This window comes from Dipodomys spectabilis, unplaced genomic scaffold (genome assembly GCF_019054845.1).
Source record: "Dipodomys spectabilis isolate Male_0828 unplaced genomic scaffold, ASM1905484v1 ptg000102l, whole genome shotgun sequence".
In the NCBI taxonomy this organism is placed as follows: Eukaryota; Metazoa; Chordata; class Mammalia; order Rodentia; family Heteromyidae; genus Dipodomys; species Dipodomys spectabilis.
Window position 1 is genome coordinate 5,625,869 of NW_024870779.1, and position 144,179 is coordinate 5,770,047.

Sequence of the window (144,179 nt, forward strand, 5' to 3'; positions counted from 1 at the left end):
TTGTTCTGACTTGATCCTGTGTGTATTATAATGTGACAGTAGGATGTCCTTTTCTGGTGTGGTCTGTTTGGAGTTCTAAAAGCTTCTTGTATCTGAATAGGCCTATCTTTTTGCATGTTTGGGAAGTTCTCTGCTAGGATCCTGTTAAACAAATTTCCTAGGCCATTAACTTCTGTTTCTAGGTGCTCTTCTACACCCATTATCCTTAGATTAGGCCTTCTGATGGTGTCTTCCAAGTGTTGGATAGATCTATCATATTTCTTGGACTTGTCTTGGATGGTTGTATGTTCTTTCTCTATAATATCTAGGCTGTCTTCAATCCCTGAGATTCAATCTTCTGCATGTTCTAACCTGCTGTCAAGACTCTCTACTTTGTTTTTTATCTCTTTTCCTTCTAATTGGTCGGCTTTGATGGCTTCAAATTCTTTGTTGAAGCTTTGTTTTAGGTCTTGTATGAACTTCTTTACTTCCTTAATTTGATGTTCAGTGTTTATTGTCAAATCACTTAGTTGATTGGTTATGGCTTCCTTGGACTCCCATTCCTTCTGTTGGGTTCCATTCAGCATTCCCTTTGTGGTCTCCCTGACTTCCTTCAGCTCTTTGTTAATGGGTTCCATGAATGCCTTTAGTGATCTTTGTGTATTCTCTTCCTGCTCTCTCAATTCCTGTATTACTCTTTGATTAACCTCCCGTTCGTGGGATTCCTGTAGTTCTCTTTGAGTGTCCTCAGCCTGCTCACGCCATTCCTGCCTTTCTCTTTGAGTATTCTCAAGCTGCTCATGCAAATCCTGTATCAGTTTTTGAGTAGCTTCCTCATGCTTATGATATTCCTGTATAAACTTTTGGATTGCCTCCTCTCTCTCCCTATCACGCTCATACAGAGCCCTTTGTATGCTTTCAATCTTTTCATTTATCATGTTTGCCAGCAGTGTTTGTAGAGCTATTTGGGAATTCTCCTCTGGATTATTCATTATCTGTTCTGTCCCCTGATTATCAAGATTGGGAATTGAGATACCCGGATTTGCCATTTTTCTTGTGTTTTTCCGGCTTACTCTGCCCATTTGAGATGAAAATAGCACCAGTTTTGTGCTAGAACACTATCTTAAGGCAAGCATCAACCAAAGTCTGAATTTGCACAGTCAATAGTCTACAGATACAATCTAGTTCAACAGGTACATCTATTCAACATCAAACAACTATATTTTCATGGGCTACAAACCGCAAAAAGAATTTGGAAGACCAGAAATTATTAGGGTTAGGGAGAGATGTGGGTAAAAAATAGGAATAGACTGATGTGGGGAGGCTCAGGGAGAGTTAACTAAGTCCTAATCTCAAAGCAGGAAATAGGTTGGGTAGGATGAAAGTAGAGAGAGAGAAAAAAAGAAGAAAGGGAAAGGGAAAAGAAAAGAGACCAGAAAAAATGGAAAAGTAAAAAATAATAAAATTTTGTAGGTTGATAACAATCTATTTAGAGAAGAACGTGAATTTATTGAGAGAAGGGGAAGTATATAAAGGAGATGTGAAAAACTTAAACATAAAAATGCTTAAAATATTATATAGGTATAAAGAGGTAGTACTGCTATTAAGGAATTTAAGTCTTAGAGGTTTTGAATTGAGTAATAAATTTGTGGATTAAGTGTGTACACAATGGGGGATAGGGTCTAATAGTCAACTACGGGTTTATCTGAGGATGTGCAGGACAAGAATTAAGTCACATAAAGAAGAACGAAAGAGAGGAGAAGGTGAAAAGGATAAGAAAGGAAGGAAAAAAGATGAGAAGTTCAGTAGAGTTAAACAAAAAACAAAAAGATAATTAAAAAAGAAAAAAAAGGGAAAGAAAACCAAAAAGAAAGAAAAATGCACACTCACATATCCCTAAAATAAAAATTATAAGAGGAAAAAAAAGTTTCTGGAAAACAATTTTTTTTTCAAAAAAGGCAAAAATTAAAGATTAAAAAAAGTTTTAGAAAAGAAAAAAAATTTTTTTTATATAAGGTACCAAAAATAAAAAATAAAAGAAGAAGAAGAAGAAAAAAAGTTCTTTGATTTTTTTGGGAGGAGTGGGAAAAATCCTGTATCTCCCTTGTGTCCATAACCAGCCTCCTGTTGGAGTCTCTGGTCTGCTTGTGGTCCTGTGGCTTGGTTGGTTTCTTAAGTCAGTTTGTTCGAATAGGCAGAAAAATGCTCTGCTTTACCCAGGATTTGGCGATCCTCCTCCCAGGCTAGTTCATTGGGAGGCAGATCTGCTTTGAGTATCACAAAAGAGGGGGATGCAGTGATGAGGCTAGGTTCTGGGTAGAGTTGAGGCCTTTCAACAGACAGTAGCTTTTCCCAGGGGCTAGTTTGTGAAAACCTCACAGAGCCCAGCCTGGAGCCATTCTCAGGGTTTCTGTTTACTGATTGTCAATTGATTGTCGAGGCTGCTAGAGGGAGGGGCAGCCTCTGGCTCTGATTACCCAGTGAAGAAAGCCACTCCTAGGGCTGGCACCCAAGCTGGGTGACTTTTCCCTGGGTGGAGCTGAGTCTGGCAGGTCACGCCGCCATTAAGTTCTTGTGACCTGCTAAATGACTCGTTTTATTCCAAGGCCTGAGTTGGAGCTAGCAGCTCCTCCGAGCTTTGTCGGTATACAAGATGGAGATCTCCAGTGCTGGGGGGGGAGGGGTGGCCTTCCCTCCTCTGCTCCCTGAGAAGGAGTGAGGACGTCAGGCTTCTAGTCATGCCGAGTCTTGGTTCCTGGGTCGTCTCCGGTCTGTGAACTGCAGGATGAAGATGTCCGCTCCTTGTCGGTTCTTGCTGGTGTTGAGTAGAATCCGCTCGCCTGCTGTGTCTGGCTCCTTCATCCCGGACTCTCTGTGGCTCAGGTATGGCTCCTGCACTCGCCCGCCGCTGCCACAGCTGCTGCGGCCGCGGTGGCTGCTGGCAAGGGCTAAGAAGTGTCTCCTTGCCTAGGTTTCCCCTCTCTGGACTAATTCTCTGTCCTGTGATGGCACACTTGGTGTAATTCTCTGGCTTAGGACTGTTCACTGGAACTCTAAAACTGCTTTTTATGGGAGAGCTTACTTAGACTCCAGCTTTTCCTCCTCCATCTTCCCAGAACATGCAGTCCTAGTCTTTAAGATGCCATGTATGAGCACCAAGCTTGGCATCAAGGCCTCAAGCACAGTTAGATCACAGACACTTACCTTGAGTTTGACAGTGAAAGTTTCTGTGCTCCAAAAGCCATATCATGCTCATCAGCTACTGCCTGGCCCTAGGTGGACCCACCACAGTGACCTGGATGTGGCCTGTGACTGTGAAGCAGGACTCCAGCTGAATTAGGGTGTGGCTGTGCTCCTCCATGCAGTGGAGGTATCTGTCCTCCTGCCTTAAGAACAGAAAAGGAGAGAGGAAGAACAGGAGAACCACTAACAGAACTCGGAGTCAGGTGACTCTGAGAGTGAAGGCCTGGCCCAGATTAGCGGGGATACAAGTTGACATCAATAAATGTGAAGACACAGGAAATGGCTCAAGTTTCTTATTGTCTTGCTTAGGCATCTGCAGTGCTGGACACACAGCTTATGTGCCAACACACCTGGCCCATTTTAGAATTTCCTTCAGTGCTATTATTGCTGTCATGAAGTTTTCTGAAGCTAGGCTTGGTGGTTCATGTCAAAACACTAGCTACTCAGGAAGCTGAGATCTCAGGATCATGGTTCAAAGCCAGCATGGGCAGGAAAGTTTGTGACACTCTTATCTCCAATTAACCACCAGAAACCAGCAGTGGAACTGTGGCTCAAGTGGTAGAGCCCTTACCTTGAGCTGAAAAGCTGAGGGCCATTGCCCAGGCTGAGTTCAACCCCATGACACAGCTAAAAAGGTATTTTTTTTTCCTGGAGTGTTGTAATTGCACTGCCATCTTATGTTTTCTGGGATTTTTTAATCTCATTTTCAGTGTGGGAGTAAGTAGATTCCAATAAATTATTTTATACTGTTTTGTCAAGTACTGGAATTTGAACTGTGGGTCTCATTCTTGCTAAAGGAAGCTTTTCACCACTAAGCCCCTATTCCTTTCTTCCCTTTCTTTTCTGATAGGGTCCCATGTTTTGTGCTTGGACTAAAACACTACTACTCAGACCTTCCATATAGCAGAGATGCAGACATGTACCACCATACCTTACTTGGTTAAGATAGGGTCTCCCTAGTCCCTATCAATGTAATGCCCAATGACCCGACAACCTCTCTCTCATTGTCACCCTTAAAGGTTCCACCAACTCTCAATAGCACCACACTGGGAAACATGTCTTTACCACATGGCATCTAGAGAACCTCCAGATCAAACCATGTGTGATCAAGAAAAATGCTCTTTGATGTTGGGGTGGATGCATAGAAAATTTTCTGGGATCAGATGTTTGATTCACAGTGATGAGACATGTGTGAAGGTGGTCACAACCTGGACTTGGTCCAGCCCAGCTCCAGTCTTTGCATGTGGTGGGGTTTGGATTCAGGGCCTTGCACTCCCTAGGCTTACTTTTTCTCTGATGTCTACCACTTGAACCATGCCTCTGGCCTTGTTTTTTTTCCTGGTTATTTGAAGGTGGAATCTCACACACAGACTTTTCTGCCCCATTGGTTTGGAATTGTGATGTTCCTTGCCTCAGCATCTGAGGAGCTAGGGTTAGAGTCAGGAGCCACTGGTGCCCAGTTTAGTTCCTAACCCCATCCGTTGACATGTTCAGAGTGTTCCTGCAAACTGAGCAATGAAAGCCATGAGTGATTACTGACACTGAGGAGAGTGAAGAAAAGCTGCTTAGAAGACGCTTAGCTTTTACCTCAGGACATAGTAAGTGCTCCCTTTCCATCCCTGTGTAGTGTTGTCATAGACCAGAGAGAGACACAATGAAGAATTCAACAGCTCAGGAAGATACTATACAGAAATCCAATGTCCTAGCCTGAACTTTCTAGGATTCAGCGAGGAATTTTAGTTTCTTCCTATCTTGAAGGTTTTTTTTTTCTTTTTTTTTATATTGTTTTCATTTTTAATAAGATTTTTTAGTGTGAAAATACTGTGACAATTATACGAGCAATGTAATAAAGTAATAACAACATTTCTTATCAAGCATTATTGTCTGCTTGTTTGTTCTTTCCCTACCATCTCTGCCCTTCCATCTCCACAACTGCACTCCCTCCCTTCTACACCAAAGTTGTAAAGTTTGTTTTTCAACATAGCATTTTGTAGATCTCATTGTTGCAATGAGTCCACATGTATCCCTTTTTCTGTATCCCTTTTTGTGTCCTGGTGGCGGTGTGGTCGGTATGGGCTGGTTCTCAGACTTTGAGCATAGTAGTCTGTTACTGTACCAATTGAGTCACATCTCCAGCCATCTTAAATTTTCATGCTAGTGATTGTAACTCCAGAATTTCTTCTGGATAGCACATAAGCAGACATTGTGAGGGCATGTCTCCCTCCTATGCAGTACGCCAGTGAAGATCTTTCTAGAACCCAAAGGTAGCCAGTAATTCAGAGGTATCAGTTAAGCAATTGAAATGTAATGTGGGAACAATCTGAATTGAGATGTGCTGTTGTAATGAGAACTGTAGCATCCTAAAATCTTGAATCTGCATGCTTGTAATCCCAGCACTTGGGAAAGAAGCAGGAGGATCATGAGGTTGAGGGTAGCCTGGACTCCACAGTAAGATTCCATCTGAACAAAGACATCAAGCCAGGTGTTGGTGGCTTATGCCTACAATCTTTCCTATTCAGGTTTCTGAGCTCTGAGGTTCTTGATTTGAAGCCAGCCATGAAAGTGAAGTCTGTGAGACATTTTTCCCAATTAAACTGCAAATGTGGATTTGGCGCTGTGGTTCTAGGAGTAGAACACCAGCTTCGAGGAAAAAAGCCAAGTGAAAGCACAGGTCCTGACTTCAAGTTCCACCACAGGCACATGTGCATACCCATACACGCATATACACACACCATATAACGTATGTTAGAGAGACAGAAAAAACAGAGATGGAGAGAGATAAATAAAGAAGTATGTGTTTGGAGCATCAGCTGTGGGAATGAAGACCACTCTGAGCAGCCAGAATATGCTTATCTCTAGGAAGAGACACACAGTGATCATGAAGGCAGATTACAGGGAGTTACAGAGACAGTGTAAGACTCCTTCTTGGGAAGAATAAGAGCAGACTCCAGGCTGTCAAATGGGAAACAGAAAACCAAGCACTGTTCTCACTGTGTCTTCATGAAGAATGTTCTCTTGGTAATCCAGCAGCTCCTCTTACAGGAAGAGCTCTGTGTCAGCTCCTTTCGCTCAAGATTCTTATTCAGGAGATGGGTCTCTTATTGAAAGGGGAAATTCGGTGGGTGAGAAATACATCTCGAGTGTGGATGAGGACAGGTGTGGCTTGTTCAGTGGTTTAAGCCCAGGAAATATTTTAAGCCTTGAAGGAAAGGATGCTGAACTCCTTTCTAATTCAGCTGCTTTTAATAGGTAAGCTTTAGCACAACAAACAATATATCAGTGAAATTTTGTATGCTCTTTCTTTCAAGAAATGAACCAGAAAAAGTAGGAAAAGATTAAACTGGTGAATAATTAGAGGACTGCTGAAATATGACCCAAGTTTATAATGATGGTTTGTGATTTTTTCACCATGCATAAAATACTTGTATTATGACATAAAATCCATGTAGCTTACCTTTATAATGAGAACTACTCTGAAGACAGATTAGGAAGTTCACCCTGTGAGGCCAGCCTGAGCAAAGGATTGAGAGACGTCATCTCAAGTAATGAAGCTGGGCTTGGTGGTATTTGCCTATCATTTGGTACATGCCACACTAGTCCTGGCAGAAACATAAGATCCTATTCAAAAACGGACTCAAGCTCAAAGAGTGAGATCTGGTAGCAGAGTGCCTAGCAAGTACAAGGTGCTGAGTTCCAGCTTCAGTATCGATATGACTCCCAAAAGGAAAATGCCTGAACTTTTTGTTTTTGCAACAAGAGTCTTGCTCTATTGCGCAGTGTGACATTGAACTCATGAACATTGTTCTTTAGTACCCTAGGGCTGGGATTAATGTTGTGTTCCACCCCACCCCAGTGTGCAAGTAGAAATTAATTCTGCACTTTGAAATAACATGGAGAAATATGAATCAGTAATAAGGAAAGATTAAAGTACATCCCGACCAAAGAGAATTGTATTGGTTGTAATAAGTTCTATAAAAGTAAAACTAAGAAGATGGAAAATGCTGTATTGTAAAGAAGTTAGTGGGTATGATAGGGTAGGGAAAGAGCTCTTAGTGTTTGGTATGGTGAACATTGTATAGTTTTGCTGATACTGGGTCTTGAATGCTGGATTTTGCCTTCCCACTCAACTTGTTTGTTCAAGGATGGTGTTTCACAACTTAACCCATGCCTTCAGTTCTGGTTTTGTGCATATTAGTTGGAGTTAAGAGTTTGTCAGATTAGTCTACCTAGCCTAGCTTTGACTCTCAGTCCTCAGTTGTCATTTTCCAGGATAGCTGGGATTATAGTGCTTGTCCGATTTCATGAGGATTCTTGATTATGAGTGATAGCAGTATTTTGGCATGCAATGCTGAGGATGAACCCAGGCCTTGCACATGCTAAGCAAGGTTTACTAGGAGCTACAATCCATCCCAACCATATGTCATGCTTACAGCCAATGTTTATTTCTAGTATGTGCATGAAAATGCATACATTTTGTCACAAGGTTGTTGAGTAATTCAGCTGTATAGGTAATAGTAGCACATATCTGTAATCCTAGCCATGTAGGCAACTGAGGAAGGAGGATCACATGTTCAAAGCCAGCTGAACAGTTTAATGAGGCCCCATCCCAAAGTTTTTCAACAAGGCTGCGGATAGTTCAGTGGTTTCCAGTGTGTTTGGAGTGGGAAGGGGAGAGGGCTTTGTGTTTCTTTTTTGTACTTCTTTTGTCTTTTTCTTGTTTAATGTGGTATCCTGCCATTGAGTTCCTAAGTAATGCTCAGATGCACACAACTGTGTGCACAGGGCTGTTTATTTTCATTGCAGATCAGGCAGGGATGTTCTTTATCGTGTAAAAATGCAATCTGACAATCTGGTCCTGTAGTTGATGTTAAGAGGCAAACACCACTCACACAACTGTTCGGGTCCTGCTGTGACATAGCAGCACCTGAAAATTTGATGCTAGCAGGACATCAGTGGTTCATGCCTGCAATTCCAGCTACTGAGGAAACTGAAATGTGAGTGTCAGGGTTCAAATCCAGCCTGCACAGAAGTCCATTAACAGCTTGTCTCTAATGATGCATTGACTATCTGGAAGTGAAGATGTGATTCAAGGGGTAGAGCACCAGCTTTGAGTGAAAAATGCAAATGAGATTGAGGCCTTGAGATTAAGCCCAAGTGTTCAAACCCTAGGTCAGCACACACACATATTTGTGTACACTTACTCACACATGCACAGACACACAGAAGCCAAATCATTTTGTATTTTATCTGTGAAAGTCTGCAAAACTTGTTAACATGTCGATTATGTTCTTCGATCAGTGGTAGGAATCCAGTCTGGTGCCTCATGTATTCTTCATTATTGTGCTAGAAACATCGTATCCCAACAAACTGAAAACTTGCCATCCACTCAGTGTCTCAAACTTGTCAGGACCTATTCATTATTGCAGGAACACCAACTATAAACTACGTTTTTCATAGCGTCTATTGAGCAACGGCCAATCTTTATCATCCAATTATTTTTTTATTGTGAAAATACTGTACAGTGTGGTTACAATTACATGGGCAAGATAATGAGTACATTTTTTTTTTCCTTTTTTTGGGGGGTCCGGTCATGGGGCCTGAACTCTGGGCCTGGCCTCTGTCCCTCAGCTCTTCATCTCAAGGCTGCACTCTACCACTTGAGGCACATCGCCACTTCTGGCTTTTTTCTTTTTGCTTATGTGGTGCTGAGGAATCAAACCCAGGGCCTCATGCATGCAAGTCAAGCACTCTACCACTGGGCCACCTTCCCAGCCCATGAGTATATTTAAAAAAATTTTTTTTCACTTCTATATGCATTTTATTTTTTTAATTTATTTTTTATTGTGAAAATACTGTACAGAGTGGTTACAATTATATGGGCTAGATAATGAGTATATTTCTTATCAAGTATTGTTTCCTCCTCCTTTGTGTCCCCTTCATATTCCTTCCCAGCCTCCCCAATCCCCCACCCGGTCCTCCCCCCCTCACCAAAGTTGTAAAGTTCGTTTTCGACATGACAACATGTACTTGTCATTGTTACAACGGGTCCAACTGTATCCTTATTGAAACGACTTGTTTTTTCCCTTCGCCTCCACAAATTATACCGACATCAAATACAGTGAAAGCAGGGGTTATACTGTGGGGGAGAGTCATACAAACCAACAAAGAAACAGTCTTATAAATATGTTGGAAACAATCACATGAAGGAAAAAAATATTTGAATATATATCTTAGGGTTCATTTCCCTAAGATCACCTTATCTGACATTTTCTGCTTGACTCAGACATAGACTAGATATTGCAAATAAGGGAAACCATGGGACCTATGTTTCTTCATCCAATTATTTTCAAAGGATTGGCTTGCAGCCAGGCATTGCTGGATCATGCCCCAATTCCTAGCTGCTCAGAAGGTTGAGATCTGAAAATCATGGTTCACATCTCATCTGGATCAACGAACCCAAGAAATTCTTACTTCGAGCCCACCAGCAAAATGCCACAGTGGAGGTATGGTGGCTCAAGTAATAGAGCTACTGCCTTGAACAAGAAAACCAAGTCAGAGTCAAAGTGCTGAATTTAAGCTCAGAGGCTTTGAAAGTGGCTCAGGTACCGTGCTTGCCTTGCATGCATAAAGCCCTGGGTTCTATCCTCAGCACCACATAAGCAGAAAAAGCTGGAAGTGGTGCTGTGGCTCAAGTACTAGAGCAGTGGCCTTGAGCTGAAGAGCTGAACGACAGTGCCCAGGCCCAGAGTTCAGAACCCACAACTGACAAAAGAAAGAGAGAGAGAGAGAGGGAGAGAGAAAGCCAAAAGAAATAACTTTCATCAGGGACTCAGAGTGAAGAAGTACCACAACCCACAAAAATATCAAGATATTATCTATGCCATCAAGATTTTATTTTTTCTCTAATGGAGGAAGACTGAAAAGACACAGCGCTAGTATTTGCTTTGACTGAAAATTGGCATCAGCCAATCAAGTTGTTAAAATCAAATAAGCAACACCTTACATTGATGACTACTAACTTTATGAGGCAATATTTTTCTCTAAAATGTATAATCTGAACAAAATATGAATGCAGAAGCTAATGTTGGTTTTTCTTTTGTTTCTTTAGATTTAAAAATGTTGTTGTAAAGGTGGTGGACAGAGGATGTACAGTTATACAAGTCAGGTAATGTGTAATTTCCTTTTAAACATTGTGACTTTCTCCCTCATTCTCTCCCCGTTATTCCCCTCCCAGCCATCTCCCCTCAACTGTTATAGGTTATTTCCAACACGGTGTCTAGGAGTTTGACTGCTGAATTGGATCACCCTTTTCCCCCCATTTCTGTGCTTCTCTGTCCCATGGTACTGTTTGAAGTTCCTTTCTTCTCTGTTTTTGATTTATTGCCTCTGTTGATGTTTTTTGCTTTCTGCTCCCTTTAGTTGTGTATAAATTTATCTGATTTGGGGAGAGGAGGGGGAAGCACTGAGACTGTGTTTCTCTCCTCTTAAGCCTGGTGGAACCTCAGGTGACCTGGGTGAGAGTTGAGGATCACTGCAGTGCAGCCCAGCTCTCCTAAAGTAGTTCCCTCCTCTGGCAAGTGTGTGGTAGCAGCCTGATGCCCAGTGGCTCCCACATGTGATCCTAACTGATCAGGAGGTTCAGGTCTGAGGATCACAGATTGAAGCCACCAGGGACAGAAACGTTCTTGAGATTCTTATTTCCAATTAGCCAGCAAAACTCAAAACTAGCATGTGGCTCAAGTAATTGAGCACCAGCCTTGAGTAAAAATGCAAAGATACAGTGGTTAGGCTCTGAGATCAAGTCCCAGTACCCCAATAAATGGAAAAGTCTGGTTGTCCAATGGAAATATGCCCCAGGGTCTTCACAAAGTCAAGGTGATCACAGCCATAAGGATGGGTGGAAAGAGGTTTTCTCATCCCATCATATTCTATAGAGTTGCAGCAGCTTAGAAAGCTTTCCTAGTGAGGACTCAGTGGGCCTGAGTACAGGCAAAGCCAGGTGCTGTTGGTTAAGGGGCATGGAGGAAGCACCTGACAGCCAGTGACTCTTGTTGTCAGCAGGGAACAGACGCCACCTGTCTCAGGATATGCTCACACAACCCTCAGTGCTGGAGGAAGCCCTCCCCTTTCCATATGCCTTCCCATCAACACACCTTGAGGAATGCCCTGATGATTTTTAGGAGTGTTTACATTTCTGCTCACCAGCATCTATCACAGAGGGAAACCAAAAGCAGCCTGCCTGAGTTTTATTTACTTCCACTTGAACCCAGGAGGCTCTCACTGGGGCTAGAAGGAGGATCTCCACCCCTACCCATTCCCAATATATGTCCTTTCTGCAAGCCAGGCCTCCAGGCGACCTGCTGTGGACTCTTTAGGGAATTGTACTGGAACCAGGTGGGCACCATGAGAGGCTTCTGAGCGCCTGCAATGGAGTCCCTTCTCCCTGCTGCAGAGACACAAGAGTCTCAAACTTCTTGGAATGGCCATGCTGGAGTCTCCCTGCAGGCAAAGGAGCTTTGGTGAGTTGGAGACTGAGCTGGGATTCCCCTGTACATTATTTAATGGCTCTTGATCACCCTCCTCCACTCCTGTACTTCCAATTGTATACTAAACTGTTCCTCCTTCTCAACACCCCTTGGCCCTATTTTCCTTATGCCCACCTGCTGTTCCTCTAATCCTAGCAAAGTAGGAGGGAAGTTCATTCCACACTTTCAATGTCTCTGTTGTCTAAACCACATAATATTCCTGTATGTTTTTCTATCCCACTCATTAAGAATAGGAACACTCATTAAGAATAACAAGCTTCAACACTGTTTGGTATTGTTCGTTGGAGCATAATGCACAGACCAAGCCACAGGACACCTCTAAGAATACAATCCCACTCCACCTTTGCTTTCCGTGGGAGCTCTAGATGCCGAGGAAGTGTGAGGGAAATTGCAGGGCCAGAGGTCTTGAGACTTGAGCATAACTTGAATGCAAAACCAACCCAAAGGCCGGGCTCTATAATGGGCACCAGTAACTCATGCCTATAATGCTACCTACTCAGGAGGCTAAGATCTGATGTTTGGGATTTGAAGCCAGTTTGGGAAGAAAAGATCACATGAAACTCTAATCTCCCATTTACCACTCAAAACCTGGAAATGGCACTGTGGCTCAAGTCTAAATGCTAGCCATAAGCACAAAGACAGTGCCCAGGCTCTGAGTTCAAGCCCCACATCCAAAGGTGGGGGGCGGGAGAAGTTGGGTGCTGGTGGATAATAGTGGTAAATTTGGCTCCTCAAGAGGTTGAGATTTGAGGGTTAATGTTTCTAGCAGCCTGTGCAGAAAAGTGCATTAGACTCTTCTGTCCTATTCACCATCAAAAACCCAGAATGTAGCTTTGGTAGATCAGCACCCTTGAGCTAAATAGCTTAGTTTTGAGAGCACGGACCTCCTTTCAATCCCCAGTGGCAGGTTAAAAAAAGAAAGCCTAAGTAATGCAAAACCCAAAATGCGTGCAGGGGATCCAGCAGAACAGTTAGGTGAGGCTAAAACTGAAGTTCAACCTTCTAGACTGCCCAACATTTCATTCAGAAATTGTGGTGTTATTGAAAGAGTTACTCAAAGAGCTATTTGACTTGCCATGCACTTCCCCAACAAAGAGAATGACATTTAGCATTCCCAAGAATACATCTATGTATCTATCTATGTATCTATCTATGTATCTATGTATTTATTTATCTATCTATCTAATCTATCTATCTATCTATCTATCTATCTATCTATCTATCTATCTATCTATCTATCTATCTATCTATCTATCTATCTATCTATCTATCTATCTATCTATCTATCTATCTATCTATCTTTCTATCTATCTTTCTATCTATCTATCTATCTATCTATCTATCTATCTATCTATCTATCTATCTATCTATCTATCAATCTATCCATCTATCTATCTATCTACCTACCTACCCACCTACCTACCTACCTAGTTCTGTGTTTGAACTCTTGGCTTTAAGCTTCCAAGGCAATCATTTTATCAATTGAAGTATACCTCCACACTTTTGTGATTTTCTTAGATTTCTTATAGGGAGTTGTGTTTTTGCTTGGCCAGTCTGGACTGATAACCTCCTGATTTTGGAATGTAGGTGAGTACCACCCCTTCTATTTTCCATTGATAAATAGGAATCTTCTACCCTTTTGCCTCCACTGGTCACAATTTTGGTTTTCCACATCTGTGCCCCTGCATTAACTAGAATTTCAGGCCAAAGTCTGCACACCTGGCTAAATATTTATATTTTTTCCACAAATGATAAAATGCTTACAATTTACACTTTATCTCACTTAGTATTTTATCTTGAAGCTGTTTCATTTGGCACTTTGTGTGACACTCCAAATCTTCTGTCCTTCTTCCTCAGTCCTCTTTCTGCTCATCTTCAAAAACATGTAAGATATATGTGTTTATGTCTAAAAGCATGTATGTATTAATATAAACTAGAAAAGAGACCTCATGATATGTTTCTTTGGTGCCACACAGAGTACACATTTTATATATTTCTAAAAGCATACATTATTTGAGGATAGGTAGTTCATGTCTATAATTCTATCTACTAGGAGGCTGAGATTGAGAATTGTGGTTTGAAATACAGCCTGAACCAGAAAGTCCAACCTAACTTATCTCTGGTTAACTAAAGAGCTGGGCCTGGAGGTCTGCCACAAGCTGTGGAGCACTGGCCTTGACCAATGAAGCTTGGAGACAATGCCTGGACCATGAGATCAATTAGATAATGCATGTGCCACATACATGGTCTAAAATGAAGTCCTTTTTTCTTTTAGACATGGTGAAATTCTTCTATTACTAGAAGGATCAATGTCATAAAAAGTTACAAAATTCAATAGGCATAGTAAAATCTGAATTCATCTGAATTAAACCTGTCAATCTGGTTACTCAGAAGGCTGAAATCTAAGAATCCAGGTTTGATGCCAGGTTAGACATAAAGCCTATGAGACTCTTATCTCTAATTAACAAGTAATAAGCTGGAACTGGGGATGTAGTTGGAATGAGAGCACTAGATCCTCAGTTCAAGACCTGGACTTGGTCATACCCAGAAAAATGTCAAACACCCAATATGGTCATTTTGTAACAGTGAACTTAAACTTCAAAAACTAGAGGGAGCCTGGGAACTTCCTAAATGTGCTGACCTTTTAGTCAAGGTGCCCATTAGATGGGGCATTCAGGGCAGAGCAGATGGCTTCTGGCTTTTTCCTTGTGTTCTTTCAATGTAGTCACACACAAACACACAACCTCCTTGGCACATAATTCCTAAGGCAGCCAGGCTGGGACAGGGAGGTCGCAATCTCACACAGGAAACCAATCCCCAGCTCTGCCAGCTGGCCAGTTGCAGCAGTGGTCTGATAACCTGCCAGGCCACTGACAGCTGCTTGAAATGACTGTGTCAGTACTGGGGCTGGAACTCACAGCAGTGCACTGTCGCTTAGCTTTTGTGCTCAGGGCTGGCTCTCTACCAGTTGAGAGCACTTCTACTGTGGCTTTTTGCTGGTTCACTGGAGATAAGATTTTCAGACTTTCCTGCCCAGCAGGCTTCTTCCCTGGCTATCAGGATTGGATTTCAGGTGGAAGCCACCAACAACCTAGCTGTATCATTTTATACGTGTTGGCATACACAGAGTCACTGTACTCATAGACTGGGAGACTTGAACATAGCAGATAAAGTAACAAAAAGTTTGTAAAGTTAGTGAAAACATATTAAAATATATACTTTGTAGAAGAGACTGGAACATTCTCAGTCCTTAAATGAGCAAAAGAACCAGACTGTATATAAGGAGCCACAGAGCATTTGAACAAATAAGAATTCAAATGAAAAGAACAGTCAGAATTTTCCCTACAATTGGAAGAAATCTTTTCTTTCAAGCTTTAAGGAAGACTAAAAACTTGATCACATATTAAGATATCAAGTAAATCTCAGTGAATTTCACATCAGGACAATTCTATCTTCCATCTCTAACTGTAGAGAGAAAATAGGAAATTAACAATACAAAACAAGAGCAAAAATAAAAGGGCAATGGATCAGAAATTTCAACTCACCTTAATCTACTCAAAGGCATTATTCATACTTGATATAATCATATATGAAATCATGTACCAGGACATAAACATGAACACACTGACTGAAGTGTGGTATAAATAAAGGAGTTTGGTATTGGTTTAACTCCTTAGAAGGACTAACTTCTAATTTTATAAGATGCATATTATGGTGCTGACACATGAACTGTTGGGAAGGGAAATGGAGGAGATAAATGGAGAGAAGAAGGGTGAGCCAATACAGTCATTAGAGTCAATGTCCACCTATAAAAGCTACCAGTAACATGAAGAGATTCCTGGGTTTGGCACATTGAGGAGAAGATGCATTGTACTCATAATCTGGCATGAATGGAGACCTCTTGGTATAGCTACTTAGATATGTTAAATATTAAGTGTTGTGTTGCATCTTGTGCATCATCTCCCTTCCTTTTGGTGTCACCCTGCCTTCCAGATGTCTCCCTTTGACAGCAGAGATTACATCCTCAGTGTTTGTAAATCACCTCATCCTACAATGAGTCCTGTCCACCACACATAGATTCTCAATGTAGAATTTTGGGGTGGTATAAGCCTTTCACCGGCCAGTCTGGGAGTTAGAGGAGAAATTCAGTCTTTGTTTGTGGAGACAATTTCAAAACACATTTCACAGAGTTTCCAGTCTATCCCTGTGAGGACAAGGGCTATTTTCTTTGGGTGCGTTAACTCCCTCCTGCATGCATCCATTCTTTCCTTCTCCCTGGTCTCTCATTCCTAATTTCTGAAATCCTTTCCCACATTAGGTTGTTGAACACAGGCTTTTGTCCCAGCTGCCTTTCCCAATTTCTAGGGAACATGGTGAATTACTTTTTCAGATGTTGACCAAAACTCCATTATGGTGAGGTGACTTCTGGTGACTGAGAGATAAGTGGAGATTTTACTGCAGTAGGGTTGCCTGTGAGCATTGCTTATATTTCACTACAGAACAAGACCAAAGCAAGTGCAGAATGGGGCATAAGAAAAGGGAAAATGTTTTATATCCTTTAATTAGGGAAATTGTAAATCTAGTAAAATTGGGAAGAAAAGTGAAATAATGTATTATTTCTTTGTATACGTATTACCTTAGAGTTACTAGTATTCTATCAAGCTGATAAACCAAGTAGTCCAAATTTAGTGCTATGTACTAATCTATAAAATAGGAAAGACAATGCTAATTAAAATCTGTTTTGGATGAAAAGGGTCAGGAAAAAGAAACCTAATTTTCAACTTGATAGAGATATAATGGGCATTCTCTCTTAAAGTAATAGGCCTAAAGAGTATTAAGAAGCTGAAAATAGGGGCTGGGAAGGTGGCTCAATGATACTGTGCTTGCCTTTCAGGCATCAGGCCCTGGGTTCGATACCTTAGGACCACATTAGTACAAAATACCACAATTGGCACTGTGGCTCAATAGATAGAGCGCTTGCCTTGAGCTAAAGAGCTGAGAGACAATGTCCAGGCCCAGAGTTTAAGCTCTACAACAGACCAAAGAACAAAAACAAAAGCTGAAAATACCACACAGACTGTACTTAGTATTAAAAACATACTGGGCTGGGAAGGTGGCTCAGTGGTAGAGTGTTTGCCTTGCATGCATGAGGCCCTGGGTTCAATTCCTAAGCACCACAAACGCAAAAAAAGCTAGAAGTAGTGCTGTAGCTCAAGTGGTAGAGCACTAGCCTTGACCTGAACAGGTGAGGGACAGTGCCCTGGCTGAGAGTTCAGGCATCATGACTGACAAACACACACACACACACACACACACACACACACACACACACACACACACACACACACACACACACCCCTGTGGAAGAAACAAACCATACAATGAAATATATTCTGTTTTCCTTTTGTCCATCTTGGTCTTCAATCTCAGTGCATAGGTGATTTTTTCTGCTCAAAGCTTGTACTCATTAACTCAGAACACCCCTTTGCTTCTGATTTTTTTTTGTTGGTTAATTGAATATATGAGTCTCAGGAATGTTCTTGCCTGGCTGGCTTCAAACAACTTCATAAGATCTGAGCTTGCTGATCAGCTAAGGTTATTAACATAAGGTATCAGCACTGAAAAATGAAAGATACTTTTTATTTTTTTTAATTTTTTTTTTGGTCCAGTCATAGGGCCTGTACTCTGGGCCTGGGCACTGTCCCTTAGCTCTTCAGCTCAAGGCTAGCACTCTACCACTTGTGCCACAAAGCCACTTTCGGCTTTTTTCTGTTTGCTTATGTGGTGCTGAGGAATCGAACCCAGGCCCTCAGGCATGCAAGGCAAGCACTCTACCACTAAGCCACCTTCCCAGCCCGAAAGATACTTTTAAACTGCAAACACAGTGTACATAAAAACATAGAACAATCTTCCCAATTATCTGAATATCAATATCACATCAATATCACATCACTACCTCATGGCTCTGTGTGTGTGCTTGTGTGCATGTGCACACATGTGTATGTGTGTGTGTGTGTGTGTGTGTGTGTGTGTATGCGTGCACATGTGGGCATGTGTGCATGTACATTCTCATGTGTCAGCCTGGTCCTTGGGCTCTAACTCAGGTCCTGAGTAATGTCTCTGAGCTCTTTTGCTCAATGCTATTGCTCTATCATTTGAGCCACAGTTATACTTCCTTGATTTAATGGTTAATTAAATCTAAGAATCTCTGGGACTTGCTCTCCAGTCTGATATTGAAGAGGGATCTTCATACATCAGTTTCTTGAATAGCTACCATTACTTGTATGAGCCACTAGTCCCTGGTCCACTTGCTGCATTTTTTCTCCATTGTGGGGCTAGAACTCTGGTCCTGGGCACTGTTCTGTGCTCTTCAGCTCAAGGTGAGTGCTCTACCGATTGAGTCACAGTAGCACTTCTGGTTTTCTGAGTGGTTTATGCGAGACAAGAGTCTCCTGGACTTTCCTGCCAGGGCTGGCTTTAATCCTCAGATCTCAGCCCCCTGAGTAGCTAGGAATACAAATGTGAGCCACTGGCAACCAGGTCACTTCCTGTGTTTTGAAGGTTAATTGGAGATGTGTTTCTAGTCCCATAGATAAAGGTATTAGTTCTAATGTAGATGCCTGTACTTGAACTGAACCACACAGTAAGGTTTATTCCTAATATATTCCTCTTGAAGATGAGATCAGATACTCAGATACCATATGTAAATTGAGTATGTATGGGTCTACTTGAGTGTGTGCACCTATGTGAACCCATGTACATCTCCACAAGAGTTTCCATTACCTATGAGTCTCTGGGAGATGAGATTTTTTGTAATTCTAAAGATGTTGTACAGACGGGCTGCAGTTAAATAAGTAAGGTAATGAGTACATTTCTTGTGGAACATTGTTACCCACTCCTCCTTTATTGTCCTTCTATTCCTTTCCTCCCGTAATCTCTCCTTCCCTCCCCAAAAAGTTCATTTCCAACACCAAATACTTGTTGCATTAGTAACAACACCAAACTTTGGGAATCTCATGCATACATGACAATATTCAAAGCAACAGATATTAAATCATCTGAATTCTACTTCATTTCCTGGAAACTGACTCATTGACTGCACCCAGGCCTTTTCAGAGATGGTGGGGTGTACTGGTAAAACTATGTACAGTTATGGAAATAGTGAGTGTCTTATGAGGAGCAGGCAGAAGCCCAGGGGCACAGTGTGGGGTCCTGATGGAGGAAGAGTCTTAGGTAAGAGGACCCCAGGCTGTGACCAAAGACTTGACAGAAGACCAAAGAGAACTTGGAACCCAGGTCTCCAAGTAGCCACATTCCAGAACCACAACAGGAAAACTCATCCGAGTTAGCAAGGAAAGCAACATGTTTTCCTGTTGCTGCCGGCTTTTCACTACCTCAGAATCCAGGAGATCCTGCAGAGAGCGCCTGGCTGACACCTGCGGACACTGGATCAACCCCCGACCCAGACCCCAGCCCCAACCCAGACCCAGAAGAACCTTCTGGCAGTTCCTAAGGAGAGACAGGCAAGTGGCACCTGGCAGCCCAGCCCAGGACAGCAGGTATGAGGACACTGCTGTGACTCCTCCAAGCCAACCCCAGGTGCCAAGTGTGGTGGACACCAAGTGGGCTGTGCCCACTGCACTGAAGACAAAGCTGTGTGGGGCTGAGATAGCAGCTGAAGAATCAGCATGTGCTCCAGCTGACCTGGAGGCCAGGATGGCCGAGTCCTCTTCACGTCAGATCCTTGCATGTCCAGCTGTGTCTGCAGTAGAACCAGCACTGCCATGTACCCACGTGGATCTCCCAGTGGATGTGTGCACAGTTGTGGAGACAGTCCCAGTCCTGCTAGAAACAGCAGCAGAGGATCCACAGTCCAGAAGAGCAGTTCTGCGTCTTGTTATGGATCTTCCCAGGGCACATGATGAGGACACCTCTCCATCAGAGGCAAATGACTCAGAACAACCACAGGGCTCCATTGATGAGGCCCTCAATGAGCCTCTGCCTGCATCAGGAGAGGAAGAACAGTTTCCACTTGTGGCAGCTAAAACTTCCAAGCAGGGGGCAGCTGATCTGTACCTGGAGGATTACTTGTCTCTGACATCTGAGACAGACTCTTCTGCACATGAGTCAGAAGATGAAGAAGCACAACTCTGTTTTGCTGACCCAGAGCTGTCCAGTGTATCTGACACAGACTCTATTCCACCAAAGGAGGAAGACGAAGAACAACCACAAGGTAAAGCACTATTTTGCTGGCATCAGAAGGCGTCTCTGAGCGATGCTTATGAAGAAAACACTCTTCCTCCAGTGGATGTCTGAAGAGCAATTCCACAGTATATCTGACTTTGGTCTCTAGTTTCCCAAGGGCACACAACAGAACAAATGGACTCCAACCTGTGAGTGTCCTTGCTGCTCTAGAGATGTCACAGGCTCCACAGACTGTGTCATCTGCACCCACTTTTACCTGCAGAGGGCAACTTAGCGCCAGCAGATACACCCAGGTGTGCTTCCCTATTAACACTGGGAGCACAACTCTGGGTGTGGAGGTAGAGACTCAGGAAGTCCTGAGCTCCCCTGAGACCAACTGCAGCACTTAAACAAGTCCTTTCCCTCTGCTTGCCAATTATCTGCAGGGAATTGTTCCTGTTTATTTTTTTCTTTATGTAATTTAAAGATGTATTTTAATAAAACTTTACTGTTATTCACTTCAGTTGCATCATTCATACTAATCCAGCTCCCTGTTCTAGAACAATAAGCTCCAGCTGCTGACTGAAGCAGCCCCACATGGAGCCTGTGTTCCTGAGGGGAGGACCCTCACAGCTACCTGGAGGAGGTGGGAGGGAAGGCCATGGTGTGCAGGGAGCAGGTGAAGGTGAGAGGAGTGGCCATGGATCTAGCCTTGTGTGGGTGCAGTTGCATCTGAGGCAGGGCCCCCCATAGTTAAGAGACATGGACTGTGTGCTCAGAAAAGCTTTTCCCAGCTCTTCATCTGTGGAATGAAAGCCTAGGCACACCCAGGGTTGGAAGAAGGCAAACAAAATGCAGTGTTGTGTGGATCTCCTGTCCCCTGTGTGCCTAAGGCTGTGTGTAGTGGGGAGGAGAGGCACAGTGGAGCTAAGGGGGGTGGGGCCAGCTCTTTCTCTTGCACTTTGGGTTTCTGGTGGCTGAGCTGAGAGTCTTCAGAGGTGGCCATCACTTGGGCTCTGTAAATTCAGCTGCCAGGTGACCATAGGGAGGCTGTTGGGAATCACAGGACACAAGGTGGTGGCTTGTCCAGGGCAGAGGTGGGGTCAGGTGTGCACTAAATATTTTTTTTTTTTTAGGTCCGGTCATGGGGCCTGAACTGTGGGCCTGGGCGCTGTCCCTCAGCTCTTCAGCTCAAGGCTAGTGCTCTACCACTTGAACCACAGTGCTATTTCCGGCTTTTTTCTTTTTGCTTATGTGGTGCTGAGGAATCGAACCCAGGGCCTCATGCATGCAAGGCAAGCGTGCTACCACTGAGCCACCTTCCCAGCCCCAGCACTGAATTTCTGCAGAATCAGAGGACAGGTGTGTAGATCCTGTGGCTGGAGACAGAGGTAGCAGCAGCTGATTCTCAGGTAAACCACTCGTGCTGCACTACAGGTTTGTCCTCCCTCGCCATCTGTCCCCCAGGCCCATAGCCAGCCCCAGTCTCCTGCCTCACACTGTGAGGAGGCCCGATGGCCCTAGTATCCCTACCCCTTGAGCCAAACCTTGTGATTTTGCTCGTGACTTGGAGATACGTTCTCCCAAATATTCCTGCATGGGCTGGCTTCATAAACCAACCTCAGCCTCCTGAGAAGCTAGGAATATAGGAGTGACTCATCACGCAAGCTTTTTGTTATTTTCATTCAAGTTGATATAAAGATAGTCACTGTTAGCTGGTTTAACCGGAGACATGATAGCAGGTAAAGTGATGATTTTCCCACATGACATCCCATTTTTGAGCACACAGCTTTCAGGAGACAAATGCAAACCATGATTGTTTCCTGCTTTGAGAACACAATGTAATCAATGGTTCCACGAGAACCTTGCATACACTAACTGGAAAGGTAAGAAATCTGAGATCTCTTGAGAGAGGCTGTGTTTTTTAGAAGTTGGGAGGGATTTGGGGGAAATGAATGGGCAGGAAAATCTTACAGAGAAAGAGTGAGGGAAGAGAGAGAGGGAGCCATATAGAAGCTATGTAGCCTGCAGAACGGGTTTATTGGATATCATTCATTCACCAGCAGAACACAGACTTTAGAAGACTGCCCTCAGATATGTGCCTAGAAGTCCTCATGGAGATAACAAAGGCAAATATGTCCACCTCCACCACTGTCTGCCATGGCTTCACTTATCTACGCAGAGGAGGTAGGTCTTCCTGGGATAATGAAGTATGAGGGAGCCTAAGAAAATCAAGTCCTCAGCTCAAGGAATCCTGAGGAAAGCGGAGAGCTGGATCACTCCTCCTGAGAGCCTTTTACCACCACGGAGTCAAACTGACACTGAGACTGGCACCCACGTCCTTCTGGGGTAGGGGCTGGCTCCACACACTTTGTAGCACCTGGTAGCCTGGGCAGGAAGAAGAAAGGTCAGACAGTCTAGGAGCACAAAAAGCCTGTGTGGGGACACAGGGGAAGGAGGGGAGAGGTAAGAGATATTCCAGCACACCCAGCCCTCTATGGGAACTCATTCATAAACCCATAATTCATTTTCCTCCCAAAATGAATTGATTCATAACATGGTTGACTCTGGGGTCCAGCAGTGCCGGGGGCTGTGGGAATATCTAGATTCTCAGATTCCTGAGCAGTTCTAGTCTTTAGGATCTATGTATGAGCACAGAGCTTGGCATCAAAGCCTCAACCACAGTTAGATCACAGACACTTACCTTGAATTTGACAGTGAAAGTTCCGGTGCTCCAAAAGCCATATCATGCCCATCAGACACTGCCTGGCCCTAGGTGGACCCACCACAGTGAAGTGGTTGTGGCCTGTGACTGTGAACCAGGACTCCAGCTGAATGAGGGTATGGCTGTGTTCCTCCATGCAGTGGACATATCTATCCTCCTGCCTTAGGAACAGAAAAGGAGAGAGGAAGAACAGGAAAACCACCAACAGAACTGGGAGTCAGGTGACTCTGAGAGTGGAGGCCTGGCACAGATAAGAGGGGATACAAGTTGATATTGATAAATGTGAAGACACAGGAAATAGCTCAAGTTTCTTATTGTCTTCAGCATCTGCAGTGCTGGGCACAGAGCTTATGTGCCAACATACCTGGCCTATTTTAGAATTTTTTTCAGTGACATTATTGCGGTCTTGAAGTTTTCTAGAACCTGGGGTTTTTGGTTCATGTCTATAATACTAGCTATTCAGGGAAGCTGAGATCTCAGGATCATGGTTCAAAGCCAGCATGGGCAGGAAAGTTTGTGACACTCTTATCTCCAATTAACCACCAGAACCAAGCAGTGGCACTGTGGCTCAAGTGGTAGAGCCCTCACCTTGAGCTGAAAAGCTGAGGGACAGTGCCCAGGCTGAGTTCAACCCCATGACACAGACCAAAATTTTTTTTTTTTCTGGAGGTTTGTTAATTGCTCTGCCATCTTATGTTTTGTGGGGTTTTTTAATCTCATTTTAAGTGTGAGTGTAAGTAGATTCAAGTTAAATGATTTTATACTGTTTTGTCAAGTACTGGTATTTGAACTGTGGGTCTCATTCTTGCTAAAGGAAGCTATTTTCCACTGTGCCCCTACTCCTTTCTTCTTTTCTTCCCTTTCTTTTCTGATAGGGTCTCATGCTTTGTGCTTGAACTAAAACACGACTACTCAGACCTTTCATATAACAGAGACGCAGACATGTACCACCACATGTTACTTGGTTAAGATACGGTCTCCCTAATCCCTATCAAAGGAATGCCCAATGACCCGACAACCTCTCTCTCATTGTCACCCTTAAAGGTTCCACAAACTCTCAATAGCACCACACTGGGAACCATGTCTTTACCACATGGCCTCTAGAGAACCTTCCAGATCAAAACTATACATGTGTGATCAAGAAAAATGCTCTTTGATGTTGGGGTCTATGCATAGAAAAGTTTCTGGGATCAGACGTTTGATTTATGGTGATGCGACATTTGTGAACATGGTCACAACCTGGACTTGGTCTACCCAGTTCCAGTCTTTGCATGTGATAGAGTTTGGATTCAAGGCCTTGTACTCCCTAGGCTTGGTTTTTCTCTGATGCTCTACCACTGGAACCATGCCTCTGGCCTTGTTTTTTTTCCCCTGGTTATTTGAAGGGGGAATCTCACACACAGACTTCTCTGCCCCATTGGCTTGGAATTGTCATGCTCCCTGTCTCAGCCTCTGAGGAGCTAGGGTTAGAGTCAGGAGCCACTGGTGCCCAGCTTAGTTCTTAACCCTATTAGCTGACTTCTTCAGAGAATTTCTGCAAACTGAGTAATGAAAGCCATGAGTGATTATTGACACTGGGGAGAGTGAAGAAAAGCTGCTTAGAAGGAGCTTGGCTTTTACCTAAGGACATGGTAAGTGCTCCCTTTCCACCCCTGTGTAGTGTTGTCATAGATCAGACAGACAATGAACAATTGACCAGCTCAGGAAGATACTATACAGAAACCCAGTGTCCTAGCCTGGGCCTTCTAGGATTCAGCCAGGAATTATAGTTTCTTCCTATCTTGAAGGTGTTGTTTTTCCTTTTTTTTAGATTGTTTTCATTTTTTAATACTTTTTTTTAGTGTGAAAATACTGCACAGAGGGGTTACAATTACATAAGCAATGTAATAAGGTGATAAGAACATTTCTGATCAAGCATTATTGTCTACTCGTTTGTTCTAAACTTACCATCATTGCCCTTCCATCTCCACAACTGCACTCCCTCCCTTCTACCACAAAAGTTGTAAAGTTTGTTTTTCAATATAGGATTTTGTACATCTCATTGTAGCAATGAGTCCACTGTATCCCTTTTTCTGTATCCCTTTTTGTTTCCTGGTGGTGGTGTGGTCGGTATGGGCTGGTTCCAGACTTTGAGCGTAGTAGTCTGTTGCTGTACCAATTGTGCTATATCTCCAGCCATCCTAAAATTTTCATGCTAGTGATTGCAACTCCAGAGTTTCTTCTGGATAGCACATAAGCAGACATTGTGAGGGCCTGTCTCCCTCCTCTGCAGTTGGCCACTGAAGATCTTTCCAAAACCCAAAGGTAGCCAGTAATTCAGAGGTGTCAGTTAAGCAATTGAAATGTAATGTGGGAACAATCTGAATTGAGATGTGCTGTTGTAATTATAACTTTAATATCCTAAAAAGTTGAATCTGCATGCTTGTAATCCCAGCCCTTGGGAAAAGGCAGGAGGATCATGAGTTTTGGGTTAGCCTGGACTCCACAGAAAGATTCCATCTGAACAAAGACATCAAGCCAGTTGGTGGTGGCTTATGCCTACAATCATTCCTATTCAGGTGGCTGAGATCTGAGGTTCTTGATTTGAAACCAGCCATGGAAGTGAAGTCTGTGAGACATTTTTCCCAATTAACCTGCAAATGTGGATTTGGTGCTTTGGCTCTAGGAGAGAACTCCAGCCCTGAGCAAAAATCCAAGTGAAAGCACAGGTCCTGACTTCAAGTTCCACCACAGACACCTGTGCATCCCCATACACGCATAAACACACACCATATAATAACATAGGTAGAGAGGCAGAGAAAAACAGAGATGGAGAGAGATAAATAAAGAAGTATGTGTTTTGAGCATCAGCTGTGGGAATGAAGACCTCTCTGAGCAGCCAGAATATGCTTATCTCTAGGAAGAGACACACAGTGATCATGAAGGCAGATTACAGTGAGATTACAGAGAGTGTAAGACTCCTTCTCCTTGGGAAGAAAAAGAGCAGACTCCAGGCTGCCAAATGGGAAACAGCAAACCAAGCAGTGTTCTCACTGTGTCTTCATGAAGAACGTTCTCTTGGTAATCCAGCAGCTCCTCTTACAGGAAGAGCTCAATGTCAGCTCCTTTCCCTCAAGATTCTTATTCAGGAGATGGGTCTCTTATTGAAAGGGGAAATTTGGTGGTTGAGAAATACATCTAGAGTGTGGATGAGGACAGGTGTGGCTCGTTCAGTGTCTGAAGCCCAGGAACTGTTTTAAACCTTGAAGGAAAGGATGTTGAACTCCTTTCTAATTCAGCTGCTATTATTAGGCAAGCTTTAGCACAACAAACAAGATATCAGTGAAATTTTGTATGCTGTTTGTTTCTAGAGGTGAAACAGAAAAAGGAGGAAAAGATTAAACTGTTGAATAATTAGTGGACTGCTGAAATATGATCCAAGTTTATACTGATGGTTTGTGATATTTTCAGGATGCAATAAAATACTTGCATTATGACATAAAATTCATGTAGCTTACTTTGTAATGAGAACTACTCTGAAGACAGATTGGGAAGTTCATGCTGTGAGGCCAGCCTGAGCAAAGAATTGAGAGACGTCATCTCAACTAATGAAGCTGGGCTTGGTGGTATTTGCCTGTCATTTGGTACAGCCACACTAGTCCTGGCAGAAACATAAGATCCTATTCAAAATGAGATACAAGCTGAAAGAGTGAGCTCCAATAGCAGAGTGCCTAGCAAGTACAAGGTGCTGAGTTCCAGCTTCAGTATCGATATGACTCCCAAAAGAAAAATGCCTGAACTTTTTTTGCAACAAGAGTCTTGCTCTATTGCACAGTGTGACATTGAACTCATGAACATTGTTCTTTAGTACCCTAGTGCTGGGATTCCAGTTGTGTTCCACCACACCCCAGTCTACAAGTAGAAATTTATTCCTGCACTTTGAAATAACGTGGAAAAATATGAATCATTAATAAGGAAAGCATTAGAGTACATCCATCCCAAAGAGAATTGTATTGGTTGAGATAAGTTGTATAAAAGTAAAACTAAAATGCTGTATTGCAAAGAAGTTAGAGGTTATCACAAGGTAGGGATAGAGCTCTGAGTGTTTGGTATGCTGAACATTGTATAGTTTTGCTGATACTGGGGCTTGAATGTTGTATTTTGCCTTCCCACTCAACTTGTTTGTTCAAGGCTGGTGTGTCACTTCTTAACCCATGCCTTCAGGTCTGGTTTTGTGCATATTAGTTGGAGTTAAGAGTTTGTTAGATTTGTCTACCTAGCCTAGCTTTGAATCTCAGTCCTCAGATACCATGTTCCTGGATAGCTGGGATTATAGCCATGAGGTACCAGTGCTTATCCCATTTAATGAGGATTCTTGATTATGAGTGATAGCAGTATTTTGGCATGCAATGCTGAGGATGAACCCAGGCCTTGCACATGCTAAGCCAGGTTTACTTTGAGCTACAATCCATCCCGACTACAGGTTATGCTTATAATCAACTCTTCTTTCTAGTATGTGCATGAAAATGCACACATTTCATCACAATGTTTTTGTGTAATTCAGCTGTATGAGTAATAGTAGCCATATAATCCTAGCCTGTAATCCTAGCCATGTAGGCAACTGAGGAAGGAGGGTCACATGTTCAAAGTCAGCTGAACAGTTTAATGAGGCCCCATCCCAAAGATTTCAACAGGGCTGGGGATAGTTCAGTGGTTTCCAGTCTGTTTGGAGTGGGAAGTTGAGGGGGGCTGTGTGTTTGATTTTTGTATTTCTTTTGTCTTTTTTCTTGTTTAATGTGGTATCCTGCCATAGAGTTCCTAAGTAATGCTCAGATGCACACAACTGTGTGCACAGGGCTGTTTATTTTCATTGCAGATCAGGCAGGGATGTTCTTTATCTTGTAAAAAGGCAATCTGACAATCTGGTCCTGTAGTTGATGTTAAGAGACAAACACCACTCACACAATTGTTCGGGTCCTGCTGTGACATAGCAGCACCTGAAAATTTGCTGCTAGCAGGACATCAGTGGTTCATGCCTGCAATTCCAGCTACTGAGGAAACTGAAATGTGAGGGTCAGAGTTCAAATCCAGCCTGCACAGAGGTCCATTAACATCTTGTCTCTAATGATGCATTGACTATCTGGAAGTGAAGATGTGATTCAAGGGGTAGAGCACCAGATTTGAGTGAAAAATGCAAGTGAGATTGAGGCCTTGAGATTAAGCCTGAGTGTTCAAACCCCAGGTCAGCACACACACATATTTGTGTACACTTACTCACACATGCACAGACACACAGAAGCCAAATAATTATGTATTTTATCTGTGAAAGTCTGCAAAGCTTGTTAACTAGTGGATTATGTTCTTCTATCAGTGGTATGAATCCAGTCTGGTGCCTCATGTATTCTTCCTTATTGTGCTAGAAACATCGTATCCCAATAAACTGAAATCTTGCCATCCACTCAGTGTCTCAAACTTGTCAGGGCCTATTAATTATTGTAGGAGCACCAACTGTAAACTACATTTTTCATAGCCTCTATTGAGCAACGGCCAATCTTTATCATCCAATTTTTTTTATTGTGAAAATAATGTACAGAGCGGTTAAAATTACATGGTCAAGATAATGAGTACAATTCTTTTCTTTTTTTTGGGGGGGGGGTTTGGGTCCGGTCGTGTGGCTTGAACCCTGAGCCTGGGCGCAGTTCCTCAGCTCTTCAGCTCAACGCTGCGCTCTTTTGAGGCACAGTGCCACTTCCGGCTTTTTTCTTTTTGTTTATGTGGTGCTGAGGAATAGAACCTAGGGCCTCATGCATGCAAGGCAAGCACTAATACCATTGAGCCAACTCTCCAGTGCATGAGTGCATATCTTATCAAGCATTGTAGCCTCCTCCTTTGTTTCTCCTTCCCATCCCTTCCCATCTTTCCCTCACCCACCCATTCCAATCCTCAGGCCTACCCACCAAAGATGTAAAGTTTGTTTTAGACATATCGACTTGTACTTCTCATTGTTGCAATGGGTCCACCTGTATCCCTATTTAAACGAGTTGGTTTTCCCCTTCCCCTCCACAAATTATACCAACACCAAATACAGTGAAAGCAGGGGTTATACTGTGGGAGAGGGACATACAAAGCAACAAAGAAATAATCTCATAAATGTGTTAGAAACAATCGCATGAAAGAAAAAGTACATTTGAATATATATCTTAGGGTTCATTTCCCTAACATCACTTTATCTGACCTTTTCTGCTTGACTCAGACATATACTAGATATTGCAAATAAGGGAAACCATGGGACCTATGTTTCTTCATAATTATGTTCAAAGGATTGGCTTGCAGCCAGGCATTGATGGATCATGCCCCAATTCCTAGCTGGTCAGAAGGTTGAGATCTGAAAATCATGGTTCACATCTCATCTGGATCAACAAACCCAAGAGATTCTTACTTTCAGCCAACCAGCAAAATGCCACAGTGGAGGTATGGTGGCTCAAGTAATAGAGTTATAGACTTGAACAAGAAAACCAAGTAAGAGTCAAAGTGCTGAATTCAAGCTCAGATGCTGGCATTTAAAAAAAAAAGAGGCTGGGAAAGTGGCTCAGGTACAATGTTTGCCTTGCATGCATGAAGCCCTGGGTTCTATCCTCAGCACCACATAAGCAGAAAAAGCCAGAAGTGGTGCTGTGGCTCAAGTGGTAGAGCACTGGCCTTGAGCTGAAGAGCTGAAGAACAGCGCCCAGGCCCAGACTTCAGAACCCACAACTGACAAAAGAGCGCGGGATTTGGGGAGGGAAACAAAGCCAAAAGGAATGACTTTCATCAGGGCCACAGTGAGGAAATACCACAACCAACAAAAAAAATCAAGATATTATCTATGCCATCAAGATTTTATTTTTTCTCTAATGGAGGAGGACTGAAAAGACACTGCACTAGTATATGCTTTGACTGAAAATTGGCATTAGCAAATCAAGTTGTTAAAATCAAATAAGCAACACCGTACATTGGTGACTACTAGCTTTATGAGGCAATATTTTTCTCTAAAATGTATAATCTGACAAAATATGGAAACAAACTGAATGCAGAAGCTAATATTGGATTTTCTTTTGTTTCTTTAGATTTGAAAATGTTGTTGTAAAGGTGATGGACAGAGGATTTACAGTTACATAAGTCAGGTAATGAGTACATTTCCTTTTAAACATTGTGACTTTCTCCCTCATTCTCTCCACGTTAATCCCCTCCCAGCCATCTCTCCCCAACTTTTATAGGTTATTTCCAACACGGTGTCTTGGGAGTTTCACTGCTCAATTGGATCACCCTTTTCCCCCCAGTTCTGTGCTTCTATGTCCCATGGTACTGTTTGCAGTTCCTTTCTTCTCTGTTTTTGATTTATTGCCTCAGTTGATGTTTTTTGATTTCTGTTCCCTTTAGTTGTGTATAAATTTATTTGATTTGGGGAGAGGAGGGTCACGCACTGAGACTGTTTCTCTCCTCTTAAGCCTGGTGGAACCTCAGGTGACTTGTGTGAGAGTTGAGAATCACTGCAGTGCAGCCCAGCTCTCCTACAGTAGTTCCCTCCTCTGGCAAGTGTGTGGTAGCAGCCTGATGCCCAGTGGCTTCCCATGTGATCCAAACTGATAAGGAGGTTCAGGTCTGAGGATCACAGATTGAAGCCACCAGGGACAGAAAACTTCTTGAGATTCTTATTTCCAGTTATCAAGCAAAAGTCAAAAATAGGATGTGGCTCAAGTTATTGAGCACCAGCCTTGAGTAGAAATGTTAAGAACAGAGGCCAGGTTCTGAGATCAAGTTCCAGTACCCCCAAAAATGGAAAAGTCCGGTGGCCCAATGGAAAAATGCCCCAAGGACTTCACAAACCCAAGGTGATCACAGCCATAAGGATGGGTGGAGAAGTTTTCTCATCCCATCATATTCTATAGAGTTGCAGCAGCTTAGAAAGCTTTCCCAGTGAGGACTTAGTGGCCTGAGTACAGGCAAAGCCAGGTGCTGTTGGTTAAGGGGCATGGAGGAAGCACCTAACAGCTAGTGACTCTTGCTGTGAGCAGGGAACAGACTCCATGTGTCTCATGAGATGCTCACACAACCCTCAGTGCTGGAGGAAGCCCTTCTCTTTCCTTATGCCTTCCCATCAACACACCTTGAGGAATGCCCTGATGATTTTTAGGACTGTTTACATTCCTGCTTACCAGCAGCTGTCACATAGGGAAAAGAGAAGCCGCCTGCATGAGTTTTCATTGACTCCCACTTGAACCCAGGAGGCTCTCACTGGGGTTAGAAGGAGGATCTCCACCCCTACCCATTCCCAATATATGTCTTTTCTGCCAGCCAGGACTCCAGGCGACCCGCTCTAGGACTCTTCAGGGACTTGTACGGGAACCAGGTGGGCACCATGAGAGGTTTCTGAGCACCTGCAATGGAGTCTCTTCTTCCTGCTGCAGAGACCCAAGAGTCTCAATCTTCTTGGAATGGCCATGCTGGAGTCTCCCTGCAGGCAAAGGAGCTTTGGTGAGCTGGAGACTGAGCTGGGATTCTCCTGTGCCTTATTTAATGGCTCTTGATCACCCTCTTCCACTCCTGTACTTCTAATTGTATACTAAACTTTTCCTCCTCCTCAACACCCCTCCTCTCTATTTTCCTTATGCCCACCTGCTGTTCCTCTAATCCTAGCAAGGTAAGAGGGAAGTTCACTCCACACTTTCAATGTCTCTGTTGTCTAAACCCCACAATATCCCTGTATGTTTTTCTCTTCCACTCAGTGCACCACCTATGAACACTCATTAAGAATAGGAAGCTACAACAGTGTTTGGTATTGGTCTTTGGAGCATAATGCCCATTCCAAGCCACAGGACACCTCTCAGAATTCAATCCCACTCCACCTGTGCTCTCTGTGGGAGCTCTAAAGTACAAGGAAGTGTGAGGGAAATTGCAGAGCCAGAGGTCTTGAGAATTGAGCATAACATGAATGCAAAACCAACCCAAAGGCCGGGGTCTATAATGGGCACCAGTAACTCAGGCCTGTAATGCTACCTACTCAGGAGGCTAAGATCTGTGGTTTGGGATTTGAAGCTAATTTGGGAAGAAAAGCCCCCATGGTACTCTAATCTCCCATTTACCAGTCAAAACCTGGAAAAGTCACTGTGGCTCAAGTCTAAATGCTAGCCATAAGCACAAAGAGAGTACCCAGGCTCTGAGTTCAAGCCCCACATCCAATGGGGGGGGAGGATGGAAGGAAGCTGGGCACTGGTGGATAATAGTGGTAAATTTGGCTCCTCAAGAGGTTGAGATCTGAGGGTTAATATTTGAAGCAGCCTGTGCATTAAAATGCATTAGACTCTTCTGTCCACTTCACCATCAAAAAGCCAGAATGGAGCTTTGATTGAAGTGGTAGATCACCAGCCTTGAGCTAAATAGCTTAGTTTTGAGAGCAGAGACCTATTTCAATCCCAAGTGGGAGGTTGAAAAGAGAAAGCCTAAGAAAAGCAAAAGCCATAACGCATGCAGGGGATCTAGCAGAACAGTTAGGTCAGGCTAAAACTGAAATTCAAGCTTCTAGACTGCCCAACATTTCACCCAGAAATTGTGGTGTTATTGGAAAAGCTACTCAAAGACCAATTTGACTTGCCATGCACTTCCCCAAGAAAGGGAATCACATTTAGCATTCCCAAGAAGACATCTACCTATCTATCTATCTATCTATCTATCTATCTATCTATCTATCTATCTGTCTGTCTGTCTGTCTGTCTGTCTGTCTGTCTGTCTGTCTGTCTGTCTGTCTGTCTGTCTGTCTATCTATCAATCTATCTATGTATCTATCTATCTATATCTATGTATGTATGTATGTATCTATCTATCTATCTACCTACCTACCTACCTATTTCTACGTTTGAACTCTTGGCCCTTACCTACCAAGGCAAGCATTTTATGAATTGAAATAAACCTACAAGCTTTTGTGATTTTCTGAGATTTTTTTTATAAGGTTTTGTGTTTTTGGCCTGGCCATTCTGGACTGATAACCTCCTGATTTTGGAATGTAGGTGAGCACCACCCCTTCCATTTTTCATTGATTCATAGGAATCTTGCTACCCTTTCGCCTCCAGTGGTCACAATTTTGGTTTTCCACATCTGTGCCCCTGCATTAACTAGAACTTAGGCCAAAGTCTGCACACATGGCTAAATATTTATATTTTTTCCACAAATGATAAAATGCTTACAATTTACACTTCATCTCACTTAGCATTTTCTCTTGAAGCTGTTTCATTTGGCACTTTGTGTGACACTCCAAATCTTCTTTCCTTCTTCCTCAGTCTTCTTTCTCCTCACCTTCAATAACATGTAAGAAATATGTGTTTATGTCTAAAAACATGTATGTATTAATGTAAACTAGAAAAGAGACCTAACTATATATTTCTTTTGTGCCGCACAGAGTACACATTTTATATATTTCTAAAAGCATACATAATTTGAGCACAGGTGGCTCACGTCTATAATTCTATCTACTGTGAGGCTGAGATTGACAATTGTGGTTTGAAATCCAGCCTGAACTAGGAAGTCCAAGAGACACTTAACTTATCTCTGGTTAACCAAAGAGCTGGGCCTAGATGTCTGCCTCAAGCTGTGGAGCACTGGCCTTGGCAATGAAGCTTGGAGACAATGCCTGGACCATGAGATCAATTAGATAATGCATGTGCAACATACATGGTCTAAAATGAAGTCCTTTTTTCTTTTAGACATGGTGAAATTATTCTATTACTAGATGGATCAATGTTACAAAAAGTTACAAAATTCAATAGGTATAGTAAAATATGAATTCATCTGAATTAAACCTGTCAATGGTTACTCAGAAAGCTGAAATCTAAGAATCCAGATTATGATGCCAGTTTAGAAATAAAGCGTATGAGACTCTTATCTCTAATTAGCCAGCAATAAGCTGGAAATGGGGATGTGGTTTGAATGAGAGCTCAAGATCCTGAGTTCAAGACCAGGACTTGGCCATACTTAGAAAAATGTCAAACACCCACTATGGTCATTTTGTAACTGTCAAGTTAAACATCAAACACTAGAGGGAGCCTTTCAGTCCAGGTGCCAATTAGATGGGACATTCTAGGCAGAGCAGATGGCTCCAGATTTTTCATTGTGTTTATGCATTGTAGTCACACACAAACACACAACCTCCTTGACACATATTTCCTAAGGCAGCCATGCTGGAACAGGGAGGTCCCCATCTCACACTTAGGAATCCAAGCCCCTGCTTTGCCAGTTCCCCAAGCGCAGCAGTGGTCTGATGACCTTCCAGAGCACTGATAGCTGTTTGAAATGACTGTTTGTGCCAGTATTGGGGCTGGAACTCATGGCTGTGCAGTATCCCTCCACTTTTATGCACAGGGATGGCTCTCTACCAGTTGAGAGCACTTCCACTATGGCTTTTTGCTTGTTCACTGGTGATAAGAATCTCAGACTTTCTTGCCCAGGCAGGCTTCTTGCCTGGCTATCAGGATTGGATTTCAGGTGGGAGCCACCAGCAACCTAGTTGTTTATCTTTTTATACAAGTTGGCATACCCAGAGTCACTGTATTCATTGACTGGGAGACTTGAACATAGCAGATAAAGTTATAAAAAGTTAGGAAAGTTAGTGAAAAGACATTAAAATGCATGCTTTGTAGAAGAGACTTAAACACTCTCATTCTTTAAATGAGCAAAAGAACAAGACTGTACATAACAAGACCCAGATCATTTGAATAAATAAGAATTCCTATGAAAATAACAGTATGATTTTTCCCTACAATTGGAAGAAATCTTTTCTTTCAAGCGTTAAGGAAGACTAAAAACTTGATCACATATTAAGCTTTCAAGTAAATCTCAGTGAATTTTACATCAGGCCAATTCTATCTTGCATCTCTGATTGTAGAGAAAAAATATGAAATTAATAATACAAAACATGAGCAAAAATAATATGGTAAATGGATCAGAAATTTCAACTCACCTTAATCTACTGAAAGGCATTTTTCAAACTGGATATAATCATAAAAGAAATCATGTACCAGCACATAAACAAGAACACACTGAATGAAGTGTGGTATAACTAAAGGATGTTGGTATTGGTTTAGAAGAACTAACTTCTAGTTTGATAAGATGCATACTACAGTGCAGAAACATGTACTGTTGGGAAGGTAAATGGAGCAAATAAATGGAGAGAAGGGTGAGCCTCTACCGTCATTGGAGTCAATGTCCATATATAAAAGCAACCAGTAACTTGATGGGATTGCTGGGTTTGGCACATTGAGGAGAGGATGCATTAGGCCCTGGGTTGGATTCCTCAGCACCACATAAGCAAAAAAAAGCTAGAAGTAGTGCTGTAGCTCAAGTGGTAGAGCACTAGCCTTGACCTGAAGAGCTGAGGGACAGTGCCTAGGCCCAGAGTTCAGGCACCATGACTGAAAAACACAAACACACCCCCCCCCCCCCCACACACACACACGCACACACACACCCCTGTGGAAGAAATGAACCATACAATGAAAGATACTCTGTTTTCCTTTTGTCCATCTTAGGCTTCAATCTCAGTGCATAGGTGAAATTTTCTGCTCACGCCTACTACTCATTAACTCAGAACCCTGGCTCTGCTTCTGATTTATTGTTGGTTAATTGAATATATGAGTCAGGAACGTTCTTGTCTGTCTGGCTTCAAACAACATGATAAGATCTGAGCTTGCTGACGAGCTAAGGTTATTAGCATAAGCCATCAGCACTGAGAAAAGAAAGATACTTTTTCAACTGCAGAAACAGTGTACAAAGAAACATGGAACAATCTTCCAAATTATCTGAATATCAGTATCACATCACTACCTGATGGCTCTCTGTGTGTGCTTGTGTGCGTGTGCACATGTGTTTGTGTATGTACACAAATAGCACAAATAGCCTGTGTGGGGACACAGGAGAAGGAGGGGAGAGGTAAGAGAAAACCCAGCGCACCCACCGCTCTATGGGAACCCATTCGTATTTTCCTCCCACAATGAATTGATTCATAATACGGTTTACTCTGGGGTCTTGCACTGTGGGAACCTCTAGATTCTCAGATTCCTGAACAGTCCTAGTCTTTTTTTTTGTTTTTTTATTTTTATTTTTAGTTTTTGTGAACACACTGTATAGAACGGTTACAATTACATGGGCAGGTTAATGCATACATTTCTTATCAAGCATTGCAGCTTCCTCCTTTGTTTACTCTTCACATCCCTTCCCAGCCTTCCCCCCCAAACTCCCACCCAATCCTCCCCCCTTCAACCCCCAACCAACATTGTAAAGCTCAGTTTTCGACATGACAACTTGTACTTCGCATTGTTGCAACAGGTCCACCTGTATCCATAAACGACTTGTTTTTCCCCATGTCCTCTACAAGTTATACTGACATCAAATATAGTGAAACATGGGTTATACTGTGGGGGAGGGACATACAAAGCTACAAAGAGATAATCTTATAAATGCCTTAGAAAAAAATGCATGAAAGGAAAAAACATTAAAATACATATCTAAGGATTCATTTTCCTAACATCACATTATCTGACCTTTTCCGCTTGACTCATACATATAGTAGATATTGCAAATAAGGGAATCCATGGGACCTATGTTTCTTTGTGCCTGGCTTACTTCACTTAATATAATTTTTTCCAAGTTTTTCCATTTTCTAACAAATGGGGCAATGTCATTCTTTCTGATGGAGGCATAGAATTCCATTGTGTATATATACCACATTTTCTTGATCCATTCATCTACTGAGGGGCATCTGGGCTGGTTCCATATATTTGTTATGGTAAATAATGCTGCAATAAACATAGCTGTGCTGGTAGCTTTACTGTGGTCTTGTTTGTAAACATTTGGGTAAATGCCCAACAGTGGGATTGCTGCGTCCTAGGGGAGCTCTATGTGGAGTCTTTTGAGGAACCTCCATACTGCTTTCCAAAGTGGTTGAACAAGTTTACATTCCCACCAACAATGAAGTAAGGTTCCCTTCTGTCCACATCCCCTCCAGTATCTGTTGTTGTTAGAGTTCTTGATTTTTGCCATTCTAACTGGAGTGAGGCGGTATCTCAGTGTTGTTTTGATTTGCATTTCTTTTATGGCTAGGGATGTTGAGCATTTCTTCATGTGTCTATTGTCCATCCTTCTTTCTTCTTCAGAGAAGTTTCTCTGTAAGTCTTTAGCCCACTTATTTATTGGGCAGTTGTTTCTTTGAGGATTTGTTGTTAGGGGATTTAATTTTTTGAGTTCCAAGTATATTTTAGATATGAGACCCTTGCCTGTTGTATGGCTAGTGAAGATCTTCTCCCAATCTGTGGGCTTTCTATTGATCTTGCTAGCTATGTCCTTTGCCATGCAGAAACTCTGCAACTTCATGCAGTCCCATTTGTCCAACCTTTCTTTGATTTGTTGTGTTTCCGGAGACCTATGGTTTCTCCTATTCCATCCTGTAATGTTTTCAGAGTGTCTGCTTTGACTTTGAGGTCTTTGATCCATTTGGAGTTGATTCTGGTGCAGGGTGATATATAAGGATCTAGCTTTAGTTTTCTACAAGTAGTTAACCAATTTTGCCAGCACCATTTACTGAAGAGGCTGTCTTTCTTCCATTCTATTGTTTTAGCTCCCTTATCGAAGATTAGATGGCTATAGGTCTGTGGGTTCATTTCTGGGTTTTCAATTCCATTCTATTGGTCCTGAGGTCTGTTCTTGTGCCAGTACGAAGCTGTTTTGATTACTATGGCTTTATAGTAGAGTTTGAAATTTGGTATTGATATTCCTCCAGCAGTGTTCTTTCCGTTGAGGAGCGTTTTGGCTATTCGTTGTCTTTTATTGTTCCACATGAATTTTTGGATTGCCTCTTCTATTTCCTTGAAGAATGAGTTTGGAATTTTGAGAGGTATCCCACTGAATTTATAGAAATCCTTGGGAAGTATTCCCATTTTCACGATGTTGATCTTTCCAATCCAGGAGCATGGGAGTTTTTGCCACTTTCTAAGTTCTGTTTTGATTTCTTTTTTCAAGTTTTTAAAGTTTTCATCATAGAGGTCCTTCACTTCTTTGGTTAAATTAATTCCTAGGTATTTTATTTTTTGTGGGGCTATTACAAATGGAGCTGCTTTCCTAATTTCAGCCACACTTTTATCATTGTTGGCATAGAGAAGAGCCATTGATTTTGGGGGTTTCATTTTATACCCTGCTACTTTGCCAAAGTTTTGAATCAGCTTGAGTAATTTGGGAGTGGAATCTATGGGATTCTTTAAATACAAGATCATGTCATCTGCAAAGAGGGAGAGTTTTATTTCTTCTTTCCTTATTTGGATCCCCTTTATGTTTGCATCTTGTCTTATTGCTGTAGCAAGGCATTCTAATACTAGATTGAAGAGAAGTGGAGAGAGTGGACATCCTTGTCTTGTTCCTGTGTTAAGATGAAATGGTTTTAGGTTTTCACCATTAAGTATAATGCTGCCTGTAGGTTTGTTATATACAGCCTTTATTGTATTGAGGAATGTTCCATGGATTACTAATTTTCCCAAAACCTTCATCCTAAAAGGGTGTTGGACCTTGTCGAATGTTTTTTCTGCATCTATTGAGATAACCATGTGGTTCTTATACTGGCTTCTGTGGATGTGATGAATAATATTAATTGATTTGCATATATTGAACCATTTTTGCATCCCTGAAACGAAACATGTTTGATGGTGGTATATGGTTTTTTGAATGAATTGTTGAAGTCGATTGGCCAAAATTTTGTGTGAGAAGTTTTGCATCAATGTTCATCAAAGAAATGGGTGTATAGTTCTCTTTCTTTGATGAGTCCCTGCCTGGTTTTGGGATGAGGGTTATGATGGCTTCATAGAATGTGTTCGGTAGTGAAGTTTCTCTTTCAATTTCATTAGTACATTTCTTATCAAGCATTGTAGCCTCCTCCTTTGTTTACCCTTCCCATCTTCCCCCACTCCTCCACCCAATCCTCCCCACGACCACCTCCATGGGACCAAAGTTGTAAAGTTTGTTTTCAACATAACGACTTGTACTTCTCATTGTTGCAATGGGTCTATCTGTATCCCTCTTGAAACGATTTGTTTTTCCCCTTCCCTTCCAGAAATTATGCGGACATCAAATACAGTGAAAGCAGTGGTTATAATGTGGGGGAGGGACATACAAAACAACAAAGAAATAATCTTATAAATATGTTAGAAACATATGCATGAAAGAAAAAAAACATTTGAATATATATCTTAGGATTCATTTCCCTAACATCACCTTATCTGAACTTTTCTGTTTGACTCAGACATACATTAGATATTTCAAATAAGGGAAACCATGGGACCTATGTTTCGTCATCTCAGTATTTTCAAAAGATTGTCTTGCAGCCAGGCATTGCTGGATCATGCCCCAATTCCTAGCTGCTCAGAAGGTTGAGTTCTGAAAATCATGGTTCACATCTCATCTGGATAAATGAACCTAATAGATTCTTATTTCCAGTAATGCTCAGATGCACACAATTGTGTGCACAGGGCTGTTTATTTTCATTGCAGATCAGGCAGGGATGTTCTTTATCTTGTAATAAAGAAATCTGATAATCTGGTCCTGTAGTTGATGTTAAAGGCAAACACAACCCACACAACTGTTCCGGTCCTGCTGTGACATAGCAGCACCTGAAAATTTGATACTAGCAGGACATCAGTGGTTCATGCCTGCAATTCCAGCTACTGAGGAAACTGAAATGTGAGGGTCAGGGTTCAAATCCAGCCTGCACAGAAGTCCATTAACATCTTGTCTCTAATGATGCATTGACTATCTGGAAGTGAAGATGTGATTCAAGCGGTAGAGCATCAGCTTTGAGAGAAAAATCCAAGTGAGATTGAGGCCTTGAGATTAAGCCCAAGTGTTCAAGCCTTAGGATCAGCACACACACATATTTGTGTACACTTACACACATGCACAGACACACAGAAGCCAAATAATTTTGTATTTTATCTGTGATAGTCTGCAAAGCTTGTTAACATGTGGATTATGTTCTTATGTTAGTGGTAGGAATCCAGTCTGGTGCCTCATGTATTCTTCCTTATTGTGCTAGAAACATTGTATCCCAATAAACTGAAAACTTGCCATCCACTCAGTGTCTCAAAGTTGTCAGTGCCTATTCATTGTTGTATGAGCACCAATTGTAAACTACATTTTTCATAGCGTCTATTGAGCAATGTCCAATTTTTATCATCCAATTATCTTTTTTATTGTAAAAATACTGTATAGAGTGGTTACAATTACATAGGCAAGATAATGAGTATATATTTTTCTTTTTAATTCTTTTTTTGTTTTGGGGCCTGTCCTGAGGCCTAAAATCTGGCCTGGGCACTGTCCCTCAGCTCTTCAGCAAAAGGCTGCACTCTACCACTTGAGCCACAACGCCACTTCTGGCTTTTTTCTTTTTGCTTATGTGGTGCTGAGGAATCAAATCCAGGACCTCATGCATGCAAGGCAAATGCTCTACCACTGGGCCACCTTCTCAGCCCATGAGTACATTTCCTTGTTTTTTTTTAAATTGTTTTTGACTACTTTATGCATTTTATTTATTTATTTTAAATTATTTTTTATTGTGAAAATACTGTACAGAGGGTTACAATTACATGGGCAAGACAATGAGTACATTTCTTATCAAGCATTGTAGCGTCCTCATTTGTTTCCCCTTCCCATCCCTTCCCAGCCTCCGCAACACCCATAATCCTCCCCCCCAGCCACCAAAGTTGTAAAGTTCGTATTCGACATGACATCATGTACTTCTCATTGTTGGGAGCGGTCCTCCTGTATCCTTATTTTAACGACTGGTTTTTCCCCTTCCCCTCCACAAATTATAGCAGCATCAAATACAGTGAAAGCAGGGGTTATACTGTGGGGGAGGGACATACAAAGCAACTTAGAAATAATCTTATAAATGTGTCAGAAACAAATGCATAAAAGTAAAAAAATATTTAAGTACATATCTTAGGGTTCATTTCCCTAACATCACCTTATCTGACCTTTTCTGCTTGACTCATACATATACTTGATATTGTAAATAAGGGAAACCATGGGACCTATGTTTCTTTGGGCTTGGCTTATTCCCTTAATAAAATTTTTTCCAAGTCTTTCTATTTCCTAACAAATGGGGCAATGTCATTCTTTCTGACGGAGACATAGAATTCCATTGTTTATATATACCACATTTTCTTGTTCCATTCATCTACTGAGGGGCATCTGGGTTGGTTCCATATCTTAGCTATAGTAAATAATGCTGCAATAAACATAGTTGTGCTGGTCGCTTTAGTGTGGTCTTGTTTGTAAACATTTGGGTAAATACCCCAAAGTGGGACTGCTGGGTCATAGGGGAGTTCTGTGTGGAGTGAAAGCAGGGGTTATACTGTGGGGGAGGGTCATACAAAGCAAAAAAGAAATAATCTTACAAATATGTTAGAAACAATCATATGAAAGAAAAAAAACATTTGAATACATATCTTAGGGTTCATTTCCCTAACATCACCTTATCTGACCTTTTCTGCTTAACTCAGACATACACTAGTTATTGTAAATAATGGAAACCATGGGACCTATGTTTCTTCATCTAATTATTTTGAAAGGATTGGCTTGCAACCAGGCATTGATGGATCATACCCCAGTTCCTAGCTGCTCAGAAGGTTGAGATCTGAAAATCAGGGTTCACATCTCATCTGGATCAACAAACCCAGTAGATTCTTACTTCCAGCCAACCAGCAAAATGCCACAGTGAAGATATGGTGACTCAAGTAATAGAGTTATAGCCTTGAACAAGAAAACCAAGTAGGAGTTAAAGTGCTGAATTCAAGCTCAGAAGCTAGGAAAGTTGCTCAGGTACAGGGCTTGCCTTGCATGCATGAAGCCCTGGGTTCTATGCTCAGCACCACATGAGCAGAAAAAGCCGGAAGTGGTGCTGTGGCTCAAGTAATAGAGTTATAGCCTTGAACAAGAAAACCAAGTAGGAGTTAAAGTGCTGAATTCAAGCTCAGAAGCTAGGAAAGTTGCTCAGGTACAGGGCTTGCCTTGCATGCATGAAGCCCTGGGTTCTATGCTCAGCACCACATGAGCAGAAAAAGCCGGAAGTGGTGCTGTGGCTCAAGTAGTAGAGCACTGGCCTTGAGCTGAAGATCTGAAGGCAGTGCCCAGGCCAAAAGTTCAGAACTCACAACTGACAAAGGAGAGAGAGAGAGGGGGGGGGGGAAGAGAGAGAGAGAGAGAGAGAGAGAGAGAAAGAGACAGAGAGAGAGAGACAGAGAGAGAGAGAGAGAGGGAAAAAAGCCAAAAGGAATGACTTTCATCAGGGCCACAGAGTGAGGAAGTACCACAACCGACAAAAAAAATTAAGATATTATCTATGCCATCAAGATTTTATTTTTTCTCTAATGGAGGAAGACTTAAAAGACATTGCACTAGTATTTGCTTTGACTGAAAATTGGCATCAGCAAATCAAGTTGTTAATAAGCAACACCTTACATTGATGACTACTAGCTTTATGAGGCAATATTTTTCTCTAAAATGTATAATCTGAGCAAAATATGGAAAGAAACTCTATGCAGAAGCTAATGTTGGTTTTTCTTTTTTTTTTTTCTTTTTTTTTTAATTTTATTTTATTTTATTTGAGAACATACTGTACAGAGGGGTTACAATTACATGGGCAGGATACTGTATACATTTCTTACCAAGCATTGCAGCCTCCTCCTTTGTTTACCCTTCACCTCCCTTCCCAGCCTCCCCCCTCCCTCCAACCCAATCATACCCCCCCACCCCCCCCACCCCCATCCCCCGACATTGTAAAGCTGGTTTTGACATGACATTTTGTACTTCTCATTGTTGCAACAAGTCCACCTGAATCCTTAAACGACTTGTTTGTCCCCATCTCCTCCACATGTTTTACTGACATCAAATATAGTAAAAGCGGGGGTTACACTGTGGGGGAGGGACATACAAAGCAACAAAGAAATAATCTTATAAATGCGTTAGAAACACATGCATGAAAGAAACAAAAACATTAAAATACATGTTAGATATTTCTAAAAGCATACATTATTTGAGCACAGGTGGCTCATGTCTATAATTCTATCTACTAGCGGGCTGAGATTGAGAATTGTGGTTTGAAATCCAGCCGGAACCAGAAAGTCTAAGAGACACTTAACTTATCTCTGGTTAACCAAAGAGCTGGGCCTGGAGGTCTGCCTCAAGCTGTCGAGCACTGGCCTTGAGCAATGAAGCTTGGAGACAATGCCTGGATCATGAGATCAATTAGATAAAGCATGTGCAACATACATTTCTAAAATGAAGTCCTTTCTTCTTTTAGACATGGTGCAATTCTTCTATTACTAGAAGGATCAATGTCATAAAAAGTTACAAAATTCAATAGGTATAGTAAAATCTGAATTCATCAGGATTAAACCTGTCAATCTGGTTACTCAGAAGGCTGAAATCTAAGAATCCAGGTTTGATGCCAGGTTAGACATAAAGCCTATGAGACTCTTATCTCTAATTAGCAAGCAATAAGCTGGACCTGGGGAAATGGTTTGAATGAGAGCACAAGATCTTGTGTTCAAGACCTGGACTTGGTCATACCCAGAAAAATGTCAAACACCCACTATGGTCATTTTGTAACTGTCAAGTTAAACTCCAAACACTAGAGGGAGCCTGGGAACTTCCTAAATGTGCTGACCTTTTAGTCCAGGTGCCCATTAGATGGGGCATTCCGGGCAGAGCAGATGGCTTCTGGATTTTCCTTGTGTTCTTTCAGTATAGTCACACACAAACACACAACCTCTTCGGCACGTAATTCCTAAGGCAGCCAGGATGGGACAGGGAGGTCGCAATCTCACACAGGAATCCAAGTCCCAGGTCTGCCAGCTCGCCAGGTGCAGCAGTGGTCTGATAACCTGCAAGGCCACTGACAGATGCTTGAAATGACTGTGTCAGTATTGGGGCTGGAACTCACGGCAGTGCACTGTCGCTCAGCTTTTGTGCTCAGGGCTGGCTCTCTACCAGTTGAGAGCACTTCTACTGTGGCTTTTGGCTGGTTCACTAGAGATAAGAGTTTCAGACTTTCCTGCCCAGCAGGCTTCTTGCCTGGCTATCAGGATGGGATTTCAAGTGGAAGCCACCAACAACCTAGTTGTATCATTTTACACATGTTGACATACACAGAGTCACTGTATTCATCGACTGGGAGTATTGAACATAGCAGATAAAGTAATAAAAAATTTGTACAGTTAGTGAAAACATATTAAAATATATACTTTGTAGAAGAGACTGGAACATTCTCAGTCCTTAAATGAGCAAAAGAACAAGACTGTATATAAGGAGCCACAGAGCATTTGAACAAATAAGAATTCAAATGAAAAGAACAGTCAGAATTTTCCCTAAAATTGGAAGACATCTTTTCTTTCAAGCTTTAAGGAAGACTAAAAACTTGATCACGTATTAAGATATGAAGTTAATCTCAGTGAATTTCACATCAGGACAATTCTATCTTCCATCTCTGACTGTAGAGAGAAAATAGGAAATTAACAATACAAAACAAGAGCAAAAATAAAAGGGCAAATGGATCAGAAATTTCAACTCACCTTAATCTACTCAAAGGCATTATTCATACTTGATATAATCATATATGAAATCATGTACCAGGACGTAAACATGAACACACTTACTGAAGTGTGGTATAAATAAAGGAGGTTGGTATTGGTTTAACACCTTAGAAGAACTAACTTCTAATTTTATAAGATGCATATTATGGTGCTAACACATGTACTGTTGGGAAGGGAAGTGGAGCAGATAAATGGAAAGAAGGGTGAGCCAATACAGTCATTAGAGTCAATGTGCACCTATAAAAGCCAGCAGTAACTTGAGGAGATTCCTGGGTTTGGCACATTGAGGAGAAGATGCATTGTACTCATAATCTGGCATGAATGGAAACCTCTTGGTATAGCTAGTTAGATGTGTTAAATATTAAGTGTTGTGCTGCCTCTTGTGTATCATCTCCCTTTCTCTTGGTGTTACCCTACCTTCCAGGTGTCTCCCTTTGAGAACAGAGATTACAACCTCAGTGTCTGCAAATCACCTCATCCTACAATGAGTCCTGTCCACAACAAATAGATTCTCAATGTAGAATTTTGGGGTGGTATAAGCCTTTCACCGGCCAGTCTGTGAGTCAGCGGAGAAATCCAGTCGTTATTTGTGGAGACAATTTCAAAACACATTTCACAGAGTTTCCAGTCTATCCCTGTGAGGACAACGGCTATTTTCTTAGAGTGCATATTAACTCCCTCCTGCATGCATCCATTCTTTCCTTCTCCTTGGTCTCTCATTCCTAATTTCTGAAATCCTTTCCCACATTAGGTTGTTGAACACAGCCTTTTGTCCAAGCTGTCATTCCCTATTTCTAGGGAACATATTAGTGCTAGAAACCAGAAATCCATGGAGTTGTAGGTGGTGAATTACTGTTTCACTTGTTGACCAAAACTACGTTATGGTGACTTGACTTCTGGTGAATGAGAGATAAGTGGAGATTTTACTGCAGTAGGGTTGCCTGTGAGCATTGCTTATATTTCACTACAGAACAAGACCAAAGCAGGTGCAGAATAGGGCATAAGAAAAGGGAAAATGTTTTATATCCTTCAATTAGGGAAATTGTAAAACTAATGAAATTGGGAAGAAAAGTGAAATAATGTATTATTTCTTTGTATACGTAATACCTTAGAATTAAAATATTCTATCAAGCTGATAAACCAAATTTAGTATTATGAAATCCCAAATTTAGTATTATGAAATAATGTATAAAATAGCAAAGACAATGCTAGTTAAAATCTGTTTTGGAAGAAAAAGTTCAGGAAAAAAACCTAATTTTCAACTTGATAGAGATATAATGGACATCCTCTCTTAAAGTAATAGGCCTAAAGAGTATTAAGAAGCTTAAAATAGGGGCTGGGAAGGTGGCTCAGTGATACAGTGCTTGCCTTTCTGGCATAAGGCCCTGGGTTTGATTCCTTAGGACCACATAAGTAGAAAAAAACCACAAGTGGCACTGTCGCTCAATAGATAGAGCGCTTGCCTTGAGCTAAAGAGCTGAGAGACAATGTCCAGGTCCAGAGTTTAAGCCCTACAACAGACCAAAGAACAAAATACAAAGCTGAAAATATCACACAGACTGTACTTAGTATTAAAAACATACTGGGCTGGAAGGTGGCTCAGTGGTAGAGTGCTTGCCTTGCATGCATGAGGCCCTGGGTTCAATTCCTAAGCACCACAAAAGCAAAAAAGCTAGAAGTAGTGCTGTAGCTCAAGTGGTAGAGCACTAGCCTTGACCTGAAGAGGTGAGGGACAGTGCCCAGGCTCAGAGTTCAGGCATCATGACTGACATACACACACACACACACACACACACACACACACACACACACACACACACACACACACACACACACACACACACACACACACACCTGTCTAAGAAACCTACCATACAATGAAATCTATTCTGTTTTCCTTTTGTCCATCTTGTTCTTCAATCTCAGTGCAATGCATAGGTGCCTTTTTCTGCTCAAACCTAGTACACATTAACTCAGAAGCCCCCTTTACTTCTGATTTTTTTTGTTGGTTAACTGAATATATGAGTCTCAGGAATGATCTTGCCTGGCTGGCTTCAAACAACTTGATAAGATCTGAGCTTGCTGATCAGCTAAGATTGTTAGCATGAGCTATCAGCAGTGAAAAATGAAAGATACATTTTTATTTTTTTTTAAATTTTTTTTGGTCCAGTCATAGGCCCTGAACTCTGGGCCTGGGCACTGTCCCTTAGCTCTTCAGCTCAAGGCTAGCACTCTACCACTTGTGCCACAACGCCACTTCCGGCTTTTTTCTTTTTGCTTATGTGGTGCTGAGGAATCCAACCCAGGGCCAAAGGCATGCAAGGCAAGCGCTCTACCACTGAGCCACCTTCCCAGCCCGAAAGATACTTTTTAAACTGCAAACACAGTGTACATAAAAACATAGAACAATCTTCCAAATTATCTGAATATCAGTATCACATCACTACCTCATGGCTCTGTGTGTGTGCTTGTGTGCATGTGCATACGTGTGTGTGTGTGTGTGTGTGTGTGTGTGTGTGCACATGTGGGCATGTGGGCATGTACACTCTTAAGTATCAGCCTGGTCCTTGGGCTCTAACTCAGGTCCTGGGTACTGTCCCTGAGCTCTTTTGCTCAATGCTATTGCTCTACCATTTGAGCCACAGCTATACTTCTTGGATTTAATGGATAATTAAATTAATTAATCTCAGGAACTTTTTGTCCAGTCTGATATTGAAGAGGGATCTTCATACTTCAGCTTCTTGAATAGCTACAATTACAGGTATGAGCCCCTGGTCCACTTGCTGCATTTTTTTTCTCCATTGTAGGACTTGAACTCTGGGCCTGGGCACTGTTCTGTGCTCTTCAGCTCAAGGTGAGTGCTCTACCGATTGAGCCACAGTGGCACTTCTGGATTTCTGAGTGGATTATGCGAGACAAAAGTCTCCTGGACTTTCCTGCCAGGGCTGGCTTTAACCCTCAGATCTCAGCCTCCTGAGTAGCTAGGAATACAAATATGAGCCACTGGCAACCAGTTCACTTCCTGTGTTTTGAAGGTTAATTGGAGATGTGTTTCTAGTCCCATAGATAAATGTATTAGTTCTAATGTAGATGCCTGTACTTGAACTGAACCACACAGTAGGGTTTATTCCTAATCTATTCCTCTTGAAGATGAGATCAGATACTCAGATACCATATGTAAATTGAGTATGTATGTGTCTACTTGAGTGTGAGCACCTATGTGAACCCATGTACATCTCCACAAGAGTTTCCATTACCTATGAGTCTCTGGGAGATGAGATTTTTTTTAATTCTAAAGATGTTGTACAGACGGGCTGCAGTTAAATAAGTAAGGTAATGACTACATTTCTTGTGGAACATTGTTACCCACTCCTCCTTTATTGTCCCTCTATTCCTTTCCTCCCTAAACTCTCCTCTCTCCCCACAAAGTTCATTTCCAACACCAAAAACTTGTTGCATTAGTAACAACACCAAACCTTGGGAATCTCATGCATACATGACAATATTCAAAGCAACAGATATTAAATCATCTGAATTCTACTTCATTTCCTGGAAACTGAGGCATTGACTGCACCCAGGCCTTTTCAGAGATGGTGGGGTGTACTGGTAAAACTATGTACAGTTATGGAAATAGTGTCTTATGAGGAGCAGGCAGAAGCCCAGGGGCACAGTGTGGGGTCCTGATGGAGGAAGAGTCTTAGGTAAGAGGACCCCAGGAAGTGACCACAGACTTGACAGAAGACCAAAGAGAACTTGGAACCCAGGTCTCCAAGTAGCCACATTCCAGAACCACAACAGGAAAACTCATCCGAGTTAGCAAGGAAAGCAACATGTTTTCCTGTTGCTGCCCGCTTTTCAATACCTCAGGCTCCAGGAGATCCTGCAGAGAGCGCCTGGCTGACACCTGCAGACACTGGATCAACCCCCGACCCAGACCCCAGTCCCAACCCAGACCCAGAAGAACCTTCTGGCAGTTCCTAAGGAGAGACAGGCAAGTGGCTCCTGGAAGCCCAGCCCAGGACAGCAGGGATGGGGACACTGCTGTGACTCCTCCAAGCCAACCCCAGGTGCCAAGTGTGGTGGACACCAAGTGGGCTGTGCCCACTGCACTGAAGACAAAGCTGTGTGGGGCTGAGATAGCAGCTGAAAAATCAGCATGTGCTCCAGCTATCCAGGAGGCCAGGATGGCCGAGTCCTCTTCACGTCAGATCCTTGCATGTCCAGCTGTGTCTGCAGTAGAACCAGCACTGCCATGTACCCACGTGGATCTCCCAGTGGATGTGTGCACAGCCGTGGAGACAGTCCCAGTCCCGCTAGAAACAGCAGCAGAGGAGCCACAGTCCAAAAGGGCAGTTCTGCGTCTTGTCATGGATCTTCCCAGGGCACATGATGAGGACACCTCTCCATCAGAGGCAAATGACTCAGAACAACCACAGGGCTCCATTGATGAGGCCCTCAATGAGCCTCTGCCTGCATCAGGAGAGGAAGAACAGTTTCCACTTGTGGCAGCTAAAACTTCCAAGCAGGGGGCAGCTGATCTGTACCTGGAGGATTACTTGTCTCTGACATCTGAGACAGACTCTTCTGCACATGAGTCAGAAGATGAAGAAGCACAACTCTGTTTTGCTGACCCAGAGCTGTCCAGTGTATCTGACACAGACTCTATTCCACCAAAGGAGGAAGACGAAGAACAACCACAAGGTAAAGCACTATTTTGCTGGCATCAGAAGGCGTCTCTGAGCGATGCTTATGAAGAAAACACTCTTCCTCCAGTGGATGTCTGAAGAGCAATTCCACATTATATCTGACTTTGGTCTCTAGTTTCCCAAGGGCACAGAACAAATGGACTCCAACCTGTGAGTGTCCTTGCTGCTCTAGAGATGTCACAGGCACCACAGACAGTGTGATCTGCACCCACTTTTACCTGCAGAGGGCAACTTAGCGCCAGCAGATACACCCCAGTGTGCTTCCCTATTAACACTGGGAGCACAACTCTGGGTGTGGAGGTAGAGACTCAGGAACTCCTGAGCTGCCCTGAGCCCAGCTGCAGCACTTAAACAAGTCCTTTCCCTCTGCTTGCCAATTATCTGCAGGGAATTTTTCCTGTTTATTTTTTTCTTTATGTAATTTAAAGATGTATTTTAATAAAACTTTACTGTTATTCACTTCAGTTGCATCATTCATACTAATCCAGCTCCCTGTTCTAAAACAATGAGTTCCAGCTGCTGACTGAAGCAGCCCCACATGGAGCCTGTGTTCCTGAGGGGAGGACCCTCACAGCTACCTGGAGGAGGTGGGAGGGAAGGCCATGGTGTTCAGGGAACAGGTGAAGGTGAGAGCAGTGGCCATGGATCTAGCCTTGTGCGGGTGCAATTGCATCTGAGGCAGGGCCCCCCCATAGTTAAGAGACATGGACTGTGTGCTCAGAAAAGCCTTTCCCAGCTCTTCATCTGTGGAATGAAAGCCTAGGCACACCCAGGGTTGGAAGAAGGTAAACAAAACGCAATGGTGTGAGGATCTCCTGTCCCCTGTGTGCCCAAGGCTGTGTGTAGTGGGGAGGAGAGGCAGGGTGGAGCTAAGGGGGTGGGGCCAGCTCTTTCTCTTGCACCTTGGGTTTCTGGTGGTGAGCTGAGAGTCTTCAGAAGTGGCCATTACTTGGTCTCTGGAAAATCAGCTGCCAGGTGACCATCGGGAGGCTGTTGGGAATCACAGGACACAAGGTGGTGGCTTGTCCAGGGCAGAGGTGGGGTCAGGTGTGCACTGAATTTCTTTTTTTTTTTTAGGTCCAGTCGTGGGGTGTGAACTGTGGGCCTGGGCACTGTCCCTCAGCTCTTCAGCTCAAGGCTAGTGCTCTACCACTTGAGTCACAGTGCTACTTCCGGCTTTTTTCTTTTTGCTTATGTGGTGCTGAGGAATCGAACCCAGGGCCTCATGCATGAAAGGCAAGTGCGCTACCCCTGAGCCACCTTCCCAGCCCCTGCACTGAATTTCTGCAGAATCAGAGGACAGGTGTGTAGATCCTGTGGCTGGAAGACAGAGGTAGCAGCAGCTGATTCTCAGGTAAACCACTCGTGCTGCACTACAGGTTTGTCCTCCCTGGCCATCCTGTCACCAGGCCCATAGCCAGCCCTAGTCTCCTGCCTCACACTGTGAGGAGGCCCGAAGGCCCTAGTATCCCTACCCCTTGGGCCAAACCTTTTGATTTTGCTTGTGACTTGGAGATTACGTTCTCCCAAATATTCCTGCAAGGGCTGGCTTCATAAACCAACCTCAGCCTCCTGAGAAGCCAGGAATATAGGAGTGACTCACCACGCAAGCTTTTTGTTATTTTCATTCAAGTTGATATAAAGAAAGTCACTGTTAGCTGGTTGAACCGAGACTTGGTAGCAGGTAAAGTGATGATTTTACCACATGACATCCCATTTTTGAGCACACAGCTTTCAGGAGACAAATGCAAACCATGATTGTTTCCTGCTTTGAGAACACAATGTAATCAATGGTTCCAAGGGAACCTTGCATACACTAACTGGAAAGGTAAGAAATCTGAGATCTCTTGAGAGAGGCTGTGTTTTTTAGAAGTTGGGAGGGATTTGGGGGAAATGAATGGGCAGGAAAATCTTACAGAGAAAGAGTGAGGAAAGAGAGAGAGAGAGCCATATAGAAGCTATGTAGCCTGCAGAACTGTTTTATTGCATAGCATTCATTCACCAGCAGAACACAGACTTTAGAAGACTGCCCTCAGATATGTGCCTAGAAGTCCTCATGGAGATAACATGGCAAATATGTCCACCTCCACCACTGTCTGCCATGGCTTCACTTAGTTATGCAGAGGAGGTAGGTCTTCCTGGGATAATGAAGTATGAGGGAGCCTAAGAAAATCAAGTCCTCAGCTCAAGGAATCCTGAGGAAAGCGGAGAGCTTGATAACTCCTACTGAGGGCCTTTTACCACCACGGAGTCAAGCTGACACTGAGACTGGCACCCAAGTCCTTCTGGGGTAGGGGCTGGCTCCACACACCTTGTAGCACCTGGTAGCCTGGGCAGGAAGAAGAAAGGTCAGACAGTCTAGGAGCACAAAAAGCCTGTGTGGGGACACAGGGGAAGGAGGGGAGAGGTAAGAGATATTCCAGCACACCCACCCCTCTATGGGAACTCATTCATAAACCCATAATTCCTTTTCCTCCCACAATGAATGGATTCATAACATGGTTGACTCTGGGGTCCAGCAGTGCCGGGGGCTGTGGGAATATCTAGAATCTCAGATTCCTGAGCAGTTCTAGTCTTTAAGATCTATGTATGAGCACAGAGCTTGGCATCAAAGCCTCAACCACAGTTAGATTACAGACACTTACCTCAAGCTTGATAGTGAAAGTTCCGGTGCTCCAAAAGCCATATCATGCCCATCAGCCACTGCCTGGCCCTAGGTGGACCCACCACAGTGAAGTGGTTGTGGCCTGTGACTGTGAACCAGGACTCCAGCTGAATGAGGTTGTGGCTGTGTTCCTCCATGCAGTGGAGGTATCTATCCTCCTGCCTTAGGAACAGAAAAGGAGAGAGGAAGAACAGGAAAACCACCAACAGAACTGGGAGTCAGGTGACTGAGAGTGGAGGCCTGGCACAGATCAGAGGGGATACAAGTTGACATCGATAAATGTGAAGACACAGGAAATGGCTCAAGTTTCTTATTGTCTTCAGCATCTGCAGTGCTGGGCACAGAGCTTATGTGCCAACATACCTGGCCTATTTTAGACTTTCTTTCAGTGATATTATTGCGGTCTTGAAGTTTTCTAGAAGCTGGGGTTGGTGGTTCATGTCTATAATACTAGCTATTCAGGGAAGCTGAGATCTCAGGATCATGGTTCAAAGCCAGCATGGGCAGGAAAGTTTGTGACACTCTTATGTCCAATTAACCACCAGAACCAAGCAGTGGCACTGTGGCTCAAGTGGTAGAGCCCTCACCTTGAGCTGAAAAGCTGAGGGACAGTGCCCAGGCTGAGTTCAACCCCATGACACAGACCAAAAGTTTTTTTTTTTCTGGAGGTTTGTTAATTGCTCTGCCATCTTATGTTTTGTGGGGTTTTTTAATCTCATTTTAAGTGTGAGTGTAAGTAGATTCAAGTTAAATGATTTTATACTGTTTTGTCAAGTACTGGCATTTGAACTGTGAGTCTCATTCTTGCTAAAGGAAGCTTTTGACCACTGTGCCCCTACTCCTTTCTTCCTTTCTTCCCTTTCTTTTGTGATAGGGTCTCATGCTTTGTGCTTGAACTAAAACACTACTACTCAGACCTTTCATGTAACAGAGATGCAGACATGTACCACCACATGTTACTTGGTTAAGATACGGTCTCCCTAATCCCTATCAAAGGAATGCCCAATGACCCGACAACCTCTCTCTCATTGTCACCCTTAAAGGTTCCACCAACTCTCAATAGCACCACACTGGGAACCATGTCTTTACCACATGGCCTCTAGAGAACCTTCCAGATCAAAACTATACATGTGTGATCAAGAAAAATGCTCTTTGATGGGGTGGATGCATAGAAAAGTTTCTGGGATCAGATGTTTGATTTATAGTGATGCCACATGTGTGAACATGGTCACAACCTGGACTTGGTCTACCCATTTCCAGTCTTTGCATGTTATAGAGTTTGGATTCAGGGCCTTGTACTCCCTAGGCTTGGTTTTTCTCTGATGCTCTACCACTTGAACCATGCCTCTGGCCTTGTTTTTTTCTCCTGGTTATTTGAAGGGGGAATCTCACACACAGACTTCTCTACCCCATTGGCTTGGAATTGTCATGCTCCCTGTCTCAGACTCTGAGGAGCTAGGGTTAGAGTCAGGAGCCACTGGTGCCCAGCTTAGTTCCTCATCCCATCAGTTGACATCTTCAGAGAATTCCTGCAAACTGAGCAATGAAAGCCATGAGTGATTATTGACCCTGGGGAGAGTGAAGAAAAGCTGCTTAGAAGGAGCTTGGCTTTTACCTAAGGACATGGTAAGTGCTCCCTTTCCACCCCTGTGTAGTGTTGTCTTAGACCAGACAGACAATGAACAATTGAACAGCTCAGGAAGATACTATACAGAAATCCAATGTCCTAGCCTGGGCTTTCTAGGATTCAGCCAGGAATTATAGTTTCTTCCTATCTTGAAGGTGTTGTTGTTCCTTTTTTATAGATTGTTTTCATTTTTTAATACTTTTTTTTAGTGTGGAAATACTGCACAGAGGGGTTACAATTACAGAAGCAATGTAATAAGGTGATAAGAACATTTCTTATCAAGCATTATTGTCTACTCGTTTGTTCTTAACTTACCATCCCTGCCCTTCCATCTCCACAACTGCACTCCCTCCCTTCTACCACAAAAATCGTAAAGTTTGTTTTTCAATATAGGATTTTGTACATCTCATTGTAGCAATGAGTCCACTGTATCCCTTTTTCTGTATCCCTTTTTGTCTCCTGGTGGTGGTGTGGTCGGTGTGGGCTGGTTCCAGACTTTGAGCGTAGTAGTCTGTTGCTGTACCAATTGTGCTATATCTCCAGCCATCCTAAAATTTTCATGCTAGTGATTGCAACTCCAGAGTTTCTTCTGGATAGCACATGAGCAGACATTGTGAGGGCATGTCTCCCTCCTCTGCAGTTGGCCACTGAAGATCTTTCTAGAACCCAAAGGTAGCCAGTAATTCAGAGGTGTCAGTTAAGCAATTGAAATGTAATGTGGGAACAATCTGAATTGAGATGTGCTGTTGTAATTATAACTTTAGCATCCTAAAAAGTTGAATCTGCATGCTTGTAATCCCAGCCCTTGGGAAAAAGGCAGGAGGATCATGAGTTTTGGGTTAGCCTGGACTGCACAGTAAGATTCCATCTGAACAAAGACATCAAGCCAGGTGCTGGTGGCTTATGCCTACAATCTTTCCTATTCAGGTGGCTGAGATTTGAGGTTCTTGATTTGAAGCCAGCCATGGAAGTGAAGTCTGTGAGACATTTTTCCCAATTAATCTGCAAATGTGGATTTGGTGCTGTGGCTCTAGGGGAGAACTCCAGTCCTGAGCAAAAAATCCAAGTGAAAGCACAAGTCCTGACGTCAAGTTCCACCACAGGCACCTGTGCATCCCCATACACGCATATACACACACCATATAATAACATAGGTAGAGAGACAGAGAAAAACAGAGATGGAGAGAGATAAATAAAAAGTATGTGTTTGGAGCATCAGCTGTGGGAATGAAGACTTCTCTGAGCAGCCAGAATATGCTTATCTCTAGGAAGAGACACACAGTGATCATGAAGGCAGATTAGAGTGAGATTACAGAGACAGTGTAAGACTCCTTCTCCTTGGGAAGAAAAAGAGCAGACTCCAGGCTGCCAAATGGGAAACAGCAAACCAAGCAGTGTTCTCACTTGTCTTCATGAACAACGTTCTCTTGGTAATCCAGCAGCTCCTCTTACAGGAAGAGCTCTGTGTCAGCTCCTTTCCCTCAAGATTCTTATTCAGGAGATGGGTCTCTTATTGAAAGGGGAAATTTGGTGGGTGAGAAATACATCTGGAGTGTGGATGAGGACAGGTGTGGCTTGTTCAGTGTCTGAAGCCCAGGAACTGTTTTAAGCCTTGAAGGAAAGGATGTTGAACTCCTTTCTAATTCAGCTGCTATTATTAGGCAAGCTTTAGCACAACAAACAAGATATCAGTGAAATTTTGTATGCTGTCTGTTTCTAGAAATGAACCAGAAAAAGGAGGAAAAGATTAAAATGTTGAATAATTAGTGGACTGCTGAAATATTATCCAAGTTTATACTGATGGTTTGTGATATTTTCAGGATGCAATAAAATACTTGCGTTATGACATAAAATTCATGTAGCTTACTTTGTAATGAGAACTACTCTGAAGACAGATTAGGAAGTTCATGCTGTGAGGCCAGCCTGAGCAAAGAATTGAGAGACATCATCTCACCTAATGAAGCTGGGCTTGGTGGTATTTGCCTGTCATTTGGTACAAGCCACACTAGTCCTGGCAGAAACATAAGATCCTATTCAAAATCGGACTCAAGCTGAAAGAGTGAGCTCCAATAGCAGAGTGCCTAGCAAGTACAAGGTGCTGAGTTCCAGCTTCAGTATCGATATGACTCCCAAAAGAAAAATGCCTGAACTTTTTGTTTTTGCAACAAGAGTCTTGCTCTATTGCACAGTGTGACATTGAACTCATGAACATTGTTCTTTAGTACCCTAGTGCTGGGATTCCAGTTGTGTTCCACCACACCCCAGTCTACAAGTAGAAATTTATTCCTGCACTTTGAAATAACGTGGAAAAATATGAATCATTAATAAGGAAAGCATTAGAGTACATCCATCCCAAAGAGAATTGTATTGGTTGAGATAAGTTCTATAAAAGTAAAACTAAAATGCTGTATTGCAAAGAAGTTAGAGGGTATGACAAGGTAGGGAAAGAGCTCTGAGTGTTTGGTATGCTGAACATTGTATAGTTTTGCTGATACTGGGGCTTGAATGTTGTATTTTGCCTTCCCACTCAACTTGTTTGTTCAAGGCTGGTGTTTCACTTCTTAACCCATGCCTTCAGTTCTGGTTTTGTGCATATTAGTTGGAGTTAAGAGTTTGTTAGATTTGTCTACCTAGCCTAGCTTTGAATCTCAGTCCTCAGATATCATGTTCCTGGATAGCTGGGATTGTAGCCATGAGGTACCAGTGCTTGTCCCATTTAATGAGGATTCTTGATTATGAGTGATAGCAGTATTTTGGCATGCAATGCTGAGGATGAACCCAGGCCTTGCACATGCTAAGCAAGGTTTACTTTGAGCTACAATCCATCCCGACCACAGGTTATGCTTACAATCAACTCTTCTTTCTAGTATGTGCATGAAAATGCACACATTTCATCACAATGTTTTGTGTAATTCAGCTCTATGAGTAATAGTAGCCATATAATCCTAGCCTGTAATCCTAGCCATGTAGGCAACTGAGGAAGGAGGGTCACATGTTCAAAGTCAGCTGAACAGTTTAATGAGGCCCCATCCCAAAGTTTTTCAACAGGGCTGGGGATAGTTCAGTGGTTTCCAGTGTGTTTGGAGTGGGAAAGTGAGCTGGGCTGTGTGTTTGATTTTTGTATTTCTTTTGTCTTTTTTCTTGTTTAATGTGGTATACTGCCATAGAGTTCCTAAGTAATGCTCAGATGCACACAACTGTGTGCACAGGGCTGTTTATTTTCATTGCAGATCAGGCAGGGATGTTCTTTATCTTGTAAAAAGGCAATCTGACAATCTCGTCCTGTAGTTGATGTTAAGAGGCAAACACCACTCACACAATTGTTCGGGTCCTGCTGTGACATAGCAGCACCTGAAAATTTGATGCTAGCAGGACATCAGTGGTTCATGCCTGCAATTCCAGCTACTCAGGAAACTGAAATGTGAGGGTCAGGGTTCAAATCCAGCCTGCACAGAAGTCCATTAACATCTTGTCTCTAATGATGCATTGACTATCTGCAAGTGAAGATATGATTCAAGGGGTAGAGCACCAGCTTTGAGTGAAAAATGCAAGTGAGATTGAGGCCTTGAGATGAAGCCTGAGTGGTCAAACCCCAGGTCAGCACACACACATATTTGTGTACACTTACTCACACATGCACAGACACACAGAAGCCAAATAATTTTGTATTTTATCTGTGAAAGTCTGCAAAGCTTTTTAACATGTGGATTATGTTCTTCTGTCAGTGGTAGGAATCCAGTCTGGTGCCTCATGTATTCTTCCTTATTGTGCTAGAAACATCGTATCCCAATAAACTAAACACTTGCCATCCACTCAGTGTCTCAAACTTGTCAGGGCCTATTCATTATTGTAGGGCACCAACTGTAAACTACATTTTTCATAGCGTCTATTGAGCAACAGCCAATCTTTATCATCCAATTTTTTTTATTGTGAAAATAATGTACAGAGCAGTTAAAATTACATGGTCAAGATAATGAGTACAATTCTTTTCTTTTTTTTTTGTTGGGGGGGGGGGGGGGTTGGGTCCGGTCGTGTGGCTTGAATCCTGGGCCTGGGCGCTGTTCCTCAGCTCTTCAGCTCAAGTCTGCGCTCTTTTGAGCCACAGTGCCACTTCCGGCTTTTTTCTTTTTGTTTATGTGGTGCTGAGGAATTGAACCCAGAGCCTCATACATGCAAGGCAAGCACTCTACCACTGGGCCACCTTCCCAGTGCATGAGTGCATATCTTATCAAGCATTGTAGCCTCCTCCTTTGTTTCCCCTTCCCATCCCTTCCCATCTTTCCCTCACCCAACCATTCCAATGCGCAGGCCCACCCACCAAAGATGTAAAGTTTGTTTTAGACATATTGACTTGTACTTCTCATTGTTGCAATGGGTCCACCTGTATCCCTATTTAAACGAGTTTGTTTTCCCCTTCCCCTCCACAAATTATAGCAACATCAAATACAGTGAAAGCAGGGGTTATACTGTAGGAGAGGGACATACAAAGCAACAAAGAAATAATCTCATAAATGTGTTAGAAACAATTGCATGAAAGAAAAAGAACATTTGAATACATACCTTAGGGTTCATTTCCCTAACATCACTTTATCTGACCGTTTCTGCTTGACTCAGACATATACTAGATATTGCAAATAAGGGAAACGATGGGACCTATGTTTCTTCATCCAATTATGTTCAAAGGATTGGCTTGCAGCCAGGCATTGCTGGATCATGCCCCAATTCCTAGCTGCTCAGAAGGTTGAGATCTGAAAATCATGGTTCACATCTCATCTGGATCAACAAACCCAAGAGATTCTTACTTTCAGCCAACCAGTAAAATGACACAGTGGAGTTATGTTGGCTCAAGTAATAGAGTTATAGACTTGAACAAGAAAACCAAGTAAGAGTCAAAGTGCTGAATTCAAGCTCAGATGCTGGCATTTAAAAAAAATAGAGGCTGGGAAAGTGGCTGAGGTACAGTGCTTGCCTTGCATGCATGAAGCCCTGGGTTCTATCCTCAGCACGACATAAGCACAAAAATCCAGAAGTGGTGCTGTGGCTCAAGTGGTAGAGCACTGGCCTTGAGCTGAAGAGCTGAAGAACAGTGCCCAGGCCCAGACTTCAGAACCCACAACTGACAGAAGACAGAGGGCGGGGATTGGGGGAGGGAAACAAAGCCAAAAGGAATGACTTTCATCAGGGCAACAGTGAGGAAATACCACAACCAACAAATAAAATCAAGATATTATCTATGCCATCAAGATTTTATTTTTTCTCTAATGGAGGAGGACTGAAAAGACACTGCACTAGTATTTGCTTTGACTGAAAATTGGCATTAGCAAATCAAGTTGTTAAAATCAAATAAGCAACACCTTACATTGATGACTACTAGCTTTATGAGGCAATATTTTTCTCTAAAATGTATAATCTGAACAAAATATGGAAACAAACTGAATGTAGAAGCTAATGTTGGTTTTGCTTTTGTTTCTTTAGATTTAAAAATGTTGTTGTAAAGGTGATGGACAGAGGATTTACAGTTACATAAGTCAGGTAATGAGTACATTTCCTTTTAAACATTGTGACTTTCTCCCTCATTCTCTCCATGTTAATCCCCTCCTAGCCATCTCCCCCCAACTGTTATAGGTTATTTCCAACACGGTGTCTAGGGAGTTTCACGGCTCAATTGGATCACCCATTCCCCCCCATTTCTGTGCTTCTCTGTCCCATGGTACTGTTTGCAGTTACTTTCTTCTCTGTTTTTGATTTATTGCCTCTGTTGATGTTTTTTGATTTCTGTTCCCTTTAGTTGTGTATAAATTTTCTGATTTGGGGAGTAGAGGGGGAAGCACAGAGACTGTGTTTCTCTCCTCTTAAGCCTGGTGGAACCTCAGGTGACTTGGGTGAGAGTTGAGAATCACTGCACTGTAGCCCAGCTCTCCTACAGTAGTTCCCTCCTCTGGCAAGTGTGTGGTAGCAGCCTGATGCCCAGTGGCTTCCCCATGTGATCCTAAATGACAGGAGTTTCAGGTCTGAGGATCACAGATTGAAGCCACCAGGGACAGAAATGTTCTTGAGATTCTTATTTCCAGTTATCCAGCAAAAGTCAAAAATAGGATGTGGCTCAAGTTATTGAGCACCAGCCTTGAGTAGAAATGTTAATAACAGAGGCCAGGTTCTGAGATCAAGTTCCAGTACCCCAAAAATGGAAAAGTCCGGTGGCCCAATGGAAAAATGCCCCAAGGACTTCACAAACCCAAGACTATCACAGCCATAAGGATGCGTGGAGAGGTTTTCTCATCTGATCATATTCTATAGAGTTGCAGCAGCTTAGAAAGCTTTCCCAGTGAGGACTCAGTGGCCTGAGTACAGGCAAAGCCAGGTGCTGTTGGTTAAGGGGCACAGAGGAAGCACCTGACAGCCAGTGACTCTTGCTGTCAGCAGGGAACAGACTCCATGTGTCTCAGGGAGATGCTCACACAACCCTCAGTGCTGGAGGAGGCCCTTCCCTTTCCTTATGCCTTCCCATCAACACACCTTGAGGAATGCCCTGATGATTTTTAGGACTGTTTACATTCCTGCTTACCAGCAGCTGTCACATAGGGAAAAGAGAAGCAGCCTGCATGAGTTTTCATTGACTCCCACTTGAACCCAGGAGGCTCTCACTGGGGTTAGAAGGAGGATCTCCACCCCTACCCATTCCCAATATATGTCTTTTCTGCCAGCCAGGACTCCAGGTGACCTGCTCTAGGACTCTTCAGGGACTTGTACTGGAACCAGGTGGGCACCATGAGAGGTTTCTGAGCACCTGCAATGGAGTCTCTTCTCCCTGCTGCAGAGATCCAAGAGTCTCAATCTTCTTGGAATGGCCATGCTGGAGTCTCCCTGCAGGCAAAGGAGCTTTGGTGAGCTGGAGACTGAGCTGGGATTCCCCTGTGCATTATTTAATGGCTCTTGATCACCCTCTTCCACTCCTGTACTTCTAATTGTATACTAAACTGTTCCTCCTCCTCAACACCCCTCCTCCCTATTTTCCTTATGCCCACCTGCTGTTCCTCTAATCCTAGCAAGGTAAGAGGGAAGTTCACTCCACACTTTCAATGTCTCTGCTGTCTAAAGCACATAATATCCCTGTATGTTTTTCTCTTCCACTCAGTGCACCACCTGTGAACACTCATTAAGAATAGGAAGCTACAACACTGTTTGGTATTGGTCTTTGGAGCATAATGCCCAGACTAAGCCACAGGACACCTCTCAGAATTCAATCCGACTCCAGCTGTGCTCTCTGTGGGAGCTCTAAAGGCCAAGGAAGTGTGAGGGAAATTGCAGAGCCAGAGGTCTTGAGACTTGAGCAAAACATGAATGCAAAACCAACCCAAAGACCGGGCTCTATAATGGGCAGCAGTAACTCAGGCCTGTAATGCTACCTACTCAGGAGGCTAAGATCTGTGGTTTGGGATTTGAAGCTAATTTGGGAAGAAAAGCCCCCATGATACTCTAATCTCCCATTTACCAGTCAAAACCTGGAAATGTCACTGTGGCTCAAGTCTAAATGCTAGCCATAAGCACAAAGAGAGTACCCAGGCTCTGAGTTCAAGCCCCACATCCAATGGGGAGAGGGGAAGGATGCTGGGCACTGATGGATAATAGTGGTAAATTTGGCTCCTCAAGAGGTTGAGATCTGATGGTTAATGTTTGAAGCAGCCTGTGCATTAAATGCATTAGACTCTTCTGTCCACTTTGGCATCAAAAAGCGAGAATGGAGCTTTGGTTGAAGTGGTAGATCACCAGCCGTGAGCTAAATGGCTTAGTTTTGAGAGCAGAGACCTATTTCAATCCCAGTGGGAGGTTAAAAAGAGAAAGCCTAAGCAAAGCAAAAGCCATAACGCTCGCAGGGGATCCAGCAGAAAAGTTAGGTGAGGCTAAAACTGAAATTCAAGCTTCTAGACTGCCCAACATTTCACCCAGAAATTGTGGTGTTATTGAAAAAGCTACTCAAAGACCAATTTGACTTGCTATGCACTTCCCTAACAAAGGGAATCACATTTAGCATTCCCAAGAAGACATCTACCTATCTATCTATCTGTCTGTCTGTCTGTCTGTCTGTCTGTCTGTCTGTCTGTCTATGTATCTATGTATCTATGTATCTACGTATCTATGTATCTATGTATCTATGTATCTATCTATCTATTTATCTATCTATATCTATGTATGTATGCATTTATCTATCTACTTACCTACCTACCTATTTCTACATTTGAACTCTTGGCCTTAAGCTTCCAAGGCAAGCATTTTATGAATTGAAATGAACCTACAAGCTTTTGTGATTTTCTTAGATTTTTTTTATAAGGTTTTGTGTTTTTGGCCTGGCCATTCTGGACTGATAACCTCCTGATTTTGGAATGTAGGTGAGCACCACCCCTTCCATTTTCCATTGATTCATAGGAATCTTGCTACCCTTTCGCCTCCAGTGGTCACAATTTTGGTTTTCCACATCTGTGCCCCTGCATTAACTAGAATTTAGGCCAAAGTCTGCACACCTGGACAAATATTTATATTTTTTCCATAAATGATAAAATGCTTACAATTTACACTTCATCTCACTTAGCATTTTCTCTTGAAACTGTTTCATTTGGCACTTTGTGTGACACTACAAATCTTCTTTCCTTCTTCCTCAATCTTCTTTCTCCTCATCTTCAAAAACATGTAAGAAATATGTGTTTGTGTCTAAAAACATGTATGTATTAATGTAAACTAGAAAAGAGACCTCACTATATGTTTCTTTTGTGCCGCACAGAGTACACATTTTATATATTTCTAAAAGCATACATTATTTGAGCACAGGTGGCTCACGTCTATAATTCTATCTATTGTGAGGCTGAGATTGACAATTGTGGTTTGAAATCCAGCCTGAACTAGGAAGTCCAAGAGACACTTTACTTATCTCTGCTTAACCAAAGAGCTGGGCCTGGAGGTCTGCCTCAAGCTGTGGAGCACTGGCCTTGAGCAATGAAGCTTGGAGACAATGCCTGGACCATGAGATCAATTAGATAATGCATGTGCAACATACATGGTCTAAAATGAAGTCCTTTTTTCTTTTAGACATGGTGAAATTATTCTATTCCTAGAAGGATCAATGTTACAAAAAGTTACAAAATTCAATAGGTATAGTAAAATATGAATTCATCTGAATTAAACCTGTCGATCTGGTTACTCAGAAAGCTGAAATCTAAGAATCTATGTTTGACGCCAGTTTAGACATAAAGCCTATGAGACTCTTATCTCTAATTAGCAAGCAATAAGCGGGAAATGGGGATGTGGTTTGAATGAGAGCTCAAGATCCTGAGTTCAAGACCTGGACTTGGCCATACCTAGAAAAATGTCAAACACCCACTATGGTCATTTTGTAACTGTCAACTTAAACGTCAAACACTAGAGGGAGCCTTTCAGTCCAGGTGCCAATTAGATGGGACATTCCGAGCAGAGCAGATGGCTTCAGGATTTTTCATTGTGTTTATGCATTGTAGTCACACACAAACACACAACCTCCTTGACACATATTTCCTAAGGCAGCCATGCTGGAACAGGGAGGTCCCCATCTCACACTTAGGAATCCAAGCCCCTGCTTTGCCAGTTCCCCAAGCGCAGCTGTGGTCTGATGACCTTCCAGTGCACTGACATCTGTTTGAAATGACTGTTTGTGCCAGTATTGGGGCTGGAACTCATGGCTGTGCAGTATCCCTCAGCTTTTATGCACAGGGATGGCTCTCTACCAGTTGAGAGCACTTCTACTATGGCTTTTTGCTTGTTCACTGGTGATAAGTATCTCAGACTTTCCTGCCCAGGCAGGCTTCTTGCCTGGCTATCAGGATTGGATTTCAGGTGGGAGCCACCAGCAACCTAGTTGTTTATCTTTTTATACAAGTTGGCATACCCAGAGTCACTGTATTCATTGACTGGGAGACTTGAACATAGCAGATAAAGTTATAAAAAGTTAGGAAAGTTAGTGAAAAGATATTAAAATGCATGCTTTGTAGAAGAGACTTAAACACTCTCATTCTTTAAATGAGCAAAAGAAAAAGACTGTACATAACAAGACCCAGATCATTTGAATAAATAAGAATTCCTATGAAAATAACAGTCGGATTTTTCCCTACAATTGGAAGAAAAGTTTTCTTTCAAGCGTTATGGACGACTAAAAACTTGATCACATATTAAGCTTTCAAGTAAATCTCAGTGAATTTTACATCAGGCCAATTCTATATTGCATCTCTGATTGTAGAGAAAAAATATAAAATTAATAATTTGAAACAAGAGCAAAAATAAAATGGTAAATGGATCAGAAATTTCAACTCACCTTAATCTACTGAAAGGCATTTTTCAAACTGGATATAATCATATATGAAATCATGTACCAGCACATAAACAAGAACACAGTGACTGAAGTGTGGTATAACTAAAGGAGGTTGGTATTGGTTTAACTCCTTAGAAGAACTAACTTCTAGTTTGATAAGATGCATACTACAGTGCAGAAACATGTACTGTTGGGAAGGTAAATGGAGCAAATAAATGGAGACAAGGGTGAGCCACTACCGTCATTGGAGTCAATGTCCATACATAAATGCAACCAGTAACTTGATGGGATTGCTGGGTTTGGCACATTGAGGAGAGGATGCATTGTACTCATAATCTAGCATGAATGGAAACCTCTTGGTATAGCTACTTAGATGTGTTAAATATTAAGTGTTGTGCTGCCTCTTGTGTACCATCTCCCTTCCTTTTGGTGTTACCCTGCCTTCCAGGTTTCCCTTTGACAACGGAGATTACAACCTCAGTGTCTGCAAATCACCTCATCCTATGGTGAGTCCTGTCCACCACACACAGATTCTCAAAGCAGAATTTTGGGATGGTGAAGGGCTTTCACTGGCCAGTCTAGGAGTCAGAGGAGAAATACAGTCATTGTTTGGGGAGACAATTTCAAAACACATTTCGTAGAATTTCCAGTCTATCCCTGAGAGGACAAGGGGTATTTTCTTGGAGTGCATATTAACTCTCTCCTGCATGCATCCATTCTTTCCTTCTCCCTGGTCTCTCATTCCTAATTTCTGAAATCATTAGGTTTTTGAACACAGGCTTTTGTCCCAGCTGTCCTTCCGCATTTCTAGGGAACATGGTGAATTACTTTTTCAGATGTTGACCAAAACTCCATTATGGTGAGGTGACTTCTGGTGAATGAGAGATAAGTAGAAATTTTACTGCTGTAGGGTTATCTGTGAGCATTGCTTATATTTCACTATAGAACAAGACCAAAGCAGGTGCAGAATGGGGCATAAGAAAAGGGAAAATGTTTTATATCCTTCAATTAGGGAAATTGCAAAACTAATAAAATGGGGAATAAAAGTGAAAAATATATTATTTCTTTGCATAGGTAATACCTTAGAGTTAAAAGTATTCTATTAAGCTGATAAACCAAGTAGTCCAAATGTAGTGATATGAAATAATCTATAAAATAGCAAAGACAATGCTAATTAAAATCTGTTTGGAAGAAAAGGGTCAGGAAAAAGAAACCTAATTTTGAACTTGATAGAGAAATAATGGACATCCTCTGTTAAAGTAATAGGCCTAAAGAGTATTAAGAAGCTGAAAATAGGGGCTAAGAAGGTGGCTCAGTGGTACAGTGCTTGCCTTTCAAGCATAAGGCCCTGGGTTCGATTCCTTAGCACCACATAAGTAGAAAAAAAACCACAAGTGGTACTGTCGTTCAATAGATACAGCTCTTGCCTTGAGCTAAAGAGCTGAGAGACAGTGTGCAGACCCAGAGTTTAAGCCCTACTGCAAACCAAAGAACAAAAACAAAAGCTGAAAACATCACACAGACTATTCTTAGTATTAAAAACATACTGGGCTGGGAAGGTGGCTCAGTGGTAGAGTGATTGCCTTGCATGCATTAGGCCCTGGGTTCGATTTCTCGGCACTAAATAAGCAAGAAAAGCTCTGGTTAACCAAAGAGCTGGGCCTAGACGTCTGCCTAAATCTGTGGAGCACTGGCCTTGAGCAATGAAGCTTGGAGACATTGCCTGGACCATGAGATCAATTAGATAATGCATGTGCAACATACATGGTCTAAAATGAGTCCTTTCTTCTTTTAGACATGTTGAAATTCTTCTATTACTAGAAGGATCAATGTCATAAAAGGTTACAAAATTCAATAGGTATAGTAAAATCTGAATTCATCTGAATTAAACCAGTCGATCTGGTTACTCAGAAGGCTGAAATCTAAGAATCTAGGTTTGATGCCACGTTAGACATAAAGCCTATGAGACTCTTATCTCTAATTAGCAAGCAATAAGCTGGAACTGGGGATGTGGTTTGAATGAGAGCACAAGATCGTCAGTTCAAGACCTGGACTTGGTCATACCCAGAAAAATGTCAAACACCCACTATGGTCATTTTGTAACTGTCAACTTAAACTCCAAACACTAGAGGGAGCCTGGGAATTTCCTACATGTGCTGACTTTTTAGTCCAGGTGCCCATTAAATGGGGCATTCCGGGCAGAGCAGATGGCTTCCGGCTTTTTCCTTGTGTTCTTTCAATATAGTCACACACAAACACACCACCTCCTTGGCACATAATTCCTAAGGCACCCAGGCTGAGACAGGGAGTTCCCAATCTCACACAGGAATCCAAGTCCCAGCTCTGCCAGCTCGCCAGGTGCTGCAGTGGTCTGAAAACCTGCAAATCCACTGACACCTGCTTGAAATGACTGTGCCAGTATTGGGGCTGGAACTCACTGCAGTGCACTGTCCCTCAGCTTTTGTGCTCAGGGCTGGCTCTCTACCAGTTGAGAGCACTTCTATTGTGGCTTTTGGCTGGTTCACTGGAGATAAGAGTTTCAGACTTTCCTGCCCAGCAGGCTTCTTGCCTGGCTATCAGGATTGGATTTCAGGTGGAAACCACCAACAACCTAGTTGTATCATTTTATACATTTTGGCATGCACAGAGTCACAGTATTCATCCACTGGGAGACTTGAACAAAGCAGATAAAGTTATAAAAAATTTGTAAAGTTAGTTAAAACACATTACAATATATACTTTGTAGAAGAGACTGGAACATTCTCAGTCCTTAAATGAGCAAAAGAACAAGACTGTATATAAGGAGACACAGAGCATTTGAACAAATAAGTATTCAAATGAAAATAACAGTCAGAATTTTCCCTAAAATTGGAAGACATCTTTTCTTTCAAGCTTTAAGGAAGACTAAAAACTTGATCACATATTAAGATATGAAGTAAATCTCAGTGAATTTCGCATCAGGACAATTCCATCTTCCATCTCTGACTGTAGAGAGAAAATAGGAAATTAACAATACAAAACAAGAGCAAAAATAAAAGGGCAAATGGATCAGAAATTTCAACTCACCTTAATCTACTCAAGGGCATTATTCATACTTGATATAATCATATATGAAATCATGTACCAGGACATAAACATGAACAGACTGACTGAAGTGTGGTATAACTAAAGGAGTTTGGTGTAGGTTTAACTCCTTAGAAGAACTAACTTCTAATTTTATAAGATGCATATTATGGTGCTGACAAATGTACTGTTGGGAAGGGAAGTGGAGCAGATAAATGGAGAGAAGAAGGGTGAGCCAATACAGTCATTAGAGTCAATGTCCACTTATGCAAGCTACCAGTAACATGAGGAGATTCCTGGGTTAGGCACGTTGAGCAGAAGATGCATTGTACTCATAATGTGGCATGAATGGAAACCTCTTGGTATAGCTACTTAGATATGTTAAATATTAAGTGCTTTGCTGCCTCTTGTGTACCATCTCCCTTCCTTTTGGTGTTACCCTGCCTTCCAGGTGTCTCCCTTTGATAACAGACATTACAACCTCAGTGTCTGCAAATCACCTCATCCTACAATGAGTCCTGTCCACCACACATAGATTCTCAATGTAGAATTTTGAAGTGGTATAAGCCTTTCACCGTCCAGTCTAGGAGTCAGAGGAGAAATACAGTCGTTGTTTGTGGAGACAATTTCCAAACACATTTCACGGATTTTCCAGTCTATCCCTGTGAGGACAAGGGCTATTTTCTTAGAGTGCATATTAACTCCCTCAGCATGCATCCATTCTTTCCTTCTCCCTGGTCTCTCATTCCTAATTTCTGAAATCCTTTCCCACTTTAGGTTGTTGAACACAGACTTTTGTCCCAGGTGTCCTTCCCCATTTCTAGGGAACATGACAGTGCTGGAAACCAGAAATCTATGGTGTTGTAGGTAGTGAATTACTTTTTCAGATGTTGTCCAAAAATTCCATTATGGTGAGTTGACTTCTGGTGACTGAGAGATAAGTGGAGATTTTACTGCAGTAGGTTTGCCTGTGAGCATTGCTTATATTTCACTACAGAACAAGACCAAATCAGGTGCAGAATGGGGCATAAGAAAAGGGAAAATGTTTTATACCCTTCAATGAGGGAAATTGTAAAACTAATAAAATTGGGAAGATAAGTGAAATAATGTATTATTTCTTTGTGTATGTAATGCCTTAGAGGTAAAAGTATTCTCTCAAGCTGCTAAACCAAGTAGTCCAAACATAGTGATATGAAATAATCTATAAAATAGCAAAGAAAATGCTAATTAAAGTCTGTTTGGAAGAAAAGGGTCAGGAAAAAGAAACCTAATTTTGAACTTGATAGAGAAATAATGGACATCCTCTCTTAAAGTAATAGGCCTAAAGAGTATTAAGAAGCTGAGAATAGGGCCTGGGAAGGTGGCTCAATGCTACAGAGCTTGCCTTTCAGGCATAAGGCCCTGGATTCGATTCCATAGCACCACAAAAGTAGAAAAAAAACCACAAGTGGCACTGTGGTTCAATAGATAGAGCTCTTGCCTTGAGCTAAAGAGCTGAGAGACAGTGTCCAGGCCCAGATTTTAAGCCCTACAACAGACCAAAGAACAAAATACAAGCTGAAAATATCACACAGACTGTACTTAGTATTAAAAACATACTGGGCTGGGAAGGTGGCTCAGTGGTATGCAAGTGCTTGCCTTGCATACATGAGACCCTGGGTTCAATTCCTAAGCCCCACAAAAGCAAAAAAGCTAGAAGTAGTGCTGTAGCTCAAGTGGTAGAGCACTAGCCTTGACCTGAAGAGGTGAGGGACAGTGCCCAGCCTCAGAGTTCAGGCATCATGAATGACACACACACACACACACACACACACACACACACACACACACACACACACACACACACACACACACACACACACACACACACACACACACACACACACCTGTGAAAGAAACAAACCATACAATGAAATATATTCTATTTTCCTTTTGTCCATCTTGGTCTTCAATCTCAGTGCTTAGGTGATTTTTTCTGCTCAAACCGAATACTCATTAACTCAAAACCCCCCTTTGCTTCTGATTTTTTTTGTTGGTTAATTGAATATATGAGTCTCAGGAGCATTCTTGTCTGTCTGGCTTCAAACAACTTGATAAGATCTGAGCTTGCTGATCAGCTAAGATTATTAACATAAGCTCTCAGCACTGAAAAATGACAGATACTTTTTATTTTTTTTAATTTTTTTTTTTGGTCCAGTCATAGGGCCTGTACTCTGGGCCTGGGCACTGTCCCTTAGCTCTTCAGCTCAAGGCTAGCAGTCTACCACTTGTGCCACAATGCCAATTCTGGCTTTTGTCTTTTTGCTTATGTGGTGCTGAGGAATCGAACCCAGGGCCAAAGGCATGCAAGGCAAGCGCTCTACCACTGAGCCACCTTCCCAGCTTGAAAGATACTTTTTAAACTGCAAACAAAGTGTACATAAAAACATAGAACAATCTTCCAAATTATCTGAATATCAATATCACATCAATATCACATCACTACCTCATGGCTCGTGTGTGTGCTTGCGTGCATGTGCACACATGTGTGTGTGTGTGTATGTGTGCACATGTGGGCATGTTTGCATGTACACTCTCATGTGTCAGCCTGGTCCTTGGGCTCTAACTCAGGTCCTGGGTACTGTCTCTGAGCTCTTTTACACAATGCTATTGCTCTACCATTTGAGCCACAGCTATACTTCCTGGATTTAATGGTTAATTAAATCGAAGAATCTCTGGGACTTGCTGTCCAGTCTGATATTGAAGAGGGATCTTCATACATCAGCTTCTGGAATAGCTACCATTACAGGTATGAGCCACCAGCCCCTGGTCCACTTGCTGCATTTTTTCTCCATTGTGGGGCTAGAACTCTGGGCCTGGGCACTGTTCTGTGCTCTTCAGCTCAAGGTGAGTGCTCTACCGATTGAGCCACAGTGGCACTTCTGGTTTTCTGAGTGGTTTAGGCGAGACAAGAGTCTCCTGGACTTTCCTGCCAGGGCTGGCTTTAATCCTCAGATCTCAGCCTCCTGAGTAGCTAGGAATACAAATGTGAGCCACTGGCAACCAGTTCACTTCCTGTGTTTTGAAGGTTAATTGGAGATGTGTTTCTAGTCCCATAGATAAAGGTATTAGTTCTAATGTAGATGCCTGTACTTGAACTGAACCACACAGTAAGGCTTATTCCTAATATATTCCTCTTGGAGATGAGATCACAATATATGAATTGGGGGAGGGAGATCAGATACTCAGATACCATATGTAAATTGAGTATGTATGTGTCTACTTGAGTGTGTGCACCTATGTGAACCCATGTAAGTCTCCACAAGAGTTTCCATTACCTATGAGTCTCTGCAAGGTGAGATTTTTTTTAATTCTAAAGATTTTGTACAGAAGGGCTGCAGTTAAATAAGTAAAGTAATGACTACATTTCTTGTGGAACATTGTTACCCACTCCTCCTTTATTGTCTCTCTATTCCTTTCCTCCCCTAATCTCTCCTTCCCTCCCCAAAAAGTTGATTTCCAACACCAAATACTTGTTGCATTAGTAACAACACCAAACCTTGGGAATCTCATGCATACATGACAATATTCAAAGCAACAGATATTAAATCATCTGAATTCTACTTCATTTCCTGGAAACTGAGGCATTGACTGCACCCAGGCCTTTTCAGAGATGGTGGGGTGTACTGGTAAAACTATGTACAGTTATGGAAATAGTGAGTGTCTTATGAGGAGCAGGCAGAAGCCCAGGGGCACAGTGTGGGGTCCTGATGGAGGAAGAATCTTAGGTAAGTGGACCCCAGGAAATGACCACAGACTTGACAGAAGACCAAAGAGAACTTGGAACCCAGGTCTCCAAGTAGCCACATTCCAGAACCACAACAGGAAAACTCATCCGAGTTAGCAAGGAAAGCAACATGTTTTCCTGTTGCTGCCGGCTTTTCACTACCTCAGACTCCAGGAGATCCTGCAGAGAGCGCCTGGCTGACATCTGCAGACACTGGATCAACCCCCGACCCAGACCCCAGCCCCAACCCAGACCCAGAAGAACCTTCTGGCAGTTCCTAAGGAGAGACAGGCAAGTGGCACCTGGCAGCCCAGCCCAGGACAGCAGGTATGAGGACACTGCTGTGACTCCTCCAAGCCAACCCCAGGTGCCAAGTGTGGTGGACACCAAGTGGGCTGTGCCCACTGCACTGAAGACAAAGCTGTGTGGGGCTGAGATAGCAGATGAAAAATCAGCATGTGCTCCAGCTGACCTGGAGGCCAGGATGGCCGAGTCCTCTTCACGTCAGATCCTTGCATGTCCAGCTGTGTCTGCAGTAGAACCAGCACTGCCATGTACCCACGTGGATCTCCCAGTGGATGTGTGCACAGTCGTGGAGACAGTCCCAGTCCCGCTAGAAACAGCAGCAGAAGAGCCACAGTGCAGAAGAGCAGTTCTGCGTCTTGTTATCGATCTTCCCAGGGCACATGATGAGGACACCTCTCCATCAGAGGTAAATGACTCAGAACAACCACAGGGCTCCATTGATGAGGCCCTCAATGAGCCTCTGCCTGCATCAGGAGAGGAAGAACAGTTTCCACTTGTGGCAGCTAAAACTTCCAAGCAGGGGGCAGCTGATCTGTACCTGGAGGATTACTTGTCTCTGACATCTGAGACAGACTCTTCTGCACATGAGTCAGAAGATGAAGAAGCACAACTCTGTTTTGCTGACCCAGAGCTGTCCAGTGTATCTGACACAGACTCTATTCCACCAAAGGAGGAAGACGAAGAACAACCACAAGGTAAAGCACTATTTTGCTGGCATCAGAAGGCGTCTCTGAGCGATGCTTATGAAGAAAACACTCTTCCTCCAGTGGATGTCTGAAGAGCAATTCCACATTATATCTGACTTTGGTCTCTAGTTTCCCAAGGGCACACAACAGAACAAATGGACTCCAACCTGTGAGTGTCCTTGCTGCTCTAGAGATGTCACAGGCTCCACAGACTGTGTGATCTGGACCCACTTTTACCTGCAGAGGGCAACTTAGCACCAGCAGATACACCCCAGTGTGCATCACTATTAACACTGGGAGCACAACTCTGGGTGTGGAGGTAGAGACTCAGGAACTCCTGAGCTGCCCTGAGCCCAGCTGCAGCACTTAAACAAGTCCTTTCCCTCTGCTTGCCAATTATCTGCAGGGAATTGTTCCTGTTTTTTTTTTTTTCTGTATCTAATTTAAAGATGTATTTTAATAAAACTTTACTGTTATTCACTTGAGTTGCATCATTCATACTAGAAAAATGAGTTCCAGCTGCTGACTGAAGCAGCCCCACATGGAGCCTGTGTTCCTGATGGGAGGACCCTCACAGCTACCTGGAGGAGGTAGGAGGGAAGGCCATGGTGTGCAGGGAGCAGGTGAAGGTGAGAGGAGTGGCCAAGGATCTAGCCTTGTATGGGTACATTTGCATCTAAGGCAGGGCCCCCCATAGTTAAGAGACATGGACTGTGTGCTCAGAAAAGATTTTCCCAGCTCTTCATCTGTGGAATGAAAGCCTAGGCACACCCAGGCTTGGAAGAAGGCAAACAAAATGCAGTGATGTGTGGATCTCCTGTCCCCTGTGTGTAGTGGGGAGGGGAGGCAGGGTGGAGCTTAGGGGGGTGGGGCCAGCTCTTTCTCTTGCACCTTGGGATTCTGGTGGCTGAGCTGAGAGTCTTCAGAGGTGGCCCTCACTTGGGCTCTGTAAAATCAGCTGCCAGGTGACCATAGGGAGGCTGTTGGGAATCACAGGACACAAGGTGGTGGCCTGTCCAGGGCAGAGGTGGGGTCAGGTGTGCGCTGAATTTGTTTTTTTTTTTTTTTTAGGTCCGGTCATGGGGCCTGAACTGTGGGCCTGGGCACTGCCCCTCAGCTCTTCAGCTCAAGGCTAGTGCTCTACCACTTGAGCCACAGTGCTACTTCCGGCTTTTTTCTTTTTGCTTATGTGGTGCTTAGGAATGGAACCCAGGGCCTCATGGATGCAAGGAAAGCGCACTATCACTGATCCACCTTCCCAGCCCCTGCACTGAATTTCTGCAGAATCATAGGACAGGTGTGTAGATCCTGTGGCTGGAAGACAGATGTAGCAGCAGCTGATTCTCAGGTAAACCACTCGTGCTGCACTACAGGTTTGTCCTCCCTGGCCATCCTGTCACCCAGGCCCATAGCCAGCGCCAGTCTCCTGCCTCACACTGCGAGGAGGCCCGATGGCCCTAGTATCCCTACCCCTTGAGCCAAACCTTGTGATTTTGCTTGTGACTTGGAGATTCGTTTTTCACAAATATTCCTGCATAGGCTGGCTGCATAATCCAACCTCAGCCTCCTGAGAAGCCAGGAATATAGGAGTGACTCACCACGCAAGCTTTTTGTTATTTTCATTCAAGTTGATATAAAGAGAGTCACTGTTAGCTGGTTGAACCGGAGACTTGATAGCAGGTAAAGTGATGATTTTGCCACATGACATCCCATTTTTGAGCACACTGCTTTCAGGAGACAAATGCAAACCATGATTGTTTCCTGCTTTGAGAACACAATGTAATCAATGGTTCCACGTGAAACTTGGATACACTAACTGGAAAGGTAAAAATCTGAGATCACTTGAAAGAGGCTGTGTTTTTTAGAAGTTGGGAGGGATTTGGGGGAGATGAATGGTCAGGCAAAGCTTACAGAAAAAGCAAGGAAAGAGAGAGAGGGAGCCATATATAAGCTATGTAGCCTGCAAAACCGTTTTATTGGATATCATTCATTCACCAGCAGAACACAGACTTTAGAAGACTGCTCTCAGATACGTGCCTAGAAGTCCTCATGGAGATAACAAAGGCAAATATGTCCACCTCCACCACTGTCTGCCATGCCTTCACTTAGCTATGCAGAGGAGGTAGGTCTTCCTGGGATAATGAAGTATGAAGGAGCCTAAGAAAATCAAGTCCTCAACTCAAGGAATCCTGAGGAAAGCAGAGAGCTGGATCACTCATCCTGAGAGCCTTTTACTACCACGGAGTCAAGCTGACACTGAGACTGGCAGCCAAGTCCTTCTGGGGCTGGCTCCACACACTTTGTAGCACCTGGTAGCCTGGGCAGGAAGAAGAAAGGTCAGACAGTTTAGAAGCACAAAAAGCCTGTGTGGGGACACAGGGGAAGGAGGGGAGAGGTAAGAGGTATTCCAGCACACCCACCCCTCTATGGGAACCCATTCATAAACCCATAATTCATTTTCCTCCCACAATGAACTGATTCATAATATGGTTGACTCTGGGGTCCAGCAGTGCCGGGGGCTGTGGGAACATCTAGATTCTCAGATTCCTGTGCAGTCCTAGTCTTTAAGATCTATGTATGAGCACAGAGCTTGGCATCAGAGCCTCAACCACAGTTAGATCACAGACACTTACCTCAAGCTTGATAGTGAAAGTTCCGGTACTCCAAAAGCCATATCATGCCCATCAGCCACTGCCTGGCCCTAGGTGGACCCACCACCGTGACCTGGTTGTGGCCTGTGACACTGAACCAGGACTCCAGCTGAATGAGGGTGTGGCTGTGTTCCTCCATGTAGTGGAGGTAGCTGTCCTCCTGGCTTAGGAACAGAGCAGGAGAGAGGAAGAACAGGAAAACCACCAACAGAACTGGGAGTCAGGTGACTCTGAGAGTGGAGGCCTGGCACAGATCAGAGGGGATACAAGTTGATATCGATAAATGTGAAGACAAAGGAAATGGCACAAGTTTCTTATGGTCTTCAGCATCTGCAGTGCTGGGCAGAGAGCTTATGTGCCAACATACCTGGCCTATTTTAGAATTTCTTTTAGTGATATTATTGCGATCTTGAAGTTTTCTAGAAGCTGGGGTTGGTGGTTCATGTCTATAATACTAGCTATTCAGAGTAGCTAAGATCTTAGGATCATGGTTCAAAGCCAGCATGGGCAGGAAAGTTTGTGACACTCTTATCTCCAATTAACCACCAGAAACCAGCAGTGGCACTGTGGCTCAAGTGGTAGAGCCCTCTCCTTGAGCTGAAAAGCTGAGGGCCAGTGCCCAGGCTGAGTTCAACCCCATGAGTAGCCAGAATATGCTTATCTTTAGGAAAAGACACACAGTGATCATGAAGGCAGATTACAGTGAGTTACAGAGACAGTGTAAGACTCCTTTTCCTTGTGAAAACAAAGAGCAGACTCCAGGCTGCCAAATGGGAAACAGAAAACCAAGCACTGTTCTCACTGTGTCTTCATGAATGAAGTTCTCTTGGTAATCCAGCAGCTCCTCTTACAGGAAGAGCTCTGTGTCAGCTCCTTTCCCTCAAGATTCTTATTCAGGAGATGGGTCTCTTATTGAATGGGGAAATTTGGTGGGTGAGAAATGCATCTGGAGTATGGATGAGGACAGGTGTGGCTTGCTCAGTGTCTGAAGCCCAGGATCTGTTTTAATCCTTGAAGGAAAGGATGTTGAACTCTTTCTAATTCAGATGCTATTATTAGGGAAGCTTTAGCACAACAAACAAGATATCAGGGAAATTTTGGACGCTGTTTGTTTCTAGAAATGAAACAGACAAAGGAGGAAAAGATTAAACTGCTGAATAATTAGTGGACTGGTGAAATATGATCCAAGTTCATAATGATGGTTTGTGATATTTTCAGGAGGTAATAAAATACTTGTATTATGACATAAAATTCATGTAGCTTACTTTGTAATGAGAACTACTCTGAAGACAGATTAGGAAGTTCATACTGTGAGGCCAGTCTGAGCAAAGGGTTGAGAGACCTCATCTCAACTAATGAAGCTGGGCTTGGTGGTTTTAGCCTGTCATTTGGTACAAGCCACACTAGTCCTGGCAGAAACATAAGATCCTATTCAAAATCGGACTCAAGCTGAAAGAGTGAGCTCCAATAGCAGAGTGCCTAGCAAGTACAAGGCGCTGAGTTCCAGCTTCAGTATCGATATGACTTCCAAAAGAAAATGCCTGAACTTTTTGTTTTTGCAACAAGAATCTTGCTCTATTGTGCAGTGTGACATTGAACTCATGAACATTGTTCTTTAGTACCCTAGTGCTGGGATTCCAGTTGTGTTCCATCACAGCCCAGTCTGCAATTAGAATTTTATTCCTGCACTTTGAAATAACTTCGAGAAATATGAATCAGTACTAAGGAAAGATTAAAGTACATCCATCCCAAAGAGAATTGTATTGGTTGAGATAAGTTCTATAAAAGTAAAACTAAAATTATGTATTGAAAAGAAGTTAGTGGGTATGATAGGGTAAGGAAAGAGCTCTGAGTGTTTGGTATGGTGAACATTGTATAGTTTTGCTGATACTGGGGCTTGAATGCTGGATTTTGCCTTCCCACTCAACTTGTTTGTTCAAGGCTGGTGTTTCACTTCTTAACCCATGCCTTCAGTTCTGGTTTTGTGCATATTAGTTGGAGTTAAGAGTTTGTTAGATTTGTCTACCTAGCCTATCTTTGAATCTCAGTCCTCAGTTATCATGTTTCTGGATAGCTGGGATTATACTCATGAGGTACCAGTGCTTGTCCCATTTAATGAGGATTCTTGATTATGAGTGATAGCAGTATTTTGGCATGCAATGCTTAGGATGAACCCAGGCCTTGCACATTCTAAGCAAGGTTTACTGTGAGCTACAATCCATCCCGACCACAGGTTATGCTTACAATCAACTCTTCTTTCTAGTATGTGCATGAAAATGGTACATATCATCCCAAGGTTTTTGTGTAATTCAGCTGTATAGGTAATAGTAGCACATACCTGTAATCCTAGCCATATAGGCAACTGAGGAAGGAGGGTCACATGTTCAAAGACAGCTGAACAGTTCAATGAGGCCCCATCCCAAAGTTTTTCAACAGGGCTGGGGATAGTTCAGTGGTTTCCAGAGTGTTTGGAGTGGGAAGGGGAGGGGGCTGTGTGTTTCATTTTTGTACTTCTTTTGTCTTTTTTCTTGTTTAATATGGTATCCTGCCATAGAGTTCTTAAGTAATGCTCAGATGCACACAAATGTGTGCACAGGGCTGGTAATTTTCATTGCAGATTAGGCAGGGATGTTCTTTATCTTGTAAAAAGGCAATCTGACAATCTGGTCCTGTAGTTGATATTAAGAGGCAAACACCACTCACACAACTGTTCCGGTCCTGCTGTGACATAGCAGCACCTGAAAATTTGATGCTAGCAGGACATCAGTGGTTCATGCCTGCAATTCCAGCTACTGAGGAAACTGAAATGTGAGGGTCAGGGTTCAAATCCAGCCTGCACAGAGGTCCATTAACATCTTGTCTCTAATGATGCATTCACTATCTGGAAGTAAAGATGTGATTCAAGGGTAGAGCACCAGCTTTGAGTGAAAAATGCAAGTGAGATTGAGGCCTTGAGATTAAGCCCAAGTGTTCAAACCCCAGGTCAGCACACACACATATTTGTGTCCACTTACTCACACATGCATAGACACACAGAAGCCAAATCATTTTGTATTTTATCTGTGAAAGTCTGCAAAGCTTGTTAACATGTGGATTATGTTCTTCTATCAGTGGTAAGAATCCAGTCTGGTGCCTCATGTATTCTTCCTTTTTGTGCTAAAAACTTCGTATCCCAATATACTGAAAACTTGCTACCCACTCAGTGTCTCAAACTTTTCAGGGCCTATTCATTATTGCAGGAGCACCAACTGTAAAATACATTTTTCATAGCATCTATTGAGCAATGGCCAATCTTTATCATCCAATGTTTTTTTATTGTGAAAATAGTGTACAGAGGGTTACAATTACATGGGCAAGATAATGAGTACAATTCTGTTCTTTTTTTTAGTGGGTGGGGTCCGGTCGGGGGGCCTGAACTCTGGGCCTGGGCGCTGTCCCTCAGCTCTTCAGCTCAAGGCTGTGCTCTACCACTTGAGCCACAGCGCCACTTCCCGCTTTTTTCTTTTTGCTTATGTGGTGCTGAGGAATTGAACCCAGGGCCTCATGCATGCAAGGCAAGTACTCTACCACTGGGCCACCTTCCCAGTGCATGAGTACATATCTTATCAAGCATTGTAGCCTCCTCCTTTGTTTCCCCTTCCCATCCCTTCCCATCCTTCCCTTACCCACCCCATCCAATCCGCAGACCCACCCCACAAAAGATGTAATGTTTGTTTTCGACATAATGACTTGTACTGTTCATTGTTGCAATGGGTCCACCTGTTTCCCTATTTAAGCGAGTTGGTTTTCCCCTTCCCTCCACAAATTATACCAACATCAAATACAGTGAAAGCAGGGGTTATACTGTAGGAGAGGGACATACAAAGCAACAAAGAAATAATCTCATAAATGTGTTAGAAACAATCGCATGAAAGAAAAAGAACATATGAATACATATCTTTGGGTTCATTTCCCTAACATCACCTTATCTGACCTTTTCTGCTTGACTCAGACATATACTAGATATTGCAAATAAGGGAAACCATGGGACCTATGTTTCTTCATCCAATTATGTTCAAAGGATTGGCTTGCAGCCAGGCATTAATGGATCATGCCCCAATTCCTAGCTGCTCAGAAGGTTGAGATCTGAAAATCATGGTTCACATCTCATCTGGATCAACAAACCCAAGAGAGTCTTACTTCCAGCCAACCAGCAAAATGCCACAGTGGAGGTATGGTGGCTCAAGTAATAGAGTTATAGACTTGAACAAGAAAACCAAGTAAGAGTCAAAGTGCTGAATTCAAGCTCAGATGCTGGCATTTTAAGAAAAAGAGTCTGGGAAAGTGACTCAGGTACAGTGCTTTCCTTGCATGCATGAAGCCCAGGGTTCTATCCTCAGCACCACATAAGCAGAAAAAGCCAGAATTGGTGCTGTGGCTCAAGTGGTAGAGCAGTGGCCTTGAGCTGAAGAGCTGAAGAACAGCACCCAGGCCCAGAGTTCAGAACCCACAACTGCCAAAGACAGAGGGCAGTGGTGGGGGGAGGGGGAAACAAAGCCAAAAGGAATGACTTTCATCCAGGCCACAGAGTGAGGAATTACCACAACCAACAAAAAAATCAAGATATTATCTATGCCATCAAGATTTTATTTTTTCTCTAATGGAGGAGGACTGAAAAGACATTGCACTAGTATTTGCTTTGACTGAAAATTGGCATCAGCAAATCAAGTTGTTAAAATCACATAAGCAACACCATACATTGATGACTACTAGGTTTATGAGGCAATATTTTTCTCTAAAATGTATAATCTGAACAAAATATGGAAACAAACTGAATGTAGAATCTAATATTGGTTTTTCTTTTGTTTGTTTAGATTTAAAAATGTTGTTGTAAAGGTGGTGGACAGAGGATGTACAGTTATACAAGTCAGGTAATTTGTAATTTCCTTTTAAATATTGTGACTTCTTTCTCCATCATTCTCTGCCCGTTATTCCCCTCCCAGCCATCTCCTCCCATCTGTTATAGGTTATTTTCAACACGGTGTCTAGAGGGATTTATTGCTCAATTAGATCTCCCTATTCCCCCCATTTCTGTGCTTCTCTGTCCCATGGTACTATTTGCAGTTCCTTTATTCCTGTTTTTGATTTATTGCCTCTGTTGATGTTTTTTGATTTCTGTTCCCTTTAGTTGTGTATAAATTTATCTGATTTGGGGAGAGGAGGGGGAAGCACAGAGACTGTGTTTCTCTCCTCTTAAGCCTGATGGAACCTCAGGTGACCTGTGTGAGAGTTGAGGATCACTGCAGTGCAGCCCAGCTCTCCTACAGTAGTTTCCTCCTCTGGCAAGTGTGGTAGCAGCCTGATGCCCAGTGGCTTCCACATGTGATGCTAACTGATCAGGAGGTTCAGGTCTGGGGATCACAGATTGAAGCCACCAGGGACAGAAAAGTTCTTGAGATTCTCATTTCCAGTTATGCAGCAAAAGTCAAAGCTAGTATGTGACTCAAGTAATTGAGTGACAGCCTTGAGTAGAAATGCGAAGATACAGAGGTTAGGCTCTGAGATCAAGTCCTAGTACCCCAATAAATGGAAAAGTACGGTGGCCCTATGGAAATATGCCCCAGGGACCTCACAAACCCAAGGTGATCATGGACATATGGCTGGGTGGAAAGAGGTTTTCTCATCACATCATATTCTATAGAGTTGCAGCAGCTTAGAAAACTTTCCCAGTGAGGACTCAGTGGGCCTGAGTACAGGCAAAGCCAGGTGCTGTTGGTTAAGGGGCATGGAGGAAGCACCTGACAGCTAGTGACTCTTGCTGTCAGCAGGGTACAGAGGCCACCTGTCTCAGGAGATGCTCACACAACCCTCAGTGCTTGGAGGAAACACTCCCCTTTCCTTATGCCTTCCCATCAACACACCTTGAGGAATGTCCTGGTGATTATTAGAACTGTTTTCATTCCTGCTCCCTAGTATCTATCACAGAGGAAATACAAAAGGAGCTTGCATGACTTTTCATTGACTTCCACTTGAACCCAGGAGGCTCTCACTTGGGTTAGAAGGAGGATCTCCACCCCTACCCATTCCCAATATATGTCCTTTCTGCCAGCCAGGACACCAGGCGACCCGCTCTGGGACTCTTCAGGGACTTGTACTGGAACCAGGTGGGCACCATGAGAGGCTTCTGAGCACCTGCAATGGAGTCCCTTCTGCCTGCTGCAGAGACACAAGAGTCTCTAACTTCTTGGAATGGCCATGCTGCAGTCTCCCTGAAGGCAAAGGAGCTTTGGTGAGCTGGAGACTGAGCTGGGATTCCCCTGTGCCTTATTTAATGGCTCTTGATCAACCTCTTCCACTCCTGTACTTCTAATTGTATACTAAACTGTTCCTCCTCCTCAACACCCCTCCTCCCTATTTTCGTTATGCCCACCTGTGCTGCCTCCAATCCTGGCAAGGTAGGAGGGAAGTTCATTCCACACTTTCAATGTCTCTGTTGTCTAAACCACACAATATCCCTGTATGTTATTCTCTTCCACTCAGTGCACCACCTGTGAACACTCATTAAGAGTAGGAAGCTACATGGGCTGGGAAGGTGGCTCAGTGGTAGAACGTTTGCCTTGCAAGATTGAGGCCCTGGGTTCGATTCCTCAGCACCATATTAGCAAAAAGAAAAAAAGCCGGTAGTGGCGCTGTGGCTCAAGTGGTAGAGTGCTAGCCTTGAGCTGAAGAGCTGAGGGACAGCGCCCAGGCCCAAAGTTCAGACCCCATGACCGGAAAAAAAAAAAAAAAAGAATAGGAAGCTACAACACTGTTTGGTATTGGTCATTGGAGTATAATGCCCAGACCAAGCCACAGGACACCTCTCAGAATTCAATCCCACTCCACCTGTGCTCTCTGTGGGAGCTCTAGAGGCCAAGGAAGTGAGAGGGAAATTGCAGGGCCAGAGGTCTTCAGACTTGAGAATAACATGAATGCAAAACCAACCCAAAGGCCGGGCTCTATAATGGGCACCAGTAATTCAGGCCTGTAATGCTACCTACTCAGGAGGCTAAGATCTATGGTTTGGGATTTGAAGCTAATTTGGGAAGAAAAGCCCCCATGATACTCTAATCTCCCATTTACCTGTCAAAACCTGGAAATGTCCCTGTGGCTCAAGTCTAAATGCTAGCCATAAGCACAAAGAGAGTACCCAGACTCTGAGTTCAAGCCCCACATCCAATGGGGGTGGGGGAGGGTCGGAAGGAAGCTGGGCACTGGTGGATAATAGTGGTAAATTTGGCTTCTCAAGAGGTTGAGATCTGAGGGTTAATGTTTGAAGCAGCCTGTGCAGAAAAATGCATTAGAGTCTTCTGTCCAATTTGCCATCAAAAAGCCAGAATGGCGCTTTGGTTGAAGTGGTAGATCACCAGCCTTGAGCTAAATAGCTTAGTTTTGAGAGCAGAGACCTATTTCAATCCCAAGTGCGAGGTTAAAAAAAGAAAGCCTAAGAAAAGCAAAACCCATAACGCATGCAGGGGATCCAGCAGAACAGTTAGGTCAGGCTAAAACTGAAGTTCAAGCTTCTAGACTGCCCAACATTTCACCCAAAATTGTGGTGTTATTGAAAAAGCAACTCAAAGACCAATTTGACTTGCCATGGACTTCCCCAACAATGTAAATCACATTTAGCATTCCGAAGAAGACATCTATCTATCTATCTATCTATCTATCTATCTATCTATCTATCTATCTATCTATCTATCTATCTATCTATCTATCAATCTATCAATCTATCTATCTATGTATCTATCTATCTATATCTATGTATGTATGTATGTATGTATGTATCTATCGATCTATCTACCTACCTACCTACCTACCTAGTTCTATGTTTGAACTCTTGGCCTTAAGCTTCCAAGGCAAGCATTTTATGAATTGAAATAAACCTACAAGCTTTTGTGATTTTCTTAGATTTTTTTTTATAAGGTTTTGTGTTTTTGGCCTGGCCAGTCTGGACCGATAACCTCCTGATTTTTGAATGTAGGTGAGCACCACCCCTTCCATTTTCCATTGATTCATAGGAATATTGCTACCCTTTCACCTCCAGTGGTCACAATTATGGTTTTCCACATCTGTGCCCCTGCATTAACTAGAATTTAATCCAAAGTCTGCACACCTGGCTAAATATTTATATTTTTTCCACAAATGATAAAATTCTTACAATTTACACTTCATCTCACTTAGCATTTTCTCTTGAAGCTCTTTCATTTGGCACTTTGTGTGACACTCCAAATCTTCTTTCCTTCTTTCTCAGTCCTTTTTCTCCTCATCTTCAAAAACATGTAAGAAATATGTGTTTATGTCTAAAAACATGTATGTATTAATGTAAACTAGAAAAGAGACCTCACTGTATGTTTCTTTTGTGCCACACAGAGTACACATTTTATATATTTCTAAAAGCATACATTATTTGAGCACAGGTGGCTCATGTCTATAATTCTATCTACTTGGAGGCTGAGATTGAGTATTGTGGTTTGAAATCCAGCCTGAACTAGGAATTCCAAGAGACACTTAACTTATCTCTGGTTAAACAAAGAGCTGGGCCTGGATCTCTGCCTCAAGCTGTGGAGCACTGGCCTCGAGCAATGAAGGTTGGAGACAATGCCTGGACCATTAGATCAATTAGATAATGCATGTGCAACATACATGGTCTAAAATGAAGTCCTTTTTTCTTTTAGACATGTTGAATTTATTCTATTACTAGAAGGATCAATGTTACAAAAAGTTACACAATTCAATAGGTATAGTAAAATATGAATTCATCGGAATAACCCTGTCAATGTTTACTCAGAAAGCTGAAATCTAAGAATCCAGGTTTGATGCCAGGTTACACATAAAGCCTATGAGACTCTTAATTCTAATTAGCAAGCAATAAGCTGGATCTGGGGAAGTGGTTTGAATGAGAGCTCAAGATCCTGAGTTCAAGACCTGGACTTGGCCATACCTAGAAAAATGTCAAAAACTCATTATGGTCATTTTGTAACTGTCAACTTAAACGTCAAACACTAGAGGGAGCCTTTCAGTCCAGGTGCCAATTAGATGGGACATTCCGAGCAGAGCAGATGGCTTCAGATTTTTCATTGTGTTTATGCATTGTAGTCACACACAAACACACAACCTCCTTGACACATATTTCCTAAGGCAGCCATGCTGGAACAGGGAGGTCCCCATCACACACTTAGGATTCCAAGCCCCCGCTTTGCCAGTTCCCCAAAAGCAGCTGTGGTCTGATGACCTGCCAGTGCACTGACAGCTGTTTGAAATGACTGTTTGTGCCAGTATTGGGGCTGGAACTCATGGCTGTGCAGTATCCCTCAGCTTTTATGCACAGGGATGGCTCTCTACCAGTTGAGAGCACTTCTACTATGGCTTTTTGCTTGTTCACTGGTGATAAGAATCTCAGACTTTCCTGCTCAGCCAGGCTTCTTGCCTGGCTATCAGGATTGCATTTCAGGTGGGAGCGACCAGCAACCTAGTTGTTTATCTTTTTATACAAGTTGGCATACCCAGAGTCACTGTATTCATTGACTGGGAGACTTGAACATAGCAGATAAAGTTATAAAAAGTTAGGAAAGTTAGTGAAAAGACATTATAATGCATGCTTTATAGAACAGACTTAAACACTCTCATTCTTTAAATGAGCAAAAGAACAAGACTGTACATATCAAGACCCAGAACATTTGAATAAATAAGAATTCCTATGAAAATAACAGTCTGATTTTCCCTTACAATTGGAAGAAATCTTTTCTTTCAAGCTATAAGGAAGACTAAAAACTTGATCACATATTAAGCTTTCAAGTAAATCTCAGTGAATTTTACATCAGGACAATTCTATCTTGCATCTCTGATTGTAGAGAAAAAATATGAAATTAATAATACAAAACAAGAGCAAAAATAATATGGTAAATGGATCAGAAATTTCAAATCACCTTAATCTACTCAAAGGCATTATTCATCCTGGATATAATCATATATGAAATCATGTACCAGCACGTAAACATGAACACACTGACTGAAGTGTGGTATAACTAAAAGAGGTTGGCATTGGTTTAACTCCTCATACTACAGTGCAGAAACATGTACTGTTGGGAAGGTAAATGGAGCAAATAAATGGAGAGAAGGGTGAGCCACTACCATCATTGGAGTCAATGTCCATATATAAAAGCAACCAGTAACTTGATGGGAATGCTGGGTTTGGCACATTGAGGAGAGGATGCATTGTACTCATAATCTAGCATGAATGGAAACCTCTTGGTATAGCTACTTAGATGTGTTAAATATTAAGTGTTGTGCTGCCTCTTGTGTACCATCTCCCTTCCTTTTGGTGTTACCCTGCCTTCCAGGTGTCCCCTTTGACAACAGAGATTACAACCTCAGTGTCTGAAAATCACCTGATCCTATGGTGAGTCCTGTCCACCACACATAGATTCTCAAAGCAGAATTTTGGGATGGTGAAGGGCTTTCACTGACCAGTGTGGGAATCAGAGGAGAAATACAGTCATTGTTTGGGGAGAAAATGTCAAAACACATTTCATAGAGTTTCCAGTCTATCCCTGTGAGGACAAGGGCTATTTTCTTAGAGTGCATATTAACTCTCTCCTGCATGCATCCATTCTTTCCTCCTCTCTGGTCTCTCATTCCTAATTTCTGAAATCATTAGGTTGTTGAACACAGGCTTTTGTCCCAGCTGTCCTTCCCATTTCTAGGGAACATGTTGAATTCTGTTTCAGAAGTGGACCAAAACTCCATTATGTTGAGTTGACTTCTGGTGACTGAGAGATAAGTGGAGGTTTTACTGCAGTAGGGTTGCCTGTGAGCATTGCTTATATTTCACTACAGAACAAGACCAAAGCATGTGCAGAATGGGGCAAAAGAAAAGGGAAAATGTTTTATATCCTTCAATTAGGGAAATTGCAAAACTAATAAAATTGGGAAGAAAAGTGAAAATATATATTATTTCTTTGCATAGGCAATACCTTAGAGTTAAAAGTATTCTATTAAGCTGATAAACCAAGTAGTCCAAATGTAGTGATATAACACAATGTATAAAATAGCAAAGACAATGCTAATTAAAATCTGTTTGGAAGAAAAGGGTCAGGAAAAAGAAACGTAATTTTGAACTTGATAGAGATATAATGGACATTCTCTCTTAAAGTAATAGGCCTAAAGAGTATTAAGAAGCTGAAAATAGGGGCTGGGAAGGTGGCTCAATGATACCGTGCTTGCCTTTCAGGCATCAGGCCCTGGGTTCGATTCCCTAGGACCACCTTAGTACAAAAAACCACAATTGGCACTGTGGCTCAATAGATAGAGCGCTTGCCTTGAGCTAAAGAGCTGAGAGACAGTGTCCAGACCCAGAGTTTAAGCCCTACTGCAAACCAAAGAACAAAAACAAAAGCTGAAAACATCACACAGACTATTCTTAGTATTAAAAACATACTGGGCTGGGAAGGTGGCTCAGTGGTAGAGTGATTGCCTTGCATGCATTAGGCCCTGGGTTCGATTACTCAGCACTAAATAAGCAAGAAAAGCTAGAAGTAGTGCTGTAGCTCAAGTGGTAGAGCACTAGCCTTGACCTGAAGAGCAGAGGGACAGTTCAGGCACCATTACTGACAAACACACACACACACACACACACACACACACACACACCCTGTGGAAGAAATTAACCATACAACGAAAGATACTCTGTTTTCCTTTTGTCCATCTTAGGCTTCAATCTCAGTGCATAGGTGATTTTTTCTGCACACGCCTAGTACTCATTAACTCAGAACCCTGGCTCTGCTTCTGATTTTTTGTTGGTTAATTGAATATATGAGTCTCAGGAACATTCTTGTCTGTCTGGCTTCAAACAACATGATAAGATCTGAGCTTGCCATCAGCACTGAGAAAAGAAAGATACTTTTTAAACTGCAAAAACAGTGTACATAAAAACATGGAACAATCTTCCAAATTATCTGAATATCAGTATCACATCACTCCCTGATGGCTCTCTGTGTGTGCTTGTGTGCGTGTGCACATGTGTGTGTGTATGTACACAAATAGCACAAATAGCCTGTGTGGGGACACAGGAGAAGGAGGGGAGAGGTAAGAGAAAACCCAGTGCACCCAACCCTCTATGGGAACCCCTTCGTATGCCCCCACTTCATTTTCCTCCCACAATGAATTGATTCATAATATGGTTTACTCTGGGGTCTTGCACTGTGGGAACATCTAGATTCTCAGATTCCTGAGCAGTTCTAGTCTTTTTTTGTTTTTTTTATTTTTATTTTTAGTTTTTGTGAACACACTGTACAGAGGGGTTACAATCACACGGGCAGGTCAATACATACATTTCTTATCAAGCATTGCAGCTTCCTCCTTTGTTTACTCTTCACATCCCTTCCCAGCCTTCCCCCCCAACTCCCACCCAATCCTTCCCCCTTCCCCTCCCCCAACCAACATTGTAAAGCTCAGTTTTCGACATGACAACTTGTACTTCTCATTGTTGCAACTGGTCCACCTGTATCCTTAAAGGACTTGTTTTCCCCCATGTCTTCTACAAGTTATACTGACATCAAATATAGTGAAAGCATGGGTTATACTGTGGGGGAGGGACATACAAAGCTACAAAGAGATAATCTTATAAATGCCTTAGAAACAAATGCATGAAAGGAAAAAAATATTAAAATACATATCTAAGGATTCATTTTCCTAACATCACATTATCTGACCTTTTCCGCTTGACTCATACATATAGTAGATATTGCAAATAAGGGAAACCATGGGACCTATGTTTCTTTGTGCCTGGCTAACTTCACTTAATAGAATTTTTCCAAGTTTTTCCATTTCCTAACAAATGGGGCAATGGCATTCTTTCTGATGGAGGCATAGAATTCCATTGTGTATATATACCACATTTTCTTGATCCATTCATCTACTGAGGGGCATCTGGGCTGGTTCCAGATCTTAGCTATGGTAAATAATGCTGCAATAAACATAGTTGTGCTGGTAGCTTTAGTGTGGTCTTGTTTGTTAACATTTGGGTAAATGCCCAAAAGTGGGATTGCTGGGTCCTAGGGGAGCTCTATGTGAAGTCTTTTGAGGAACCTCCATACTGCTTTCCAAAGTGGTTGAACAAGTTTTCCTTCCCACCAACAATGAAGTAAGGTTCCCTTCTGTCCACATCCCCTCCAGCATCTGTTGTTGTTAGAGTTCTTGATTTTTGCCATTCTAACTGGAGTGAGGTGGTATCTCAGTGTTGTTTTGATTTGCATTTCTTTTATGGCTAGGGATGTTGAGCATTTCTTCATGTGTCTATTGTCCATCCTTCTTTGTTCTTCAGAGAAGTTTCTCTTTAAGTCTTTAGCCCACTTATTTATTGGGCAGTTGTTTCTTTGAGGATTTGTTGTTAGGGGATTTAATTTTTTTTTTTATTGTAAAGATACTACACAGATGGTTACAGTTGCATGAGTGAGGTAATGAGTGCACTTCCTCTTGAACATTGTTACCCCCTCCATTGTTTTCCCCCTACCATTCCCTCCCTCCCTCCCTACCCCGAGGTTCTTTTTTTTTGATTGTGATTAAGTGATTACATAATTTCCGGAAATTCACAGTATTGTGGAATAATGATGCTCATTTAAAGTCACAAGGTCATTCTAACTTTCCTGGAGCAAATTGTCTATCACAGTCTGTAATATATAACGGTGTTCACATGTTATATACCATATATGTGATCAGCAGCATGGGGATATTTAGTAGTGGTTAAATCAGATGAGTGGGAGTTCTTTGTTTCTTAAGTCCTGTTAGTTTTGTCATATCACCTAACATTTTGGATTTAGCATCCACTTATCAGGGAGACCATGTACCATTTGTCTCTTCATTCTTGGCTAACCTCGCTCAACATGATTCCTTCTAGCTCCATCCATTTCCCTGCAAATGCCAATATTTTGTCATTTCTAATGGCTGCATAATATTCCATTGTGTATAAATACCACAATTTTTGGATCCATTCATCTGTGGTGGGGCATCTAGGTTGTTTCCATATCCTAGCTTTTGTGAACAGTACTGCAATAAACATGGAGGTGCACGTGTCCTTGTGTATTGGTTCCTGTTGTTCAGGGTAGATGCCTAGAAGTGGTATGACTGGGTCTTAAGGGAGGTCAATCTTTAGCTTTCTAAGGACCCTTCAGACTGCTTTCCAAAGTGGTTGTATAAGTGTACATTCCCACCAGCAGTGTAATAGGGTTCCTCTTTCTCCACATCCCCTCCAGCATTTGTCGTTGGCTGATTTGTGGATGTGGGACATTCTGACTGGGGTAAGGTGGTATCTCAGGGTTGTCTTTATTTGCATTTCCTTCACCACCAGGGATGATGAACATTTCCTCATGTGTTTCTTTGCCATTTTTATTTCTTCATTTGAGAGGTCCCTCTTTAGTTCTCTTGCCCATTTAGTAATTGGTTTGTTAGGTTTGGGAGGGATTAGTTTCTTGAGTTCCCTGTATATACAGGATGTTAACCCCTTGTCTGATATATTGCTGGTAAATATTTTTTCCCAATTCGTTGGTTGTCTTTCTAGCTTAGTTCCGATAGATTTAGCTGTGCAGAAGCTTTTTATTTTAAGGTAGTCCCATTTGTCGAGTCTCTCTCCAACTTGTTGTGACCCTGGGACTCTGTTCAGGAAGTTCCTCCTGTGCCTATTAGTTCTAGTGTCTCTCCTACTCTGTCCTGCAGTAGTTTCAGAGATTCAGGTTTAATGTTAAGGTCTTTAATCCATTTTGAGTTGATGTTGATGCATGGTGATAGGCTGGGGTCCACTTTTAGTTTTCTGCATGTTTCCGCCCAGTTTTCCCAGCACCAGCGGTTGAAGAGGCTGTGTTTCTTCCATTGTATGTCGTTGGCTCCTTTGTCGAATATCAGCTGGCTCTAGGCCTGTGGATTTATTTCTGGATCTTCTATTCTGTTCCATTGGTCTTCGGGTCTGTTTTTGTGCCAGTACCATGCTGTCTTTGTTATTATAGCTCTGTAGTAGAGTTTGAAGTTCGGCATGGATAGCCCTCCCATATTGTCTTTATCCCCTAGAATTGTTTTGGCTATTCTAGGTCTTTTTTTGTTCCATATGAATTTTTGGACTGTTTTCTGTATTTCAGTGATGTACGTCATTGGGATTTTAATAGGAATTGCATTGAATTTGTATATTAGTTTTGGAAGTATTACCATCTTTACTATATTAAGTCGGCCTATCCAGGAGCATGGGAGGTCTTTCCATTTCCTAGTGTCTTCTGCAATTTCTTTCTTTACCTTTTCATAGTTCTAATTAGATAGTTCTTTTACATCTTTGGTTAGGTTAATTCCTAAATATTTTATTTTTTGTGAGGTTATTGTGAATGGGGTTGCTCCCTTTATTTCCCTCTCTTTCTGTACATTATCAGTGTATAGGAAGGCAACTGATTTTTGTGGGTTTATTTTGTATCCTGCTATTTTGCCAAAGGGGATTTAATTTTTTGAGTTCCAAGTATATTTTAGATATGAGACCCTTGTCTGCTGTATGGCTAGTGAAGATCTTCTCCCAATCTGTGGGCTTTCTATTGATCTTGCTAGCTATGTCCTTTGCCATGCAGAAGCTCTGCAACTTCATGCAGTCCCATTTGTCCAACCTTTCTTTGATTTGTTGTGTTTCTGGAGACCTATGGTTTCTCCTATCCCATCCTGTAATGTTTTCAGAGTGTCTACTTTGACTTCGAGGTCTTTGATCCATTTGGAGTTGATTCTGGTGCAGGGTGATATATAAGGATCTAGCTTTCGTTTTCTACAAGTAGTTAACCAATTTTGCCAGCACCATTTATTGAAGAGGCTGTCTTTCTTCCATTCTATTTTTTTAGCTCCCTTATCGAAGATTAGATGGCTATAGGTCTGTGGGTTCATTTCTGGGTTTTCAATTCCATTCTATTGGTCCTGAGGTCTGTGCTTGTGCCACTACCCAGCTGTTTTTATTACTATGGCTTTATAGTAGAGTTTGAAATTTGGTATTGATATTCCTCCAGCAGTGTTCTTTCCGTTGAGGAGCGTTTTTGCTATTCGGGATCTTTTATTGTTCCATATGAATTTTTGGATTGCCTCTTCTATTTCCTTGAAGAATGAGTTTGGAATTTTGAGAGGTATCCCACTGAATTTATAGATATCCTTGGGAAGTATTCCCATTTTCACGATGTTGATCTTTCCAATCCAGGAGCATGAGAGTTTTTGCCACTTTCTAAGTTCTGTTTTGATTTCCTTTTTCAAGTTTTTAAAGTTTTCATCATACAGGTCCTTCACTTCTTTGGTTAAGTTAATTCCTAGGTATTTTATTTTTTGTGGGGCTATTACAAATGGAGTTGCTTTCCTAATTTCAGCCACACTTTTCTCATTGTTGGCATAGAGAAGAGCCATTGATTTTGGGGGGTTCATTATATACCCTGATACTTTGCCAAAGTTTTGAATCAGCTTGAGTAATTTGGGAGTGGAGTCTATGGGATTCTTTAAATGCAAGATCATGTCATCTGCAAAGAGGGAGAGTTTTATTTCTTCTTTCCCTATTGGGATCCCCTTTATGTTTGCATCTTATTGCTGTAGCTAGGCATTCTAATACTAGATTGAAGAGAAGTGGAGAGAGTGGACATCCTTGTCTTGTTCCTGAGTTAAGAGGAAATGCTTTAGTTTTTCAACATTAAATATAATGCTGGCTGTAGGTTTGTCATATACAGCCTTTATTGTATTGAGGAATGTTCCATGGATTCCTAATTTTCCCAAAACCTTCATCATAAAGGGGTGTTGGACCTTGTCGAATGCTTTTTCTGCATCTATTTAGATAACCATGTGGTTCTTATACTTGCTTCTGTGGATGTGATGAATAATATTAATTGATTTGCGTATATTGAACCGGCTTTGCATCCCTAAAACGAAACCTGTTTGATGGTGGTGTATGATTTTTTGGATGAATTGTTGAAGTCGATTGGCCAAAATTTTGTGTGAGAAGTTTTGCATTAATGTTCATGAAAGAAATGGGTGTATAGTTCTCTTTCTTTGATGAGTCCCTACCTGGTTTTGGGATGAGGGTTATGATGGCTTCATAGAATGTGTTTGGTAGTGAACTTTCTCTTTCAATTTCATTAGTACATTTCTCATCAAGCATTGTAGCCTCCTCCTTTGTTTACCCTTCCCATCTTCCCCCGCTCCTCCACCCAATCCTCCCCACGGCCACCTCCATGGGACCAAAGTTGTAAAGTTTGTTTTCAACATAACGACTTGTACTTCTCATTGTTGCAATGGGTCCACCTGTATCCCTATTTAAACGATTTGTTTTTCCCCTTCCTCTCCACAAATTATACCGACATCAAATACAGTGAAAGCAGGGGTTATACTGTGGGGGAGGGACATACAAACCAACAAAGAAATAATCTTATATATATGACAGAAACATATGCATGAAAGAAAAAAAACATTTGAATATATAACTTAGGGTTCATTTCCCTAAAATCACCTTATCTGACCTTTTCTGCTTAACTCAGACATACATTAGATATTGCAAATAAGGGAAACCATGGGACCTATGTTTCTTCATCCAAGTATTTTCAAAAGATTGTCTTGCAGCCAGGCATTGCTGGATCATGCCCCAATTCCTAGCTGCTCAGAAGGTTGAGTTCTGAAAATCATGGTTCACATCTCATCTGGATAAATGAACCTAATAGATTCTTACTTCCAGTAATGCTCAGATGCACACAATTGTGTGCACAGGGCTGTTTATTTTCATTGCAGATCAAGCAGGGATGTTCTTTATCCTGTAAAAAGGCAATCTGACAATCTGGTCCTGTAGTTGATGTTAAAGGCAAACACAACCCACACAACTGTTCCGGTCCTGCTGTGACATAGCCGCAACTGAAAATTTGATGCTAGCAGGACATCAGTGGTTCATGCCTGCAATTCCAGCTACTCAAGAAACTGAAATGTGAGGGTCAGGTTTCAAATCCAGCCTGCACAGAAGTCCATTAACATCTTGTCTCTAATGATGCTTTGACTATCTGGAAGTGAAGATGTGATTCAAGGGGTAGAGCACCAGCTTTGAGTGAAAAATGCAAGTGAGATTGAGGCCTTGAGATGAAGCCTGAGTGTTCAAGCCTTAGGATCAGCACACACACATATTTGTGTCCACTTACTCACACATGCACAAACACACAGAAGCCAAATAATTTTGTATTTTATCTGTGAAAGTCTGCAAAGCTTGTTAACATGTGGATTATGTTCTTATATCAGTGGTAGGAATCCAGTATGGTGCCTCATGTATTCTTCCTTATTGTGCTAGAAACATTGTATCCCGAGCCCTGAGAACCAATAACTGCCAACCCAGACTGATATACCGGGCAAAGCTAGCATTCACATTCGATGGAGAACCAATTATCTTTTTTATTGTAAAAATACTGTATAGAGTGGTTACAATTATATAGTCAAGATAATGAGTATATATTTTTCTTTTTTATTCTTTTTTTGTTTTGGGTCCGGTCCTGGGGCTAAAATCTGGCCTGGACACTGTCCCTCAGCTCTTCAGCAAAAGAATGCACTCTACCACTTGAGCCACAGCGCCACTTCTGGCTTTTTCTTTTTGCTTATGTGGTGCTGAGGAATCAAACCCAGGGCCTCATGCATTCAAGGCAAATGCTCTACCACTGGGCCACCTTCTCAGCCCATGAGTACTTTTCTTTTTTTTTTTTTTTAATTGTTTTTGACTACTTTATGCATTTTATTTATTTATTTTAAATTATTTTTTATTGTGAAAATACTGTACAGAGGGGTTACAATTACATGGGCAAGAAAATGAGTACATTTCTTATCAAGCATTGTAGCGTCCTCATTTGTTTCCCCTTCCTATCCCTTCCCAGCCTCTGCTACACCCAAAATCCTCCCCCCCCCACCAAAGTTGTAAAGTTCGTTTTCGACATGACAACATGTACTTCTCATTGTTGGAACGGGTCCACCTGTATCATTTTAACGACTTGTTTTTCCCCTTCCCCTCCACAAATTATACCAGCATCAAATAAAGTGAAAGCAGGGTTTATACTGTGGGGGAGGGACATACAAAGCAACTTAGAAATAATCTTATAAATGTGTCAGAAACAAATGCATAAAAGTAAAAAAACATTTAAGTACATATCTTAGGGTTCATTTCCCTAACATCACCTTATCTGACCTTTTCTGCTTGACTCATACATATACTTGATATTGTAAATAAGGGAAACTATGGGACCTATGTTTCTTTGGGCTTGGCTTACTTCACTTAATATAATTTTTAACAAGTCTTTCTATTTTCTAACAAATGGGGCAATGTCATTCTTTCTGACAGAGACATAGAATTCCATTGTTTATATATACCACATTTTCTTGTTCCATTCATCTACTGAGGGGCATCTGGGTTGGTTCCATATCTTAGCTATAGTAAATAATGCTGCAATAAACATAGTTGTGCTGGTCGCTTTAGTGTGGTCTTGTTTGTAAACATTTGGGTAAATACCCCAAAGTGGGACTGCTGGGTCATAGGGGAGTTCTATGTGGAGTGAATGCAGGGGTTATACTGTGGGGGAGGGTCATACAAAGCAAAAAAGAAATAATCTTACAAATATGTTAGAAACAATCGCATGAAAGAAAAAAAAAACATTTGAATACATATCTTAGGGTTCATTTCCCTAACATCACCTTATCTGACCTTTTCTGCTTGACTCAGACATACACTAGTTATTGCAAATAAGGGAAACCATGGGAGCTATGTTTCTTCATGTAATTATTTTGAAAGGATTGGCTTGCAACCAGGCATTGCTGGATCATGCCCCAATTCCTAGCTGCTCAGAAGGTTGAGATCTGAAAATCATGGTTCACATCTCATCTGGATCAACAAACCCAAGAGATTCTTACTTCCAGCCAACCAGCAAAATGCCACAGTGGAGGTATGGTAGCTCAAGTAATAGAGTTACAGCCTTGAACAAGAAAACCAAGTAATAGTCAAAGTGTTGAATTCAAGCTCAGAAGCTGAGTAAGTGGCTCAGTTACCTTGCTTTCCTTGCATGCATGAAGCCCTGGGTTCTATACTCAGTACCACATGAGCAGAAAAAGCCGGAAGTGGTGCTGGGGCTCAAGTAGTAGAGCACTGGCCTTGAGCTGAAGATCTGAAGGACAGTGCCCAGGCCAAAAGTTCAGAACTCACAACTGACAAAGGAGAGAGAGAGGGGGGGGGAGAGAGAGGGAGAGAGAGAAAGAGAGAGAGAGAGAGAGGAAAAACAGCCAAAAGGAATGACTTTCATCAGGGCCACAGAGTGAGGAAGTACCACAACCGACAAAAAAAATCAAGATATTATCTATGCCATCAAGATTTTATTTTTTCACTAATGCAGGACGACTTAAAAGACATTGCACTAGTATTTGCTTTGACTGAAAATTGGCATCAGCAAATCAAGTTGTTAGTAAGCAACACCTTTTACATTGATGACTACTAGCTTTATGAGGCAATATTTTTCCCTAAATTGTATAATCTGAACAAAATATGGAAACAAACTGAATGCAGAAGCTAATGTTGGTTTTTCTTTTGTTTCTTTAGCTTTAAGCTTGTTGTTGTAACGGTGATGGACAGAGGATGTGCAGTTACACAAGTCAGGTAATGAGTACATTTCCTTTTAAACATTGTTAATTTCTTCCTCGTTATCTCCATTAATCCCCTCCTGGCTATCTCCCCCCAATTGTTATAGGTTATTTCCAACACAGTGTCTATGGAGTTTCACTGCTTAATTGAATCACCCTTGTCGCCCCATTTCTGTGCTTTTCTGTACTGTTTGCAGTTCCTTTCCTCTCTGTTTTTGATTTATTGCCTCTGTTGATGTTTTCTGATTTCTGTTTCCTTTAGTTGTGTATAAATTTATCTGATTTGGGGAGAGGAGGGTCATGCACTGAGACTGTGCTTCTCTCCTCTTAAGCCTGGTGGAACCTCAGGTGACTTGGGTGAGAGTTGAGAATCACTGCAGTGCAGCCCAGCTCTCCTACAGTAGTTCCCTCCTCTGGCAAGTGTGTGGTTGCAGCCTGATGCTCAGTGGCTTCCCCATGTGATCCTAACTGATAAGGAGGTTCAGGTCTGAGGATCACAGATTGAAGCCACCAGGGACAGAAAAGTTCTTGAGATTCTTATTTCCAGTTATCCTGCAAAAGTCAAAAATAGGATGTGGCTCAAGTTATTGAACACCAGCCTTGAGTAGAAATGTTAAAAACAGAGGCCAGGCTCTGAGAACAAGTCCCAGTACCCAAATAAATGGAAAAGTCCGGTGGCCCAATGGATATATGCCCCAAGGACTTCACAAACCCAAGACGATCACAGCCAGAAGGATGGGTGGAGAGGTTTTCTCATCCTATCATATTCTATAGAGTCGCAGCAGCTTAGAAAGCTTTCCCAGTGAGGACTCAGTGGGCCTAAGCACAGGGAAAGCCAGGTGATGTTGGTCAAGGGGTATAGAAGAAGCACCTGACAGCCAGTGAATCTTGCTGTCAGCAGGGAACAGACGCCATGTGTCTCAGGGAGATGCTCACACAACCCTCAGTGCTGGAGGAAGCCCTTCCCTTTCCTTATGCCTTCCCATCAACACACCTTGAGGAATGCCCTGAGGATTTTTAGGACTGTTTACATTCCTGCTTACCAGCAGCTGTCACATAGGGAAAAGAGAAGCAACCTGCATGAGTTTTCATTGACTCTCACTTGAACCCAGGAGGCTCTCACTGGGGTTAGAAGGAGGATCTCCACCCCTACCCATTCCCAATATATGTCCTTTCTGCCAGCCAGGACTCCAGGCGACCTGCTCTAGGACTCTTCAGGGACTTGTACTGGAACCAGGTGGGCACCATGAGAGGCTTCTGAGCACCTGCAATGGAGTCCCTTCTCCCTGCTGCAGAGACACAAGAGTCTCAATCTTCTTGGAATGGCCACGCTGGAGTCTCCCTGCAGGCAAAGGAGCTTTGGTGAGCTGACGACTGAGCTGGGATTCCCCTGTGCATTATTTAATGGCTCTTGATCACCCTCTTCCACTCCTGTACTTCTAATTGTATACTAAACTGTTCCTCCTCCTCAACACCCCTCCTCCCTATTTTCCTTATGCCCACCTGCTGTTTCTCTAATCCTAGCAAGGTAAGAGGGAAGTTCACTCCAAACTTTCAATGTCTCTGTTGTCTAAACCACACAATATCCCTATATGTTTTTCTCTTCCACTCAGTGCACCACCTGTGAATACTTATTAAGAATAGGAAGCTATAAGACTGTTTGGTATTGGTTGTTGGAGCATAATGCCCAGACCAAGCCACAGGACACTTCTCAGAATTCAATCCCACTCTACCTGTGCTCTCTGTGGGAGCTCTAAAGGCCTAGGAACTGTGAGGGAAATTGCAGGGCCAGAAGTCTTGAGACTTGAGCATAACATGAATGCAAATCCAAACCAAAGGCGGGGCTCTATAATGGGCACCAGTAACTCATGCCTGTAATGCTACCTACTCAGGAGGCTAAGATCTGTGGTTTGGGATTTGAAGCCAGTTTGGGAAGAAAAGCCCCCATGAGACTCTAATCTCCCATTTACCACTCAAAATCTGGAAATCGCACGTGGCTCAAGTCTAAATGCTAGCCATAAGCACAAAGACACTGCCCAGGCTCTGAGTTCAAGACCCACATCCAATGGGGGGGTGGGGATGGGAGGGAAGCTGGGCACTGGTGGATAATAGTGGTAAATTTGGCTCCTCAAGTGGTTGAGATCTGAGGGTTAATGTTTGAAGCAGCCTGTACAGAAAAGTGCATTAGAGTCTTCTGTCCAGTTCGTCATCAAAAAGCCAGAATGGAGCTTTGGTTGAAGTGGTAGATCACCAGCCTTGAGCTAAATAGCTTAGTTTTGAGAGCAGAGACCTATTTCAATCCCAATTGGGAGGTTAAAAAAGAGAGCCTAAGCAAAGCAAAACCCATAAAGCATGCAGGGGATCCAGCAGAACAGTTAGGTCAGGCTAAATCTGATGTTCAAGCTTCTAGACTGCCCAACATTTAACCCAGAAATTGTGGTGTTATTGAAAAAGCTACTCAAAGAGCAATTTGACTTGCCATGCACTTAACCAACAAAGAGAATCACATTTAGCATTCTCAAGAAGACATCTATGTATGTATGTATGTATGTATGTATGTATGTGTGTATGTATTTATCTATCTATCTATCTATCTACCTACCTACCTACCTACCTACCTACCTAGTTCTGCGTTTCAACTCTTGGCCTTAAGCTTCCAAGGCAAGCATTTTATGAATTAAAATATACCTACAAGCTTTTGTGATTTTCTTAGATTTCTTATAAGGCTTTGCGTTTTTGTCCTGGCCAGTCCGGACTGATAACCTCCTGATTTTGGAATGTAGGTGAGCACCACCCCTTCCATTTTCCATTGATTCATAGCAATCTTGCTACCCTTTCGCCTCCACTGGTCACAATTTTGGTTTTCCACATCTGTGCCCCTGCACTAACTAGAATTTGAGGCCAAAGTCTGCACACCTGGCCAAATATTTATATTTTTTTCCAGAAATGATAAAATGCTTACAATTTACACTTCATCTCACTTAGCGTTTTCTCTTGAAGCTGTTTCATTTGGCACTTTGTGTGACACTCCAAATCTTCTTTCCTTCTTCCTCAGTCCTCTTACTCCTCATCTTCAAAAACATGTAAGATATATGTGTTTATGTCTAAAAATAAGTATGTATTAATGTAAACTTGGAAAGAGACCTCACTATATGTTTCTTTTGTGCCACACAGTATACATATTTTATATATTTCTAAAAGCATACATTATTTGAGCACAGGTGGCTCATGTCTATAATTCTATCTACTAGGAGGCTGATATTGAGAATTGTGGTTTGAAATCCAGCCTCAACTAGGAAGTCCAAGAGACACTTAACTTATCTCTGGTTAACCAAAGTGCTGGACCTGAAAGTCTGCCTCAAGCTGTGGAGCACTGGCCTTGAGCAATGAAGTTTGGAGACAATGCCTGGACCATGAGATCAATTAGATAATGCATGTGCAACATACATGGTCTAAAATGAAGTCCTTTCTTCTTTTAGACGTGTTGAAATTATTCTATTACTAGAAGGATCAATGTCACAAAAAGTTACAAAATTCAATAGGTATAGTAAAATCTGAGTTCATCTGAATTAAACCTCTCAATCTGGCTACTCAGAAGGCTGAAATCTAAGAATCCAGGTTTGATGCCAGGTTAGACATAAAGCCTATGAGACTCTTATCTCTCATTAGCAAGCAATAAGCTGGACCTGGGAAAGTGGTTTGAATGAGAGCACAAGATCCTGAGTTCAAGACCTGGACTTGGCCTTACCTAGAAAAATGTCAAACATCTACTATGGTCATTTTGTAACTGTCACGTTAAACTCCAAACACTAGAGGGAGCCTGGGAACTTCCTAAATGTGCTGACCTTTCAGTCCAGGTGCCAATTAGATGGGACATTCTCGGCAGAGCAGATGGCTTCAGATTTTTCATTGTGTTTATGCATTGTAGTCACACACAAACACACAACCTCCTTGACACATATTTCCTAAGGCAGCCATGCTGGATCAGGTAGGTCCCCATCGCTCGCTTAGGAGTCCAAGCCCCGGCTTTGCCAGTTCCCCAAGCACAGCAGTGGTCTGATGACCTGCCAGTGCTCTGACAGCTGTTTGAAATGACTGTTTGTGCCAGTATTGGGGCTGGAACTCATCGCTGTGCAGTATCCCTCAGCTTTTATGCACAGGGATGGCTCTCTACCAGTTGAGAGCACTTCTACTATGGCTTTTTGCTTGTTCACTGGTGATAAGAATCTCAGACTTTCCTGCCCAGGCAGGCTTCTTGCCTGGCCATCAGGATTGGATTTCAGGTGGGAGCGACCAGCAACCTAGTTGTTTATCTTTTTATACAAGTTGGCATACACAGAGTCACTGTATTCATTGACTGGGAGGCTTGAACATAGCAGATAAAGTTATAAAAAGTTAGGAAAGTTAGTGAAAAGAATTTAAAATGCATACTTTGTTGAAGAGACTTAAACACTCTCATTCTTTAAATGAGCAAAAGAACAAGACTGTACATAACAAGACCCAGAGCATTTGAATAAATAAGAATTCCTATGAAAATAACAGATTTTTCCCTATAATTGGAAGAAATCTTTTCTTTGAAGCTTTAAGGAAGACTAAAAACTTGATCACATATTAAGCTTTCAAGTAAATCTCAGTGAATTCTACATCAGGACAATTCTATCTTGCATCTTTGAGTGTAGAGAAAAAATATGAAATTAATAATAAAAAACAAGAGCAAAAATAAAATGGTAAATGGATAAGAAATTTCAACTCACCTTAATCTACTCAAAGGCATTATTCATACTGGATATAATCATATATGAAATCATGTACCAGCACATAAACATGAACACGCTGAATGAAGTGTGGTATAACTAAAGGGGGTTGGTATTGGTTTAACTCCTTAGAAGAACTAACTTCTAGTTTGATAAGATGCATACTACAGTGCTGAAACATGTACTGTTGGGAAGGTAAATGGAGCAAATAAATGGAGAGAAGGGTGAGCCACTACCGTCATTGGAGACAATGTCCATATATAAATGCAACCAGTAACTTGATGGGATTGCTGCGTTTGGCACATTGAGGAGAAGATGCATTGTACTCATAATCTGGCATGAATGGAAACTCCTTGGTATAGCTACTTAGATATGTTAAATATTAAGTGTTGTGCTGCCTCTTGTGTACCATCTCCCTTCCTTTTGGTGTTACCCTGCCTTCCAGGTGTCTCCCTTTGACAACAAAGATTACAACCTCAGTGTCTGCAAATCACCTCATCCTATGGTGAGTCCTGTCCACCACACATAGATTCTCAAAGCAGAATTTTGGGGTGGTGAAGGGCTTTCACTCTAGGAGTCAGAGGGAAATACAGTCATTGTTTGGGGAAACAATTTCAAAACACATTTCATAGAGTTTCCAGTCTATCCCTGTGAGCACAAGGGCTATTTTCTTAGAGTGCATATTAACTCTCTCCTGCATGCATCCATTCTTTCCTTCTCCCTGGTGTCTCATTCCTAATTTCTGAAATCATTAGGTTGTTGAACACAGGGTTTTGTCCCAGCTGTCCTTCCCCATATCTAGGGAACATGGTGAATTACTGTTTCAGATGTTGACCAAAACTCCATTATGGTGAGGTGACTTCTGGTGACTGAGAGATAACTGGAGATTTTACTGCAGTAGCGTTGCCTGTGAGCACTGCTTATATTTCACTACAGAACAAGACCAAAGCAGGTGCAGAATGGGGAATAAGAAAAGGGAAAATGTTTTATATGCTTCAATTAGGGAAATTGCAAAACTAATAAAATTGGGAAGAAAAATGAAAAAATATATTATTTCTTTGCATACGTAATACCTTAGAGTTAAAAGTATTCTATGAAACTGATAAACCAAGTAGTTCAAATGTAGTGATATGAAATAATCTATAAAATATCAAAGACAATGCTAATTAAAATCTGTTTTGGAAGAAAAGTGTCAGGAAAAACAAACCTAATTTTGAACTTGATAGAGAAATGATGGACATCCTCTCTTAAAGTAATAGGCCTAAAGAGTATTAAGAAGCTGAAAATAGGGGCTAAGAAGGTGGCTCAGTGGTACAGTTCTTGCCTTTCTAGCATACGGCCCCGGGTTCAATTCCTTAGCACCACATAAGTAGAAAAAAACCACAAGTGCACTGTGGCTAAATAGATAGAGCGCTTGGCTTGATCTAAAGAGCTGAGAGACAATGTCCAGGTCCAGAGTTTAAGCCCTACAACAGACCGAAGAACAAAATACAAAGCTGAAAATAAGACACAGACTGTACTTAGTATTGAAAACATACTGGGCTGGGAAGGTGGCACAGTGGTAGAGTGCTTGCCTTGCATGCATGAGGGCCTGAGTTCAATTCCTAAGCACCACAAAAGCAAAAAAGCTAGAAGTATTGCTGTAGCTCAAGTGGTAGAGCACTAGCCTTGACCTGAAGAGGTGAGGGACAGTGCCCAGGCTCAGAGTTCAGGCATCATGACTGACAAACACACACACACACACACACAAACACACACACACACACACCCCTGTGGAAGAAATGACACACACACACACACACACACACACACACACACACACACAACAATGTGGAAGAAATATACCATACAACGGAATATATTCTGTTTTCCTTTTGTCCATCTTGGCTTCAATCTCAGTGCATAGGTGTTTTTTTCTGCCCAAGCCTAGTACTCATTAACTCAGAACCCTGGCTCTGCTTCTGATTTTTTGTTAGTTAATTGAATATATGAGTCTCAGGAACGTTCTTACCTATCCAGGTTCAAACAACATGATAAGATCTGAGCTTGCTGATGAGCTAAGATTATTAGCATAAGCCATCAGCACTGAGAAAAGAAAGATACTTTTTAAACTGTGAAAACAGTGTACATAAAAACATGGAACAATCTTCCAAATTATCTGAATATCAGTATCACATGACTACCTGAAGGCTCTCTGTGTGTGCTTGTGTGCATGTGAACAGGTGTGTGTGTATGTACACAAATAGCACAAATAGCCTGTGTGGGGACACAGGAGAAAGAGGGGAGAGGTAAGAGAAAACCCAGCCCACCCACCCCTCAATGGGAAACCATTCGTATGCCCCCACTTCATTTTCCTCCCACAATGAATTGATTCATAATATGGTTGACTCTGGGGTCTTGCACGGCAGGGGGTTGTGGGAACATGTAGATTCTCAGATTCCTGAGCAGTCCTAGTCTTTAAGATGCCATGTATGAGCACCAAGTTTGGCATCAAGGCCTCAAGCACAGTTAGATCACAGACGCTTACCTTGAGTTTGACAGTGAAAGTTTCTGTGCTCCAAAAGCCATATCATGCCCATTAGCCACTGCCTGGCCCTAGGTGGACCCACCGCAGTGACCTGGGTGTGGCCTGTGAGTGTGACCCAGGACTCCAGCTGAATGAGTGTGTGGCTGTGCTCCTCAATGCAGTGGAGTTATCTGTCCTTCTGCCCAAGGATCAGAAAATGAGAGAGGAAGAACAGGAAAACCACCAACAGAACTGGGAGTCAGGTGACTCTGAGAGTGGAGGCCTGGCACAGATCAGAGGGGATACAAGTTGATATGGATAAATGTGAAAACACAGGAAATGGCACAAGTTTCTTTTTGTCTTGCTTCAGCATCTGCAGTGCTGGCACACAGCTTATGTGCCAACACACCTGGCCCATTTTAGAATTTCCTTCAGTGCTATTATTGCTGTCATGAAGTTTTCTAGAAGCTGGGCTTGGTGGTTCATGTCTATAATACTAGCTACTCAGGAAGCTGAGATCTCAGGATCATGATTCAAAGCCAGCATGGGCAGGAAAGTTTGTGACACTCTCATCTCCAATTAACCACCAGAAACCAGCAGTGGCATTGTGGCTCAAGTGGTAGAGCCCTCACCTTGAGCTGAAAAGCTGAGGGCCAGTGCCCAGGCTGAGTTAAACCAAATGACACCACCAAAAAGTTTTTTTTTTTTCCTGGAGGGTTGTAATTGCATTGCCATCTCAGGTTTTCGGGGGTTTTTTAATCTCATTTTAAGTGTGGGAGTAAGTAGATTCCAATAAATTATTTTATACTGTTTTTTCAAGTACTGGCATTTGAACTGTGGGTGTCATTCTTGCTAAAGGATGCTTTTGACCACTAAGCCCCTACTCCTTTCTTCCTTTCTTCCCTTTCTTTTCTGATAGAGTCTCATGTTTTGTGCTTGAACTAAAACACTACTACTAAGACCTTCCATGTAACAGAGTTGCAGACATGTACCACCACACCTTATTGGTTAAGATAGGGTCTCCCTAGTCCCTATCAAGGGAATTCCAATGACCCGACAACCTCTCTCTCATTGTCACCCGTAAAGGTTCCAGCAACTCTCAATAGCACCACACTGGGAACCATGTCTTTACCACATGGCCTCTAGAGAACCTTCCAGATCAAAACTATACATGTGTGATCAAGAAAAATGCTCTTTGATGTTGGCGTGGATGCATAGAAAATTTTCTGGGATGAAATGTTTGAGTAACAGTGATGAGACATGTGTGAAGGTGGTCACAACCTGGACTTGGTCCAGCCCAGCTCCAGTCTTTGCATGTGGTGGGGTTTGGATTCAGGGCCTTGCACTCCCTAGGCTTACTTTTTCTCTGATGTCTACCACTTGAACCATGCCTCTGACTTTGTTTTTTTTTCCTGGTTATTTGAAGATGGAATCTCACACACAGACTTTTCTGCCCCATTGGTTTGGAATTGTCATGTTCCTTGCCTCAGCATCTGAGGAGCTAGGGTTAGAGTCAGGAGCAACTGGTGCCCAGCTTAGTTCCTAACCCCATCCGTTGACATGTTCAGAGTGTTCCTGCAAACTGAGCAATGAAAGCCATGAGTGATTACTGACACTGAGGAGAGTGAAGAAAAGCTGCTTAGAAGGCGCTTAGCTTTTAACTAAGGACATAGTAAGTGCTCCCTTTCCACCCCTGTGTAGTGTTGTCATAGACCAGAGAGACAATGAACAATTGAACAGCTCAGGAAGATACTATACAGAAATCCAATGTCCTAGCCTGAACTTTCTAGGATTCAGCGAGGAATTTTAGTTTCTTACTATCTTGAAGGTGTTTTTTTTCTTTTTTTTTTGGATTGTTTTCATTTTTTAATAAGATTTTTTAGTGTGAAAATACTGTTACAATTACATGAGCAATGTAATAAGGTAATAAGAACATTTCTTATCAAGTATTATTGTCTACTCCTTTATTCTTTCCCTACCATCCCTGCCCTTCCATCTCTACAACTTCACTCCCTCCCTTCTACCACCAAAGTTGTAAAGTTTGTGTTTCAACATAGCATTTTGTAGATCTCATTGCTGCAATGAGTCCACATGCATCCGTTTTTCTGTATCCCTTTTTGTGTCCTCGTGGTGGTGTGGTATGGGCTGGTTCTCAGACTTTGAGCATAGTAGTCTGTTGCTGTACCAATTCAGTCACATCTCCAGCCATCCTAAAATTTTCATGCTAGTGATTGTAACTCCAGAATTTCTTCTGGATAGCACATAAGCAGACATTGTGAGGGCATGTCTCCCTCCTCTGCAGTTGGCCACTGAAGATCTTTCTAGAAACCAAAGGTAGCCAGTAATTCAGAGGTGTCAGTTTAGCAATTGAAATGTAATGTGGGAACAATCTGAATTGAGATGTGCTTTTGTAATTATAACTTTAGTATCCTAAAAAGTTGAATCTGCATGCTTCTAATCCCAGCACTTGGGAAAGAAGCAGGAGGATCATGAGTTTTGGGTTAGCCTGGACTCCACAGTAAGATTCCATCTGAACAAAGACATCAAGCCAGGTGCTGGTGGCTTATGCCTACAATCTTTCCTATTCAGGTGGCTGAGATCTGAGGTCCTAGATTTGAAGCCAGCCATGGAAGTGAAGTCTGTGAGACATTTTTCCCAATTAACCTGCAAATGTGGATTAGGCGCTGTGGCTCTAGGGGTAGAACTCCAGCTTTGAGCAAAAATCTAAGTGAAAGCACAGGCCCTGACTTCAAGTTCCACCACAGGCACATGTGCATACCAATACACGCATATACACACACCATATAATAACATATGGAGAGAGACAGAGAAAAACAGAGATGGAGAGAGATAAATAAAGTAGTATGTGTTTCGAGCATCAGCTCTGGGAATGAAGACCACTCCGAGCAGCCATAATATGCTTATCTCTAGGAAGAGACACACAGTGATCATGAAGGCAGATTACAGTGAGATTACAGAGACAGTGTAAGACTCCTTCTCCTTGGGAAGAAAAAGAGCAGACTCCAGGCTGCCAAATGGGAAACAGCAAACCAAGCAGTGTTCTCACTGTGTCTTCATGAAGAACGTTCTCTTGGTAATCCAGCAGCTCCTCTTACAGGAAGAGCTCTGTGTCAGCTTCTTTCCCTCAAGATTCTTATTCAGGAGTTGGGTTTCTTATTGAAAGGGGAAATTTGGTGGGTGAGAAATACATATGGAATGTGGATGAGGACATGTGTGGCTTGTTCAGTGGTTTAAGCCCAGGAAATGTTTTAAGCCTTGAAGGAAAGGATGCTGAACTGCTTTCTAATTCAGCTGCTTTTAATAGGTAAGCTTTAGCACAACAAACAAGATATCAGTGAAATTTTGTATGCTGTTTGTTTCAAGAAATGAACCAGAAAAAGGAGGAAAAGATTAAACTGGTGAATAATTAGAGGACTGCTGAAATATGATCCAAGTTTGTAATGATGGTTTGTGATTTTTTTCACCATGCATAAAAACTTGTATTATGACATAAAATCCTTGTAGCTTACTTTTATAATGAGATCTACTCTGAAAACAGATTAGAAAATTCACACTGTGAGGCCAGCCTGAGCAAAGTATTGAGAGACGTCATCTCCACTAATGAAGCTGGGCTTGGTGGTATTTGCCTATCATTTGGTACACGCCACACTAGTCCTAGCAAGAACATAAGATCCAATTCAAAAAAGGACTCATTTAATGAGTCCCATTTAATTACATGTCCCATTTAATGAGTGAAAGAGTGAGCTCCAATAGCAGAGTGCCTAGCAAGTACAAGGCCTGAGTTCCAGCTTCAGTATCGATATGACTTCCAAAAGAAAATGCCTGAACTTTTTGTTTTTGCAACCAGAGTCTTGCTCTATTGCGCAGTGTGACATTGAACTCATGAACATTGTTCTTTAGTACCCTAGTGCTGGGATTCCAGTTGTGTTCCACCACACCCCAGTGTGCAATTAGAAATTAATTCTGCACTTTAAAATAATTTGAGAAATATGAGTCAGTAATAAGGAAAGGATTAAAGTATATCCAACCCAAAGAGAATTGTATTGGTTGAGATAAGTTATATAAAATAAAAATAAAAAGAAGGAAAATGCTGTATTGTAAAGGAGTTAATGGGTATGATTGGGTAGGGATAGAGCTCTACGTGTTTGGTATGGTGAACATTGTATAGTTTTGCTGATACTGGGACTTGAATGCTGGATTTTGGCTTCCCACTCAACTTGTTTGTTCAAGTCTGGTGTTTCACTTCTTAACCCATGCCTTCAGGTCTGGTTTTGTGCTGATTCGTTGGAGTTAAGAGTTTGTTAGATTTGTCTACCTAGCCTAGCTTTGAATCTCAGTCCTCAGTTATCTTGTTCCTGGATAGCTGGGATTATAGTCATGAGCTACCAGTGCTTGTCCCATTTAATGAGGATTCTTGATTATGAGTGATAGCAGTATTTTGGCATGCAATGCTGAGGATGAACCCAGGCCTTGCACATGCTAAGCCAGGTTTACTATGAGCTACAATCCATCCCAACCACATGTCCTGCTTACAGTCAACTTTTCTTTATGTATGTGCATGAAAATGCATGCATTTCATCCCATGGTTTTTGTGTAATTCAGTTGTATATGTAATAGTAGCACATATCTGTAATCCTAGCCATGTAGGCAACTGAGGAAGGAAGGTCACATGTTCAAAGTCAGCTGAACAGTTTAATGAGGCCCCATCCCAAAGTTTTTCAACAGGGCTGGGCATAGTTCAGTGGTTTCCAGTGTGTTTGGAGTGGGAAGGGGAGGGGGGCTGTGTGTGTCATTTTTGTACTTCTTTTGCCTTTTTCTTGTTTAATGTGGTATCCTGCCATTGAGTTCTTAAGTAATGCTCAGATGCACACAAATGTGTGCACAGGGCTGTTTATTTTCATTGCAGATCAGGCAGGGATGTTCTTTATCTTGTAAAAAGGCAATGTGAGAATCTGGTCCTGTAGTTAATGCTAAGAGGCAAACATCACTCACACAACTGTTCTGGTTCTGCTGTGACATAGCAGCACCTGAAAATATGATGCTAGCAGGACATCAGTGGTTCATGCCTGCAATTCCAGCTACTCAGGAAACTGAAATGTGAGGGTCAGGGTCAAATCCAGCCTGCACAGAAGTCCATTAACATCTTATCTCTAATGATGCATTGACTATCTGGAAGTGAAGATGTGATTCAAGGGGTAGAGCATCAGCTTTGAGTGAAAAATGCAAGTGAGATTGAGGCCTTGAGATTAAGCCCAAGTGTTCAAGCCTTAGGATCAGCGCACACACATATTTGTGTACACTTACACATGCACAGACACACAGAAGCCAAATAATTTTGTATTTTATCTGTGAAAGTCTGCAAAGCTTGTTAAAATATGGATTATGTTCTTCTCTCAGTGGTAGGATTCCAGTCTGGTGCCTTATGTATTCTTCCTTATTGTGCTAGAAACATCGTATCCCAACAAACTGAAAACTTGCCATCCACTCAGTGTCTCAAACTTGTCAGGACCTATTCATTATTGTAGGAGCACCAACTATAAACGACATTTTTCATAGCGTCTATTGAGCAATGCCCAATCTTTATCATCCAATTATTTTTTTATTGTGAAAATACTGTACAGAGGGGTTATAATTACATGGGCAAGATAATGAGTACATTTTTTTCTTTTTTTTTTTTGTGGGGGGGTCCGGTCATGGGGCCTGAACTCTGGGCCTGGGCGCTGTCCTCAGCTCTTCAGCTCAAGGCTAGGGCTCTAGCACTTGAGCCACAGCGCCACTTCCGGCTTTTTTCTTTTTGCTTATGTGGTGCTGAGGAATCAAACCCAGGGCCTCAGGCATGCAAGTCAAGCACTCTAGCACTAGGCCACCTTCCCAGCCCATGAGTATATTTTAAAAAATTTTTTTTTACTTCTATATGCATTTTATTTTTTATTGTGAAAATATTGTACAGAGGGGTTACAATTACATGGGCAAGATAATGAGTATAGTTCTTATCAAGCATTGTTTCCTCCTCCTTGTTTCCCCTTCACATCCTCCCCCAACCGCCACCGGTTCCTCCCCCCCCTCACCAAAGTTGTAAATTTCATTTTCGACAGGACAACATGTATTTCTCATTGTTGCAACGGGTCCACCTTTATCCTTATTTAAACGACTTGTTTCTTCCCTTCGCCTCCACAAATTATACCGACATCAAATACAGTGAAAGCAGGGGTTATACTGCGATTGTGGGGGAAGGACATACAAAGCAGCTAAGAAATAAGTTTATAAATGTGTCAGAAATAAATGCATGAAAGAAAAAAAAACATTTGAATACATATCTTAGGGTTTGGCCGGGCGCTGGTGGCTCACGCCTGTAATCCTAGCTACTCAGGAGGCTGAGATCTGAGGATCGCGGTTCAAAGCCAGCCCGGGCAGGAGAGACGGTGAGACTCCTATCTCCAATAAACCACCAGAAAACCGGAAGTGGCGCTGTAGCTCAAGTGGTAGAGCGCTCGTCTTGAGCTGAAGAGCTGAGGGACAGCGCCCAGGCCCAGAGTTCAAGCCCCATGACCGACAAAAACAAAACAAAACATATATTAGGGTTCATTTTCCTAACATCACCTTATCTGACCTTTTCTGCTTGACTCAGACATATACTAGATATTGCAAATGAGGGAAACCATGGGACCTATGTTTCTTTGGGCTTGGCCTACTTCACTTAATATAATTTTTCCAAGTCTTTCCATTTCCTAACAAATTGTTCAATGTCATTCTTTCTGACAAAGGCATAGAATTCCATTGTGTATATATACCACATTTTCTTTTTCCATTCATCTACTGAGGGGCTCATGGGTTAGTTCCATATCTTAGCTATAGTAAATAATGCTGCAATAAACATAGTTGTGCTGATAGCTTTAGTGTGGTCTTGTTTGTAAACATTTGGGTAAATGCCCCAAAGTGGGCATGCTGGGTTCTAGGGGAGTTCTATGTGGAGTCTTTTGAAGAACCTCCATACTACTTTCCAATGTGGTTGAACAAGTTTACACTCCCACCAACAATGCAGTAAGGTTCCCTTCTGTCCACATCCGCTCCAGCATCTGTTGTTATTAGAGTTCATGATTTTTGCCATACTAACAGGGGTGAAGTGCTATCTTAATGTTGTTTTGATTTGCATTTTTTTATGCCTAGGTTGGTTGAGCATTTCTTCATGTGTCTATTGGCCATCCTTCTTTCTTCTTCAGAGAAGTTTCTCTTTAAGTTTGAGCCCACTTATTTATTGAAGATTTGTTGTTGGGGGATTTAATTTTTTAGTGCCAAGTATATTTTAGATATGAGACCCTTGTCCATTGTATGGCTACTGAAGATGTTCTCCCAATCTGTGGGCTTTCTATTGATCTTGCTAGCTATGTCCTTTGCCATGCAGAAGCTCTACAACTTCATGCAATCCCGTTTGTCTAACCTTTCTTTGATTTGTTATGTTTCCCGGTCTCTATTAAGAAAATTTCGGCCTCAGCCAAGGAGACCTAGGGTTTCTCCTATTCCATCCTGTAATGTTTTCAGAGTGTCTGCTTTGTCTCCGAGGTCTTTGATCCGTTTGTAGTTGATTCTGGTGCAGAGTGATACATAAGGATCTAGCTTAAATTTCTACAAGTAGTTAACCAATATTGCCAGCACCATTTACTGAAGAGGCTGTCTTTCTTCCATTCTATTTTTTTAGCTGTCTTAAAAAAGATTAGATGGCTATAGGTCTGTAGGTTCATTTCTGGGGTGTCAGTTCTGTTCCATTGGTCCTGAGGTCTGTTCTTGTGCCAGTACCAAGCTCTTTTGATTACTATGGCTTTAGAGTAGAGTTTGAAATTTGGTATTGATATTCCTCCAGCTGTGTTCTTTCCGTTGAGGAGCGTTTTTGGTATTCGGGGTCTTTTATTGTTCCATATGAATATTTGGATTGCCTCTTCTATTTCCTTGGAGAATGAGTTTGGAATTTTGAGAGGTATCCCACTGAATTTATAGAAATCCTTGGGAAGTATTCCCATTTTCACGATGTTAATCTTTCCAATCCAGGAGCATGGGAGTTTCTGCCACTTTCTAAGTTCTGTTTTGATTTCCTTTTTCAAGGAGCACCTGCAATGGAGAACTTCCTAAATGTGCTGACCTTTTAGTCCAGGTGCCCATTAGATGGGGCATTCCGGGCAGAGCAGATGGCTTCTGGCTTTTTCCTTGTGTTCTTTCAATATAGTCACACACAAACACACCACCTCCTTGGCACATAATTCCTAAAGCAGCCAGGCTGGGACAGGGAGGTCGCAATCTCACACAGGAATCCAAGACCCAGCTCTGCCAGCTGGCCAGGAGCAGCAGTGGTCTGATAACCTGCCAGTCCCCTGACAGCTGCTTGAAATGACTGTGCCAGTATTGGGGCTGGAACTCACGGCAGTGCACTGTCCCTCAGCTTTTGTGCTCAGGGCTGGCTCTCTACCAGTGGAGAGCACTTCTACTGTGGATTTGGCTGGTTCACTAGAGAAAAGAGTTTCAGACTTTCCTGCCTAGCAGGCTTCTTGCCTGGCTATCAGGATTGGATTTCAAGTGGAAGCCACCAACAACCTAGTTGTATCATTTTATACATGTTGACATACACAGAGTCACTGTATTCATCGACTGAGAGGCTTGAACATAGCAGATAAAGTTATAAAAAATTTGTAAAGTTAGTGAAAACATATTAAAATATATACTTTGTAGAAGAGACTGGAACATTCTCAGTCCTTAAATGAGCAAAAGAAGAGGACTATATATAATGAGACACAGAGCATTTGAACAAATAAGAATTCAAATGAAAAGAACAGTCAGAATTTTCCCTAAAATTGGAAGACATCTTTTCTTTCAAGCTTTAAGGAAGACTAAAAACTTGATCACATATTAAGATATGAAGTAAATCTCAGTGAATTTCACATCAGGACAATTCTATCTTCCATCTCTGACTGTAGAGAAAAAATAGGAAATTAACAATACAAAACAAGAGCAAAAATAAAAGGGCAAATGGATCAGAAAATTCAACTCACCTTAATCTACTCAAAGGCATTATTCATACTTGATATAATCATATATGAAATCATGTACCAGGACGTAAACATGAACACACTTACTGAAGTGTGGTATAAATAAAGGAGGTTGGTATTGGTTTAACACCTTACAAGAACTAACTTCTAATTTTATAAGATGCATATTATGGTGCTGACACATGTACTGTTGGGAAGGGAAGTGGAGCAGATAAATGGAAAGAAGGGTGAGCCAATACAGTCATTAGAGTCAATGTGCACCTATAAAAGCCAGCAGTAACTTGAGGAGATTCCTGGGTTTTGCACATTGAGGAGAAGATGCATTGTACTCATAATCTGGCATGAATGGAAACCTCTTGGTATAGCTAGTTAGATGTGTTAAATATTAAGTGTTGTGCTGCCTCTTGTGTATCATCTCCCTTTCTCTTGGTGTTACCCTGCCTTCCAGGTGTCTCCCTTTGAGAACAGAGATTACAACCTCAGTGTCTGCAAATCACCTCATCCTACAATGAGTCCTGTTCACCACAAATAGATTCTCAATGTAGAATTTTGGGGGTGGTATAAGCCTTTCACCGGCCAGTCTGGGAGTCAGAGGAGAAATTCAGTCGTTATTTGTGGAGACAATTTCAAAACACATTTCACAGAGTTTCCAGTCTATCCCTGTGAGGACAAGGGCTATTTTCTTAGAGTGCATATTAATTCCCTCCTGCATGCATCCATTCTTTCCTTCTCCCTGGTCTCTCATTCCTAATTTCTGAAATCCTTTCCCACATTAGGTTGTTGAACACAGGCTTTTGTCCCAGCTGTCCTTCCCCATTTCTAGGGAACATATTAGTGCTAGAAACCAGAAATCCATGGAGTTGTAGGTGGTGAATTACTGTTTCACATGTTGACCAAAACTCCATTATGGTGAGTTGACTTCTGGTGACTGAGAGATAAGTAGAGATTTTACTGCAGTAGGGTTGCCTGTGAGCATTCTTATATTTCACTACAGGGCAAGACCAAAGCAGGTGCAGAATGGGGCATAAGAAAAGGGAAAATGTTTTATATCCTTCAATTAGGGAAATTGCAAAACTAATAAAATTGGGAAGAAAAGTGAAGTAATGTATTATTTCTTTGTATAATTAATACCTTAGAGTTAAAATATTCTATCAAGCTGATAAACCAAGTAGTCCAAATGTAGTAATATGAAATAATCTATAAAATAGCAAAGACAATGCTAATTAAAATCTGTTTTGGATGAAAAGGGTCAGGAAAAGAAACCTAATTTTGAACTTGATAGAGATATAATGGACATCCTCTCTTAAAGTAATAGGCCTAAAGAGTATTAAGAAGCTGAAAATAGTGGCTGGGATGGTGGCTCAGTGATACAGTGCTTGCCTTTCAGGCATAAGGCGCTGGGTTCGATTCCTTAGGACCACATAAGTAGAAAAAAACCACAAGTGGCACTGTGGCTCAATAGATAGAGCGCTTGCCTTGAGCTAAAGAGCTGAGAGACTATGTCCAGGCCCAGACTTTAAGCCCTACAACAGACCAAAGAACAAAAACAAAAGCTGAAAATATCACACAGACTGTACTATTATTAAAAACATACTGGGCTGGGAAGGTGGCTCAGGGGTAGAGTGCTTGCCTTGCATGCATGAGGCCCTGGGTTCAATTCCTAAGCACCACAAAAGCAAAAAAAGCTAGAAGGAGTGCTATAGCTCAAGGGCTAGAGCACTAGTCTTGACCTGAAGAGATGAGGGACAATGCCCAGAGTTCAGGCACCATGACTGACAAACACACACACACACACACACACACACACACACACACACACACACACACAGACACACACACACACACACACACACACACACACACACACACACCCTGTGGAAGACACAAACTATACAATGAAATATATTCTGTTTTCCTTTTGTCCATCTTGGTCTTCAATCTCAGTGCATAGGTGATTTTTTCTGCTCAAACCTAGTACTCATTAACTCAGAACCCCCCTTTGCTTCTGATTTTTTTTGTTGATTAATTGAATATATGAGTCTCAGGAATGTTCTTGCCTGGCTGGCTTCAAACAACTTGATAAGATCTGAGCTTGCTGATCGGCTAAGATTATTAGCATGAGCTATCAGCACTGAAAAATGAAAGATACTTTTTATTTACTTTTTAATTTTTTTTTTTTGGTCCAGTCATAGGGCCTGAACTCTGGGCCTGGGCACTGTCCCTTAGCTCTTCAGCTCAAGGCTAGCACTCTACCACTTGTGCCACAATGCCACTTCCAGCTTTTTTCTTTTTGCTTATGTGGTGCTGAGGAATCCAACCCAGGGCCTCAGGCATGCAAGGCAAGCGCTCTACCACTGAGCCACCTTCCCAGCCTGAAAGATACTTTTTAAACTGCAAACACAGTGTACATCAAAACATAGAACAATCTTCCAAATTATCTGAATATCAATATCACATCACTACCTCAGGGTTCTGTGTGTGTGCTTGTGTGCATGTGCACAGGTGTGTGTGTGTGTGTGTGTGTGTGTGTGTGTGTGTGCACATGTGGGCATGTGTGCATGTATACTCTCATGTGTCAGCCTGGTCCTTGGGCTCTAACTCAGGTCCTGGGTACTGTCTCTGAGCTCTTTTGCTCAATGCTATTGCTCTACCATTTGAGCCACAGCTATACTTCTTGGATTTAATGGTTAATTAAATCTAAGAATCTCAGGGACTTTTTGTCCAGTCTGATATTGAAGAGGGATCTTCATAGTTCAGCTTCTTGAATAGCTACAATTACAGGTATGAGCCCCTGATCCACTTGCTGCATTTTTTTTCTCCATTGTAGGGCTTGAACTCTGGGCCTGGGCACTGTTCTGTGCTCTTCAGCTCAAGGTGAGTGCTCTACCGATTGAGCCACAGTGGCACTTCTGGTTTTCTGAGTGGATTATGCGAGACAAGAGTCTCCTGGACTTTCCTGCCAGGGCTGGCTTTAATCCTCAGATCTCAGCCTCCTGAGTAGCTGGGAATACAAATGTGAGCCACTGGCAACCAGTTCACTTTCTGTGTTTTGAAGGTTAATTGGAGATGTGTTTCTAGTCCCATAGATAAAGGTATTAGTTCTAATGTAGATGCCTGTACTTGAACTGAACCACACAGTAAGGTTTATTCCTAATATATTCCTCTTGAAGATGAGATCAGATACTCAGATACCATATGTAAATTGAGTATGTATGTGTCTACTTGAGTGTGTGCACCTATGTGAACCCATGTAAGTCTCCACAAGAGTTTCCATTACCTATGAGTCTCTGGGAGATGAGATTTTTTGTAATTCTAAAGATGTTGTACAGACGGGCTGCAGTTAAATAAGTAAGGTAATGAGTACATTTCTTGTGGAACATTGTTACTCACTCCTCATTTGTTGTCCCTCTATTCCTTTCCTCCCTAAACTCTCCTCTCTCCCCACAAAGTTCATTTCCAACACCAAAAACTTGTTGCATTAGTAACAACACCAAACCTTGGGAATCTCATGCATACATGACAATATTCAAAGCAACAGATATTAAATCATCTGAATTCTACTTCATTTCCTGGAAACTGAGGCATTGACTGCACCCAGGCCTTTTCAGAGATGGTGGGGTGTACTGGTAAAACTATGTACAGTTATGGAAATAGTGAGTGTCTTATGAGGAGCAGGCAGAAGCCCAGGGGCACAGTGTGGGGTCCTGATGGAGGAAGAGTCTTAGGTAAGAGGACCCCAGGAAGTGACCACAGACTTGACAGAAGACCAAAGAGAACTTGGAACCCAGGTCTCCAAGTAGCCACATTCCAGAACCACAACAGGAAAACTCATCCGAGTTAGCAAGGAAAGCAACATGTTTTCCTGTTGCTGCCCGCTTTTCAATACCTCAGGCTCCAGGAGATCCTGCAGAGAGCGCCTGGCTGACACCTGCAGACACTGGATCAACCCCCGACCCAGACCCCAGCCCCAACCCAGACCCAGAAGAACCTTCTGGCAGTTCCTAAGGAGAGACAGGCAAGTGGCACCTGGCAGCCCAGCCCAGGACAGCAGGGATGGGGACACTGCTGTAACTCCTCCAAGCCAACCCCAGGTGCCAAGTGTGGTGGACACCAAGTGGGCTGTGCCCACTGCACTGAAGACAAAGCTGTGTGGGGCTGAGATAGCAGCTGAAGAATCAGCATGTGCTCCAGCTGACCTGGAGGCCAGGATGGCCGAGTCCTCTTCACGTCAGATCCTTGCATGTCCAGCTGTGTCTGCAGTAGAACCAGCACTGCCATGTACCCACGTGGATCTCCCAGTGGATGTGTGCACAGCCGTGGAGACAGTCCCAGTCCCGCTAGAAACAGCAGCAGAGGAGCCACAGTCCAAAAGGGCAGTTCTGCGTCTTGTCATGGATCTTCCCAGGGCACATGATGAGGACACCTCTCCATCAGAGGCAAATGACTCAGAACAACCACAGGGCTCCATTGATGAGGCCCTCAATGAGCCTCTGCCTGCATCAGGAGAGGAAGAACAGTTTCCACTTGTGGCAGCTAAAACTTCCAAGCAGGGGGCAGCTGATCTGTACCTGGAGGATTACTTGTCTCTGACATCTGAGACAGACTCTTCTGCACATGAGTCAGAAGATGAAGAAGCACAACTCTGTTTTGCTGACCCAGAGCTGTCCAGTGTATCTGACACAGACTCTATTCCACCAAAGGAGGAAGACGAAGAACAACCACAATGTAAAGCACTATTTTGCTGGCATCAGAAGGCGTCTCTGAGCGATGCTTATGAAGAAAACACTCTTCCTCCAGTGGATGTCTGAAGAGCAATTCCACATTATATCTGACTTTGGTCTCTAGTTTCCCAAGGGCACAGAACACAACAAATGGACTCCAACCTGTGAGTGTCCTTGCTGCTCTAGAGATGTCACAGGCTCCACAGACTGTGTGATCTGCACCCACTTTTACCTGCAGAGGGCAACTTAGCGCCAGCAGATACACCCCAGTGTGCTTCCCTATTAACACTGGGAGCACAACTCTGGGTGTGGAGGTAGAGACTCAGGAAGTGCTGAGCTGCCCTGAGCCCAGCTGCAGCACTTACACAAGTCCTTTCCCTCTGCTTGCCAATTATCTGCAGGGAATTTTTCCTGTTTTTTTTTTCTTTATGTAATTTAAAGATGTATTTTAATAAAACTTTACTGTTATTCACTTCAGTTGCATCATTCATACTAATCCAGCTCCCTGTTCTAGAACAATGAGCTCCAGCTGCTGACTGAAGCAGCCCCACATGGAGACTGTGTTTCTGAGGGGAGGACCCTCACAGCTACCTGGAGGAGTGGGAGGGAAGGCCATGGTGTGCAGGGAGCAGGTGAAGGTGAGAGGAGTGGCCATGGATCTAGCCTTGTGTGGGTGCAGTTGCATCTGAGGCAGGGCCCCCATAGTTAAGAGACATGGACTGTGTGCTCAGAAAAGCCTTTCCCAGCTCTTCATCTGTAGAATGAAAGCCTAGGCACACCCAGGCTTGGAAGAAGGCAAACAAAATGCAGTGGTGTGTGGATCTTGCACCTTGGGTTTCTGGTGGCTGAGGTGAGAGTCTTCAGAGGTGGCCATCACTTGAGCTCTGGAAAAACAGCCTCCAAGTGACCATAGGGAGGCTGTTGGGAATCACAGGACACAAGGTGGTGGCTTGTCCAGGGCAGAGGTGGGGTCAGGAGTGCGCTGAATTTCTTTTTTTTTTTTTTTTTTAGGTCCGGTCGTGGGACCTGAACTGTGGCCCTGGGCACTGTCCCTCAGCTCTTCAGCTCAAGGCTAGTGCTCTACCACTTGAGCCACAGTGCTACTTCCGGCTTTTTTCTTTTTGCTTATGTGGTGCTGAGGAATCGAACCCAGGGCCTCATGCATGCAAGGCAAGCGTGCTACCACTGAGCCACCTTCCCAGCCCCTTGCACTGAATTTCTGCAGAATCAGAGGACAGGTATGTAGATCCTGTGGCTGGAAGACAGAGGTGGCAGCAGCTGATTCTCAGGTGAACCACTCATGCTACACTACAGGTTTATCCTCCCTGACCATCCTGTCACCCAGGCCCATAGCCAGCCCCAGTCTCCTGCCTCACACTGTGAGCAGGCCCGATGGCCCTAGCATCCCTACCCCTTGAGCCAACCCTTGTGATTTGCTTGTGACTTTTATTTTATGTTCTCCCAAATATTCCTGCATAGGCTGGCTTCATAAACCAACCTCAGCCTCCTGAGAAGCCAGGAATATAGGAGTGCCTCACCACGCAAGCTTTTTGTTATTTTCATTCAAGTTGATATAAAGAAAGTCACTGTTAGCTGGTTGAACCGAGACTTGGTAGCAGGTAAAGTGATGATTTTACCACATGACATCCCATTTTTGAGCACACTGCTTTCAGGAGACAAATGCAAACCATGATTGTTTCCTGCTTTGAGAACACAATGTAATCAATGGTTCCACGGGAACCTTGCTTACACTAACTGGAAAGGTAAGAAATCTGAGATCTCTTGAGAGAGGCTGTGTTTTTTAGAAGTTGGGAGGGATTTGGGGGAAATGAATGGGCAGGAAAATCTTACAGAGAAAGAGTGAGGAAAGAGAGAGAGGGAGCCATATAGAAGCTATGTAGCCTGCAGAACTGTTTTATTGCATATCATTCATTCACCAGCAGAACACAGACTTTAGAAGACTGCCCTCAGATATGTGCCTAGAAGTCCTCATGGAGATAACAAAGGCAAATATATCCACCTCCACCACTGTCTGCCATGGCTTCACTTAGCTATGCAGAGGAGGTAGGTCTTCCTGGGATAATGAAGTATGAGGGAGCCTAAGAAAATCAAGTCCTCAGCTCAAGGAATCCTGAGGAAAGCGGAGAGCTTGATTACTCCTCCTGAGAGCCTTTCACCACCAAGGAGTCAAGCTGACAATGAGACTGGCACCCAAGTCCCTCTGGGGTAGGGACTGGCTCCACACACTTTGTAGCACCTGGTAGCCTGGACTAAAGGACATGGTAAGTGCTCCCTTTCCATCCCTGTGTAGTGTTTTCATAGACCAGACAGACAATGAACAATTGAACAGCTCAGGAAGATACTATACAGACATCCAATGTCCTAGCCTGGACCTTCTAGGATTCAGCCAGGAAGTATAGTTTCTTCCTATCTTGAAGGTGTTGTTTTTCCTTTTTTTTAGATTGTTTTAATTTTTTATATATTTTTTTGTAGTGTGAAAATACTGCACAGAGGGGTTACAATTACATAAGCAATGTAATAAGGTAATGACAACATTTCTTATCAAGCATTATTGTCTACTCCTTTGTTCTTTCCTTACCATCCCTGCCCTTCCATCTCCACAACTGCACTCCCTCCTTTCTACCACCAGACTTGTAAAGTTTGTTTTTCAACATAGGATATTGTACATCTCATTGTTGCAATGAGTCCACATGTATCCCTTTTTCTGTATCCCTTTTTGTCTCCTGGTGGTGCTGTGGTCGGTGTGGGCTGGTTCCAGACTTTGAGCGAAGTTATCTGTTGCTGTACCAATTGTGCCATATCTCCAGCCATCCTAAAATTTTCATGCTAGTGATTGCAACTCCAGAGTTTCTTCTGGATAGCATATAAGCAGACATTGTGAGGGCATGTCTCTCTCCTATGCAGTTGGCCACTGAAGATCTTTCTAGAACCCAAAGGTAGCCAGTAATTCAGAGGTGCCAGTTAAGCATTTAAAATGTAATGTGGGAACAATCTGAATTGAGATGTGCTGTTGTAATTATAACTTTAGTATCCTAAAAGTTGAATCAGCATGCTTGTAATCCCAGCACTTGGGAAAGAGGCAGGAGGATCATGAGTTTTGGGTTAGCCTGGACTCCACAGTAAGATTCCATTTGAACAAAGATATCAAGCCAGGTGCTGGTGGTTTATGCCTACAATCTTTCCTATTCAGGTGGCTGAGATCTGAGGTTCTTGATTTGAAACCAGACATGGAAGAGAAGTCTGTGGGACATTTTTCCCAATTAACCTGCAAATGTGTATTTGGCGCTGGGGCTCTAGGGGAGAACTCCAGCCTTGAGCAAAAATCCAAGTGAAAGCACAGGTCCTGACTTCCAGTTCCACCACAGACACATGTGCATACCCATACACGCATATACACACACCATATAATAACATATGTAGAGAGACAGAGAAAAACAGAGATGGAGAGAGATAAATAAAGAAGTATGTGTTTGGAGCATCAGCTGTGGGAATGAAGACCACTCTGAGCAGCCAGAATATGCATATGTCTAGGAAAAGACACACAGTGATCATGAAGGCAGATCACAGTGAGTTACAGAGACAGTGTAAGACTCCTTCTTGGGAAGAATAAGAGCAGACTCCAGGCTGTCAAATGGGAAACAGAAAGCCAAGCACTGTTCTCACTGTGTCTTCATGAAGAATGTTCTCTTGGTAATCCAGCAGCTCCTCTTACAGGAAGAGCTCTGTGTCAGCTTCTTTCCCTCAAGATTCTTATTCAGGAGATGGGTCTCTTATTGAAAGGGGAAATTTGGTGGGTGAGAAATACATATGGAGTGTGGATGAGGACAGGTGTGGCTTGTTCAGTGGTTTAAGCCCAGGAAATGTTTTAAGCCTTGAAGGAAAGGATGCTGAACTCCTTTCTAATTCAGCTGCTTTTAATAGGTAAGCTTTAGCACAACAAACAATATATCAGTGAAATTTTGTATGCTGTTTGTTTCAAGAAATGAACCAGAAAAAGGAAGAAAAGATTAAACTGGTGAATAATTAGAGGACTGCTGAAATATGATCCAAGTTTATAATGATGGTTTGTGATTTTTTCACCATGCATAAAATACTTATATTATGACATAAAATCCTTGTAGCTTACCTTTATAATGAGAACTACTCTGAAGACAGATTAGGAAGTTCACCCTGTGAGGCCAGCCTGAGCAAAGGATTGAGAGACGTCATCTCCACTAATGAAGCTGGGCTTGGTGGTATTTGCCTATCATTTGGTACACGCCACACTAGTCCTGGCAGAAACATAAGATCCTATTCAAAAATGGACTCAAGCTCAAAGATTGAGATCTGGTAGCAGAGTGCCTAGCAGTACAAGGTGCTGAGTTCCAACTTCAGTATCAATATGACTTCCAAAAGAAAATGCCTGAACTTTTTTTTTTTCAACAAGAGTCTTGCTCTATTGCGCAGTGTGACATTGAACTCATGAACATTGTTCTTTTGTACCCTAGTACTGGGATTCCAGTTGTGCTCCACCACACTCCAGTGTGCAATTAGAAATTTATTCCTGCACTTTTAAATAACGTGGAGAAATATGAATCAGTAATAAGGAAAGGACTAAAGTACATCCATCCCAAAGAGAATTGTATTGGTTGTAATAAGTTCTATAAAAGTAAAACTAATATGTTGTATTGTAGAGAAGTTAGTGGGTATGAGAGGGTAGGGAAAGAGCTCTGAGTGTTTGGTATGGTGAACATTGTATAGTTTTGCTGATACTGGGGCTTGAATACTGGATTTTGCCTTCCCACTCAACTTGTTTGTTCAAGGCTGCTGTTTCACTTCTTAACCCATGCCTTCAGTTCTGGTTTTGTGCTGATTAGTTGGAGTTAAGAGTTTGTTAGATTTGTCTACCCAGCCTATCTTTGAATCTCAGTCCTCAGTTATCATGTTCCTGGATAGCTGGGATTATAGCCATGAGGTACCAGTGCTTGTCCCATTTAATGAGGATTCTTGACTATGAGTGATAGCAGTATTTTGGCATGCAATGCTGAGGATGAACCCAGGCCTTGCCATGCTAAGCAAGGTTTACTATGAGCTTCAATCCATCCCAACCACCTATCCTGCTTACAGTCAACTTTTCTTTATGAACGTGCATGAAAATGCATACATTTCCTTACAATGTTTTGTGTAATTAGGTGTATAGATAATAGTAGCACATATCTGTATTCCTATCCATGTAGGCAACTGAGGAAGGAGGGTCACATGTTCAAAGTCAGCTGAACAGTTTAATGAGGCCCCATCCCAAAGTTTTTCAACAGGGCTGGGGATAGTTCAGTGGATTCCAGTGTGTTTGGAGTGGGAAGGGGAGGGGGCTGTGTGTTTGATTTTTGTACTTCTTTTGTCTTTTTCTTGTTTAATGTGGTATCCTGCCATTGAGTTCCTAAGTAACCCTCAGATGCACACAACTGTGTGCACAGGGCTGATTATTTTCATTGCAGATCAGGCAGGGATGTTCTTTATCTTGTAAAAAGGCAATCTGACAATCTGGTCTTTTAGTTAATGCTAAGAGGCAAACACCACTCACACACTGTTGGTGTCCTGCTGTGACATAGCAGCACCTGAAAATTTGATGCTAGCAGGACATCAGTGGTTCATGCCTGCAATTCCAGCTACTCAGGAAACTGAAATGTGAGGGTCAGGGTTCAAATCCAGCCTGCACAGAAGTCCATTAACATCTTGTCTCTAATGATGCATTGACTATCTGGAAGTGAAGATGTGATTCAAGGGGTAGAGCACCAGCTTTGAGTGAAAAATGCAAGTGAGATTGAGGCCTTGAGATTAATCCCAAGTGTTAAAACCCCAGGTCAGCACCCACACATATTTGTGTACACTTACTCACACATGCACAGACACACAGAAGCCAAATCATTTTGTATTTTATCTGTGAAAGTCTGCAAAGCTTGTTAACATGTGGATTATGTTCTTCTATCAGTGGTAGGATTCCAGTCTGGTGCCTCATATATTCTTCCTTGTGGTAGAAACATCTTATCCCAATAAACTGAAAACTTGCCATCCACTCAGTGTGTCAAACTTGTCAGGACCTATTCATTATTGTAGGAGCACCAAGTATAAAGTACAATTTTCATAGCGTCTATTGAGCAATGGCCAATCTTTATCATCCAATTATTTTATTATTGTGAAAATATTGTACAGAGGGTTACAATTACATGGGCAACATAATGAGTACATTTTTTTTCCTTTTTTTGGGGAGTCCGGTCGTAGGGTCTGAACTCTGGGCTTGGGCGCTGTCCCTAAGCTCTTCATATCAAGGCTGCACTCTACTACTTGAGCCACTGCCGCCACTTCCGGCTTTTTTCTTTATGATTATGTGGTGCTGAGGCATCAAACCCAGGGCCTCATGCATGCAAGTCAAGCACTCTACCACTGCGCCACCTTCCCAGCCCATGAGTATATTTTTAAAAATTTTTTTTGACTATATATGCGTTTTATTTTTTTTAATTTATTTTTTATTTTGAAAATACTATACAGAAGGGTTACAATTACATGGGCAAGATAATGAGGACATTTCTTATCAAGCATTGTTTCCTCCTCCTTTGTTTCCCCTTCCCATCCCTTCCCAGCCTTCCCCCAGCCTCCCACCTATTCCTCCCCGCCCTCACCAAAGTGGTAAAGTTCGTTTTCAACATGACAACATGTACTTCTCATTGTTGCAATGGGTCTACCTGTATCCTTATTTAAACTACTTGTTTTTTCCCTTCGCCTCCACAAATTATACCGACATCAAATACAGTCAAAGCAGGGGTTATACTGCCACTGTGGGGGAAGGACATACAAAGCAACTAAGAAATAATCTTATAAATGCGTCAGAAACAAATGCATGAAAGAAAAAAAAACATTTGAATACATACCTTAGGGTTCATTTTCCTAACATCACCTTATCTGACCTTTTCTGCTTGACTCATACATATACTAGAAATTGCAAATAAGGGAAACAATGGGACCTATGTTTATTTAGGCACAGCTTACTTTACTTAATATAATTTTTCCAAGTCTTTCCATTTCCTAACAAATGGGGCAATGTCATTCTTTCTGACGGAGGCATAGAATTCCATTGTGTATATATACCACATTTTCTTGTTCCATTCATCTACTGAGGGGCTCATGGGTTGGTTCCATATCTTAGCTATAGTAAATAATGCTGCAATAAACATAGTTGTGCTGATAGCTTTAGTGTGGTCTTGTTTGTAAACATTTGGGTAAATGCCCCAAAGTGGGACTGCTGGGTCATACGGGAGCTCTATGTGGAGTCTTTTGATGAACCTTCATACTACTTTCCAATGTGGTTGAAGAAGTTTACACTCCCACCAACAATGCAGTAAGGTTCCCTTCTGTCCACATCCCCTCCAGCATCTGTTGTTATTAGAGTTCTTGATTTTTGCCATTCTAACTGGGGTGAGGTGGTATCTTAATGTTGTTTTGATTTGCATTTCTTTTATGGCTAGGGTGGTTGAGCTTTTCTTCATGTGTCTATTGGCCATCCTTCTTTCTTCTTCAGAGAAGTTTCTCCTTAAGTTTTAGCCCACTTATTTATTGAAGATTTGTTGTTGGGGGATTTAATTTTTCTAGTTCCAAGTATATTTTAGATATGAGACCCTTGTCCATTGTATGGCTAGTGAAGAACTTCTCGCAATCTTTGGGCTTTCTATTCATCTTGCTAGCTATGTCCTTTGCCATGCAGAAGCTCTGCAACTTCCTGCAATCCCATTTGTCCAACCTGTCTTTGATTTGTTATGTTTCCTGGTCTCTTTTAAGAAAATTTCGGCCTGAGCCAAGGAGACCTCGGGTTTCTCCTATTCCATCCTGTAATGTTTTCAGAGTGTCTGCTTTGACTCCGAGGTCTTTGATCCATTTGTAGTTGATTCTGGTGCAGGGTGATATATAAGGATGTAGCTTTAGTTTTCTACAAGTAGTTAACCAATATTGCCTGCACCATTTACTGAAGAGGCTGTCTTTCTTCCATTCTATTTTTTTAGCTCCCTTATCGAAGATTAGATGGCTATAGCTCTGTAGGTTCATTTCTGGGTTTTCAGTTCTATTCTATTGGTCGTGAGGTCTGTTCTTGTGCCAGTACCAAGCTGTTTTGATTACTATGGCTTTATAGTAGAGTTTGAAATTTGGTATTGATATTCCTCCAGCAGTGTTCTTTCCGTTGAGGAGCGTTTTTGCTATTCGGGGTCTTTTATTGTTCCATATGAATTTTTGGATTGCCTCTTCTATTTCCTTGAAGAACGAGGTTGGAATTTTGATAGTTATTGGTTGAATTTGTAGATAGCCTTGGGAAGTATTGCCATTTTCACGATGTTAATCTTTCCAATCCAGGAGCATGGGAGTTTTTCCCCTTTCTAAGTTCTGTTTTGATTTCCTTTTTCAAGTTTTTAAAGTTTTCATCATAGAGGTCCTTCACTTCTTTGGTTAAGTTAATTCCTAGTTATTTTATTTTTTGTGGGGCTATTACAAATGGAGTTGCTTTCCTAATTCCAGCCACACTTTTCTCATTGTTGGCATACAGAAGAGCCATTGATTTTGGGGGGTTCCTTTTATACCCTGCTACTTTGCCAAAGTTTTGAATCAGCTTGCGTAATTTGGGAGTGGAGGCTATGGGATTCTTTAAATACAAGATCATGTCATCTGCAAAGAGGGAGAGTTTTATTTCCCTATTTGGAACCCTTTATGTTTGCATCTTGTCTTATTGCTGTAGCTAGGCATTCTAATACTAGATTGAAGAGAAGTGGAAAGAGTGGACATGTTTGTCTTGTTCCTGAGTTAAGAGGAAATGGCTTTAGTTTTTCATCATTAAGTATAATGCTGGCTGTAGGTTTGTCATATACAGCCTTTATTGTATTGAGGAATGTCCAATGGATTCCTAAGTTTCCCAAAACCTTCATCATAAAGGGGTGTTGGATCTTGTCGAATGCTTTTTCTGCATCTATTGAGATAACCATTTGGTTCTTATCCTTGCTCCTGTGGGTGTATTGAATAATATTAATTGATTTGTGGATATTGAACCATCTTTGCATCCCTGAAACGAAACCTGTTTGATCGTGGTGTATGATTCTTTGGATGAATTGTTGAAATCGATTGGCCAAAATTTTGTTTAGAAGTTTTGCATCAATGTTCATCAAAGAAATGGGTCTATAGTTCTCTCTCTTTGATGAGTCCCTGCCTGGTTTTGGGATGAGGGTTATGATGGCCTCATAGAATGTGTTCAGTAGTGAACTTTCTCTTTCAATTTCATTGAAGAGTTTGAGGAGTATTGGTGTGAGCTCTGCTTTGTAGGCCTTGTAGAATTCTGCTGTAAAACCATCTGGTCCTGGACTTTTCTTAGATGGAAGGTCTCTTACTGCTGTTGAAATACAATGAAATACATTGAAATACATTGAAATACAATGCTTGATATGAGCCTGTTAAGCTGGTTTAACTCATTTTGGTTTAGTTTTGGCATGTCAGTATTTGCCCATTTGTCCATTTCTGTCAAGTTCTCAAACTTATTAGCATAAAGTTTTGAGAAGTATTCCCTTATAATGTTCTGAATCTTGGTTGTTTCCGTGGTGATGTTTCCATGCTCATCTCTGAGTTTATTTATTTGGGTGTGTTCTCTTTTTTCTGATAAGATTTGCTAAGGGTCTGTCAATTTTGTTAATTTTTTCGAAGAACCAACTCTTTGTTTTGTTGATTGTTTCTATAGTTTTTTTGGATTCTAATTCATTTAATTCTGACTTAATTTTAATTATTTCTTTCCATCTACTGGATTGGGGTTTATCTTGCTGCTCTTTTTCAGGGAGGTTTAGATTTGTCATTAAATTGTTGGTTTCAGATCTCTCCAATTTGTTGATGTAGGAGTTCAGAGCTATAAACTCGCCTCTCAGTACTGCCTTTGCTGTGTCCCAGAGGAGCTGGTAATTTGTGTGTTCATTTTTGTTGAATAGCATGAACATTTGAATTTCCTTTCTAATCTCTTCCATGACCCACTCGTGATTCAGCAGTGTGTTGTTCAGCCTCCATATGATACCGGACTTTCTTTGGTGTCTTTTCGTGTGGAGTTCTAATATTATTCCTTTGTGGTCAGAGAGAATGCAAGGTATAACTTCAATGTTTCTGAATTTAGACAAGTTTGCTTTGTGGCCTAAAATGTGGTTTATTTTAGAAAATGTTCCATGTGCTGCTGAGAAAAACGTGTATTCTGATGCTGCTGGGTTAAATGTTCGGTAGATATCTGTTAAATCTAGTTGATCTATACAGCTGTTTAGATCTGTGGTTTCTCTGTTGAGTTTTTGCCGAGTTGATCTATTTAGTGGGGAGAGTGGTGTGTTAAAATCCCCAACAATTTATGTCTTTGGAGTTATATGGGATTTGAGGGAAAGTAGTGTTTCTTGGATAAATTTGGGTGCTCCATTGTTTGGCGAATAGATATTTAGAATTGTAATATCCTCCTGAAGGAGAGATCCCTTAATTAGTATGTAGCGACCTTCTTTATCTCTTCTCACGAATTTTAATTTGAAGTCTATTTTATCTGATATTAGGATTGCATCTCCTGCCTTTTTATGGGGGCCGTTTGCTTGGTAGATTTTGTTCCAGCCTTTAACATTGAAAATGTGTTTGTTTTTATGGGCAAGATGTGACTCCTGAAGGCAGCAGATAGAAGGGTTTTGTTTTTTAATCCAACTAGACACTCTATGTCGCTTAATTGGAGAGTTCAGTCTGTTAACGTTAAGAGAAAAGACTGAGAGGTATTTGGGAGTTCCTGCCATGTTATCCACCTTCTTGGGGGCTGCGAAAACTGGGTTCTTCCTATGGTTCTTGGATTCTCAGTTTGGGTGCAGTTTCTTGGCCTTTATTGTGATCTTGTTGGTTTTCTATGTGTAGGACATTTTTAAGAATCTTTTGTAGGGCTGGTTTGGTGGAGATGTATTGTTTTAATTTTTCTTTTTTATGGAAGGTTTTTATTTGGCCTTTAGTTATGAAGGAGAGTTTAGCTGGGTACAGTATTCTTGGTTGATAGTTGTTTGTTTTTAGGGCATGGCATACATCATCCCAGGCTCTTCTTGCTTTGATTATCTCTGCTGAGAAATCTGAGGTGATTCTAATTGGTTTCCCTTTATAGGTGATTAATCTTTTCTCCTTGACAGCTTTAAGGATCTTTTCCTTGGTCTGAGTTGATCCTGTGTGTATTATAATGTGACAGTAGGATGTCCTATTCTGGTCTGGTCTGTTTGGAGTTCTAAAAGCTTCTTGTATCCGAACAGACCTATCTTTTTGCATGTTTGGGAAGTTCTCTGCTAGGATCCTGTTAAACTAATGTCCAAGGCCATTAACTTCTGTTTCTAGGTGCTCCTCTACACCCATTATCCTTAGATTAGGCCTTCTGATGGTGTCTTCCAAGTGTTGGATAGATCTATCATATTTCTTGGACTCGTCTTGGATGGTTGTATGTTCTTTCTCTATAATATCTAGGCTGTCTTCAATCCCTGAGATTCGATCTTCTGCATGGCCTAACCTGCTGTCAAGACTCTCTACTTTGTTTTTTATCTCTTTTCCTTCTAATTGGTCGGCTTTGATGGCTTCAAGTTCTTTGTTGAAGCTCTGTTTTAGGTCTTGTATGAATTTCTTTACTTCCTTAATTTGGTGTTCAGTGTTTATTGTCAAATCACTTAGTTGATTGGTTATGGTTTCCTTGGACTCCCATTCCTTCTGTTGGGTTCCATTCAGCATTCCCTTTGTGGTCTCCCTGACTTCCTTCAGCTCTTTGTTAATGGATTCCATGAATGCCTTTAGTGATCTTTGTGTATTCTCTTCCTGCTCTCTCAATTCCTGTATTACTCTTTGATTAACTTCCTTCCGTTCGTGGGATTCCTGTAGTTCTCTTTGAGTGTTCTCAGCCTGCTCACGCCATTCCTGCCTTTCTCTTTGAGTATTCTCAAGCTGCTCACGCAAATCCTGTATCAGTTTTTGAGTAGCTTCCTCATGCTTATGATATTCCTTTATAAACTTTTGGATTGCTTCCTCTCTCTCCCTATCACGCTCATACAGAGCCCTTTGTATGCTTTCAATCTTTTCATTTATCATGTTTGCCAGCAGTGTTTGTAGAGCTATTTGGGAATTCTCCTCTGGATTATTCATTATCTGTTCTGTCCCCTGATTATCATGATTGGGAATTGAGATACCCAGATTTGCCATTTTTCTTGTGTTTTTCCGGCTTACTCTGCCCATTTGAGATGAAAATAGCACCAGTTTTGTGCTAGAACACTATCTTAAGGCAAGCATCAACCAAAGTCTGAATTTGCACAGTCAATAGTCTACAGATACAATCTAGTTCAACAGGTACATCTATTCAACATCAAACAACTATATTTTAATGGGCTACGAACCGCAAAAAGAATTTGGAAGACCAGAAATTATTAGGGTTAGGGAGAGATGTGGGTAAAAAATAGGAATAGACTGATGTGGGGAGGCTCAGGGAGAGTTAACTAAGTCCTAATCTCAAAGCAGGAAATAGGTTGGGTAGGATGAAAGTAGAGAGAGAGAAAAAAAGAAGAAAGGGAAAAGGAAAAGAAAAGAGACCAGAAAAAATGGAAAAGTAAAAAATAATAAAATTATGTAGGTTGATAACAATCTATTTAGAGAAGAACGTGAATTTATTGAGAGAAGGGGAAGTATATAAAGGAGATGTGAAAAACTTAAACATAAAAATGCTTAAAATATTATATAGGTATAAAGAGGTAGAACTGCTATTAAGGAATTTAAGTCTTAGAGGTTTTGAATTGAGTAATAAATTTGTGGATTAAGTGTGTACACAATGGGGGATAGGGTCTAATAGTCAACTACGGGTTTATCTGAGGATGTGCAGGACAAGAATTAAGTCACATAAAGAAGAACGAAAGAGAGGAGAAGGTGAAAAGGATAAGAAAGGAAGGAAAAAAGATGAGAAGTTCAGTAGAGCTAAACAAAAAACAAAAAGATAATTAAAAAAGAAAAAAAAGAGAAAGAAAACCAAAAAGAAAGAAAAATGCACACTCACGTATCCCTAAAATAAAAATTATAAGAGGAAAAAAAAGTTTCTGGAAAACAATTTTTTTTTCAAAAAAGGCAAAAATTAAAGATTAAAAAAAGTTTTAGAAAAGAAAAAAAATTTTTTTTATATAAGGTACCAAAAATAAAAAATAAAAGAAGAAGAAGAAAAAAAGTTCTTTGATTTTTTTGGGAGGAGTGGGAAAAATCCTGTATCTCCCTTGTGTCCATAACCAGCCTCTTGTTGGAGTCTCTGGTCTGCTTGTGGTCCTGTGACTTGGTTGGTTTCTTAAGTCAGTTTGTTCGAACAGGCAGAAAAATGCTCTGCTTTACCCAGGATTTGGCGATCCTCCTCCCAGGCTAGTTCATTGGGAGGCAGATCTGCTTTGAGTATCACAAAAGAGGGGGATGCAGTGATGAGGCTAGGTTCTGGGTAGAGTTGAGGCCTTTCAACAGACAGTAGCTTTTCCCAGGGGCTAGTTTGTGAAAAACTCACAGAGCCCAGCCTGGAGCCATTCTCAGGGTTTCTGTTTACTGATTGTCAATTGATTGTCTAGGCTGCTAGAGGGAGGGGCAGCCTCTGGCTCTGATTACCCAGTGAAGAAAGCCACTCCTAGGGCTGGCGCCCAGGCTGGGTGACTTTTCCCTGGGTGGAGCTGAGTCTGGCAGGTCACGCCACTGTTAACTTCTTGTGACCTGCTAAATGACTCGTTTTATTCCAAGGCCTGAATTGGAGCTAGCAGCTCCTCCGAGCTTTGTCGGTATCCAAGATGGAGATCTCCAGTGCTGGGGGGTGGAGGGGTCGCCTTCCCTTCTCTGCTCCCTGAGAAGGAGTGAGGACGTCAGGCTTCTAGTCACGCCGACTCTTGGTTCCTGGGTCGTCTCCGGTCTGGGAACTGCAGGATGAAGATGTCCGCTCCTTGTCGGTTCTTGCTGGTGTTGAGTAGAATCTGCTCGCCCGCTGTGTCTGGTTCCTTCATCCCGGACTCTCTGTGGCTCAGGTATGGCTCCTGCACTCGCCTGCCGCCGCCACAGCTGCTGCGGCCACGGCGGCTGCTGGCAAGAGCTCAGAAGTGTCTCCTTGCCTGGGTTTCCCCTCTCTGGACTAATTCTCTGTCCTGTGATGGCACACTTGGTATAATTCTCTGGCTTAGGACTGTTCACTGGAACTCTAAAACTGCTTTCTATGCGAGAGCTTACTTAGACTCCAGCTTTTCCTCCTCCATCTTCCCAGAACATGCAGTCCAAGTCTTTAAGATGCCATGTATGAGCACCAAGCTTGGCATCAAGGCCTCAAGCACATTTAGATCACAGACACTTACCTTGAGTTTGACAGTGAAAGTTTCTGTGCTCCAAAAGCCATATCATGCCCATCAGCCACTGCCTGGCTCCAGCTGAATTAGGGTGTGGCTGTGCTCCTCCATGCAGTGGAGGTATCTGTCCTCCTGCCTTAAGAACAGAAAAGGAGAGAGGAAGAACAGGAGAACCACCAACAGAACTGGGAGTCAGGTGACTCTGAGAGTGAAGGCCTGGCACAGATCAGAGGGGATACAAGTTGATATCAATAAATGTGAAGACACAGGAAATGGCTCAAGTTTCTTATTGTCTTGCGTAGTCATCTGCAGTGCTGGACACACAGCTTATGTGCCAACACACCTGGCCCATTTTAGAATTTCCTTCAGTGCTATTATTGCTGTCATGAAGTTTTCTGAAGCTGGGCTTGGTGGTTCCTGTCAAAATACTAGCTACTCAGGAAGCTGAGATCTCAGGATCATGGTTCAAAGCCAGCATGGGCAGGAAAGTTTGTGACACTCTTATCTCCAATTAACCACCAGAAACCAGCAGTGGCACTGTGGCTCAAGTGGTAGATCCCTCACCTTGAGCTGAAAAGCTGAGGGCCAGTGCCCAGGCTGAGTTCAACCCCATGACACCGCTAAAAAGTTATTTTTTTTTTCTGGAGTGTTGTAATTGCACTGCCATCTTATGTTCTCTGGGATTTTTTAATCTCATTTTAAGTGTGGGAGTAAGTAGATTCCAATAAATTATTTTATACTGTTTTGTCAAGTACTGGTATTTGAACTGTGGGTCTCATTCCTGCTAAAGGAAGCTTTTCACCACTAAGCCCCTATTCCTTTCTTCCCTTTCTTTTCTGATAGGGTCTCATGTTTTGTGCATGGACGAAAACACTACTACTAAGACCTTCCATATAGCAGAGATGCAGACATGTACCACCATACCTTACTTGGTTAAGATAGGGTCTCCCTAGTCCCTATCAATGTAATGCCCAATGACCCTACAACCTCTCTCTCATTGTCACCCTTAAAGGTTCCACCAACTCTCAATAGCACCACACTGGGAAACATGTCTTTACAACATGGCCTCTAGAGAACCTCCAGATCAAATCATGTGTGATCAACAAAAATGCTCTTTGATGTTGGTGTGGATGCATAGAGAATTTTCTGGGATCAAATGTTTGATTCACAGTGATGAGGCATGTGTGAAGGTGGGCACAACCTGGACTTGGTCCAGCCCAGCTCCAGTCTTTGCATGTGGTGGGGTTTGGATTCAGGGCCTTGCACTCCCTAGGCTTACTTTTTCTCTGATGTCTACCACTTGAACCATGCCAATGGATTTGTTTCTTTTCCTGGTTATTTGAAGGGGGAATCTCACACACAGACTTTTCTGCCCCATTCGTTTGGAATTGTGATGTTCCTTGCCTCAGCATCTGAGGAGCTAGGGTTAAAATCAGGAACCACTGGTGCCCAGCTTAGTTCCTAACCCCATCCGTTGACATGTTCAGAGTGTTCCTGCAAACTGAGCAATGAAAGCCATGAGTGATTACTGACACTGAGGAGAGTGAAGAAAAGCTGCTTAGAAGGCCCTTAGCTTTTAACTAAGGACATAGTAAGTGCTTCCTTTCCACCCCTGTGTAGTGTTGTCATAGACCAGAGAGAGACAGTGAAGAATTGAACAGCTCAGGAAGATACTATACAGAAATCCAATGTCCTAGCATGAACTTTCTAGGATTCAGCGAGGAATTTTAGTTTCTTCCTACCTTGAAGTTGTTTTTTTTTCTTTTTTTTATATTGTTTTCATTTTTTAATAAGATATTTTAATGTGAAAATACTGTGACAATTATATGAGCAATGTAATAAGGTAATAAGAACATTTCTTATCAAGCATTATTGTCTACTCCTTTTTTCTTTCCCTACTGTTCTTGCTCTTCCATCTCCACAACTACACTCCCTCCCTTCTACCACCAAAGTTGTAAAGTTTGTTTTTCAACATAGCATTTTGTAGATCTCATTGTTGCAATGAGTCCACATGTATCCCTTTTTCTGTATCCCTTTTTGTGTTCTGGTGGTGGTGTGGTCGGTATGGGCTCGTTCTCAGACTTTGAACATAGTAGTCTGTTACTGTACCCATTGAGTCACATCTCCAGCCATCCTAAAATTTTCATGCTAGTGATTGTAACTCCAGAATTTCTTCTGGATAGCACATAAGCAGACATTGTGAGGGCATGTCTCCCTCCTCTGCAGTTGGCCACTGAAGAACTTTCTAGAACACAAAGTTAGCCAGTAATTCAGAGGTGTCAGTTAGGCAATTGAAATGTAATGTGGGAACAATCTGAATTGAGATGTGCTGTTGTAATGAGAACTTTAGTATCCTAAAAAGTTGAATCTGCATGCTTGTAATCCCAGCACTTGGGAAAGAAGCAGGAGAATCATGAGATTTGTATTATCCTTGACTCCACAATAAGATTCCATCTGAACAAAGACATTAAGCCAGGTGCTGGTGGCTTATGCCTACAATCTTTCCTATTCAAGTGGCTGAGATCTGAGGTTCTTGATTTGAAGCCAGACATGGAAGTGAAGTCTGTGAGACATTTTTCCCAATTAACCTACAAATGTGGATTTGGCGCTGTAGCTCTAGGAGTAGAACAAGAGCTTCGAGCAAAAAAGCCAAGTGAAAGCACAGGTCCTGACTTCAATTTCCACCAGAGGCACATGTGCATACCCATACACACATATACACACACCATATAATAACATATGTAGAGAGACAGAGAAAAACAGAGATGGAGAGAGATACATAAAGAAGTATGTGTTTGGAGCATCAGCTGTGGGAATGAAGACCACTCTGAGCAGCCATAATATGCTTATCTCTAGGAAGAGACACACAGTGATCATGAAGGCAGATTACAGTGAGTTACAGAGACAGTGTAAGACTCCTTCTTGGGAAGAATAAGAGCAGACTCCAGGCTGTCAAATGGGAAACAGAAAGCCAAGCACTGTTCTCACTGTGTCTTCATGAAGAATGTTCTCTTGGTAATCCAGCAGCTCCTCTTACAGGAAGAGCTCTGTGTCAGCTCCTTTCCCTCAAGATTCTTATTCATGAGATGGGTCTCTTATTGAAAGGGGAAACTTGGTGGGTGAGAAATACATATGGAGTGTGGATGAGGACAGGTGTGGCTTGTTCAGTGGTTTAAGCCCAGGAAATGTCTTAAGCCTTGAAGAAAAGGATGCTGAACTCCTTTCTAATTCAGCTGCTATTAATAGGTAAGCTTTAGCACAACAAACAATATATCAGTGCAATTTTGTATGCTGTTTGTTTCTAGAAATGAACCAGAAAAAGGAGGAAAAGATTAAACTGGTGAATAATTAGAGGACTGCTGAAATATGATCCAAGTTTATAATGATGGTTTGTGATTTTTTCACCATGCATAAAATACTTATGTTATGACATAAAATCCATGTAGCTTACCTTTATAATGAGAACTACTCTCAAGACAGATTAGGAAGTTCACCCTGTGAGGCCAACCTGAGCAAAGGATTGAGAGACGTCATCTCCACTAATGAAGCTGGGCTTGGTGGTATTTGCCTATCATTTGGTACACGCCACACTAGTCCTGGCAGAAACATAAGATCCTATTCAAAAATGGACTCAAGCTCAAAGAGTGAGATCTGGTAGCAAAGTGCCTAGCAAGTACAAGGTGCTGAGTTCCAGCTTCAGTATCGATATGACGTCCAAAAGAGAATGCCTGAACTTTTTGTTTTTTCAACAAGAGTCTTGCTCTATTGCGCAGTGTGACATTGAACTCATGAACATTGTTCTTTAGTACCCTAGTGCTGGGAGTCCAGTTGTGCTCCACCACACCCCAGTCTACAATTAGAAATTTATTCCTGCACTTTGAAATAACGTGGAGAAATATGAATCAGTAATAAGGAAAGGGTTAAAGTACATCCATCCCAAAGAGAATTGTATTGGTTGTAATAAGTTCTATAAAAGTAAAACTAAGAAGATGGAAAATGCTGTATTGTAAAGAAGTTAGTGGGTATGATAGGGTAGGGAAAGACCTCTTAGTGTTTGGTATGTGAACATTGTATAGTTTTGCTGATACTGGGGCTTGAATGCTGGATTTTGCCTTCCCACTCAACTTGTTTGTTCAAGGCTGGTGTTTCACTTCTTAACCCATGCCTTCAGTTCTGGTTTTGTGTATATTAGTTGGAGTTAAGAGTTTGTCAGATTTGTCTATCTAGCCTAGCTTTGAATCTCAGTCCTCAGTTGTCATGTTCCTGGATAGCTGGGATTATAGTCATGAGGTACCAGTGCTTGTCCCATTTAATGAGGATTCTTGATTATGAGTGATAGCAGTATTATGGCATGCAATGCTGAGGATGAACCCAGGCCTTGCACATGCTAAGCAAGGTTTACTATGAGCTTCAATCCATCCCAACCATATGTCCTGCTTACAGTCAAATTTTCTTTATGTATGTGCATTAAAATGCATGCATTTCATCACAATGTTTTTGTGTAATTCAGCTGTATAGGTAATAGTAGCACATATCTGCAATCCTAGCCATGTAGGCAACTGAGGAAGAAGGATCATATGTTCAAAGTCAGCTGAGCAGTTTAATAAGGCCCCATCCCAATGTTTTTCATCAAGGCTTGGGATAGTTCAGTGGTTTCCAGTGTGTTTGGAGTGGGAAGGGGAGGGGAGCTGTGTTTCTTTTTTGTACTTCTTTTGTCTTTTTCTTGTTTAATGTGGTATCCTGCCATTGAGTTCTTAAGTATTGCTCAGATACACACAACTGTGTGCACAGGGCTGTTTATTTTCATTGCAGGTCAGGCAGTGATATTCTTTATCTTGTAAAAAGGCAATCTGAGAATTTGGTCCTGTAGTTAATGCTGAGAGGCAAACACCACTCACACAACTGTTCCGTTCCTGCTGTGACATGGGAGCACCTGAAAATTTGATGATAGCAGGACATCAGTGGTTCATGCCTGCAATTCCAGCTACTCAGGAAACTGAAATGTGAGGGTCAGGGTCAAATCCAGCCTCCACAGAAGTCCATTTACATCTTGTCTCTAATGATGCATTGACTATCTGGAAGTGAAGATGTGATTCAAGGGGTAGAGCACCAGCTTTGAGTGAAAAATGCAAGTGAGATTGAGGCCTTGAGATTAAGCCCAAGTATTCAAGCCTTAGGATCAGCACACACACATATTTGTGTACACATACACATGCACAGACACACAGAAGCCAAATCATTTTGTATTTTATCTGTGAAAGTCTGCAAAGCTTGTTAAAATACGGATTATGTTCTTCTGTCAGCGGTAGGAATCCAGTCTGGTGCCTCATGTATTCTTCCTTATTGTGCTAGAAACATCGTATCCCAACAAACTAAAAACTTGCCATCCACTCAGTGTCTCAAACTTGTCAGGACCTTTTCATTATTGTAGGAGCACCAACTATAAACGACATTTTTCATAGCATCTATTGAGCAATGCCCAATCTTTATCATCCAATTATTTTTTTATTGTGAAAATACTGTACAGATGGGTTACAATTACATGGGCAAGATAATGAGTACATTTTTTTCTTTTTTTGGGCGGTCCGGTCATGGGGCCTGAACTCTGGCCCAGGGCGCTGTCCCTCAGCTATTCATCTCAAGGCTGTACTCTACCACTTAAGCCACAGCGCCACTTCTGGCTATTTTCTTTTTGCTTATGTGGTGCTGAGGAATCAAACCCAGGGCCTCATGCATGCAAGTCAAGCACTCTAGCACTGGGCCACCTTCCCAGCCCATGAGTATATTTAAAAAAAATTTTTTTTACTTCTATATGCATTTTATTTTTTATTGTGAAAATACTGTACAGAGGGGTTACAATTACACGGGCAAGATAATGAGTATATTTCTTACCAAGTATTGTTTCCTCCTCCTTTGTTTCCCCTTCCCATCCTGCCCCAACCGCCACCGGTTCCTCCCCCCCCTCACCAAAGTTGTAAATTTCGTTTTCGACATGACGACATGTATTTCTCATTGTTGCAACAGGTCCACCTGTATCCTTATTTAAACGACTTGTTTCTTCCCTTCGCCTCCACAAATTATACCGACATCAAATACAGTGAAAGCAGGGGTTATACTGCGACTGTGGGGGAAGGACATACAAAGCAGCTAAGAAATAATCTTATAAATGTGTCAGAAACAAATGCATGAAAGAAAAAAAAACATTTGAATACATATCTTAGGGTTCATTTTCCTAACGTCACCTTATCTGACCTTTTCTGCTTGACTCATACATATACTAGATATTGCAAATGAGGGAAACCATGGGACCTATGTTTCTTTGGGCTTGGCTTACTTCACTTAATATAATTTTTCCAAGTCTTTCCATTTCCTAACAAATTGTTCAATGTCATTCTTTCTGACGGAGGCATAGAATTCCATTGTGTATATATACCACATTTTCTTGTTCCATTCATCTACTGAGTGGCATCTGGGTTGGTTCCATATCTTAGCTATAGTAAATAATGCTGCAATAAACATAGTTGTGCTGATAGCTTTAGTGTGGTCTTGTTTGTAAACATTTGGGTAAATGCCCCAAAGTGGGACTGCTGGGTTCTAGGGGAGTTCTATGTGGAGTCTTTAGAAGAACTTCCATACTACTTTCCAATGTGGTTGAAGAAGTTTACACTCCCACCAACAATGCAGTAAGGTTCCCTTCTGTCCACATCCCCTCCAGCATCTGTTGTTATTAGAGTTCTTGATTTTTGCCATACTAACTGGGGGGAGGTGCTATCTTAATGTTGTTTTGATTTGCATTTTTTATGCCTAGGGTGGTTGAGCATTTCTTCATGTGTCTATTGGCCATCCTTCTTTCTTCTTCAGAGAAGTTTCTCCTTAAGTTGTAGCCAACTTATTTATTGAAGATTTGTTGTTGGGGGATTTAATTTTTTTATTGTCAAGTATATTTTAGATATGAGACCCTTGTCCATTGTATGGCTACTGAAGATGTTCTCCCAGTCTGTGGGCTTTCTATTGATCTTGCTAGCTATGTCCTTTGCCATGCAGAAGCTCTACAACTTCATGCAATCCCGTTTGTCTAACCTTTCTTTGATTTGTTATGTTTCCCGGTCTCTATTAAGAAAATTTCGGCCTCAGCCAAGGAGACCTAGGGTTTCTCCTATTCCATCCTGTAATGTTTTCAGAGTGTCTGCTTTGTCTCCGAGGTCTTTGATCCATTTGGAGTTGATTCTGGTGCAGGGTGATATATAAGGATGTAGCTTTAGTTTTCTACAAGTAGTTAACCAATATTGCCAGCACCATTTACTGAAGAGGCTGTCTTTCTTCCATTCTATTTTTTTAGCTGTCTTAAAAAAGATTAGATGGCTATAGGTCTGTAGGTTCATTTCTGGGGTGTCAGTTCTGTTCCATTGGTCCTGAGGTCTGTTCTTGTGCCAGTACCAAGCTCTTTTGATTACTATGGCTTTAGAGTAGAGTTTGAAATTTGGTATTGATATTCCTCCAGCTGTGTTCTTTCCGTTGAGGAGCGTTTTTGGTATTCGGGGTCTTTTATTGTTCCATATGAATATTTGGATTGCCTCTTCTATTTCCTTGGAGAATGAGTTTGGAATTTTGAGAGGTATCCCACTGAATTTATAGAAATCCTTGGGAAGTATTCCCATTTTCACGATGTTAATCTTTCCAATCCAGGAGCATGGGAGTTTCTGCCACTTTCTAAGTTCTGTTTTGATTTCCTTTTTCAAGTTTTTAAAGTTTTCATCAAAGAGATCCTTCACTTCTTTGGTTAAGTTAATTCCTAGTTATTTTATTTTTTGTGGGGTTATTACAAATGGAGTTGCTTTCCTAATTTCAGCCACACTTTTCTCATTGTTGGCATAGAGAAGAGCCATTGATTTTTGGGGGTTCATTTTATACATGCTACTTTGCCAAAGTTTTGAATCAGCTTGAGTAATTTGGGAGTGGAGGCTATGGGATTCTTTAAATACAAGATCATGTCATCTGCAAAGAGGGAGAGTTTTATTTCTTCTTTCCCTGTTTGGACCCCCTTATGTTTGCATTTTTTCTTATTGCTGTAGCTAGGCATTCTAATACTAGATTCAACAGAAGTGGAGACAATGGACATCTTTGCTTTTTCTGGAGTTAAGAGTAAATGGCTTTAGTTTTTCACCATTAAATATAATGCTGGCTGTAGGTTTGTCATATACAACCTTTATTATATTGAGGAATGTTGCATGGATTCCTAAGTTCCCCAAAACCTTCAGCATAAAGGGGTGTTGGATCCTGTCGAATGCTTTTTTCTGCATCTATTGAGATAACCATGTGGTTCTTATCCTTGCTCCTGTGGATGTGAAGAATAATATTAATTTATTTGTGTATATTGAACCATCTTTGGATCCCTGAAATGAATCCTGTTTGATTGTGGTGTATGATTTTTTGCATGAATTGTTGAAGTCGATTGGCCATAATTTTGTTGAGAAGTTTTCATCAATGTTCATCAAAGAAATGGGTCTATAGTTCAATTCCTTTGATGAGTCCCTGCCTGGTTTTGGGATGAGGGTTATGATAGCTTCATAGAATGTGTTCAGTAGTGAACTTTCTCTTTCAATTTCATTAGTACATTTCTTATCAAGCATTGTAGCCTTCTCCATTGTTTCCCCTTCCCAATCTTTCCCTGCCCTTCACCCAAACCTCCCCATGGCACCCGGCCCCCTCCCCTCCCCCCCACCAAAGTTGTAAAGTTTGTTTTTGACAAAACGACTTGTACTTCTCATTGTTGCAATGGGTCCACCTGTATCCCTATTTAAACGATTAGTTTTTCCCCTTCCACTCCACAAATTATACCCACATCAAATACAGTGAAAGCAGGGGTTATACTGTGGGGGAGAGTCATACAAACCAACAAAGAAACAGTGTTATAAATATGTTGGAAACAATCACATGAAGGAAAAAAATATTTGAATATATATCTTAGGGTTCATTTCCCTAAGATCACCTTATCTGACCTTTTCTGCTTGACTCAGACATAGACTAGATATTGCAAATAAGGGAAACCTTGGGACCTATGTTTCTTCATCCAATTATTTTCAAAGGATTGGCTTGCAGCCAGGCATTGATGGATCATGCCCCAATTCCTAGCTGCTCAGAAGGTTGAGATCTGAAAATCATGGTTCACATCTCATCTGGATCAACAAACCCAAGAGATTCTTCCTTCCAGCCCATCAGCAAAATGCCACAGTGGAGGTATGGTGGCTCAAGTAATAGAGTTACAGCCTTGAACAAGAAAACCAAGTCATAGTCAAAGGGCTGAATTTAAGCTCAGAGACTGAGAAAGTTGCTCAGGTACCATGCTTGCCTTGCATGCATGAAGCCCTGGGGTCTATCCTCAGCACCACATAAGCAGAAAAAGCTGGAAGTGGTGCTATGGCTCAAGTAGTAGATCACTGGCCTTGAGCTGAAGAGGTGAAGGACAGTGCCCAGGCCCAGAGTTCAGAACCCACTACTGACAAAAGAGAGAGAGAGAGAGAGAGAAAGGGAAGGAGGAAGAGAGAGAGATAGAGAGAGAGAGAGGGAAAAATGCCAAAAGAAAGGAATTTCATCAGGGCCACAGAGTGAGGAAGTACCACAACGGACAAAAAAATAAAGATATTATCTGTGCCGTCAAGATTTTATTTTTTCTCTAATGGAGGAAGACTGAAAAGACACTGGGCTAGTATTTGCTTTGACTGAAAATTGGCATCAGCAAATCAAGTTGTTAAAATCAAATAAGCAACACCTTACATTGATGACTACTAGGCTTATGAGGCAATATTTTTCTCTAAAATGTATAATCTGAACAAAATATGAATGCAGAAGCTAATGTTGGTTTTTCTTTTGTTTCTTTAGATTTAAAAATGTTGTTGTAAAGGTGGTGGACAGAGGATGTACAGTTATACAAGTCAGGTAATGTGTAATTTCCTTTTAAATATTTTGACTTTCTCCCTCATTTTCTCCCCATTATTCCCCTCCCAGCCATCTCCCCACAACGGTTATAGGTTATTTCCAACACAGTGTCTATGGAGTTTCACTGCTGAATTGGATCACCCTTTTCCCCCCATTTCTGTGCTTTTCTGTCCCATTGTACTGTTTGTAGTTCCTTTTTTCTCTGTTTTTGATTTATTGCCTCTGTTGATGTTTTTTGATTTCTGTTCCCTTTAGTTGTATATAAATTTATCTGATTTGGGGAAAGAAGGGGGAAGCACTGAGAGTGTGTTTCTCTCCTCTTAAGCCTGGTGGAACCTCAGGTGACCTTGGTGAGAGTTGAGGATCACTGCAGTGCAGCCCAGCTCTCCTACAGTAGTTCCCTCCTCTGGCAAGTGTGTGGTAGCAGCCTGATGCCCAGTGGCTTCAAATGTGATCCTAACTGATCAGGAGGTTCAGGTCTGAGGATCACAGATTGAAGCCACCAGGGACAGAAAAGTTCTTGAGATTCTTATTTCCACATATCCAGCAAAAGTCAAAAATAGGATGTGTCTTAAGTATTTGAGCACCAGCCTTGAGCAGAAACGCAAAGATACAGAGGTTAGGCTCTGAGATCAAGTCCCAGTACCCCAATAAATGGAAAAGTGCGGTGGCCCTATGGAAATATGCCCCAGGGACTTCACAAACCCAAGACGATCACAGCCATAAGGATGGGTGGAGAGGTTTTCTCATCCCATCATATTCTATAGAGTTGCAGCAGCTTAGAAAGCTTTCCCAGTGAGGACTCAGTGGCCTGAGTACAGGCAAAGCCAGGTGCTGTTGTTTCAGGGGCATGGAGGAAGCACCTGACAGCCAGTGACTCTTGCTGTCAGCAGGAAACAGATGCTCACACAACCCTCAGTGCTGGAGGAAGCCCTTCCCTTTCCTTATGCCTTCCCATCAACACACCTTGGGGAATGCCCTGGTGATTATTAGAACTATTTACATTCCTGCTGACCAGCATCTATCACAGAGGGAAAACAAAAGCAGCCTGCATGAGTTTTCATTGACTCCACTTGAACCCAGGAGGCTTTCACTGGGTTTAGAAGGAGGATCTCCACCCCTACCCATTCCCAATATATGTCCTTTCTGCCAGCCAGGACTCCAGGCAACCCGCTCTGGGACTCTTCACGGACTTGTACTGGAACCAGGTGGGAACCATGAGAGGCTTCTGAGCACCTGCAATGGAGTCCCTTCTGCCTGCTCCAGAGACACAAGAGTCTCAAACTTCTTGGAATGGCTGTGCTGGAGTCTCCCTGCAGGCAAAGGAGCTTTGGTGAGCTGGAGACTGAGCTGGGATTCCCCTGTGCATTATTTAATGGCTCTTGATCACCCTCTTCCACTCCTGTACTTCCAATTGTATACTAAACTGTTCCTCCTCCTCAACACCCCTCCTCCCTATATTCCTTCTGCCCACCTGTGGGGCCTCTAATCCTAGCAAAGTAGGAGGGAAGTTCATTCCACACTTTGAATGTCTCTGTTGTCTAAACCACATAATATCCCTGTATGTTTTTCTCTTCCACTCAGTGCAACACCTGTGAACACTCATTAAGAATAGGAAGTTACAAGACTCTTTGGTATTGGTTGTTGGAGCATAATGCCCAAACCAAGCCACTGGACACCACTCAGAATTCAATCACACTCCACCTGTGCTCTCCGTGGGAGCTCTAGAGGCCAAGGAAGTGTGAGGGAAACTGCAGGGCCAGAGGTCTTGAGATTTGAGCATAACATGAATGCAAAACCAACCCAAAGGCCAGGCTCTATATTGGGCACCAGTAACTCATGCCTGTAATGCTACCTACTCAGGAGGCTAAGATCTGTGGTTTGGGATTTGAAGCCAGTTTGGGAAGAAAAGACCCCATGAGACTCTAGTCTTCCATTTACCACTCAAAATCTGGAAATGGCACGTGGCTCAAGTCTAAATGCTAGCCATAAGCACAAAGACAGTGCCCAGGCTCTGAGTTCAAGACCCACATCCAATGGGGGGGGGGTGGGAAGGACGTTGGGCACTGGTGGATAATAGTGGTAAATTTATCTCCTCAAGAGGCTGAAATCTGAGGATTAATGTTTGAAGCAGCCATTAGACTCTTCTGTCCAATGCACCATCAAAAAGCCAGAATGGAGCTTTGGTTGAAGTGGTAGATCACCAGCCTGAGGTAAATAGCTTAGTTTTGAGAGCAGAGACCTCCTTTCAATCCCCAGTGGCAGGTTAAAAAAAGAAAGGCTAAGAAAAGCAATACCCATAACTCTTGCAGGGGATCCAGCAGAACAGTTAGGTGAGACTAAAACTGAAGTTCAAGCTTCTAGACTGCCCAACATTTCACCCAGAATTTATGGTGTTATTGAAAAAGCTACTCAAAGAGCAATTTGACTTGCCATGAACTTCCCCAACAAAAGGAATCACATTTAGCATTCCCAAAAATACATCTATCTATGTATCTCTTTATCTATCTATCTATCTCTCTGTGTATTTATCTATCTATGTATCTATGTATGTATGTATGTATGTATCTATCTATCTCTTTATGTATCTATCTATATGTCTATCTATGTATCTATCTATGTATCTATTTATCTATCTATGTATCTATGTATCTATCTATGTATCTATGTATGTATGTATGTATCTATCTATCTATCTCTCTATGTATCTATCTATCTATGTGTCTTATCTATGTATCTATCTATGTATCTATCTATGTATCTATCTATGTATCTATCTATGTATCTATCTATCTATCTATCTACCTACCCACCTACCTACCTACCTAGTTCTGCCTCTGAACTCTTGGCCTTAAGCTTCCAAGGCAAGCATTTTATCAATTGAAATATACCTCCAAACTTTGGTGATTTTCTTAGATTTCTTATAAGGCTTTGCGTTTTTGGCCTGGACATTCTGGACTGATAACCTCCTGATTTTGGAATGTAGGTGAGCACCACCCCTTCCATTTTCCATTGATTCATAGGAATCTTGATACCCTTCCGCCTCCACTGGTCACAATTTTGGTTTTCCATATCTGTGCCACTGCATTAACTAGAATTTGAGGCCAAAGTCTGCACACCTGGCCAAATATTCATATTTTTTCCAGAAATGATAAAATGCTTACAATTTACACTTCATCTCACTTAGTATTTTCTCTTGAAGCTGTTTCATTTGGCACTTTGTGTGACACTCCAAATCTTCTTTCCTTCTTCCTCAGTCCTCTTTCTCCTCATCTTCAAAAACATGTATGATATATATGTTTATGCATAAAAATATATATGTATTAATGTAAAATAGAAAAGAGACCTCACTATATGTTTCTTTTGTGCCACACAGAGTACACATGTAAGATATTTCTAAAAGCATACATTATTTGAGCACAGGTGGCTCATGTCTATAATTCTATCTACTAGCGGGCTGAGATTGAGAATTGTGGTTTGAAATCCAGCCGGAACCAGAAAGTCTAAGAGACACTTAACTTATCTCTGGTTAACCAAAGAGCTGGGCCTGGAGTTCTGCCTCAAGCTGTCGAGCACTGGCCTTGAGCAATGAAGCTTGGAGACAATGCCTGGACCATTAGATCAATTAGATAAAGCATGTGCAACATACATGTTCTAAAATGAAGTCCTTTCTTCTTTTAGACATGGTGAAATTATTCTATTACTAGAAGGATCAATGTCATAAAAAGTTACAAAATTCAATAGGTATAGTAAAATCTGAGTTCATCTGAATTAAACCTCTCAATCTGGTTACTCAGAAGGCTGAAATCTAAGAATCTAGGTTTGATGTCAGGTTAGACATAAAGCCTATGAGACTCTTATCTCTCATTAGCAAGCAATAAGCTGGATCTGGGGAAGTGGTTTGAATGAGAGCACAAGATCCTGAGTTCAAGACCTGGGCTTGGCCATACCAAGAAAAGTGTCAAACACCTACTCTGGTCATTTTGTAACTGTCAAGTTAAACTCCAAACACTAGAGGGAGCCTGGGAACTTCCTAA